The sequence below is a fragment of the Coregonus lavaretus genome, assembly GCF_964263955.1.
Source record: "Coregonus lavaretus genome assembly, chromosome: 20".
Lineage (NCBI taxonomy): Eukaryota > Metazoa > Chordata > Actinopteri > Salmoniformes > Salmonidae > Coregonus > Coregonus lavaretus.
Genome location: NC_140007.1, coordinates 19,938,998 through 20,083,176, shown reverse-complemented (window position 1 = coordinate 20,083,176; position 144,179 = coordinate 19,938,998). Strand labels below are relative to the sequence as shown.

The following is a 144,179-nucleotide window of genomic DNA, read 5'->3' as shown; positions in this document are numbered from 1 at the left end:
AGTACATCACTGGGGCCAAGCTTCCTGCTATCCAGGACCTCTATACCAGGCAGTGTCAGAGGAAGGTCCTCAAAATTGTCAAAGACTCCAGCCACCCTAGTCATAGACTGTTCTCTCTGCTACCGCACAGCAAGTGGTACCGGAGCGCCAAGTCTAGGTCGAAAAGGCTTCTCAACAGATTCTACCCCCAAGCCATAAGACTCCTGAACAGCTAATCATGGCTACCTGGACTACTTGGACTGCCCACCCCCACACCATCTTTTTACGCTGCTGCTACTCAGTTAATTATTTATGCATAGTCACTTTAACTCTACCCACATGTACATATTACCTCAACTAGCCGGTGCCCCCGCACATTGACTCTGCACCGGTACCCCCCTGTATATAGCCTCCCTACTGTTATTTTATTTTACTTCTGCTCTTTTTTTCTCAACACTTTTTTGTTTTATTTTACTTTTTTTATAAAAAAAGAAATGCATTGTTGGTTAAGGGCTGTAAGTAAGCATTTCACGGTAATTTCTACACCTGTTGTATTCGGCACATGTGGCAAATTAAATTTGATTTGATTTGCATTTCACATTGCATGTAGGCCTAGGCTATGTGTATTTTGGACAGCGTGTAGGGTGCCTCCAGAATGTTCCAAACTATTTTGGTTTCTCTATTCAGTTCTCTGTAGGCTGGTATTGCTTTCTGCTGCATCAACAGATTCTGCTGGGTGGGGGTGTGTCCCTGTGTTATTCTTCTACTTGTCAATAGAAATGATTAAATATTAAAGCATTAGACCTATCACTAAAAGCTTCAGTCATACAAAAGTTATACTTAAATCCGAACTGGTTCTCTAGCAAATTAGTAAGATTGTCTCACCCAATGTTCAAGAATGGCCTTTTCCCTTTATTCAGATTACAACCTCACACTTTCAGTTATTTGAAAAGGAAATCATCTCCCAAATATCACTATTTCTAAAACAAGCCATAGAAAGTTGGTTGCAATTTCAGTTGAATCATCCAGAAACGACAGAACAAATAATGCAACAAATATTGTGGTTAAACTCAAATATACTAATTGATAAAAAAACTTTTTTTTTGACAATGTTTAAAAAAGGTATAATCTTCGTAAATGATATCATCGGTAGGACTGGTGGAGTTGTCGCACATGCAGCTAACAAAAACATATGGAAATGTCTGCTCTACCCAAAATTACAACCAAATAATTGCAGCATTACCGCAAAAATGGAAGGGGGAAAATGTAAGGAACTTGTCTGTCGGCCTTGCATTAAAGAACATAATTGGTTAAAGAAAATTGTGATAAATAATAAAGTATACCAGTTTCATTTAAGGACCAAAGGATTGACAGCCATCCCATATAGATTGCAAAATAGTTGGAGAGATTTTTGACGTACCGATCCCATTGCATAGTGTTTATGAACTGATACGCAAAACGACGCCGGATTCAAAACCTTAGAATTTTTCAATTTAAATTATTATATAAAGTTCTTTCTACCAATAGAATGTTATTTATATGGGGGATACAATCTTCCCAGCTATGCAGATTTTGCTGCGAAGAGACAGAATCATTAGATCATTTGTTTTGGTACTGTCCATTTGTAGCTTGTTTTTGGACACAGGTCCAGGAATGGCTAAAGGATCGCAATATTTACCTGGAGCTAACCCTGCAGATAGCATTACTGGGTGATCTGAAAAGTCATAGTCAATCGATCAATAATATAATACTTTTAGCAAAAATGTTTATTTTCAATGTACAATCTGTAGAAACAATGAGAATAGAAAGGTTCAGAACTTTTGTAAAACATCACAGTACAGTTGAAAAATATATGTCGAATAGAAATCCAATATGGATGGTGTTAAGAGATAGATGGGTGGTGTTGAATGGAGTTGAAGGATGGGACTAATAACAACTAACAACAACTAATAACAACAAGATAACTAATAATTTAAGCATACTGTGTCCATAATAAGTATATAGGTTATAGGTTGAGAGCTTTTGTGAAAGAGCACAGTTAGAAAGATATGGCATATAGAAGCAAACCGGATGGACATCATGAAAATGATTGGAGAGGTTGAGGGTAGAGGAAGTTCAGGAGTAAAAACAAACAAAATATAATTATTGTAACATGTGTGACATGAGCATACCAGACAAGCTAAATGTATTCTATGCTCGCTTCCAAGGAAAGCAACACTGAACCATGCATGAAAGCACCAGCTGTTCCAGACGACTGTGATCTCGCTCTCCATAGCCGATGTGAGTAAGACCTTTTAAACAGGTTAACATTCACAAGGCCGCAGGGGCAGATGGATTAACAGGACGCGTACTCGGAGCATGCGCTGACCGGCAAATGTCTTCACTGACATTTTCAACCTCTCCCTGCCCCAGTCTGTAATACCTACGTGTTTCAAGCAGACCACCATAGTCCCTGTGCCCAAGTTCGCCAAGGTAACCTGTCTAAATGACTCTCGGCGCGTAGCACTCACATCTGTAGCCATGAAATGCTTTGAAAGGCTGGTCATGGCTCACATCAACACCATCATCCCAGACACCCTGGACCCACTCCAATTCGCATACCGCCCCAACAGATCCACAGATGATGCATTCTCTAGTGCACATGCACTCCACACTTTCCTCTCACACCTGGACAAGAGGAACACCTACAGTGCATTCGGAAAGTATTCAGACCCCTTGACTTTTTCCACATTTTGTTACGTTACAGCCTTATTCTAAACTGGATTAAATAAAGCTTTTTCCTCATCAATCTACACACAATATCCCATAATGACAAAGCGAAAACAGGTTTTTAGAACATGTTGCTAATTTATTACAAATAAAAAACTGATACCTTATTTACATAAATGTTCAGACCCTTTGCTATGAGACTCGAAATTGAGCTCAGGTGCATCCTGTTTCCATTGATCATCCTTGATGAGTCCACCTGTGGTAAATTCAATTGATTGGACATGATTTGGAAAGGCACGCACCTGTCTATATAAGGTCCCACAGTTGACAGTGCATGACAGAGCAAAAACCAAGCCATGAGGTTGAAGGAATTGTCGGTAGAGCGCCGAGACAGGATTGTGTCGAGGCACAGATCTGGGGAAGGGTACCAAAACATTTCTGCAGTATTGAAGGTCCCCAAGAACACAGTGGCCTACATCATTCTTAAATGGAAGAAGTTTGGAACCACCAAGACTCTTCCTAGAGCTGGCCGCCCGGCCAAACTGAGCAATTGGGGGAGAAGGGCCTTGGTCAAGGAGGTGACCAAGAACCCGATGGTCACTCTGACAGAGCTCCAGAGTTCATCTGTGGAGATGGGAGAACCTTCCAGAAGGACAACCGTCTCTGCAGCACTCCACCAATCAGGCCTTTATGGTAGAGGTGCCAGACGGAAGCCACTCCTCAGTAAAAGGCACGTGACAGCCCACATGGACTTTGCCAAAAGGCATCTAAAGGACTCTGACCATGAGAAACAAGATTCTCTGGTCTGATGAAACGAAGATTGAACTCTTTGGCCTGAATGGCAAGCGTCACGTCTGGAGGAAACCTGGCACGATGAAGCATGGTGGTGGAAGCATCATGCTGTGGAGATGTTTTTCAGGGGCAGGAACTGGGTTACTAGTCAGGATCGAGGGAAAGATGAACGGAGCAAAGTACAGAGAGATCCTTGATGAAAACCTGCTCCAGAGCGCTCAGGACCTCCGACTGGGGCGAAGGTTCACCTTCCAACAGGACAACGACCCTAAGCACACAGCCAAGACAACGCAGGAGTGGCTTCGGGACAAGTCTCTGAATGTTCTTGAATGGCCCAGCCAGAGCCCGGACTTGAACCCGATCGAACATCTCTGGAGAGACCTGGAAATAGCTGTGCAGCAAAGCTCTCCATCCAACCTGACAGAGCTTGAGAGGATCTGCAGAAAAGATTGGGAGAAACTCTCCAAATACAGGTGTGCCAAGCTTGTAGCGTCATACCCAAGAAGACTCGAGGCTGTAATCGCTGCCAAAGGTGCTTCAACAAAGTACTGAGTAAAGGGTCTGAATACTTATGTAAATGTGATATTTAAGTGTTTTAGTTTGAATACATTTGCAAAAATATATTGTGTGGTATTGTGTGTAGATTGATGAGGAAAAAAATATTTAATCAATTTTAGAATAAGGCTGTAACGTAACAAAATATAGAAAAAGTCGAGGGGTCTGAATACTTTCCGAATGCACTGTATGTAAGAATGCTGTTCATTGATTAGCTCAGCATTCAACACCTCATTGCTAACCTCAGGACCCTGGGACTGAACACCTCCCTCTGCAACTGGATCCTGGAATTCCTGATGGGCCACCCCCAGCTGGTGAGGGTAGGCAACTACACATCCGCCACGCTGACCCTCAACACGGGGCCCCTCAGGGGTGCGAGCTTAGTCCCCTCATGTACTCCCTGTTTACCCACGACTGAATGGCCTCGCACAACTCCAACACCATCATTAAGTTTGCTGACGACGTGACAGTGGTTGGCCTGATCACCGACAACGATGAGACAGCCTATAGGGAGGAGGTCGGTGACCTGGCAATGTGGTGCCAGGACAACAACTTCTCCCTCAACGTCAGCAAGATAAAGGAGCTGATAGTGGACTACAGGAAACGGAGGGCCGAGCATGCCCCCATCGACGGAGCTGTAGTGGAGTGTCCACATCACTAAGGAATTATCATGGTCCACACACCAACACAGTCGTGAAGAAGGCCCGACAACGCTTCTTTCCCCTCAGGAGGCTAAAAAGATAAGGCATGTGCCCTCAGATCCTCAAAGTTATACAGCTGCACAATTTGAGAGCATCTTGACTGGCTGCATCACCGCTTGGTATGGCAACTAATTGGCATCTGACCGCAAGGCTCTACAAAGGGTAGTGCGTACGGCCCAGTACATCACTAGTGCCGAGCTCCCTGCCATCCAGGACCTCTATTCCAGGCAGCGTCAGAGGAAGGCTCTAAAAACGGTCAGACTCCAGCCACCCAAGTAATAGACTGTTCTCTCTGCTACTGCACGGAAAGCGGTACCGATGCACCAAGTCTGGAACCAACAGGACCATGAACAGCTTCTACCCCCAAGCCATAAGACTGCTAACTAAGACTGCTAGTTAGTCCGGGTTAACTATTTGTATTATTGGTTAACTATTTAACAATCTGCATTGACCGTATTTGCACCAACTCTTTTGACTCATCATATACACTGCTGCTACTGTTTATCTATCTCGTTTCCTAGTCACTTTATCCATAACTATATGCACATATCTACCTCAATTACCTTGTGCCCCTGCACTTTAACTTGGTACAGGTACCCCGTGTATATAGCCAAGTTATCGTTACTCATTCACTCCTCATGTTATTATTTGTCTATTTTCTATTATTCCTCGTGTTTATTTCTCTCTGCATTGTTGGGAAGGGCCCGTAAGTAAGCATTTCACTGTTAGTCTACATCTGTTGCTTTTGAAGCATGTGACAAATAAGATTTGATTTATTTGAATCACAGCACTGATGTTATAACCAGAGGCTGCCTCTTGGACAAGATCCAAAATTCAGGTTGTGTTGTATCCACATTCTTGCTTTGCTTCCCTCTAGGTTCTTTGCTGGGGGTTCTGAACGCAGTGGGCAGCAGATTGTGGGCCCCCCCAAGAAGAAGAGCTCTAATGAGGTGGTGGAGGACCTGTTCAAGGGGGCTAAGGAGCATGGGGCCGTACCCGTGGAGAAGGCTGGGAGAGGCCCAGGAGAGCCTAGTCGAGCCAGGGTAAGAAAAGCTTCTCAGTAATTGTGTCCTGCACCTGGATTACTTCTCTTTCATTTACTGATCACATGTATGTGTTACTAGCCCTGTTTTTTGGAATTGACCTTAAATCATAGAGGTAATGGTGTATAATGTTTTGCTTACTCTTTTTCTCCTCTAACCCTCCTTCTAGCCGTTCATTGGTGGTGGCTACCGGCTTGGTGCAGCGCCTGAGGAGGAGCCTGTTTATGTGGCTGGAGAGAGAAGAACTGCTAACAGCCAGCAGGATGTTAGTGTTTGACAGTGAATTTATTTTGATAGATATTTTGTATTGCTAGTATAAATTTGATCTTGGAAGATTACATTTACTTCAGTATACTTGATGTAGCCTATTTTCTTTACTACGTGCTGAAGGTGCATGTAGTCCTGAAGCTGTGGAAGACAGGTTTCAGCTTGGGCGACGGTGAACTCAGAAACTACAGTGATCCTGGCAACGCCATTTTCCTGGAGTCCATCCGTAGGGGGTGAGTACACTGTCCGTACTGTCTCCTTGTCATACTGTTTATATGCATGGCTGCTCATGTCACATCATGTTCCTAAATCCATTTACTAAGTTATAAATGCATTTATGGCATACACATTCTGCTCAGCACTGGACAGCTGGAGGATACATGTCTCTCTCTGAAGTCTGTTTCCTTATTGCTGAAGCATTGTCATAATATAAGTCATTCTACCTTTCAGGGAGATTCCTTTGGAGTTGAGACAGCGCTCCCGGGGGGGTCAGGTCAACTTGGATATGGAAGACCATCGGGATGAGGACTTCTCCAAACCCAAGGTTGCCTTCAAGGCATTCGGCGGGGAAGGACAGAAACTGGGCAGGTGAGCCCGCTCTATTCTGACAGAATGCATCACCTAGAACAGTGTTTCCCAACTCAGGTCCTCCAGTACCCCCAACAGTACATATTTTTGTTGTGGCTCCTCACAAGCACACCTGATTCAACTAATCATCAAGCCCTTGACAAGTTGAATCAGGTGTTTTTGTCCAGGGTTACAACAAAAATGTGTGCTGTTGGGGGTACTCGAGGACTGGAGTTTGGAAACACTTTTCTAGAAGGGTAATGTAAATTGTATCGACTCGCCTGTCTGTCTACCTGCCATGGAAGAAATTTGAATTGGAACAAGAACATAACCTACTTTTCATCACTGGAGTTTTTAGATTTGGGTACAACCCAAAGATTCTCAGATGAAATAGGGTGGCTGTTACATCGTATTACCACAAGGGGGTAGAAAAGGGAATTATGGCACAATGTAATATTGTATTTGATGACGTTTTCAAGAAATTAAGAGTTAAAATCATAATGTAACCCAACAATTTTTCAAAACCTGATATTGTCTTCTGAGGTCAATTATAATATTTTCTTTAACAAATCAATGTCAAATACAGTAATCACAATAAACATCTCTCTTTCCTGCCTCACTCCTCCATTCAGTGCCACTCCTGAGCTGGTGGTGTCTGCTCCGCGGATGGGGGACCAGGTAGCCAGTGAGGCCCAGGCCATCGCCTCTGTGAACCTGGATGCCTCCCAGCCTGTAACCAACATCCAGATCAGACTGGCCGACGGGGGGAGACTGGTGCAGAAGTTCAACCACACTCACAGGTCAGTTTTGGAGCCATTAAGCTCTACATCGCCTTAGTCCTACCATGACAAACACCATATTTTCTCTACTTGTCCACAGGGTGTCGGACGTGCGTCAGTTTGTGGTGGGAGCTCGACCTTTGATGGCCGCGACAGAGTTTGTGCTCATAACAACCTTCCCCAACAAGGAGCTGACTGACGAGAGCCAGACGCTGCGGGATGCCAACCTGCTCAACGCAGTCATCGTGCAACGGCTAAAGTGATGTAGCCCCCTGGTGGCCTGGCTGGTTCACAGCTCTTTGATCCCCCTGAGGGACGAGACACCATGGACTTATGGACTTCTAATTCCTTTTTTTTCTATAGTGTTACATTTTCCCTCTTCAGCAGTTTGAGGGGCAAATGTGGGGAACAGATAGGGCTTCGGAGAAAGGCAGAAGAAACAGTGGATTTGGTGGTAAAAGCTGTTTAGAAAGTAGTAGGTGAACATGCACAGTAACAATAAAGTTTTCTTAACAGTTTCAGAGATTGCTTTAGATGTTCATAATACTGTCATTTGTTTTGTTCATTACTTTCTATCTTCCACTTATCTCTCCTCTGGCTCAACTCTTGCCTGTTAGTTTGGCTTTTTCCACACAACAAGTTCTCATCAGATCAACCCAACCGCAAATGTACCCAATGTATGCCAGTAGCCTTATGCTCCCATCATATTCAGAATCACAACAAACCATCAAAACAGTCCCAACACTAAGGAAGTGGGATTTTGATGCGTAACATTAATAGCTAGATTGCTTTACTATAAAACTAATGATTGAACAGAAACTAACTTTATAACTTAAAGACAATTGGTTTTAGTGGCAGGTTGATCTCACACTGATCTCTATGCAGCCTTGGACAGAAGAATGGGACAGTTGGAATGATTGTTTGGACCTCTGGAAGGTAATTCAATAAATTTGTTTGGTGTATATGGAATTCCTATTCTTGTTATTTTCTATTATGAAGAGTTACGGAACATATGATTACTTTGATTACATATGATCATTTCAAATTGATCTTAAAACCATTCTTGGAAAAAATCTTACTTTGTTTTTAAGCAAGGCGGTCTAATGATATGCTAATGTAATGGTTAATTGACCCTTGATTGCGTAATTGGTAACTAAGTTGCGTTACCTCCCTAAGCAAGTGGGTTTTGCTCAGCGGGCTAACGGTCTTGGGGTACGCTGCATGAGACCCGGGTTTGAACCCTAGCCTAGTCGGTCAAACTAATCTGCTTGAATATGGAATGCTGTTAGTCTATCACTATATTATAGTGCTTTTATAGAGTAGGCCAATTAAAAAATAATAATCATTACCAATTTAGGAAATGTAAGTTTGGTTTTTGAAACTAGTATGAAGTTATTGTACAAACCAGGGGAGGCTCTTCAGAGGAAGGGGAGGACCATCCTACTCAATAGATTCAACTAGTCAGACTATATTCACGTCATCAAATAGCCGATTAAAACACTGTTTTGCAACATTCCGTCCAAAAAATAATCGAACATAAATCATGTAGCAGATAGAGTATATGACCTTTTCTGTAGCCTACAGGCTGGAGATAAAACGTATGACAATGTAATGAGAAAGAAACGTTCTACATCATGCAGGTTTCTTCAATCAAATAGTCTAACCTAAATGGTGCCCAATCAAATAAAACGTGCTGACATGTTAACAAACATATCCTAAAAACAGGACAGGTCAAAGTAAAATGGACAATATGCAGTGGCGACCTGCCATTCAGGGCAGGTGGGGCAGAGCCTGTTTTAATTTTTTGTTGCCTGTTTTGCATGTTATTTTGGTATTAAGTGTCACATTTAAGTTTGCAAACAATGTAAAAAATCACTGAGTTAATAAAGCCGCATACAAACATGGTCTATTTTTTGCTTTCTTGAGTAAAGCAGCTCCAAAATGCAGGTGCTTCAGCCTAGCTCAGTGCTTTCTGTGATGGTGGGGCAGCCAGCGGAAAATACGGAGCGTAGGGGTTGGTAATGTTCTCTAGTTGCGCTGTGATTGTCTCAGTGTTCTGTCACGCACAGAATGTGCTCAGCTGTCTCCCGACAATTTTTGCACATTCATTGTGTGAATTGTTTGCCCTTTGATTGTATTTTTTTTTTTTTAATCAATTCCCCATTACATACTGTATGTCACAAGCATGACTAGTAAATGTACCATTAATCCTCTGTCATTTGGTTACGTTCAAATCTACAGGGAGAGCTCGAAAATTCAAGCCCCTTGGGTGCTGCCATAGAGCTACATTAGAAGTGCCCTTCCAAGAAGGCTCAAGGTCATTGGCCACAGATAAAATGGCATCAAATCACGTTATATATGGGATGTAGCTCAGTTGGTAGTGCATGGCGTTTGCAACGCCAGGGTTGTGGGTTCGATTCCCACGGGGGGCCAGTATGAAAAAGAAAAAAATGATGTATGCACTCTGGATAAGAGCGTCTGCTAAATGACAAAAAAAAAAAATATATATATATATATACAGTGGGGGAAAAAAGTATTTAGTCAGCCACCAATTGTGCAAGTTCTCCCACTTAAAAAGATGAGAGAGGCCTGTAATTTTCATCATAGGTACACGTCAACTATGACAGACAAAATGAGAAAGAAAAATCCAGAAAATCACATTGTAGGATTTTTAATGAATTTATTTGCAAATTATGCTGGAAAATAAGTATTTGGTCAATAACAAAAGTTACTCAATACTTTGTTATATACCCTTTGTTGTCAATGACACAGGTCAAATGTTTCTGTAAGTCTTCACAAGGTTTTCACACACTGTTGCTGGTATTTTGGCCCATTCCTCCATGCAGATCTCCTCTAGAGCAGTGATGTTTTGGGGCTGTCGCTGGGCAACACAGACTTTCAACTCCCTCCAAAGATTTTCTATGGGGTTGAGATCTGGAGACTGGCTAGGCCACTCCAGGACCTTGAAATGCTTCTTACGAAGCCACTCCTTCGTTGCCCGGGCAGTGTGTTTGGGATCATTGTCATGCTGAAATACCCAGCCACGTTTCATCTTCAATGCCCTTGCTGATGGAAGGAGGTTTTCACTCAAAATGTCACGATACATGGCCCCATTCATTCTTTCCTTTACACGGATCAGTCGTCCTGGTCCCTTTGCAGAAAAACAGCCCCAAAGCATGATGTTTCCACCCCCATGCTTCACAGTAGGTATGGTGTTCTTTGGATGCAACTCAGCATTCTTTGTCCTCCAAACACGACAAGTTGAGTTTTTACCAAAAAGTTATATTTTGGTTTCATCTGACCATATGACATTCTCCCAATCCTCTTCTGGATCATCCAAATGCACTCTAGCAATCTTCAGACGGGCCTGGACATGTACTGGCTTAAGCAGGGGGACACGTCTAGCACTGCAGAATTTGAGTCCCTGGCGGCGTAGTGTGTTACTGATGGTAGGCTTTGTTACTTTGGTCCCAGCTCTCTGCAGGTCATTCAATAGGTCCCCCCATGTGGTTCTGGGATTTTTGCTCACCGTTCTTGTGATGATTTTGACCCCACGTGGTGAGATGTTGCGTGGAGCCCCAGATCGAGGGAGATTATCAGTGGTCTTGTATGTCTTCCATTTCCTAATAATTGCTCCCACAGTTGATTTCTTCAAACCAAGCTGCTTACCTCTTGCAGATTCAGTCTTCCCAGCCTGGTGCAGGTCTACAATTTTGTTTCTGGTGTCCTTTGATGGCTCTTTGGTCTTGGCCATAGTGGAGTTTGGAGTGTGACTGTTTGAGGTTGTGGACAGGTGTCTTTTATACTGATAACAAGTTCAAACATGTGCCATTAATATAGGTAACGAGTGGAGGACAGAAATCTTCTTAAAGAAGAAGTTACAGGTCTGTGAGAGCCAGAAATCTTGCTTGTTTGTAGGTGACCAAATACTTATTTTCCACCATAATTTGCAAATAAATTCATTAAAAATCCTACAATGTGATTTTCTGGATTTTCTTTCCTCAATTTGTCTGTCATAGTTGACGTGCACCTATGATGAAAATTACAGGCCTCTCTCATCTTTTTAAGTGGGAGAACTTGCACAATTGGTGGCTGACTAAATACTTTTTTCCCCCACTGTATACTGTAGCTAAGAAAGTAATACTAAGTGTATGTTGTGTAGTAAGCTGTTAGTAGCCCATGTGCCTCACCCTAATAATTTGGTCCCTTTTCCCCTCATAATTTAGCCTACTGTTCTGACTTGGTGGTGCACATGTAGCCTATATACTGTTTTAAAGAAATGCCATCATCGCATATTGTAAGAGCTTTATTTATCGTACAGTTCTGACTTGTGTACAGGGAGAATACTGTAAGAACGGCCCATTTTCTGAATTCTGTCGCTGTACATTTCAAAAGTGCTGAACAAATAGTTATACTGACTACATCCGTCCTAGCTCGCTCATTGTCTTAATCGAAATTACGGATTGCCTCTTTTCCGCTCGTCGTCCCCTTATGCCATAGTTTGTACATCTCAATTGTCAGTAGAAACCACATTTGTTTAAGCAACTCAGCCATATCAGCTATGTTTTTTTTAAAGGCAGTAAATGAGGCTGAATGAACTGTTTCGCTGCCAGACAAGGCTCTGCTGATAGCCAGGTGTAACAGTGGTAAGGTGTTGCGACTGCTGTTGGGACTCTGCTGTTGGGACAGCTTTATGTAGGCCCTAACAGTTTGTGGCCACCGTTTGTCACTGTTATAGTCCAATGAATGTATTGTTTAGTGTTGTGTAGTGGCTTTGCTGGAATGCATAATTTTGTTTTGTTTTTGTTTGCCTCACCAAGATTTACAAGCTAAAATCGCCACTGACAATATGTAATGGACAATCAGGCTACTTACAACTGCTGTCCAGGAGATTCATCCCGTGGGCTAATTTGTAATGATCAGTGGTTTCGGGTTTGTATTTCGTACATTTTTGACGAGCTGATCATTGCGAAAAAGAATATGCTTCTGCATTTCCCGCTATGTAAACACATTGCATATAGGCTCAGGATAACTCCTCCTGATAAAGTTGGGGAGCAGATATTCAGTGTTAAATAGCCAAATATCAGGACTAATAAAGCCAATGCAATGGCCTGTTTTACAAACGGTGGGCCTACCACATGGATGTGCATTCATAAAATTCCATTGCAGGCCGACATGGTAGGCTACACCCCAGTAAGCACGGATCGACACTGACGCCTTTTGGACTTCTTTTTTGGTGTTTTACAAATGGTAGGCCTACCACATTGATGGGCATTCCTAAAATTCTATTTCAGGCGACACTGTAGGCTATACCTCAGTAGGCACGGACCAACGCCGACGCCTTTTGGATGTATTTTTTGGTCTTGTCCGGACCGGCCTTGATTTCCACGTCCATGTCTATGTTTGGTTCAGATGTCTATGTTTGGTTCAGATTTGGTCCGGTCTGGACCAGCCTTGATTTGGACTAAACATAGACGTCTATAAATGTTGTCTTTTCAACTTTCATTCAAAACCGAAAATGAATCTGATTTCAATGTCCATAAAATACATATTTTCAATGTCTGGGGACCAGCCCTGCCTACATATAGGTCAATAACTTCCATCATCAACTAAGTAAAATACATAGGCCTAAAGCCGACAAATAAAACCAGAAGAAAATATCCTGATGAAAATTCAGGTTCTTTCAAATAACATTCATCTCTACGCTGCCTGTCTGACTAGTTTCCTGCACCAGTGAGCTCGGGACAGACAGCTGTTTTTTTCTGACATTTCCACTGGATATATGGGATCATTAGATCATGTTTATCTTTCACACTGAGGTTTGGTGATTATCAAGGCAGGGAGAGAACTATTATTATTCGCAAAGGATGTAAAAATTAAAAAAAACAGAAGAAGAAAATGAAAGAGAAGATCAGTTTATTAGTTTTAGACATGGTGAGTTAAGACAATCAGAAATCAGACATCCCAAATGGGCACTTTCCTACATATGCACACAGCAGGCCAGGTAGGCCTACTTCTATGTGTGCTCAGGCACGTGCATTCCCTCTGTATGTTCCTAGAGAGAAACCAGACACATGCTCATTGCTCACATGGAGCACTCCAAACAAAAGACAATACAAAATCATGGTTATGAAATAAACCAAAACTTGTTTCTCACCAGTGTAGCAGGTTGTGAACTCTGCAAAGTTTCCACTCTGATAATGAGAACTGTAAGGTAAATTACTGTAATTAATACATGCATTAATCCATCAGTCTTAGCCCTGTCTTAGCAGAGGAATGGAGGGGGGTTCTACTAAGCTATATGAAATTGTTTTAAGAAGGTCATACCAAGGGTCATGTAGCTATTTGATTTTGAATTTTAAGTCCCCTTGAAGTATCAAAAAAATAGATTAAAAAATATTTTGGTCCTTACTGCTATTAGCCCATAAAAAACGCATTGAATAACAGATTAACTACATGGAACAACAGATAGTCCCCAAAAAATATCAAAAGGAAGTTTGTTCTGAAGTGTCTCTCCTATATCTGAGAGATTTAAGAAAGATCAGGGATGTTTATTATTATTTATTTTTTTTACATGTTTTTGGCATTAAAGGTCTCCAGATAGGTATACTTCCATTCATTTTTTCAACTGGTACCGGGAGACCTTCAGACGAGTCATGTGAGGCCTGTGTGCATCCTAGAGCGAAACAGTTTGTGGTCACCGTTTGTCACCATTATAGTGCAATTAATGCATTGTTTAGTGTTGTGTTGTGTAGTGGCTTTGCTGGCATGCAACCCACTTCTTTTTTTTTTGCCCCACCAAGATGAACATGCTAGAATCGCCACTGCAGACACCACCGACGATTTTGTGAGAAGAACGATTTTCATGATGTCTCATGGTCTGACAAACACTGCTCTAGCACCGTCACCTTTGCAGATGCGGAAGTGCGACATAGGCGGATGGATTGAGACATATATAATGCAAAAAAAAACAATTTTTTTATTTTTTATTATGCTTTATTACGCGGGGGTGCGGACATCAACCTTAGGGCGTTTTAACAGAAATGAATGTAACCAAATGACAGAGGATTAATGGCACATTTACTAGGCATGCTTGTGACATACAGTATGTAATGGGGAATTGATAAAAAAATATACAAACAAAGGGCACACAATTCACACAATAAATGTGCAAGAATTGTCGGGAGTGTCACGGATTCTGCCGAGACTGGCCTTCCTTCTGGCTCGGGCAGGCTTCGGCGTTCGTCGTCACCGGAGTACTGGCTGCTGCCGATCTATGTTTTATGTTTCTATGTTCATCTGGTTGTTGTCTAATGTTGCACACCTGTTTCCAATTATGTATTATGTCCTTCCCTATTTAACCTGTTCGCTCCCACTGTGTGTTGTGCGTGTTTGTTTATTGTTACGAGTGTCGTTTGTGAGCGGGTTGCGCCTCCCTGTGTTGGAGGTTTTGCTTGTTTCTTTACTATACAGTAAAGTAGATTTTCATTTCATTCTGTGTCCTGCGCTTGACTCTGGCCTACCACATTCCACAGACATTCTTGACAGAAACACGCACCATTATGGAGTCAGTAGGAACAGCCGGATTAACCGAGACGATGGAGGAACGAGTCCAACGACGAGATGATGATTCAGACTCTCGGTGTCACCATGGAACGAGTGTTCCAGACGATGGAACGATCGGAGAGAGGTGGTATCCCGTCACCATCTCCAACCACTCAACCACCTACAACACTGGTCACCACTCCGCCATCTGGGTCCAGTGGGATTCGGCTCTCGCTCCCAAGGGCATATGACGGGTGGCAGGGATTTCTCCTCCAGGTAGAGCTCTACCTGGCCACCATTCACCCGGCACCCTCGGGATACGAGAGCGTGTCCGCCCTCATCTCCTGTCTAACGGGGGAGGCGCTTGAATGGGCCAATGCCGAGTGGGGAGGAATAGACTCGAGAACTGTCCGCTACGAGGATTTCACCCACCGCTTCCGGGAAGTATTCGATAATCCACCAGAGGGGAGAGTGGTGGGTGAACGTCTGTTCCACCTACGACAGGAGATGAGGAGCGCGCAGGAGTTTGCGCTGGAGTTTAGAACTTTAGCAGGCAGCGCGGGATGGAATGAGAGGGCCCTGATCAACCATTATCGTTGCAGCTTAAGGGAGGACGTCCGTCAGGAACTGGCCTGCGGGGACACCGATCTCAACCTGGACCAACTGGTGGACATGTCCATCAGGTTGGATAACCTGTTGGCAGCCCGCAGACGTTCTGATCGGGGGCCGTCCATTCCATCCCCTAGCCTACCCCCATGGAGCTCGGAGGTGCTGCGGTTAGGGAGACGGGGAGAGGGACCGTCCCCTGCACCAACTGTGGCCGCAGAGGACACACTGCTGGTCGTTGCTGGGGAGGGTCCTCAGGAGGTCGAGGCAGCAGGCAGAGCACTGGTCGACCGTCTCAGGTGAGTAGGCACCCGACTCACCCAGAGCCCCCTGTTGCTAATCTGTGTATTGATATTGTTTTTCCAGAGTTTCCCCCCCCCCATTCCCAGCATAAGGCACTAGTAGATTCAGGCGCAGCTGGGAATTTTATTGATCGCCAGTATGCTCGTAGTTTAGGGATCCCTACTGTGTCTGTTGATAAACCTTTCCCTGTGCATGCATTAGATAGTCGCCCGTTAGGGTCAGGCATAATCAGGGAGGTCACCACTCCACTTCTGATGAGGACGCAGGGGGGTCATGAGGAGAGGATTAGCCTCAATCTGATTGATTCTCCTGCGTATCCTGTGGTGTTGGGACTTCCCTGGTTAACCATTCATGACCCCATGATTTCATGGCAACAGAGGGCTCTCAAGGGATGGTCCGCTCAGTTGGTAGAGCATGGCGTTTGCAACGCCAGGGTTGTGGGTTCGATTCAGTATGAAAAAAAAATGGAAAAAAATGATGCAAGTAATTCAATACGAAAATATAGGCTATTTGGAAAGGGCACAGTGACTGCCGGAGCATCAACTTAGGTCGGTGATGGTGTGAGTGGTTTTGCCTCATGGAAGCTTCTGGCAGTTTTGAATTTGGCTCTAGCATTTCAACCCCTTTGGCTATACCCCATCCCGGAAAGCTAAGACTCTCTGGAACATGGACGTGCCTTCTGTTCCTCTCTATGATGATCACAGGCCACGCAGGACACGTTAGAAGGGAGTGTCACAAAAAAATGCAATTTGGCCCCCATAAGAATATAGTTGAGTAGCCCTGTCATAGCCCTTCTAAGGATAGCCTTTCCACTCCCTATTTATTCTTGTTTTTGTGACTGACTAGATTCGAACCAGGTCTCCTGCATGTCACAAGACTGTGCTAGCCCACTTAGCTAAAGCCCATAGGGATAAGTTCAGGAAGCTAACACAAGTCTTCAAGTCTCCAGCAAGGGTACTCGTCGAAAGAGCATGGTTCATCTAACCACCTCGGTTACATTTCACCCCCCTTTGACCTCATACTAAGAGATCACGGCACCAATATAACTGACAGGGTTTGAAATCAGGCCTACTGCACAACAACAACCATTTCTGTAGCAAGCAGAAGGATCTGTGCATCCCAATGAGACTGCAACAGAGGTGGTTTAGTGATCCATGCGTGTGAAGAGCAACCTTCCCTGAGACCTGAAGACGTTAGTTTGACTGATCGGGTTCTAACCCAGGTCTCCTGTGTGCCAGACAAAACAACTTTTCAGGTCTCAGACAAGTTACTCATCAAGCGAGCTTAGTCACCAAACCACCTGTGTTACACTTCACCACCCTTTGCCCTCCTCCTTGAAGAGACCCATCCAGGTCACAGAACCAATGCCTAGGCTTTAGCTCAGCAGGCTAACACAGTCAGTCACATGTTACCATTATAATAAATACCCTTGCCAGAGACTTGAAACAAAAACATGTCTAACACAAACTCACACGTCAAACTAACATGTCTTCAGGTCTCAGGCAAGGTTGCTCATCACATAAGCATGGGTCACCAAACCACACAATTTTAATGAGTAACCTTGATGGATCTTGAAGACTTGTATTAGTGTAGCAGGCATTAGAGATAAAGTTACATATACATATACACTGAGTGTACAAAACATTAGGAACATCTTCCAACTATTGAGTTGCACCTCCTTTTGCCCTCAAAACAGTCTCAATCCGTCGGGGCATGGACTACAAGTTGTCGAAAGCGTTCCACAGGGATGCTGGCCCATGTTGACTCCAATGCCTCTCACAGTTGAGTCAAGTTGTCTGGATGCCCTTTGGGTGGTGGACCATTTTATTTTATTTATTTATTTCACCTTTATTTAACCAGGTAAGCCAGTTGAGAACAAGTTCTCATTTACAACTGCGACCTGGCCAAGATAAAGCAAAGCAGTGCGATAAAAACAACAACACAGAGTTACATATGGGGTAAAACAAAACATAAAGTCAAAAATACATATACAGTGTGTGCAAATGTAGCAAGTTATGGAGGTAAGGCAATAAATAGGCTATAGTGCAAAATAATTACAATTAGTATTAACACTGGAATGATAGATGTGCAAGAGATGATGTGCAAATAGAGATACAGGGGTACAAATGAGCAAAATAAATAACAATATAGGGATGAGGTAGTTGGGCGGGCTAATTTCAGATAGGCTGTGTACAGGTGCAGTGATCGGTAAGGTGCTCTGACAACTGATGCTTAAAGTTAGTGAGGGAGATAAGTGTCTCCAGCTTCAGAGATTTTTGCAATTTGTTCCAGTCATTGGCAGCAGAGAACTGGAAGGAATGGCGGCCAAAGGAGGTGTTGGCTTTGGGGATGACCAGTGAGATATACCTGCTGGAGCGCATACTACGGGTGGGTGTTGCTATGGTGACCGATGAGCTAAGATAAGGCGGGGATTTGCCTAGCAGTGATTTATAGATGGCCATTCTTGATACACACAGGAAACTGTTGAGCATGAAAAACCCAGCTGCGTTGCAGTTCTTGACACACTCAAACCGGTGCGCCAGGCACCTACTACCATACCCCGTTCAAAGTCACTTAAATCTTTTGTCTTGCCCATTAACCATCAGAATGGCACACATACACAATCCATGTCTAAATTGTTTCAAGGCTTAAAAATGATTATTTAACCTGTCCTCCCCTTCATATACACTGATTGAAGTGGATTTAACTTGTATCCATATATTTAATCCATAATAGTACAATGGTATATGAATATGCATGATAATGTTTTGACTTTCTCTGTCTCTTATTAAGGAACCACAACTTACATTTGTCCTCGGAACTAAGTTCTTACCTCTTGATTTGATCATGATAATAAGCAACTTCTAAAGTTCTCTATCTTTAAAGCTACCACAAACAGTTTGGTCAGTATATTTAATCAAAATTGGCCTGCCCTGCCCTCCCTGGTGACTGTACTAGGGCTTCCCTCCCAAACACACTGAGTATTCTTCTTTTTCACAGCTACTGTATCTGAGACCCCACCATTAATGAGTCATAAGGAAAGTTAGGGAATGGTCTGCAATGCTCTCTGATCTGAGACATATCTCAGTGTTTACTACTCGATTAACTCATCTTATAAAGGATGGAAGAGGAAGTAGACAGTAATAAATGTTATTTATTGACTTAAATATTATACAATGCAATTTCACATAGTACCTTGTCATCCTCACTGTGTGCAGGTCTATGCTTAAAAAGTTATACAGCTGCACCATTGAGAGCATCTTGACTGGCTGCATCACCGCTTGGTATGGCAACTGCACCGCCCTCGATTGCAAGGCTCTACAGAGGGTGGTGCGGACGGCCCAGTACGTCACTGGGGCCAAGCTCCCTGCCACCTAGATCCTCTATACCAGGCGGTGTCAGAGGAAGGCCTGGAAAATTGTCAAACCCCAGCCACCCAAGCCATAGACTGTTCTATGGCTTGGGTGGCTACCGCACGGCAAGCGGTACAGGAGCACCAAGTCTGGGACCAAGAGGCACCTGAACAGCTTCTATGTCATGGGCCTCTCACTCCACCGGGTTACCACCTTAATTTTCTTCCACTCTGCTCACCACTCTCTCTACTCAGCCTAACTAGCTCCACCTGTCCCTGCTCTGCTCTGCTCTAATTACTCTGCCAGCTGCGTTGCATTACCCACTACCTCTCCCAGTATTTAAGGCCCTGTCTTTCAGCTCTCCGGTGTCAGATCGTCTGCAAAGCTCACACCCGGAACCTGTTTGCTCGCGCTTCTGGCTCACCCTGGTTTTGTGACCCCGGACCTGCCTGTTTTTTGGATACTCTTCTGCCTCAGGAGATCCAGACCTGCTTCTGCCATTACGACTCCTGACTACTCTTCAATCCCGGTAACTCTGACCAGCCTTCTGCCTTGCTACTACGTATTTTGGATTTCCCTTGAACTGTACTGCTGCCTTGTTTCATTCCGCCCTGTTGTGTCTGTGTCTCCCCCCCCCAGGACTTCTGGACCACCCACCACCGGCTTCATAGGACGCATCGCTGCCACTGGGGGGGGCACAGACCCAGCACATTGGACGGGATCCCTGTTACCCCTGGAGCCTTCATTCACTCCCTACTTCCCTTTTCCCTTAAGTTTAATAAACTTTCTGGTGTGACGCAATTGTGGTCCTCTGGTCGTCTGTCTGAACCGTGACAGTACGATCTGACCATTATGGACTCAGCGCACACTTTCCCCGACATGGAAACCGATGAGCATGAGCAGCAGTTCCAGCAGCAGCAACAACAACTCGCCATGATCATTCAACTCCTCACCAACCTTACCCCAGCCAGTCTGCCCACCAGCCCTGCCCCCGAGTTACCTGCCCCGGTCATTGCAGCCGCTGCTCCGGAACCCAAGATTGGAAACCCCGAGCGGTTCAACGGCGATTCAACCCAGGTCCGGCCATTCCTGACTAGCTGCCGACTTCAGTTCTCCTTGCAGCCAAGGACCTTCGCCACGGAGGGGGCTAAAGTTGGGTATGCCATCACTCACCTGACGGGCCGAGCTCGACTCTGGGGAACAGCAGAGTTCGAACGTCAAACCCCCGCATGTGCAACCTTCGACCTGTTTGCTGAGGAGATGCTGAAGGTGTTTGACCTGGATTCACCCACCGCAGAGGCGTCTCGTGAACTGTTCAGTATTCGACAAGGCAGACGTACAGTCGCAGACCATTCCATCGACTTCCGAACCCTGGCTAGACGAAGTTCTTGGAACACACCATCGTTGGTGGACGCGTTCTTCCATAGTTTGGCTGACTATATCAAGGACGAGTTGGTCTCCCATGAACTGCCTTCCACTCTTGATGAAGCCATCGCACTGACTGTCAGGATCGACAGAAGGATACAGACCCGTCGTCGTGAGAGGGGGCGCCAAGGTCCACCTACTACCGGCATTCGGAGAGATCCGACTGGGCTCCTGTCATCTACTGCCACTCACCCAGGTCAGCTTGATCAGTCTGAGCCTATGGAGATTGGGCGAGCCTCTCTCACTCCTGCAGAGCGCCAGCGCCGCTTCACCTCAAACCTCTGCCTCTATTGTGGAGGTGATGGACATCGTGTGGTAACCTGCCCTTTAAAGGGCCGAAGCTCACCGGGCATAGGGGGAGTCCGGTTGAGTTCAATGACCATCCAGTCCTCCGACCGCAAACCCCTGCTGCAAGTTCACCTCCGCCTTTCTGACTCAACTCACACCCTGGCTGCTCTGGTGGATTCTGGCGCCGAAGCCAACATAATGGACATCAAGCTGGCACGCCAACTGGGACTGGAGAACCTCCGTTTGACACCTCCTATTCCTGCCCGGGCACTGGACGGACACTTACTCGGATCGGTCACTCATGTCACGGCCCCGGTCTCGATGGGTCTGTCCGGAAACCATCAAGAAACTATCCAGTTTCACCTGCTCCCCTCTCCAGGCCAACCCCTCATCCTGGGTTACCCATGGCTCCGCCGGCACAACCCTCAGCTCGACTGGGTGACCGGGGTGATCAGGGAGTGGGGAGAGGACTGCCACCGAACCTGCCTGCTTGCTGCCGCACTACCCCCTCGGCCAGTACCTACTAACTCCGCTCCTGACCTCTCCAATGTCCCAGAATGCTACCATGGTCTCAGAGAGGTGTTTAACAAAGCAAGAGCCACATCTCTGCCCCCTCACCGACCGTACGACTGTGCCATCGACCTCCTCCCTGGAACAGCTCCTCCAAAGGGTCGTCTTTATTCGTTGTCTGCTCCTGAAAGAAAGTCCATGGAGGACTACATCAATGGCTCTCTGTCCGCAGGATTAATCCGTTCATCTTCATCTCCTGCTGGTGCTGGCTTCTTCTTTGTGGGGAAGAAGGACGGATCTCTTCGCCCCTGCATCGACTACAGGGGACTCAACGACATCACAGTGAAAAACCGTTACCCTCTGCCTCTGCTCACCTCTGCTTTTGAGTTGCTCCAGGGAGCCACTGTTTTTACCAAGTTGGATCTCAGAAACGCTTACCACCTAGTGCGGATCCGGGAGGGAGATGAATGGAAAACCGCATTCAATACACCAACAGGCCACTACGAGTATCTGGTTATGCCTTTTGGCCTCACCAATGCTCCTGCTGTGTTCCAGGCTCTAGTGAATGATGTACTGCGGGACATGTTAAACAAGTTTGTCTTCGTTTACCTGGATGACATCTTAATCTACTCCAGAAACCTGTCTGAACACACCCGCCATGTCCAGCAAGTCCTTCATCGTCTTCTGGAGAATTCCCTCTACGCCAAGGCAGAGAAATGTGAGTTTCACGTCAAGACAGTGGCCTTCCTGGGGTACATAGTGGCAGAGGGAAGTATCCAAATGGATCCTGCCAAAGTATCAGCAGTCACTTCATGGCCAGTTCCGGAGAACAGAAAGAAGCTGCAACAGTTTCTGGGGTTTGCTAACTTCTATAGGAAGTTTATCCGGAACTACAGTACCGTTGCTGCCCCTCTCACTGCTCTAACCAGCACCAAGCAACCCTTCACCTGGACCCCAGCAGCCGACAAAGCCTTCAGTACCCTCAAGGTGAGGTTCACCTCCGCTCCCATCCTCCAGATGCCTGATGTGGACCGGCAATTCATTGTGGAGGTGGACGCCTCGGATGTGGGAGTTGGTGCTGTGATTTCTCAGTGGGCTGCGGAGGATAGGAAGCTCCATCCCTGTGCCTTTTTCTCACGTCGGTTGTCCCCCTCTGAGTGCAATTACGACATAGGGAACCGTGAGCTGCTGGCTGTGAAGCTTGCCTTGGAGGAGTGGCGTCACTGGCTGGAGGGGTCCACCATTCCATTTCTCGTTTGGACCGATCATAAGAACTTGGAGTACATCCGCACGGCCAAACGGTTGAACTCCAGGCAGTCCCGCTGGGCCCTGTTCTTCACCAGGTTTAATTTCACTCTGTCATACCGGCCTGGATCACGCAACACCAAGCCAGACGCCCTCTCCCGTCAATTCCAGAAGGATGACACCCCCTCCAAGGACCCTGTGTCGATTCTGCCAAGTCCCTGCATCGTTGCAGCTCTGACCTGGGCTGTTGAGGAACAGGTGCTGGAGGCTCTCCGTAACCAGCCAGGTCCCAGCACTTGCCCAGCTGACCGCCTTTTTGTCCCCGAAGACCTGAGGTCCCAGGTCGTTCAGTGGGGACATGACTCCCGCCTAGCTTGTCACCCTGGCTCCACCCGCACTTACAACCTGCTCGCCCAGAGGTTCTGGTGGCCCTCTCTGAGGAAGGATGTACGGGAATTCGTCCAAGCCTGCCCCATCTGCAACCAACACAAGTCGTCCTGCCAGCCCCCAGCCGGATTGCTGCAGCCCCTGCCTGTGCCCAGACGTCCCTGGTCTCACATCGCCCTTGACTTTGTCACGGGGCTGCCCCCTTCAAGTGGCATGACCGTCATTCTCACCATCGTTGACCGTTTCAGCAAGATGGCACACTTCATTCCCCTCCCCAAGCTCCCAACCGCCAAGGAGACCGCCCAGGTGGTCCTGGAACACGTCTTCCGGATCCACGGACTGCCAAAGGATGTAGTTTCTGACCGTGGTCCACAATTCTCCTCCGCTTTTTGGAAGGAGTTCTGTCACCTGCTGGGAGCCACAGTCAGTCTGACTTCCGGATTCCATCCCCAATCCAATGGGCAGTCAGAGCGGGCTAATCAGGAGCTCGAGAAGGCACTGCGATGCATGACTTCACGCAACCCCCACTCCTGGTCGCAGCAATTGACATGGGTGGAGTACGCACACAATTCTCTGACCTGCTCTGCCATCGGTATGTCCCCTTTCCAATGTGTTTATGGATACCAGCCTCCTCTATTTGCCAGCCAGGAAGAGGAGGTTACTTGCCCATCTGCACTTGCTTTTGCCCGTCGATGTCGCCGCACCTGGTCACAAGCCCGAGCCACACTCCTCAGATCCGTTGCCAGCTACACTACCGGGGCCAACCGTCGGAGAATTCCTGCTCCCACCTACCATGTTGGTCAAAGGGTGTGGTTGTCATCGAAGAACCTGCCACTCAGGGTGGAGTCGCAGAAGCTGGCACCTCGGTTCATTGGCCCATTCCCTATCATAAGAGTGATTAGCCCAACTGCTGTCCGGCTCCAACTGCCTAATTCCCTGAGGGTGCACCCCACTTTCCATGTGTCTAAGATTAAGCCCATCCATGAGAGTCCGCTGGTCCCTGCTGCGCCTGGTCCTCCTCCTCCACGGCTCGTCGATGGTGGTCTGGTTTACACCGTCCGCCGCCTGCTTCGGTCCAGACGGAGGGGTAGGGGTCTCCAGTACCTCATTGACTGGGAGGGCTATGGACCTGAGGAAAGGACCTGGGTGCCAGCTAGTCGGATTGTGGATAGGACTCTCATCACCGCTTTCCACCAACGGCATCCTGATCAACCTGCAATCCGTAGGGGCCGCCCCAGAGGGGTCCCTAACCGTCCTGCCCGCTCGGCTTCCTGTCCTGTGCCTGATCCTGTCTCGGGACCTGTCCCATCTCCCGACCACGGCCCTCCGGCTTCCTCCGAGGATGAGGACGTTCACTCGGACCGTTCGGAGGAGTTCTAGCCCTCCTCCGGCTCCCCTCCTCCCGCCCGGCGTGGTGTTGCTCTTGGGACTTCTGGGGCCGTCCCTTGGGGGGGGGGTTCTGTCATGGGCCTCTCACTCCACCGGGTTACCACCTTAATTTTCTTCCACTCTGCTCACCACTCTCTCTACTCAGCCTAACTAGCTCCACCTGTCCCTGCTCTGCTCTGCTCTAATTACTCTGCCAGCTGCGTTGCATTACCCACTACCTCTCCCAGTATTTAAGGCCCTGTCTTTCAGCTCTCCGGTGTCAGATCGTCTGCAAAGCTCACACCCGGAACCTGTTTGCTCGCGCTTCTGGCTCACCCTGGTTTTGTGACCCCGGACCTGCCTGTTTTTTGGATACTCTTCTGCCTCAGGAGATCCAGACCTGCTTCTGCCATTACGACTCCTGACTACTCTTCAATCCCGGTAACTCTGACCAGCCTTCTGCCTTGCTACTACGTATTTTGGATTTCCCTTGAACTGTACTGCTGCCTTGTTTCATTCCGCCCTGTTGTGTCTGTGTCTCCCCCCCCCAGGACTTCTGGACCACCCACCACCGGCTTCATAGGACGCATCGCTGCCACTGGGGGGGGCACAGACCCAGCACATTGGACGGGATCCCTGTTACCCCTGGAGCCTTCATTCACTCCCTACTTCCCTTTTCCCTTAAGTTTAATAAACTTTCTGGTGTGACGCAATTGTGGTCCTCTGGTCGTCTGTCTGAACCGTGACATTCTACCCCAAGCCATAAGACTGCTGAACAGTTTATTAAATGGCTAACCAGAATATTACATTGACAATTACACTGACTCTATGCACTCACTGGACTCTGTCACACATACTTACACTGACACCCCAGCACACACATACACACACACTCTAGATACGCTCACACACACAAAACACACACACACATGCATATTGACGCCACACACACATACACACACTTTCACACTCCCCACATATGCTGCCGCTACTCTGTTTATTATCTATCCTGATTGCAGTCACTTTTACCCCTACCTACATGTACATATTACCTCAACTACCTCATACCCATGCACATTGACTCTGTACCGGTACTCCTTGTATATAGCCTCTCTATTGCTATTTATTGTGCTACACTATTTTCTATTTGCTCATTTTCTTACTTTTTAACTCTGCATTTTTTGGAAAGGGCTCGTAAGTAAGCATTTCACGGTAAAGTCTACACCTGTTGTATTCGGCGATGTGACAAATACAATGTGATTTGATTTGAGCCCATTTTCTACTCCTGCTATGTCTTCTTCAACAAGAAGAGGGGGGGATGTCTGTGAGCATCTCCACCCAGGCCTTACAGTGAGTTCCACCTGCAGGGATTAGAGACTAGAATTAAGAATTGGTACAAATATTTAATGTATGGATTTATTTACATTAACATTACTCTTCATTGGGTGCTGTTAAAAAAAGAAACACGTCTTATGTTTACAGTATGACCATCTTTATCTGTGGTGAGGCAGCACTTTCTGTGGAGTTGCCCTCTGTAATTGCTTGTTCCTCGTCCTTCTTGCCAGCCGTGATTTTGGGCAGCTCCATGGTAAGAAATGTGACTGTTCCTGGTGCAAAAACAATGTCCTATCCCGGAGCTCGAGTAAATGACATTACTAAGCTGCTCCTGAATGTACTAATTCAGGACATGGAAATCAATTATATCGTAATTTATGTCCCTCTAACTGCCCTGAATGCCTCTGCTGATCCCACGGCTATTGTATGCAGTAATCATGTGCCTAAGAACCAGATTTATACTGTTAGCACTGAGCCGGTGTGCCCGAGGAGGAAGGCCACTGTGTGCAGCTCACCCTGCACTAACATAAAGAACATGACCACATCTACTGCTGCTAAGCTTCCCAGTAAAGCAATAAAAACAAGTAAGCATCCCAGAAGAAAAGTGCTCAAAATAGCCCATATTAACATACGTAGCTTAAGAAACAAGGTTAATGAAATCAATAATTTGCTAGTAACAGATGACATTCATATTCTGACTATCTCTGAAACTCACTTAGATAATACCTTTGAGGTTACAGTGGTAGCAATACAAGGTTATAACATTTACAGAAAAGATAGAAATGCCAATGGTGGAGGTTGGAGGTGTTGCTGTTTATATTCAGAACCACATTCCTGTGAAGATTAGAGAGGATCTCATGTTAAATACTGTTGAAGTAATATGGCTACAGGTTCATCTGCCTCACCTAAAGCCCATTCTGGTGGGAAGCTGCTATAGACACCAAGTGCTAACAGTCAGTATCTGGATAACATGTGTGAAATGTCTGTTTGGAATGCTGGCACACAGCTCGGACACCCATGCATACCCCACGAGACATGCCACCAGAGGTCTCTTCACAGTCCCCAAGTCCAGAACAGACTACGGCACCGTACTACATAGAGCCATGACTACATGGAACTCTATTCCACATCATGTAACTCAGTCAAGCAGTAAAATCAGATTTGAAAAACAGATAAAACGACACTTTATGGAACAGCGCGGACTGTGAAGGGACACACACACACACAGGCACACACACAGCATTCGCAAACACATGCTAACACGCACTCTACACAAACACATTTTTATATTGTTATTTTGCTGTATTATTGATTTTGTATTGTAAATATGTTATGGTAGAGTAGTGTGTAATAAGGTGTTGTGTTATGTATTGTTTTATTGTATGTAAATTGTGGTTGGACCCCAGGAAGAGTAGCTGCTGCCTTGGCAGCCGCTAATGGGGATCCGTAATAAATACAAATACAAAATACAAATACTGTGTGTAACCCTCCTCTCCCACCCTTAGTTTTGCAGGATATAAGCCTGGGGCCTCCAGGCACAACCTAGCTGTGATCACAGCGTTGCGGGTCCTGTTCGCCGCTGTGCCCATCGTCCTCCTCCTCATTGCTTTGGTGGTCTTTTATTTCTACCCCATTAACAAGGAGCGGCGGCGGGAGATGCAGAAGGAGCTACGGAAACTAGTATGAGTTTCCTTCCTCCAACTGCTGAAACTCAAATACCAATAGTGGATCTACATTACTGGGATGAACTTTGGTTGAACGAATTTGATACTAGACTGACACCTAGTGGTAGATAACTGCAGTTGTATTGTTTTGTTTTTCGCACACAGAATGATATCATAATAGATGTACTTTTTAGTGAAGAAGTGAAGATTGATCATCAAAAAGAAAGGAGGACCAAGGCACGCTTCATATAATTAATTAAAATACCTTTATTAGTATGGCATGTTCAATAGAAACAAGATTTTTTTTTAAATCCGACACGTTTTCGGCTGCATGGCCTTCGTCAGGGAGTACAAATAAATAATACAATGTCCTCTTTTGAACAGCTTTTCCAATTAGCCCTAATTTGAAGAGGGAGTGGTTACAAAGTTGATTGGACACACCTAGTAAGCAATACTATACAAGTGAAATACTGTAACTATGTTATCATACAAATACAGATTGAGGTTTGCTTATTTTGACTGCTGGAGTGTGTGTATGTGTGCGCGTGCGTGCGTGCAAGTAGAAAAAACATGTTGACTCACCCTACTTGTAGATAAATGGCAATGCCATCCTCTTCTCTTTCATGTTGCCGAAACGGTCTATGACTATGTCATACAGTACACGCTTTTAGTTTTTGTTGTCCTAGGCTACCTGGCTAAAATGCTTGCTCGCTAGCCTAACTTCCTTTCATGGGCAACGATTACCCAGCTAGTTAACATTAGCCTACTACATCTAGATGCATATTGAACTTCCATCCTCTCAGGCCAGAGGCACAATGTATGCATTTATGGTTGGATCAGAATCACCATTATAGTAATTGGCCAGTATAGAGGATTATGTAAAACCACAAGTCCAAATCCCTATCTCCACCTATGGCTAATTTAGGAAAGGGACAATTTTAGCTAGCTAGCCACCAGAGGACAACAACACAACGAGATTCAACAATTCAAGTTTTTTTTCTGTCAATGAGGTTTGGCCTTTGATGTGATGATTGGTGTGAAGCCATATTAACATGGCTTCCCTTGACACATTTTTTTTGGTGCGACAGGACCATTCACAGTTTAGCTCAACGCTGATTGGCTATTATTGTATTTAAAAATATATAAAGGGTGGCCAAATGCTCACTTGCTTCCCTTGCATTCAATGCTATGTGCGGCAACAATATCATACTCTTTTTGACCAGACAGCATCAGATAGATGGGCTACACATACAGAGACAGAGGGGCGCTGTCTGATACAGTATATTTAGCCTCTTGAGAATTGAAGAAAAATTATGAAACACAAAGAGACGAAATATCAATTATTTTATATGTTATTTTAATTTATGTCTTTTTTTGTACATTTTTGGGGGAAGCCTGGCTTCCCTTGGCATCCATGAATACATGCCACTGAACCTGAAACGGTCAAAAATAGATTTTTTGCAAAAAGCTATTTCTCAACCAAGAATTTTGCTAGGACTGTCAGGGAGTGGTCTGAGTGGGGAGGGGAAAAATGAAAACTAGCTGTTATTGGCAGAGATGTTTGAAACTCTCTTTCTCATTGGTCTATTACCAATTTACCGCATGGTGATGTCACCATGGAAAGCCGAAACCCACACCCATAGACGGGATGGTTGTTTAGCAACAAAACCGACACGTGAGCAACTATGTGGCAAAACAGATGGGGTTGGCTTAGATTGTTGACAACATGTAAGCTATATTTAGTCTCCAATGTCTTTTAGATAAAAAAATATATATATTGTACAATGACCACTTGCTGTCTCTCAAATACATCTTTACAGTTGTTGGTTAGCTAGCTAGTGAATTTAAACCATATTAGTATTGACATGAAATCAGTCAAAAACACCTCAAAACAAGACATGGTATCAAGAACAAGATGAAATGAGCTGAATTTATGGTTGACTCTGTACCGGTACCCCTGTATATAGCCTCCCTACTGTTATTTAATTTTACTGCTGCTCTTTAATGATTTGCTATTTTAAATTTTTTACTTATCTATTTTTTACTTAAAAATTAACACTTTTTTTTTTTTTCTTAAAAACTGCATTGTTGGTTAAGGGCTTGTAAGTAAGTGTCACGATCGTCGAAGGAGGAGGACCAAGGCGCAGCGTGATATTCGTACATACTTCTTTTTATTTAATGAATACACGAACAACAAACGATAACGTGACGTCCTAGGTCTAACACAACCTACTTGGAACAAGATCCCACAACTACTGTGGGAAAACAGCCTGTCTAAATGTGGTTCCCAATCAGAGACAACCAGCAACAGCTGACACTCGTTGCCTCTGATTGAGAACCACTCTGGCCAACATAGAAATACACCAACTAGAAACTACAACACAGAACACAAACACATAGAATCTACACACCCTGGCTCAACATATAGAGTCCCCAGAGCCAGGGTGTGACAGTACCCCCCCCCCCCCCAAAGGCGCGGACTGCGACCGTGCCTAAACATAAACCAAACAGGGGAGGGCTGGGTGGGCATTCCTCCTCGGAGGCGGTTCCGGCTCCGGGCTTGACCACCACCCTCCAACAATCCCCCCGTAGCGCCCCTGGTCCGGTCTGGCCCCGCTGGCTGGAGCTGGACTGGACATCGTAGGAGCGGATTGCTTAGGCTCCGGTGTGGAGCCGCTGACCGGTACCTGACCAGGCACCGGTGACCCAGGCACGGGTTGTGCCGGACTGACGACGCGCACCCCTGGCTTGGTGCGTGGAGCAGGAACGGGCCGGACCGGGCTGACGATGCGCACCCCTGGCTTGGTGCGTGGAGCAGCAACGGGCCGGACCGGGCTGACGATGCGCACCCCTGGCTTGGTGCGTGGAGCAGGAACGGGCCGTACCGGGCTGATGACTCGCACCCCTGGCTTGGTGCGAGTGGCAGGAACAGGCCGGGCCGGGCTGGCGACGCGCACCGTAGGCTTGGTGCGAGGGGCAGGAACAGGCCGGGCCGGGCTGGCGACGCGCACCATTAGCTTGGTGCGTGGAGCAGGAACGGGCCGGACCGGGCTGACGATGCGCACCCCTGGCTTGGTGCGTGGAGCAGGAACGGGCCGTACCGGGCTGACGACTCGCACCCCTGGCTTGGTGCGAGTGGCAGGAACAGGCCGGGCCGGGCTGGCGATGCGCACCGTAGGCTTGGTGCAAGGGGCAGGAACAGGCCGGGCCGGGCTGGCGACGCGCACCATTAGCTTGGTGCGGGGGGCAGGAACAGGCCAGACCGGGCTGGCGACGCGCACCATTAGCTTGGTGCGGGGAGCAGGAACAGGCCGGGCCGGGCTGGCGACGCGCACCATTAGCTTGGTGCGGGGAGCAGGAACAGGCCGGGCCAGGCTGGCAACGCGCACCATTAGCTTGGTGCGGGGGGCAGGAACAGGCCGGGCCGGGCTGGCGACGCGCACCATTAGCTTGGTGCGGGGAGCAGGAACAGGCCGGGCCGGGCTGGCGACGCGCACCATTAGCTTAGTGCGGGGAGCAGGAACGGGCCGTACCGGGCTGGCGACGCGCACCGTAGGCTTGGTGCGAGGGGCAGGAACAGGCCGGGCCGGGCTGGCGACGCGCACCATCAACTTAGTGCGGGGAGCAGGAACGGGCCGGACCGGACTGGTGACACACACCACTTGCTTGGTGTGAGGAGCGGGACTGGGTTTCTTCATAACCCTCCGCTCCCTCAGCTGCCTACACAGTTCCTCTCGCCGTGCCTCTACTCTCACTCTCTCCCTTATCGCCTCCAGTAGCTCCTCCCTCTGAACCACTAACTCCTGCTCCCTCTGGACCAATAGCCCCCTTAACCTGGTGGCCTCCTCACCTAACCTCCCAATACGCCCTGTAGCTGCCTCCTGCTGCCCCGTCGCCCATGCCGTGTGCCCCCCCCTAAATTTTTGTTGGGGTTGCCTCTGTCCGACGACGACACTGTTGACGCCGTTGCTCCTCTCTCCGGCGCGCCTCCACCGTCTCCTCCCACGGACGGCGATCCATCCCGGCCTGGATTTCCTCCCAGGTCCAGGACCCCTGCCCGTCCAAGATCTGCTCCCACGTCCAGGCTGTCTGCTCCTGGGCACGCTGCTTGGTCCTGTTTTGGTGGGATCTTCTGTCACGATCGTCGAAGGAGGAGGACCAAGGCGCAGCGTGATATTCGTACATACTTATTTTTATTTAATGAATACACGAACAACAAAACAACAAACGATAACGTGACGTCCTAGGTGTAACACAACCTACTTGGAACAAGATCCCACAACTACTGTGGGAAAACAGCCTGTCTAAATGTGGTTCCCAATCAGAGACAACCAGCAACAGCTGACACTCGTTGCCTCTGATTGAGAACCACTCTGGCCAACATAGAAATACACCAACTAGAAACTACAACACAGAACACAAACACATAGAATCTACACACCCTGGCTCAACATATAGAGTCCCCAGAGCCAGGGTGTGACAGTAAGCATTTCACTGTAAGGTCTACACCTATTGTATTCGGCGCATGTGGCAAATAAAATGTGATTTGATTTGATTTGAAACAAGCCACTTATGATTCCCCACGTATCTTGTCATTCTTGGTAGCCATCTGGCCATCCAGATTCACAACAACACGCTGACGCTGACACGCACATCATTTTCGTGACGATGTCAGCTAACCCATCTATGCAAACCTGCTGATTAGAAGGTCCTGTGTAGATTATATTTTCAACCAGCAACTATCAGGAAATAACACTGATCAAATGTTTTCACGCATTCAGTACTAGTTTAATCAGCTGTTGTACAATATGAAACATAAAACACTGGACAGAATTTTGACTGCACTGGGCCTTTAAGACATTTTTTGTTGGTCCAGTGGCCTTGCTTATTTCTGCAAAATATGATCGGAATAGCTTCTGTAAATGCTGAGATAAATAACCACTTTTTTTAACCAGGTTGGTCTCTTGAGATAAAAATCTAATTTTCAAGACAGACCTGGACCAAGACAGCAGCCCAGCATCAATACATCAGTTACAGACAAACAGACACATGACATCAACAAGACGCAGAAACATGAATACAAAAAGCAGCACGGTTGTACATTACACAAGTCAGAAAAATTATATTAAAGTGCAATATGTCAAATCAGGGCCATTACAGTATCAAATATCAAATAGTATCAAATACTTCAACGTTTCAACGCCAACTAGTGACAGGGTGACAACTAGAAACAACTACATGCCTCAACAACCTGTTAATCTATTTGTCCTTTGAACACCTCTAGGGACACCAGGGCCTGGAGTTTTAGGTTGGCTTGGAGTGAATTCCAAGACCAGAGGGCTGAGTAATGAAAATACTAATTTACATTTACATCATTTAGCAGACGCTCTTATTAAGAGCGACTTACACATTGGTGCATTCAACTTAAGATAGCCTGTGGGACAACCACTTTTTATTTATTTAATTTTTTATGGGGGGTGGGGGAAGAAGGATTACTTTATACTATTCCAGGTATTCCTTAAAGAGGTAGGGTTTCAAATGTCTCCAGAAGGTGGTCAGTGACTCCGCTGTCCTGGCGTCGTGGGGGACCTTGTTCCACCATTGGGGTGCCAGAGCAGCGAATAGCTTTGACTGGGCTGAGCGGGAACTGTGCTTCCGTAGAGGTAGGGGAGCTAGCAGGCCAGAGGTGGATGAACGTAGTGCCCTCGTTTGGGTGTAGGATCAGAGCCTGAAGGTAAGGAGGTGCCGTTCCCCTCACAGCTCCGTAGGCAAGCACCATGGTCTTGTAATAGATGCGAGCCTCAACTGGAAGCCAGTGGAGTGTGCGGAGGAGCGGGGTGACATGAGAGAACTTGGGAAGGTTGAACACCAGACGGGCTGCAGCGTTCTGGATAAATTATAGGGGTTTAATGGCACAGGCAGGGAGCCCAGCCAACAGCGAGTTGCAGTAATCCAGACGGGAGATGACAAGTGCCTGGATTAGGACCTGTGCCGCTTTTTGTGTAAGGTAGGGTCGTACTCTGCAAATGTTGTAGAGCATGAACCTGCAGGATCTGGTCACCGCTTTGATGTTAGCCGAGAACGACAGGGTGTTGTCCAGGGTCACGCCAAGGTTCTTTGCACTCTGGGAGGAGGACACAACGGAGTTGTCAACCGTGATGGCGAGATCATGGAGCGGGCATTCCTTCCCTGGGAGGAAGAGCAGCTCTGTCTTGCCGAGGTTCAGCTTGAGGTGGTGATCCGACATCCACACTGATATGTCTGCCAGACATGCAGAGATGCGATTCACCACCTGGGGGAAAGGAGAAAATTAATTGTGTGTCGTCTGCGTAGCAATGATAGGAGAGACCATGTGAGGATATGACAGAGCCAAGTGAGTTGGTGTATAGAGAGAATAGGAGAGGGCCTAGAACTGAGTCATGGGGGACACCAGTGGTGAGAGCATATGGTGCGGAGACAGATTCTCGCCACGCCACCTGGTAGGAGCGACCTGTCAGGTAGGACGCAATCCAAGAGTGAGCAGCGCCGGAGATGCCCAACTCGGAGAGGGTGGAGAGGAGGATCTGATGGTTCACAGTATCAAAGGCAGCGGATAGGTCTAGAAGGATAAGAGCAGAGGAGAGAGAGTTAGCTTTAGCAGTGCGGAGAGCCTCCGTGACACAGAGAAGAGCAGTCTCAGTTGAATGACCAGCCTTGAAACCTGACTGGTTTGGATCAAGAAGGTCATTCTGAGAGAGATAGCAGGAGAGTTGGCTAGAGACGGCACGCTCAAGAGTTTTGGAGAGAAAAGAAAGAAGGGATACTGGTCTGTAGTTGTTGACATCGGAGGGATCGAGTGTAGGTTTTTTGAGGAGGGGTGCAACTCTCGCTCTCTTGAAGACGGAAGGGACATGGCCAGCGGTCAAGGATGAGTTGATGAGCGAGGTGAGGTAAGGGAGAAGGTCTCCGGAAATGGTCTGGAGAAGAGAGGAGGGGATAGGGTCAAGCGGGCAGGTTGTTGGGCGGCCGGCCGTCACAAGTCGCAAGATTTCATCTGGAGAGAGAGGGGAGAAAGAAGTCAAAGCATAGGGTAGGGTAGTGTGAGCAGGACCAGCGGTGTCATTTGACTAAATAAATGAGGATCGGATGTCGTCAACCTTCTTTTCAAAATGGTTGACGAAGTCATCCACAGAGAGGGAGGAGGGAGGGGGAGGAGTAGGAGGATTCAGCAGGGAGGAGAAGGTGGGAAAGAGCTTCCTAGGGTTAGAGGCAGAGGCTTGAAATTTTGAGTGGTAGAAAGTGTCTTTAGCAGCGGAAACAGAGGAAGAGAATGTAGAGAGGAGGGAGTGAAAAGATGACAGGTCCGCAGGGAGTCTAGTTTTCCTCCATTTCCGCTCGGCTGCCCGGAGCCCTCTTCTGTGAGCTCGCAATGAGTCATCAAGCCACGGAGCAGGAGGGGAGGACCGAGCCGGCCGGGAGGATAGGGGACATAGAGAGTCAAAAGATGCAGAAAGGGAGGAGAGGAGGGTTGAAAATACTCCTCTTTTTTTTCTATGTGCTGTTCTAATTTTCGGGACTGTTAGCATACTCAGACATTTTTTTCCAGTCACCAATTATTCAATATTTCAGTGTGTCCTAGGCCATATAATTTTACATACGACTATTTGAGCCAATCATTATAAAAATTACTTGAGTTAGGTAGATTCTAAGATGCATTTTTTTTTATCTCCGAAAATGCCATCCAGATGCTGTAGGCTAATATTAACAAAAGGTCAAGGTCACAGTGATTGAACATGTTCAGTAGGTCCCATACACCCTTACATATTGGTGAAGATGCTGAAAAAGCATTTTGATTGAAATTGGTTCAGTGGGTACTGAGGGAACATAGGGTTGAGGGAACAAATGGTTGAGGGATCAAAGGGTTGAGGGATCAAAGGGTTGAGGGAACAAAGGGTTGAGGGAACATATGGCTGAGGGATGGGACCACCCATACGTAAAAATGTATGCACGCATGACTGTAAGTCGCTTTGGATAAAAGCGTCTGCTAAATGGCATATTTATTTATTATATTTAACATATGGCTGCAGGAACACAGGGTTGAGGGAACATAGGCCTGAGGAAACATAGGATTGAGGGATTTTGGGCTGAGGTAACATAGGGTTGAGGGAACACAGGGTTGAGGGAACATAGGGTTGAGGGAACATAGGGTTGAGGGATAATAGGGCAGAGGGACAATAGGGCAGAGGGAGAATAGGGTTGACAGATCATAGGGTGTGAGGAGCACACCCACTTTTTCCGGCGTAACGGCTACGTGCACATCACGTGGTAGACGCCGCTGCACTGAGACAGTTAAGAACAGCCGCTGAAGTAGCAGATTGCGGGAGGCGAGTTTCTTGCTAGGGTGTAACGAACAAAATGGGAGTCGAAATTGAGACAATAACCCCGGGCGATGGTAAAATATTTTTTATGCATATCTTCGCTTAAGATTTATGATGGATTTCCGTTCTTTCAAATTAATTAATAATCGTTTCTGACTTCTTCTCATGCCCGTTATCCTGTTTTTCTAAGCGCTTTTTCTTCCACAGGAAGGACTTTCCCTAAAAAAGGACAGACGTGTGTCGTGCATTATGTTGGTGAGTTTGGGAGATTTTCTGAGGTTTATGCATGTACCACTGCAAATTCCAAACGTTTCTTTGATTCATTCATTATTTTGATAGGCCGCATGTTGTATCAGTAGCCTTGGCGAATGGGTGTATTTTTGTCTCGGGCTCTATTGGCTGTGTAGGAATACTATATTTTTTAATTCAAGGGAATTTCATTAGGATGCAATTGCAAATACAACTGTAGCTGGCCACCCATCCATGTGTTGCATTAAAGCTTTTTGTACAGGGAGGCTGCTTCTTTGTATTGGAATGCAGTTATAGGAACATTGGAACATCGCGTGCGAGAAGTCTCTACTACTTTGTTACATTGTTGCCGCCTGTCACCATCGGTGGTTGTAGTATGGTAAAAGCAATTTAATGTGTCTGTCTTGAAAGCCTTCAGACGTCGGCCGACGCAGAGTTAAGTCCGAGACACCGACAAGACGGTGAGGGATTTAAACCATGTCTGATTTCCTGCCTAAATTTGATAGAACGGATTATCGCAGTCTGGAGTGACTCGTTTCCTTTTAATTGTTTACTAATTAGTTTAATGGAACAAACCCAATAGGATAATAGGTGCAGTGGTTGATTAATTTTTTTCAGTTAGATTGACATTGCCACTTGATAAGAGCGTCTTCTAAATGACTTAAATGTAAATGTTACGTTAAATGTAGACTCAGTGATGCTCATCTGATACATATCTGCTGTGCTGGTCATGGCAACGTCATGTCGCTGAGTCTACTTTTAAGACCGTCTCCTATTTGCACAGTCTACTCAATGAAAGGGGCATTTAGGCTAGTTGTTACATTCAACAACCATACTGTTTAACCTCAAAGAAATACAACTGAAAATGTTATTGAATTCCATCCCTAATAGATAATTAAATAGAGAGACGTGCAGCAGGGTCATTGAATCCGGCCACTGTACAGCACGCCAGCGATTAGCGCCCTCCCGGCCTGATTGGCGTTAATAACAGTACATAGCGGATGGCTCCTTGGATGTACAGTATGCCTGTCTGCAGACGCCCAGTTATGGCCCCATTTTCCAGTCTTTTTTTCCCACCTCAGAGACCGCTGCAGGGGCTATTTCTGCAATCCTTGGAATCCCTTATTCTGACTTGATTAGATTAGTTTATCAGTCGCATGCACAGGGTCGCAGATGTAATTGCAGGGTACAGCTCCAACAGTGCAGGTCAAAAAGAGACGTGAATAAAACAATAATTATAATAATCTATACATATTTACAACTGTAACAATGATGTATGTCCATTGGGGGACAGTATTTGTCTGTCTGCTTGAGCTCAAGTTCATTTTGGTTTTAGTACAGGACTTGCACCCCCAGTTCAGTCCTGAAATTATTGCTTTAAAACATAGACCGACCATCTCTGTTACAGATTGTCAAAATAAATCCTTTCTGCTCTGTTCTCATTTCCTCCTTCCTGTTCAGGCTCCCTGACAGATGGACGCAAGTTTGACTCCTCCCGTGACCGGGACAAGCCCTTTAGGTTTAAAATAGGAAAACAGGAAGTGATCCGTGGCTGGGAAGAGGGAATGGTGCAGGTGGGTGTACTGTGCAGATGTCTCTGGTGTCTATCTGCCTCTAATTCTAGGAAGTACATGAGAAGGGTTTTGCATTGAAATTACCACATCTCCTTGTAACTGAGAGGTTGCAATTTAGACATGCAGTAACACAGAAAATCCCATCTGTGTATGAGGGAATGTATATGTATTTGCAGTGCAGTCACTTACAGTGCCTTCAAAGTATTCACACCCCTTAGCTTCTTCCACATTTTATCTTACAAGGTGGGATTATAATTGATTGATTTGTAGTTTTTTTTTAAACGTTCTACACAAAATACTGTCTACACAAAATAAAGTGAAAGAAATTCTAACATTTTGTAAGAAATTCATGAAAAATAAAACACTATCTTGATTTTACATACGTATTCAGCCCCCTGAGTCAATACATATTAGAATCACCTTAGGCAGTGACTACAGCTGTGAGTCTTTCTGGGTAAGTCTCTAAGAGTTTTGCACACCTGGATTGTACAATATTTGCACATTATTCTTTTAAAATGTCAAGCTCTGTCAAATTGGTTGTTGATCATTGCTAGACAACCATTTTCAGGTCTTGCCATAGATTTTCATGCAGATTTCAATCAAAACTGTAACTCGGCCACTCAGGAACATTCACTGTCTTCTTGGTAAGCAACTCCGGTGTAGATTTGGCCTTGTGTTTTAGGTTATTGCCCTACTGAAAGGTGAATACATCTCCCAGTCTCTGGTGGGAAGCAGACTGAACCAGGTTTTCCTCTAGGATTTTGCCTGTGCTTAGCTCCATTCCATTTATTTATATCCTGGAAAAACTCCCCAGTCCTTAACGATTACAAGCATACCCATAACATGATGCAGCCACTAGTATGCTTGAAAATATGGAGAGTGGTCCAATACAACACTTTTGTATTCATGACAAAAAGGGAATTGCTTTGCCATATTTTTGTGTAGTTTTACTTTAATGTCTTGTTGCAAACAGGATGCATGTTTTGGAATATTTTTTATTTTGTACAGGCATCATTCTTTTCCCTTCTATCATTTAGGTTAGTATTTTGGAGTAACTACAATGTTGTTGATCCATTCTCAGTTTTCTCCTATCACAGCCATTAAACTCTGTAACTGTTTGTTTTAAAGTTCTCATTGGCCTCATTGTGAAATCCCTGAGTGGATTCCTTCTTCTCCGGCAACTGAGTTAGGAAGGACGCCTTAACTTCACTATGCTCAAAGGGATATTTAATGTTTTATTTTTACCTATCTACCAATAGGTGCCCTTTGCGAGGCATTGGAAAACCTCCCTGGTCTTTTGTGTTTGAAATTCACTGCTCGACTGAGGGACCGTGCTATTATCTGTATGTGTGGGGTACAGAGATGAGACAGTCATTCATGATAAACACTATTTCACACAGTGACTCCTGAATTTATTTAGGCTTGCCATAACAAAGGTGTTGAATACTTATTGACTCAAGACATTTCATGTTTTCATTTGTAATGAATTTATAAACATTTCTACAAACATACAGTGAGGGGAAAAAAGTATTTGATCCCTTGCTGATTTTGTACGTTTGCCCACTGACAAAGAAATGACAGGCTATAATTTTAATGGTAGGTTTATTTGAACAGTGAGAGACAGAATAACAACAAAAAAATCCAGGAAAACGCATGTCAAAAATGTTATAAATTGATTTGCATTTTAATGAGGGAAATAAGTATTTGACCCCCTCTCAATCAGAAAGTTTTCTGGCTCCCAGGTGTCTTTTATACAGGTAACGAGCTGAGATTAGGAGCACACTCTTAAAGGGAGTGCTCATAATCTCAGCTTGTTACCTGTATAAAAGGCACCTGTCCACAGAAGCAATCAATCAATCAGATTCCAAACTCTCCACCATGGCCAAGACCAAAGAGCTCTCCAATGATGTCAGGGACCTACACAAGGCTGGAATGGGCTACAAGACCATCGCCAAGCAGCTTGGTGAGAAGGTGACAACAGTTGGTGCGATTATTCGCAAATGGAAGAAACACAAAAGAACTGTCAATCTCCCCCGGCCTGGGGCTCCATGCAAGATCTCACCTCGTGGAGTTGCAATGATCATGAGAACGGTGAGGAATCAGCCCAGAACTACACGGGAGGATCTTGTCAATGATCTCAAGGCAGCTGGGACCATAGTCACCAAGAAAACAATTGGTAACACACTACGCCGTGAAGGACTGAAATCCTGCAGCGCCCGCAAGGTCCCTCCGCTCAAGAAAGCACATATACATGCCCGTCTGAAGTTTGCCAATGAACATCTGAATGATTCAGAAGAGAACTGGGTGAAAGTGTTGTGGTCAGATGAGACCAAAATGGAGCTCTTTGGCATCAACTCAACTCGCCGTGTTTGGAGGAGGAGGAATGCTGCCTATGACCCCAAGAACACCATCCCCACTGTCAAACATGGAGGTGGAAACATTATGCTTTGGGGGTGTTTTTCTGCTAAGGGGACAGGACAACTTCACTGCATCAAAGGGACGATGGACGGGGCCATGTACCGTCAAATCTTGGGTGAGAACCTCCTTCCCTCAGCCAGGGCATTGAAAATGGGTCGTGGATGGGTATTCCAGCATGACAATGACCCAAAACACACGGCCAAGGCAACAAAGGAGTGGCTCAATAAGAAGCACATTAAGGTCCTGGAGTGGCCTAGCCAGTCTCCAGACCTTAATCCCATAGAAAATCTGTGGAGGGAACTGAAGGTTGGAGTTGCCAAACGTCAGCCTCGAAACCTTTATGACTTGGAGAAGATCTGCAAAGAGGAGTGGGACAAAATCCCTCCTGAGATGTGTGCAAACCTGGTGGCCAACTACAAGAAACGTCTGACCTCTGTGATTGCCAACAAGGGTTTTGCCACCAAGTACTAAGTCATGTTTTGCAGAGGGGTCAAATACTTATTTCCCTCATTAAAATGCTATGTGTTTTTCTGGATTTTGTTGTTGTTATTCTGTCTCTCACTGTTCAAATAAACCTACCATTAAAATTATAGACTGATCATTTCTTTGTCAGTGGGCAAATACTTTTTTCCCTCACTGTAAGCAGCAATTGACCCAAGCCCAGATGCTCACTATTTGAATACTAAACAGAGGATGGTGTGTGTAGGGGAGTTGTTTGTCATGTTGTAAGTGTGGGGACTCTGATGAAAATGCTGAGGGCTCTTGTGGAGTGCCATTAGCTGGGAGAATACCTAGCCCACACAACAAGGCTAATACAGGCACATCTGAATCTGTTGCACTAACCAATTGCCTGTCAATAGCCCAGACAAAATGCTTTGAGGTACACAAGGTCTCAGTTCTCTCCCTCCTGTTGCACACATCTCCCTTTTAAATCTTCTGCAGCTACACTTCACATGGCTGTAAAACAAAGAGGCCAGACTGTGTGCACTGCCCCATGCAACTACTTCAGTGTTTTATAGACCCCACCAAGCATGTCATAGGTTCAGATAACACCATGTATCAGTGGTGGAAAAAGTACCCAATTGTCATACTTGAGTAAAAGTACCTTAATAGAAAATTAAGTAAAAGTCAGCCAGTAAAATGCTACTTGAGTAAAAGTCTAAAAGTATTTGTTTTAAAATATACTTAAATATCAAAAGTATAAATCATTTCAAATTCCTTATTAAGCAAACCAGACTGCACCATTTTTTATTTATTTACAGATAGACAGGGTCACACTGCAACATCATTTACAAACGAAGCATGTGTGTTTAGTGAGTCCGTCAGATCAAAGGGATGACCAGGGATGTTCTCTTGATAAGTGTGTGAATTGGACCATTTTCCTATCCTGCTAAGCATTCAAAAGTACTTTTGGATGTCAGGGAAAATATATGGAGTAAAAAAAGTACATTATTTTTTTAGGGATGTAGTGAAGAAAAAGTGAAGTTGTCAAGAATATAAAAAGTAATGTAAAGATACAGTGGGGGAAAAAAGTATTTAGTCAGCCACCAATTGTGCAAGTTCTTCCACTTAAAAAGATGAGAGGCCTGTAATTTTCATCATAGGTACACGTCAACTATGACAGACAAAATGAGAAAAAAAAATCACATTTGTAGGATTTTTAATGAATTTATTTGCAAATTATGGTGGAAAATAAGTATTTGGTCAATAACAAAAGTTTCTCAATACTTTGTTATATACCCTTTGTTGGCAATGACACAGGTCAAACGTTTTCTGTAAGTCTTCACAAGGTTTTCACACACTGTTGCTGGTATTTTGGCCCATTCCTCCATGCAGATCTCCTCTAGAGCAGTGATGTTTTGGGGCTGTCGCTGGGCAACACGGACTTTCAACTCCCTCCAAAGATTTTCTATGGGGTTGAGATCTGGAGACTGGCTAGGCCACTCCAGGACCTTGAAATGCTTCTTACGAAGCCACTCCTTCGTTGCCCAGGCGGTGTGTTTGGGATCATTGTCATGCTGAAAGACCCAGCCACGTTTCATCTTCAATGCCCTTGCTGATGGAAGGAGGTTTTCACTCAATCTCACGATACATGGCCCCATTCATTCTTTCCTTTACACGGATCAGTCGTCCTGGTCCCTTTGCAGAAAAACAGCCCCAAAGCATGATGTTTCCACCCCCATGCTTCACAGTAGGTATGGTGTTCTTTGGATGCAACTCAGCATTCTTTGTTCTCCAAACACGACGAGTTGAGTTTTTACCAAAAAGTTCTATTTTGGTTTCATCTGACCATATGCCATTCTCCCAATCCTCTTCTGGATCATCCAAATGCACTCTAGCAAACTTCAGACGGGCCTGGACATGTACTGGCTTAAGCAGGGGGACACATCTGGCACTGCAGGATTTGAGTCCCTGGCGGCGTAGTGTGTTACTGATGGGAGGCTTTGTTACTTTGGTCCCAGCTCTCTGCAGGTCATTCACTAGGTCCCCCCGTGTGGTTCTGGGATTTTTGCTCACCGTTCTTGTGATCATTTTGACCCCACGGTGTGAGATCTTGCGTGGAGCCCCAGATCGAGGGAGATTATCAGTGGTCTTGTATGTCTTCCATTTCCTAGTAATTGCTCCCACAGTTTATTTCTTCAAACCAAGCTGCTTACCTATTGCAGATTCAGTCTTCCCAGCCTGGTGCAGGTCTACCATTTTGTTTCTGGTGTCCTTTGACAGCTCTTTGGTCTTGGCCATAGTGGAGTTTGGAGTTTGACTGTTTGAGGTTGTGGACAGGTGTCTTTTATACTGATAACAAGTTCAAACATGTGCCATTAATACAGGTAACGAGTGGAAGACAGAGGAGCCTATTAAAGAAGTTGTTACAGGTCTGTGAGAGCCAGAAATCTTGCTTGTTTGTAGGTGACCAAATACTTATTTTCCACCATAATTTGCAAATAAATTCATAAAAAATCCTACAATGTGATTTTCTGGATTTCTTTTTCTCAATTTGTCTGTCATAGTTGACGTGTACCTATGATGAAAATTACAGGCCTCTCTCATCTTTTTAAGTGAGAGAACTTGCACAATTGGTGGCTGACTAAATACTTTTTTCCCCCACTGTACCCCAAAAAACTACTTAAGTAAAACTTAAGTACTTTACACCACTGCTATGCATGAAGACCATTTTCCTGTACCTGGAACAGTGAAATTCATTAAACAATTTAAATGCATTTCCTCTGGATAATCTTGACCAAGGGTATCATATACAGTGCCTTCAGAAAGTATTCACACCACTTTACCTTTTCCACATTTTGTTGTGTTAACAGCCAGAATTTTTAATGGATAAATTACAATTTCTGTCGTTACTGGCCTACACACACACACACAATACCCCATAATGTCAAAGTGGAATTACAGCGAGGGGAAAAAAGTATTTGATCCCCTGCTGATTTTGTACTTTTGCCCACTGACAAAGAAATTATCAGTCTATAATTTTAATGGTAGGTTTATTTGAACAGTGAGAGACAGAATAACAACAAAAAAATCCAGAAAAACGCATGTCAAAAATGTTATAAATTGATTTGCATTTTAATGAGGGAAATAAGTATTTAACCCCTCTGCAAAACATGACTTAGTACTTGGTGGCAAAACCCTTGTTGGCAATCACAGAGGTCAGACGTTTCTTGTAGTTGGCCACCAGGTTTGCACACATCTCAGGAGGGATTTTGTCCCACTCCTCTTTGCAGATCTTCTCCAAGTCATTAAGGTTTCGAGGCTGACGTTTGGCAACTCGAACCTTCAGCTCCCTCCACAGATTTTCTATGGGATTAAGGTCTGGAGACTGGCTACTCCAGGACCTTAATGTGCTTCTTCTTGAGCCACTCCTTTGTTGCCTTGGCTGTGTGTTTTGGGTCATTGTCATGCTGGAATACCCATCCACGACCCATTTTCAATGCCCTGGCTGAGGGAAGGAGGTTCTCACCCAAGATTTGACGGTACATGGCCCCGTCCATCGTCCCTTTGTGAAGTTGTCCTGTCCCCTTAGCAGAAAAACACCCCCAAAGCATAATGTTTCCACCTCCATGTTTGACAGTGGGGATGGTGTTCTTGGGGTCATAGGCAGCATTCCTCCTCCTCCAAACACGGCGAGTTGAGTTGATGCCAAAGAGCTCCATTTTGGTCTCATCTGACCACAACACTTTCACCCAGTTCTCTTCTGAATCATTCAGATGTTCATTGGCAAACTTCAGACGGGCATGTATATGTGCTTTCTTGAGCAGGGGGACCTTGCGGGCGCTGCAGGATTTCAGTCCTTCACGGCGTAGTGTGTTACCAATTGTTTTCTTGGTGACTATGGTCCCAGCTGCCTTGAGATCATTGACAAGATCCTCCTGTGTAGTTCTGGGCTGATTCCTGACCGTTCTCATGATCATTGCAACTCCACGAGGTGAGATCTTGCATGGAGCCCCAGGCCGGGGGAGATTGACAGTTCTTTTGTGTTTCTTCCATTTGCGAATAATCGCACTAACTGTTGTCACTTTCTCACCAAGCTGCTTGGTGATGGTCTTGTAGCCCATTCCAGCCTTGTGTAGGTCCCTGACATCATTGGAGAGCTCTTTTGTCAGTGGGCAAACGTACGAAATCAGCAGGGGATCAAATACTTTTTTCCCTCACTGTAAGTCTAACCAAAAAGTGATGCATAATTAATAAGATTTTAGCAAAAAAGTTGTCAACAGTTTCAATGAATGCTTCTCTCAAAAATGAACCATAGGTCAGGCACAGATACGCTGAGATAAGCTATGTCCTCTCTCCCTTTCTTGTCCTGCAGATGAGTGTCGGTCAGAGGGCCAAGCTGACCTGCTCGCCTGACTTTGCTTACGGGGCGAAGGGTCACCCGGGGATCATCCCACCCAACGCCACCCTCATCTTTGATGTTGAGCTACTAAGCCTTGAATGAAGCATCTCCACTGCCTTTTATTTCATTTTTTTGTAAGTACTTTTTGAAGAATTTCAAAGTGTTTTGTTATTCTCAGTTGAAGTAATAGTACAAATGCATCTGGTTTGCGTAGTTCAGTCCTGTATATGTCACCTACAAGTCTGGTATGGTTTTAGCAATGGTTTTGATCTAATTCCTTTCTCCTCCTCTTTGTGTCTTTTGCAGGTCACTTCCTACATTGGAAACATATAGAGAAGCTAGGAGAGTCTGCACTTGATTCTATAAGAAGATTGAGTCTATAGTTCCAACACTTTGGTCAATATTTTATCCATGAATACAATATCTGTGTTTTTGTCAGTAGCTAGGTTTCCATCCAATTGTCGACAGATTTTCATGCGAATATTCTAAATGTACATTTTCCCACCGAGATGTTTTCATCAAATTGACTTGTTGCAGATAAATGGTTGTGCGTGATGATGTATTGCACATAAAAATAACCTTTGCAGTTACATTTCCATATACTGATTTATTTTTATGGGTTTTCATTACATTTTAAACTCTACTGATGTTTTTTTCACAAAAAATGTTGCGTTATAGCAAATGTGCCCACTGGTATTGGCATGTGTGCTCTAGCCAACAGCTCGCAGATACAGTGCGGGTATAGCCTACAAAAGAGCGAGATTATATATTTTTTGTCAAACGGCAGCCAAGCATCGATCTTCATGTCACCAGAATAAGACCCTCGATATTTATTGAAAGGAGCATCAAGCTCATCACCGTGCACTTTCACCACCCTGTGAAGGTCATTATAACAGATTTTATCTGTAGCCTAATAAACTGCATGCTTTCCTGAGTCGTAGTGGGAGGACCACACAACATATCATCGCGTGACTTCAAGTTTACTTCGAGATGATAGTTATCAATATTTGCGCATAAAAGCAGAATTAATTTGACCGACACAAAAAGATCCCACCTTGTGTAGCTTATTTTGTTTAGTCGACATTTGGAAAGTTCACAGACAAATTTGCTGTTTCCATCAGGCCTGTGACATGTACTTTACTCGCATAAAAAGGTTGGATGGAAACCTGGTTACTGACTCAGTAATTTTTTCTTCTTCTTTCAATTCATCCTGTTAACACCTATGGACCATAACCTTACAAATCTCGATGTTCTTAATCTTGAATTTTTGAATTGTGCTTTACTTTTGTTTTGTTTCTCAAATTATTGGTTGTGCATGGTTATGAATAATACAAAATACCAATGAAATATTAGCATCGACATTAATATATTTGTAAGAGTACCTATCACTAACATGGACGGCTGGTGCTTGAGTGAATCTTAAAGGGAAAATGCACTCAAACAATCTTTTGGTATTTTTTTTTATTAGTCCATTGTTGATTCAGTCCCAAAATGTTTTGCATGTCAGCAGTCAAGATATTGGACTTTCAAGAAGCAAAGTGTCACGGGCCACATCATGATGATGAAAATGCTTAGAATGTTTTTGAGTGGATTTTCCCTTTTTAACCGAGGAACAAACATTTAAAAGAATATGAAAAGCACATATTTGCATCCACACCTCTCCCAGCTGAAAGTAGAACAAATATGAATTGATTTTGTTTTGTGTAATGTTGAGTGGCATAGGTGTAGTAAAATATTGAGTCATGGGATACCTTACCTATCAAACAAAATTCTTATTTTATACTGTTAAGTTATCTAGACCTTTCATAGATAGTGATATTTTCTTTCATTTTCATTGTTAATTTTATTAGGAACTAGTACAGTAGAGAATTGTTGTATCACCACCTAGCCCAGTCTGCTTGTTAATAATATCCTGATCTATAGTTTAATGCTTACATTTGAATAACTTATTATAGTTTTTTCTTTCCAAGTCAAATCTTTAACCCCATTGAGAGCTTTAAACGTGTTATTATTAGTGTAAAGATGGGGGAACCGTATAGATCCAGTTCTCGGGCGCACGCAGTTCGAAGAGAAACTTCTTAGTTTACTTAGCAGTGGATATGATCACATGCAACTTCAAATGCAGCTAGTGCAAGTTAACAAACACGTAATCAGATGGTTATCATCTATAACATTGCAGATGTCATCTGGAGGATTGAATACCTAGTCAGTGAGGCAAGGTCAAATATCACAAATAGAGCTAGATAAAGCCAGAAGAATAATATACTTGTTAAACATGGCTATAACCATTGTGTGTTTTCATGGTCATCACTCACTCACTGTTAAGTTTGCCAAGGTCCCGACATCGGCGTTAGCTATTCTGCTACAGAGTTTTTTTTAATGTCGGGAAAGTGACTTTTGATGGTAAACAGAAAATGGCTCTGTAGTATACTCTCATAAATTGGAGTAGTGATGATGCCTTTCTTAGAAGTGAAATGCTTGAAATTCAGGGTTGTGGAATCGATTCAATTGTGACCTCCCCACCTTATTTTGTTTCACAACTTGCCATTATATTTTTCAGATGCTAACTTTCTAACTAAGAATGACTTATACTGTACTGTACCTGTAATGTAAGGGTAAATATTTTGTCAGTGTCATTAAGATTGACCACACTGCCTAAATGAAATGCTGTGTTGTTGTATTCAGGTGACCGAGGCATCCATGTTTTGTATCACATTAAATCAAATATGTTGAAATAGAGTCAATTATAATGCAGAAAGAACCTTTTCAGATGCTGGCCATCGTTGCTCTTGATGTTACAATTTTCTAGGCGTGTGGCACAAAAAACAGTCTTATGTAATGTCTATTTGTGTGCTGAGTTACATACGCAGGCAAAACCAATTATGAACTGCTTTGGGAAGAAAAAAAGAAAATCCCTCTCTGCTCTACCATTAACCTAGAGGACATTGGGTATCTGGGTGTCGTAAAAAGTGGGACATTGGTGGTAGACTATACTGTTGCACTGATATTGGTGGGTATATGGGTATGCATACATTTGATTTATCCTGACTAGGTGAATTAATGGATTATCTGGCATCAAGGATAAAACAATTTTAAAGTATCTGGGTGTTGAATTAGTCTATTTTGCTATAGAAGCTGAATCTGTGGAATAGCTAAACCTTAAGAGTGACCATTCATGTTCATATAGATTAGAACAGGGGTATTCAACTCTTCCCCAACAAGGTCTGGAGCCTGCTGGTTTTCTGTTCTACCTGATAGTTAAGTGCACACACCTGGTGTGCCAGGTCTAAATCAGTCCCTGATTAGAGGGGGACAATGGCTTCATTACATTACATTTTAGTCATTTAGCAGACGCTCTTATCCAGAGCGACTTACAGTTAGTGAGTGCATAAATCTTTTCATACTGGCCCCCAGTGGGAATCGAACCCACAACCCTGGCGTTGCAAACGCCATGCTCTACCAACTGAGCTACACAGGGCCTTCGAGGTCCAGAGTTGAGTTTGAGGGGATTAGAATATACAGGTAACTTCTAAAATACAGGAAACACTTGAGTAAATGAGGGAAACAAAGTATATTGAAAGCAGGTGCTTCCACATAGGTGTGGTTCCTGAGTTAATTAAGCAATTAACATCCCATCATGCTTAGGGTCATGTATAAAAATGCCCAGTTGCCCATTGTGTGCGTGCGTGCGTGCGCATTCATTCATTCTGGATCCCCATTAGCTGCTGCCTTGTGTGTGTGACCACATCTCAACCCAATTGAACACTTATGGTATATTCTGGAGCAGTGCCTGAGACAGTGTTTTCCATCAACAAAACACCAAATGATAGAATTTCTTGTGGAAGAATGGTGTCGCATCCTTCCAATAGCTACAGACACTTGTCAAATCTATACCAAGGTGCATTGAAGCTGTTCTGGTGTCTCATGGTGGCCCAATGCCCTATTAAGGCACTTTGTGTTGTTGTTTCCTTTATTTTGGCAGTTACCTGTATATGAACCATAAGTCATAGCAAGCCTAAGGCTACACAGGCAGCCCAATTCTGATCTTTTGCCCAATTATTGGCAAAATATCTGATCTGATTGGTCAAAAGACCAATTATTGGCAAAATATCAGAATTAGACTGCCTGTGTAAACGCAGCCATAGAGGAGTGGCATAATTGTTCCACCGTCTGCACTACTCAATTGTCATACTTGAGTAAAAGTAAAGATACCTTAATAGAAAATTACTAAAGTAAAAGTGAAAGTCATCCAGTAAAGTATTACTTGAGTAAAAGTAGGCTATCTGGTTTTAAATGTACTTAAGTACAGTGGTGGAAAAAGTACTCAATTGGCATACTTGAGTAAAAGTAAATGCTATACATCAAATTCCTTATATTAAGCAAACCAGACGGCACATTTAAAAAAATGTTTATATACACTCCAACACTCAGACATAATTGACAAACGCAGTATTTCTGTAAAGTGAGTGTGCCAGATTGGAGGCAGTAGGGATGGCAATGTATTATATAGATAGGTGTGTGAATTGGACCATATTGCTGTCCTGCCTAAGTGTTCGAAATGCAGCAAGTACATTTGCGTGTCAGGGAAAATGTATGGGAGTAAAACGTATATATATTCTTTAGGAATGTAGTGGAGTAAAAGTTAATGTTGTCAAAAATATAAATAGTAAAGTTAACTACAGAAACCCCTAAAAACTACTTAAGTAGTACTTCAAAGTATTTTTGCGTAGTTACTTTACACCACTGACTACTAGCCTATGCTCATATTTTTCACCCATTTACAGTTCCTGTCTGAGCGAACTAAATGCACACATTCTGTCTATAACCACCCCAGATTTCTCAATTTCAACAGTGTACTTGCAAAGATATTCATCATGCATTCATTATGTAGCTAGCTATGCGTTGAGTAAGTAATATTCTTGTGACAACTTCAACAACAGCAGCTGATAGGCCGTCATTGGTTTACGTCACCAGTGATTGACTTGCGTTTGTCGACCAGGAAATTAGCGGTTAGGTGACTCAGAATATCACTCTATAGCTCAGTAATATCATTTCTCAGCAGCAGTGGTGTCGTCCAAAGTACGAAGCAGAAAAAGAGAAGTGTATTCGAACTAATATATTGACAACCAAAACTTTTAAGGTGAGTTTACATATTTCCAAAAACATCTCCCGTTAGCTAGCGAAGCTAATTTAGCTAGCTAATATAATTGAAATCGAATGTAAATCATGAATAAGGGCTAATAGCTAGCTACCTATCTAACTGTTAGCGAAGCAAGGTTGTGATTGGTTAAACCAAGTTAGTGTTCACCAGCGATGTGTTAGTCGAGATTAGATGAACAAAGAAAGTGTTGTCTTGATACATTGATTAAGCTAGCTAACTGTCTAACCTAACTAGCTAGCTACTACTAATTATCGCTTATCGTTTAGCAACAACTTCGTTTTCTTAGCTGATTAAATCCTATAGTTTAGCTAGTATATAACGTGAACAGTTAGTTAACTAACTAAACACGTTTGCTAACTAAGTAGTTAATATATGTACCGTCCAATGGTGTCATTGTTAGTCATAGTAAGTAAGGCTATTAAAGTTAGCCTAGCCAGTGAAGTAGCTAACTAGCTAGCTAACGTTAACTGTCGTTGTTTACAGCTGTTCAACTCAATGTTTGAAATCCCTGACTCATGATATTATCTACTTTCTTGACACATTCTGGAGAATGTAAAATGTCACACTAGAGATCTGTGTAGAGCTATCAACTGTAACCTAGCTCCAGAGCCATAGATTTAACGTTAGAGAGTTAGGCAAACTTTTAGAATGTTGAATATTGTTCAAATTCTAGACATTCAGTTACATAGCATTGTTGAAATATTCCCCATGTAATGTTGATGGGGAGCTAACATGGCTGGCATAGAATGTTGAAATGTATCATCCAGAAACCGCATTGGTCCAACTCTCTAAATATCCATATAATTTATTACAGGTGTCTAACTAGAACTAGCTGTAACCAGGCTTAGGAAAATGTGGTTAATAGGTTAATGTTTGGCACAATATCAACCTTCTGTTTTAGAATCGTATAGTGTGGGTGAACCTCTAGACACTGATCAGCACTGAAACGGGTTCATTAATATGTTTATAGTATTGTGCAGTAGGACTTCGAAGGAGAAGATTCTGAATGGGCAGCTAGGCCTATATCTTTAAAAACTTGGTATATACTGGTTGAAAAAGAGGAGGGTGAGTGCTGCCATAGTGGTGCGCTGGACATAAAACAGTACATACATAAGTTATAACAGACCTTGTGATCATTGTCATAGTTTTCCTCCTCCCCCACCATCCCTGCTCTCTGGCCATGATTACCACAGCCCCCTTTCTCAACCATGTCAATAGACCAGAATACGTTGCCAAGGGGATAACATTCCTCATGTATCTAGCTAATTCGTTCAGGCTCAAGGAAGTGCTGAAGTTTGCCCCTCTGTAGCTGCTGCTGGACATGTCGGGGTAGTGGCTAGACCAAAACCCAGTTTACAAAAATGGACGTTAGTATTTCCTACAGAGCGACTGAAGTTGCATTTCTCAGGATATTCTTGTCAGAAGCACATTGTGCAAGACACACATCTTGTGTCCCTATTTGAGTCTTAAAGTTAATATATTCTTGCTAAGGAATTCCACCCAACTCAGTCCTAAAAGAAAACTTGTAGTTCCTAGTTGAGGACGAAAATAAGGTTATTTTCCAAGCTTACCCGGGAATAACCCAGCCCATGTTTCTGAATGGTGAATGAGATAAAAGGAACAGTTTAAATGAAAACCTGGAAAGTGCCTTGGTGCTCAATGACATAATGGAGTGTTTGTCTCCCTGGTCTGTGAATGGGATGCGTAGTCTGGGCCTGAGCGGGAAATTCCTCAGTAATGTGATTGTGGTCGGCATGTTTAGCTTGGCTCTGGGATTGTGCAGAATGTTCACATTATTATGCTTATTTTTATCCGTATTACTGTGTAGTAGTGTCAACTTGTTAGTAGGGTTATGTATTTTCACAAGTGTGTGGTTGTCTTGTATGTTGGTCTTTTAGCGGAACAAGGATTTGGTTGTATTCAGGATTTGGTTCTATTCATTTGGCAGTATTATGCATTTAGGAGTAAGTGTAATTTTCATCAATGTTGTGGGATAGGGTTTATACATGTGTAGAAGTGTTTTTCCTTCTAAGTAAGCTGTGTGTTGTATAGTTCATTTAGTCGTGTGTTCTGTAGTGTTTCATTGCCTACCTCTAAGTTCCTATTTCCTGTTCCTAGCGTACAGCAGATCTTGTGATCTTTTCACAAAATATGGTGTCACTGTCAGTAATAGAGAAGTGACAAAGGAACAGCACTTCTTGGACTTTTCCTTTCTCAACCATATTCTAAAGAATAAGTTGTTGTGGGTCACCAACTTATAAACCTATTATTGACAGTGATTGATTCTGATCTTGTACTGGAAATGTGAGCATACCAGATCATGTCTTCCTGGAATGACCCCCGTATGGCTCAGGTGACGTCATAACCATCGGTCCTAAACTCCACCTGTGAATTCAATGTACGCATACACCAACACCATCAGAAAAGCACAATGGTGAAAGCCCTTGTCCTTAAAGGCAAGGTGTGTATGTTTAAGTTGCATAATGATTAGTCATTCATAAGTGACAGGGCTCACACTCTTGGGCATGGTATCTACTGTATCAGGTTTCGTTGAGTTTCTGCTACGCCCTGTGCTACAGCTGATCTCTATTTACTCTGTATAATGAAAGTGTGTACTCTGTCGTGATGAACTGTCATTCCCTCTCCCTCCCTCTTTCTCTGTTTCATGTCCTACATTTCCTTCTCTTTCTCTGTTTCATGTCCTACCTTTCCTTCTCTTTCTGTTTCATGTCCTACCTTTCCTTCTCTTTCTGTTTCATGTCCTACCTTTCCTTCTCTTTCTATGTTTCATGTCCTACCTTTCCTTCTCTTTCTATGTTTCATGTTCTACCTTTCCTTCTCTTTCTATGTTTCATGTCCTACCTTTCCTTCTCTTTCTATGTTTCATGTCCTACCTTTCCTTCTCTTTCTATATTTCATGTCCTACCTTTCCTTCTCTTTCTATGTTTCATGTCCTACCTTTCCTTCTCTTTCTATGTTTCATGTCCTACCTTTCCTTCTCTTTCTATGTTTCATGTCCTACCTTTCCTTCTCTTTCTATGTTTCATGTCCTACCGTTCCTTCTCTTTCTATGTTTCATGTCCTACCGTTCCTTCTCTTTCTATGTTTCATGTCCTACCTTTCCTTCTCTTTCTATGGGCGGCAGGTAGCTTAGTGGTTAAGAGCGTTGTGCCAGTAACCGAAAGGTCGCTAGTTCTAATCCCCGAGCCGACTAGGTGAAAAATCTGTCGATGTGCCCTTGAGCAGGGCACTTAACCCTAATTGCTCCTGTAAGTCGCTCTGGATAAGAGCGTCTGCTAAATGACCAATTATTATTTTATTATTTTTATGTTTCATGTCCTACCTTTCCTTCTCTTTCTATGTTTCATGTCCTACCTTTCCTTCTCTTTCTCTGTTTCATGTCATTTACATTTACATTTTAGTCATTTAGCAGACGCTCTTATCCAGAGCGACTTACAAATTGGTGCATTCCCCCTATAGCCAGTGGGATAACCACTTTACAATTTTTTTTTTTTTTTTTTTTTTTGGGGGGGGTAGAAGGATTACTTTATCCTATCCCAGGTATTCCTTAAAGAGGTGGGGTTTCAAATGTCTCCGGAAGGTGGTGAGTGACTCCGCTGTCCTGGCGTCGTGAGGGAGCTTGTTCCACCATTGGGGTGCCAGAGCAGCGAACAGTTTTGACTGGGCTGAGCGGGAACTATGCTTCCGCAGAGGAAGGGGAGCCAGCAGGCCAGAGGTGGATGAACGCAATGCCCTCAATGCCCTCGTTTGGGTGTAGGGACTGATCAGAGCCTGAAGGTACGGAGGTGCCGTTCCCCTCACTGCTCCATAGGCAAGCACCATGAGGAGGGGGGTGACGTGAGAGAACTTGGGAAGGTTGAACACCAGACGGGCTGCGGCATTCTGGATGAGTTGTAGGGGTTTAATGGCACAGGCAGGGAGCCCAGCCAACAGCGAGTTGCAGTAATCCAGACGGGAGATGACAAGTGCCTGGATTAGGACCTGTGCCGCTTCCTGTGTAAGGCAGGGTCGTACTCTCCGAATGTTGTAGAGCATGAACCTGCAGGATCGGGTCACCGCCTTGATGTTAGCGGAGAACGACAGGGTGATGTCCTACCTTTCCTTCTCTTTCTCTGTTTCATGTCCTACCTTTCCTTCTCTTTCTGTTTCATGTCCTACCTTTCCTTCTCTTTCTGTTTCATGTCCTACCTTTCCGTCTCTTTCTCTGTTTCATGTCCTACCTTTCCTTCTCTTTCTCTGTTTCATGTCCTACCTTTCCTTCTCTTTCTATGTTTCATGTCCTACCTTTCCTTCTCTTTCTGTTTCATGTCCTACCTTTCCCTTTCTTTCTAATGAGTGTAATATAAGTGAGCCCTTAGTTGCTTATTACCTCTGGCTGTACCACTTCCAGTAAAAGGGAATTTGCACTGTCATCCTGTTTGTCTCTTGCTATTCAATTAGGCCTAGATCCATTAGTTTTGCTCTGTCTTTCCCAGCCATATGATGATAGTTTCCCATGATCACTTCTGTGCTTTTGTTTACCAGCTTTGAGAGCGCAAGTACTTGTCTGTATTCACCCTCAGTACGTTGCACCACAGATCAAATCAGGCCTGTCACATACCAGGCAGATGCCACAACAAGCTTCCTCATATTTTTCAGTGTTTGCTAATAGGTTTCAGTTTAACTTTCTTGGTTTTAGTACAGTTGCTAGCAACTTTTTTTTTATGTCCGTCAGTGTTTTCTTCTTGATAGTAGACGACCGGATATCAAAAGTGGCTCATTGAGATATTTTGGCTGTGTGCTCGTTCAGTGGCTGGGGACAAGGCAGAAAGCAGGTTGAGGCTGCATAACATGTTTTATAACCAATGAAGTGCCTGGGGGATGGCTGTGTGTGAACGATGACACATTCTGCCTGCTGTGTATGTTTTGACTGTTAGCTTAAGCCTTAGTCTATAGGCTACAGTCAGTTTCTAAATGGTTAGTTCTAGAACTAGCTCAGCCTATGTGGATAATAAGGGTTCCTCTGACTTGTTTGTTTGGTCTTGTAGGGTGTGAGGTTTCTGACCACCCACCCACTCCTTAGCCTACATCACATATTTCTGTTGCCATTAGCTACCTTTCTCTCTCTTTTTCGTCTCCCAATAATGAAACGATGAGCAATGATGAAGGAAGGGGGCTTGATGTGCAGAAACGGATCATGGTGGATTAGTGGTGAAACACTTAATTGAAAAACAGGAATGTCATTAAGAGCATTATGGTTCTGGAGTCTCAATGCCATGCCATGTCTGTCACACTGTCATAGCTGATTATGGTCACGGTCTATCGACAGACAGACCAACTGCTGTGTACTCCAACCAGCTGTCTGTGTGGTCGAAACTCCATCATTCCCCCTCTTTGGACCTGTCCTCACCCTCAGTTTCAGCTAGTGATTCTCATCAAAGGTTAGCAGTTGATGGGTGAGATCTCCTTTGTATTGATGCAGATTTTACTCCTCGCATGCCAACTCTTAAACGGTTTATTTTGTTTTTATCCCCCACAGAATGTCGCTGTATCCATCCCTCGAGGACCTTAAGGTGGACAAGGTCATGAAAGTAAGGCAAACCCAGTAGCGGACAGAATATTCAACCATTTTGAAGTAGGCTACTCAGAGCTCCTCTCGGCTGATCAAGTACTCTTCCTGATAACAATGAAGCTAGAGGGAGGCTAAAACCAAAATAAACATTTCAATGAAATTGGCCTTGCTCTTTGTTAAGAGTGTAAGAAAAATTTGAGCAGTACTCTGAAGCTTACGCCATAGTGTTCTAGGGTCCATTACACTCTCTAGTAACATTTTGTCTTCTAAATAAATGTTGTAATGCATATCAGTCCAGCTGCATATTATTGTAAGGTGTGACAACCTTTTTCCCTTTCCTGTTTTTTCCCTTCCAATAAGAATGAGGTGGCTGTTCTTACACATATTTGTACTTATTTGCATGTGCTAGCTTAATGATATTGTGTATATAGGCGGGGGAGAAGTCCTCTTATACTATAGGAGTCGTATTGAGTTTCAGTATGGCAACTTAATACACTGCTCTACTGTCTTTCTCCCTAGGCCCAAGCCCAATTTGCCCATACCACTGCTACCCCAGCTATTGCTGAGGGGACCTACCCAACCATCACTGAGGGGACCTACCAGCCACAGGCTGCTGGGCTGGGGATGCCATCAACAAGTAGGTCCCTGGGTCTGTGAGGCCTTTACCAAGATCACATACCATATTTTATAGATTCCCTGTTTGTTGCCCACTTCCAGACCAGGACCCATATTCACCAAGCATCTCAGAGTAGGAGTGCTTATTTAGGATCTGTTTTGTCTTTTAAATCATAATAAGAGAGGGGACCGGATTCTAGATCAGCACTCTGACATGCTTTGTGAACACAGGCCCTGATCTCTCACTCTCTCCCTCTCCAACTTTGTCTCTTCTCAGTCTATTCTTAGATGGGAAAGGCCTGCCTGCTCTATCGTGTGCTGTGGTATTGAGGGGAGATAAATACATGCGTAGAGAGAGGATGGGAGTGAGTGGGGGTATGGGCTCTTAGGCATACCAGGGGAGTGAATGTCATTTCCCTCAGCTCAGCCTCAGCTCCTACTCAGTGGCTCTCACTCTCCTCTCAGCCTCAGGGTCTTTCTTTGAGTGAGGGTGAAATGGGCAGGGAGACTGCAGTGAGCAGTCCCTCAATGCAGGGAGTCCAATGGAGGGAGGGAGGATGCAGAGGTACAAGATAAAAGGAAGGTAGAAGATGGACAGGGGGCCCAGGGGAGGAAAATATGTGGTTTTCTGCTCTTTCTCACTCGTTCTCCTCTTTCACTCTTGCTCTCTCTGTCTCACTCTCTCCGGTTCTCTCTCAGGATGGGATGTCCTCTGGGCTTTTGTTTTCTTCCAGTGGAGCTAGCTTAGGGTTGCCATGGAGAAGGCTGGCCTGGCAGCAGGGCTGAGGATGGGGGATGGGAGTTTTTTCCTCAGGCCTGAAGGGGACAGACCGGAAAGGAGGTGAAGGAAATGGCCCTGACATCATCACTAGACTATACAGCCCAAACACAGCTCCCACTCCTGCCCTCTTCCCTCCCCCTTCTTCTCTCCCCCTCTTCCCCAGCTACCCTCCTTTCCTCACTTCCTCCTGTCATTCTTCATGTCTCATCTCTGCATCCCTTCTTGTTCCTCTCCCTTCATTTCCTCATATCCCTCTTTCAGCCTTCATATCCTTTCTTCTTTTTTTTTTTATATATTCCTTCTCTTAATTCTTCTTCTTACCATCTCTCAAATATCCCTCTGTCTGATTCCCTGTATTTAGCCTCTTATAGTTTAGTTATTTGTGGTAGTAAATTATGCATACTTACGGATGTTACTACAATTCTGGTAAAGCAGTGTTGAGGTCAGGATTAGCCCTGGTGATCCACAGAGGCCAGTGTTGCGGTCAGGAGAAAGTGAAAGAGTGACACTGAGACAGTATTTAATCCCTGGGGTTGGCAGAACGCTGCAGCTCTGGGAGGTATAACAGATTATACCAGGCAAAAGTGTGTTTATATCCTCTATTAGCGGAGTGGGATTGCATGTATGTGTGAGTTACATTAGTAACTGAGTATGCATGTTAACCAAGCCAATGCATAGACTGAGCAGTGTGGGTGGGTTGGTGTTATAGTTTTTACTGGGTGGAAGAGGTTCTAATGATGCGTGTAGGTGGTGGTTGGGTGAATCACTGTCTGCAAATCCTTCTCACATACAGCATCTGTGGTCCGTGTGGGTGGTGTTCTCTGTGTGTCAATCATGTGTATTCGTTTCCTTGAACCAAAAATAGTGCCCTATAGCCTGTATGACTTTTATGTTTATTGCTTGTGTACTGTTTGACTGTCTCTGTCTTATCATATCAGTCTACCATGTCTTTGCATCTATCTGTGTACCTTTGTATGCATGTGTCCTTTTCCTTTCCACCCTTCCCACTGTGCTCCGAGTGTGGGTGTGACATAGCACAGGTCTCCTGTTCACTGGGCAGGTGCAATACTCTGAGGGCAAGAGCCAAAACATGTTGGTTTTACTTAATAAATAAGATTTTTATTGACTTCCATTGTCCTCCGAGAGTTGCTGAATCTCCTCAAGGTTTTCTCCTCAAGTCATGCACCTTGTTTGGAGAGTGAGGTAGCGGCAGTGCTCCCTTCCCTTTGTACTGTGAGGGCACTCCAGCCCAGCCTCCTCCTGCCAGAGAAGTGGAACATGGAAACATGGCCTTTTCTCTCAGAGCTAGGAAGAGAGGGAGTCATGTCAGGAAACGATAACTGTGCTAAAGCACAGCAGCCAGGTTAGCAGCATTCCTCCTGAGCAGAGCAGAGCAGTTCAAGACTAACCCTGCTCTAATGGTCAGTGTGACTGTGAATAGAACCCATGATGTACTCCCCTGGACCCCACCCATCACAATGTATGGGAATTCAATGTGTCTTATTACTTATTGTGTAAATATTGTAACACACACCGACTGAAGAGACTTACAGTAATGTGGGAGTGTCAGTATTGTTATGTTCTGATTTGTTGACTCTTCTGAATGCTGCATGTTTATTTTAAGGGGATAGTTAATGCAAAATGTATGTTTGGGTCAAATTCCCCTTACCTTGATTTGTCTGAAGGCCCATAGTGACTGAATCCACAATAATCCATTGTTTACTTTTGCCTCAGCCAGGAGTCATAATTAGTATCGTCCAAATTCATCATTGTATTAATGTGTTGTTCTCTTCTAGCCCTGTACCCTAACCTGGAGGATCTGGGAGAGTACATGGGCCTGAGCCTCAACAGTGATGAGGTGCAGAGGAACATGGCCCTGGTGCCCATGGCAGACAATGTAAGTATTGTGGGTGGTGTTAATCCACCAAGCACTATGAGAGAGAGCCTACCTCTTGTTGTTGGTGTATGTCAGATGGTGTCCCTGTGCATTTGTGTGAAGGATGTCAGTCGTGATCTCAGTCAGAGGTGTTTTCTCCTGGGGGATAAGAGGAGGAGTCTGTGGATGACTGAATATTATGTAAGGTCTATTTTTACTGTGTGATATTGCTTCTATCTATCTGATGCTTAGATGTCAGACAGCAGACCCCAGTGCAATCAGGCCAGCTAACAACACATCCTGTTTGTCTCTAGTGAAGACCACACAGCCCTGACTGAAGCTTCCTCTGCCTCACAGAATAGGTTGCATTCAAAAGGGTATTCTGAAGTGCAGCTAGTAATTCAGCGGATGTAGCTAGTGAATGCAAACCACAAGGCTTCAACAAGAGATATACTCGAGCGTGTTTTGGTACGATTTCCTCATCTCTCCATTCGTACATATCTTGTCAAGCGTGGTACAAGAATGAGACATGGAGCCTAGTTTTTTTTGGGGGGGGAGGCAGGAGGGACAGTGGTTTTGGAGGAGCTATGAGGCTGAGTCAAAGAAGACTCTTTAGAAACCAAAGTGCCGTATAGCACTGTGTTCCTAGACTGCTACTGACTCACTCACCAGCAGCCTGGAGTGTGAGTGAGTGTATGTGAGGCCTCTGCTCCTCCTCAGTGTGTAGGCCAGTGTGTATGGGTGAGCTCTCATACTGCCCTGTATCATGTCCACTCACATTTAGTTATCTCATTCACTTTAGAACACCAAAAAGAAGATTCAAGAAAATGCCAAATAAACAACGCAGATTCTAACATAGGAGTGAGAAATAAAAAGCAATGTCAAAAGCACGTCTTATCTTCTTTAAGTTCTCGGGGCCTAAGCCTCCTGGCTTAGCAAGTGGAAGTTTTCCAGGTGATGCTGGGAATTTAATCTACACTAAACAAAAATATAAAAGCAACATGTAAAGTGTTGGTCCCATGTTTCATGAGCTGAAATAAAAGATCCCCAAAATCTTCCATACGCGCACAACTTATTTCTCTCAAAGTTTGTGCACAAAATCTACATTTTAGTTTACATCCCTGTTAGTGAGCATTTCTCCTTTGCCAAGATAATCCATCCACCTGACAGGTGTGGCATATCAAGAAGTAGATTAAACTGCACGATCATAACACAGGTGCACCTTGTGCTGGGGACAATAAAAGGCCACCTTAAAATGTGCAGTTTTGTCACACAACACAATGCCATAGATGTCTCAAGTTTTGAGGGAGCGTGCAATTTGTATGCTGAATGCAGGAATGGCCACCAGAGCTGTTGCCAGAGAATTTCATGTTAATTTCTCTACCATGAGCCGCCTCCAACGTCATTTTAGAGAATTTGGCAGTATGTCCAACCGGCCTCACAACCGCAGACCGCGTGTATGGCGTCGTGTGGGCGAGTGGTTTGCTGATGTCAACGTTGTGAACAGAGTTCCCCATGGTGGCGGTGGGGTTATGGTATGGGCGGGCATAAGCTACGGACAACGAACACAATTGCATTTTATCAATGGCAATTTGAATGCACAGAGATACCGTGACGAGATCCTGAGGCCCATTGTCGTGCCGTTCATCTGCCACCATCACATCATGATTCAGCATGATAATGCACGGCCCCATGTTGCAAGGATCTGTACACAATTCCTGGAAGCTGAAAATGTCCCAGTTCTTCCATGGCCTGCATACTCACCAGACATGTCAACCATTGAGCATGTTTGGAATGCTTTGGGTGTTCCAGTTCCCGCCAATATCCAGCAACTTCACACAGCCATTGAAGAGGAGTGGGACAATATTCCACAGGCCACAATCAACAGCCTGATCGATTCTATGCGAAGGAGATTTGTCGCTCTGCATGAGGCAAATGGTGGTCACACCAGATACTGACTGGTTTTCTGATCCACGCCCCTACTTTTTTTTTTTTAAGGTATCTCTCTGACCAACAGATGCATATCTGAATTCCCAGTCATGTGAAATCAGATATTTATTTCAATAGACTGATTTCCATATATGAACTGCAACTCAGTAAAATCTTGTAAATTGTTGAGTGTTGCGTTTTATATTTTTGTTCAGTATACCGCATCCCATGGACATTCCATTCTATCTCCAACTACTTATTAATGTAACATTCCAACTGCTTATTAATGTAACATTCAATTCCAACTGCTTATTCATGTAGCATTCCATTCCACCGCTCCAATCTCTGCCCTCTCTCTCTCAATTGTATCTGTCCGTCTCTCTCCCCTCCCTCTACAGCAGGTGGCGGTGCCCTCATGCATGGGCATCGGTGGCATGGTGAGTCCTGTGACGGGTTCAGATGTGGGAATCAGGAGGGCAGAGATCCGGCCAGGCCTGCGTGAGATCATTCTCTGTAAGGACCAGGATAAGAAGGTCGGCCTGAGGCTGAGAGCCATTGACAATGTGAGTCATCATGATAGCCTTACTACCACCAGACTACAGATTAGGGTTATCTATCTATCCTCAGGCCAGTCTATATCTGGGGCGCAGGCACTTGTTCTAAATCTGTCTAAGAAACTTAAATCCCCCCCCCTCCTAAAGCATAGCTGCATATCTATTAAATAAGCAGTCTAGCCTATATAAATGTACATTGCATTCGGAAAGTATTCAGACCACTTGACTTTTTCCACATTTTGTTAGGTTACAGCCTTATTCTAAAATGGATTAAATTGTTTTTTTTCCCCCTCAGCAATCTACACACTACCCCTTAATGACAAAGCAAAAACTGTTTTTTTGAAATATCACATTTAAGTATTCAAACCCTTCACTCAGTACTTTGTTGGAGCACCTTTGGCAGCGATTACAGCCTTGAGTCTTCTTGGGTATGACGCTACAAGCTTGGCACCTGTATTTGGGGAGTTTCACCCATTCTTCTCTGCAGATCCTCTCAAGCTCTGTCAGGTTGGATGGGGAGCGTCGCTGCACAGCTATTTTCAGGTCTCTCTAGAGATGTTAGATCGGGTTCAAGTCCGGGCTCTGGCTGGGCCACTCAAGAACATTCAGAGACTTGTCCCGAAGCCACTCCTGCGTTGTCTTGGCTGTGTGCTTAGGGTCGTTGTCCTGTTGGAAGGTGAACCTTCGCCCCAGTCTGAGGTCCTGAGCGCTGTGGAGCAGGTTTTCATCAAGGATCTCTCTGTACTTTGCTCCGTTCATCTTTCCCTCGATCCTGACTAGTCTCCCAGTCCCAGCCACTGAAAAACATCCCTACAGCATGATGCTGCCAACACCATGCTTCACCGTAGGTATGGTGTCAGGTTTCCTCCAGACGTGACTCTTGGCATTTAGGCCAAAGAGTTGAATCTTGGATTCATCAGACCAGAGAATTGTGTGCCTCGACACAATTCCTTCGACCACATGGCTTGGTTTTTGCTCTGACATGCACTGTCAACTGTGGGACCTTATATAGACAGGTGTGTGCCTTTCCAAATCATGTCCAATCAATTGAATTTACCACAGGTTGACTCCAATCAAGTTGTAGAAACATTTCAAGGATGATCAATGGAAACAGAATGCACCTGAGCTCAATTTCGAGTCTCATAGCAAAGGGTCTGAATACTTATGTAAATAAGGTATTTATATTTTTTATTTGAAAAACATTTGCTAACATTTCTAAAAACCTATTTTTGCTTTGTCATTATGAGGTATTGTGTGTAGGATGATGAGGAACATGTTTTATTTAATCCATTTTAGAATAAGGCTGTAACATAACAATGTGAGTAAAGGAAAGGGGTCTGAATACTTCACGAATGCATTGTATCTCATTTCCACTGTGGACTTAAGAGGAATATCTGTTATTCCAGCAGGGGAGACTAAGCACAGTGTGTTGATAATAACTCCAGTGGAACATGTTGTATTTCCTCTCCTCCTCAGGGTGTGTTTATCCAGCTGGTTCAGGCCAACTCCCCGGCCGCCCTGGGGGGCCTGCGCTTCGGGGACCAAGTCCTCCAGATCAATGGGCAGAACTGTGCTGGCTGGAGCCTGGACAAGGCCCACAAAGTCCTGAAGGTCGCTGCCGAGACCCGCATCGAGCTCATCGTCCGGGACCGGTAAGGAGATGAAGCAGCACGTATTTCACTTAGATGTAGACGGAGGGAAAGTGTCAGTAATATATATGCATGTTAGTCTCTCCTGGCTCAAAGTTGAGGAGAGATTGACTGCATCACTATTGGTCTTTGTGCGTGGTATTGATGTGTTGAAGGTACCAAACTGTCTGTTCAAGCAGTTGGCACACAGTTCGGACACTCATCGGTACAACACAAGACATGCAACCAGAGGTCTCTTCACAGTCCCCAGGTCCAGAACAGAGGCTGGGAAACGCACAGTATTAACTACATGGAACTCTCTGCCACCCTGGGTAACTCAAGCTAGCAATAAAACCAGTTTCAAAAAACAGATAAAAGAACACCTTACTGCACAAAGGGGACTGCGAAGAGACACAGCCATTTTATATATATTGTATTGTAATTTCCACTGTACTACAGTACCAGTCAAAAGTTTGGACACACCTACTCATTCAAGGGTTTTTCTTTATTTTTACTATTTTCTACATTGTAGAATAATAGTGAAGACATCAGTACTATGAAATAACACATATGGAATCATGTGGTAACCAAAACATTGTTAAACAAATCAAAATATATTTTATATTTGAGGTTCTTCAAAGTAGCCACCCTTTGCCTTGATGACAGCTTTGCACACTCTTGGCATTCTCTCGACCAGCTTCATGAGGAATGCTTTTCCAACAGTCTTGAAGGAGTTCCCACATGTGCTGAGCACTTGTTAGCTGCTTTTCCTTCACTCTGCGGTCCAACTCATCCCAAACCATCTTAATTGGGTTGAGGTCGGTGATTGTGGAGGCCAGGTCATCTGATGCAGCACTCCATCACTCTCCTTGATGAAATAGCCCTTACACATCCTGGAGGTCTGTTTTGGGTCATTGTCCTATTGAAAAACAAATGATAGTCCCACTAAGCGCAAACCAGATGGGATGTGGTATCGCTGCAGAATGCTGTGGTAGCCGTGCTGGTTAAGTGTGTCACCAGCAAAGCACCATCACACCACCTCCTCCATGCTTCACGGTGGGAACCAGACATGCAGAGATCATCCGTTCACCTACTCTGCGTCTCACAAAGACACGGCGGTTTTGGACTCATCAGACCAAAGGACAGATTTCCACCGGTCTAATGTCCATTGCTTGTGTTTCTTGTCCCAAGCAAGTCTCTTCTTCTTATTGGTGTCCTTTAGTGGTGGTTTCTTTGCAGCAATTCGACCATGAAGGACTGATTCACGCAGTCTCCTCTGAACAGTTGATGTTGAGATGTCTGTTACTTGAACTCTGTAAGCATTTAAAAAGCATTTATTTGGGCTGCAATCTGAGGTGCAGTTCACTCTAATGAACTTATCCTCTGCAGCAGAGGTAACTCTGGGTCTTCATTTCCTGTGGCGGTACTCATGAGAGCCAGTTTCATCATAGCGCTTGATGGTTTCTGTCAAAGTTCTTGACATTTTCCGGATTGACTGACCTTCATGTCTTAAAGTAATGATGGACTGTCGTTTCTCTTTGCTTATTTGAGCTGTTCTTGCCATAATATGGACTTGGTCTTTTACCAAATAGGGCTGTCTTCTGTATACCACCCCTACCTTGTCACAAAACAACTGATTGGCTCAAACACATTAAGAAGGAATGTGTGGAATTTCTTTAACTTTTAAGAAGGTACACCTGTTAATTGAAATGCATTCTAGGTGACTACCTCATGAAGCTGGTTGAGAGAATGCCAAGAGTGTGCAAAGCTGTCATCAAGGCAAAGGGTGGCTACTTTGAAGAATCTCAAATCTAAAATATATTTAGATTTGTTTAACAATTTTTTTGGTTACTACATGATTCCATATGTGTTATTTCATAGTTTTGATGTCTTCACTAAAACCCTGGAATGAGTAGGCGTCCAAACCTTTGACAGGTACTGTATGTATTAGACCTAGATGTTGTGTGTATGTACTGATATGTAGGCTATGTGTGACGTTTTTAAATGTATGTATTTCAGTCCTTGACTAATAATGTTCTGTACTATGTCATGTTTCATGTGGACCCCAGGAAGAGTAGCTGACGCTTTTGCAGCGGCTAATGGGGATCCTAATAAATACCAAATTAATGTTTTAGTCAACATTATTTAATCAATCGATCACATTCATTTTTTTAAGCTCTATTTACATCAGCAGTTGTCACAAATTGCTTTACAGATACCCAGCCTAAAACAATGCAGAGACAGAGGCACAATGGCTAGGAAAAACTCTCTAGAAAGCAGGAATCTAGGAATACATCTAGAGAGGAACCAGTGTAGTCCAGTTTGATCAGCTTTGTGTAGTTTCCTGGATTATGTCATGAGGTTTTGATGTTTATCAGTATGTCTGGCCATTAGAGGGAATGCTAAAAGATGAGTAGATGGAGTGTAAAATGTCCTTAGTTGCTCTGTACTTTGAAAATCTGACACACTGTAGCTCTGGCTCCTCCTGCTGGTCATATCACAACACTAGATGTACTTTTTTTGCTGTTAGATCAGAGGCTAATTTGTATGCAGTTTCTCAAAATATCATTCTGATCAAAGGACATGGTCAAAAAAAGTCTAAAGCAGGAAAATAAAAGAATGGGCCTTAATAGAAAAACAGCTTTAGGCCACTACCAACCCTAACCCATTTTAGGGGAAGTGGACTGCACTACTACTAAGTGCCCTTCTTGAGTATTGAGTACCTCATTTGTCTTTGTTTGTGGTCTGACTTCAGGCCGTTCCAGCGTACTGTCACCATGCACAAAGATAGCTCAGGCCACGTTGGGTTTATCTTCAAGTCGGGCAACATCACTTCACTGGTCAAGGATGGTTCGGCCGCTCGCAACGGCCTTCTGACCGACCACTACATCTGTGAGATCAACGGCCAGAATGTTATCGGCCTCAAGGTGAGCTTTGACTTATTACTGTTGACGGAGACTTCTCCCTAACGATGAATGTGTCTAATGTATGCTAATACTGTTTATGTGCAGGATGCTCAGATCAAGGACATCCTGACCACCTCCCCTACAGCCATGACCATCACCATCATGCCCAAGTTCATCTACGAACACATGATCAAGAGGTAACCAGTCAGGAGCGGAGTGTCTAAGGAATAGCATTACACTGTTTCATCATTTTTACATTTTTTACATTTTAGTCATTTAGCAGACGCTCTTATCCAGAGCGACTTACAGTTAGTGAATACATATTTTTTATACTGGCCCCCCGTGGGAATCGAACCCACAACCCTGGCGTTGCAAACGCCATGCTCTATCAACTGAGCTACATCCCTGCCGGCCATTCCCTCCCCTACCCTGGACGACGCTGGGCCAATTGTGCGCCGCCCATGAGTCTCCCGGTCGCGGCCGGCTGCAACAGAGCCTGGATTCGAACCAGGATCTCTAGTGGCACAGTTAGCACTGCGATGCAGTGCCTTAGACCACTGCGCCACTCATCAGGTCAGCAATGCTGGTAAAATACTTAGTCATTTAGATTCATAGAATGTGTTTAATGTTTTTAGAATGTCCAGCGGTCTCCTGCGATCAGCCATGGACCACTCTGTGCCAGAGGTGTGAGGACCAGAACGTGACTACGTTCTCCTGCAGGATGCCTACAATCTCCAGAGTTCCCATTGGCCCCTAAATGTCCAATGGGGTTCTTTCTCGCTTTTGAAAAACCTCTTGTATCACAATCACCTTCATCGTAACATAAAAGATGCCTTTCTTTCTATGTTTCAAATATTGTTATTCCATGTAGTTCCTTTTCTACTTCCATCCCTTTGTCTATATTTACATTTAGTATTTTTATATGATAATTCTTGTAGTCAAGTATTACATTTATGTATGTGGCATTGCATTGAGTACACCTTTATTTTAAAGACATGAATGCTACCATGAGTCCAGAGCTTCCTCATAAAGAGTATGGTTCATTGGCTCGTGACCTTTCACCTTTTGTGTCAAAATGCTGTAAAAGCCAATGACTTCCATGGTTGTTGATCATAACCCTGTTCCCCTATGCAGCTGGGGTATTACGCTGGGCGGACCCACTAAGTGCACTTTTCACTTCCTGTTAGAGGTAGTCTTTCCTCTAACCATTTGTGTTTTTGTTATTGTTCAAGTGGAGTCAAAATTAACTAGGAAATATGTCAAGTATGTAGAAGTTAACTCTGGGAATTGATTTGTTTGATGCACAAAGTAATCAACAAATAATATACACATCTAGGGTTCAATCAATCATTTCCTGTGTGGGTTCTATTATGTTTAGAAGATATTCTGTGATGTGCACAGTGAGACTGAAAGCGTTTCTCTGAATGTTCCTTTATTGCTGTTCTTGTTTGGATTAATTTTTGTTTGTAACATTTGATATTCACAGCCATCATTCTGAAAATGCTAGAATCTAAAAGTTTATATACAAAATGTAACCAAGATAATTGTAAAACAAATAAATAATCCTTCTGTTCACATTCATTCAGCTATATCAGTGTGTGTGTGTGTGTCCCCTCCCTTTACTCAGAGGATATGTCCTTCACCATATCAACTAAATGTCTACTCTAGAACACCCATCTTCTACCTTGGACTACTGGAGGGATTGATTCACCTAAAATTATTCAATTAAATGTACAAAGGCCAACTTAATTACCTAAGCACTATATGGCTGATTATCTTGACAGTATTGCTGTAAAGCATGGGTGGACTCAGGGGCCACATTCCTGCATATACAGTTTCATACTTTCTCAACAGGCGACGTTATCTTTTAGAAGGCTGCCAGAACACAATAGTGGAATGCCAATGAGGCCCAACAAAAACCTAAAACTCATTCCACAACAACTAGATTAAATTCCTTTTCCACAGCTATTTTAAATTACCTCCATTTAGTGAAAACATTTAAAAGAACTTGGTGGATAACTGAACAGAGACAAAAAGGAGACGACGGTCAGTTTTACTCCATGCGATTTAATATGGGGTCTTTTGGTTTTGCTTTATACAGTATGGTGGGAGTGAAAATGCATCTGTACTCATGAACAGTGATGTCTACTATACACACACTATTGCCATTAAAATGTAATTTACATTAACAATTGATCTATAGCTATTAATAATGATGGCTACTTGATACCCATACAAGGCATTTAAGAGGGGAAATGTCCTTCAGGTAAAATATAGGTCTCATAACCATCTTTGATATAGATCCCATTACATCAGACAATTAGACAAATAAAAACTAAAAATAAGATACTGCACATTCAATACAATACCTCAAAGAGAAAATGTCAAATGATTTCCCCCAAGATTGTACTGTATATCCCAGAGAAACCCACACAATCTCAAATATGATTATATGCTCACACATCCCACGTTAATGCACATGTACACTGACACAACCTGTCTCAGACCAACACTACAGTGCACCTGGTCTCCTTGGACTGAATGTATAAAACAGAATATTTCTGAGGTGCTAAGATATCTTCCAATCATATTGTAAAATAAAGATCAAGAGTGACATGGATGTAGGATACAGTAACGACCCTGTTTAAAGACTATGCTTTCCACACAACACACTCTAGACTCCCTCTTTATCAATGTCACAACATTTAAAAAATAATTTCCTAAAACATTAGCAATGACCTACAGGTATGTCCTAAAGCAAGCTCCAATGACTCCCAATGACCTACAGGTATGTCCTAACTCAAGCTCCAATGACTCCCAATGACCTAAAGGTATGTCCTAAAGCAAGCTCCAATGACCTACAGGTATGTCCTAAAGCAAGCTCCAATGACTCCCAATGACCTACAGGTATGTCCTAACTCAAGCTCCAATGACTCCCAATGACCTACAGGTATGTCCTAAAGCAAGCTCCAATGACCTACAGGTATGTCCTAAAGCAAGCTCCAATGACTCCCAATGACCTACAGGTATGTCCTAACTCAAGCTCCAATGACTCCCAATGACCTACAGGTATGTCCTAAAGCAAGCTCCAATGACCTACAGGTATGTCTTAAAGCAAGCTCCAATGACTTCCAATGACCTACTGGTATGTCCTAACTCAAGCTCCAATGACTCCAAATGACCTACAGGTATGTCCTAACTCAAGCTCCAATGACTCCCAATGACCTACAGGTATGTCCTAAAGCAAGCTCCAATGACTCCCAATGACCTACAGGTATGTCCTAAAGCAAGCTCCAATGACTCCCAATGACCTACAGGTATGTCCTAACTCAAGCTCCAATGACCTATAGGTATGTCCTAATACAAACTCCAATGACTCCCAATGTGATTTGGGTAGTTATTTTGAGCTATAAATAAACCCATCACCCTGATCATCTTTGTTGATGCTTAAAGCCATTCACATAAAACCAGTACACAGTGGGGAAAGGGAATTATCCCCAAAATAAAATGTCAAAGGACAGATACACTATGTGACATCATAGCAGTGCATGATCAAATCAAGCATCAGAGCAACGGGTGGAGAGAACTGGGCATGTTCAAGTACTATGGTGGCAAGACCAGAACATCAGAAATGTAATTATGCTTCAAAACCCAGAAAAATACAAAGACGTGGGCCAATAACAAACAATTAGCAGATGGTAACTATAACACGAGCATGACCTGTTAGCCTTTAGTAATTCACTTAACACCACAGACACAAACGTTGCTGTTAAGCTTGATTTGTTGTGCATAGAGGTACATAATGAAGGGGCATTGTTTTACTGTTAAAACACCAATTAATTGCTTGATAAATATAAAATAGTCCAGTACAGGTTTAACAAGCCACAGTAGCTGTGTTTACACAGGTAGCCAATTCTGATCTTTTGCCACTATATTGTATTTTGACCAATCAGATCAGATATTTTTTCAATTATTGGCCAAAACATCAGAATTGGGATGCCTGTGTAAATACAGCGACAAACACTCCTGGGGGGGGTCGTGGACCTACACGCCATGTATTGTTGAGGAGACTTCAGATGAGTCATCTATAAATGCATATCAATATGATTATTATCAATCACACTATACTTTCATCATTGTGTTTCTGCTAGAGACATTCTCAAACACATTCACCTTACAAGAAGGAATATGGCTTCCTGAACTACTTACACAAAGCAGGCTTTTTCAAACGGCAGGGGGGCCATTCACAGGTCATGATGATGAAACATGAAGGGGAAGAAATTACAGCAACGCAGAATATCAAGTCACATTACAAATTCCAACAGGGTTGTGGAAAGTGTTAATATCTAAAGTACATGACAACAGTGAAAGGTGTGTAAGAGAACTCCAAGCATTTCATTCATTCACCAGTCAATCTATTTTGTCAGTGCTGCTCGTGTGTTTCACTACTCATAAGTGCTGGAAGTCATCGTGAAGAGGTTAAATAAGCAAAAACATGCACAGCAGGGATTGTCAAGCAGCAGAAATGGAAAGGAATAGAGAAACATCAACAACAAACGCACATCCAGCGCACTTTCCAGAAAGCAGCAAAACATTTAGAGAAGGATATTCCCTATTGTGTACAGGAAAAGAAAGTCATGGACGGAAGGCAACTGTTTTTCAGTGTTCAAAGGAAAATGGCATCTTTGCTTTGAAACATATTCCATAATACAGTTACATCTGTTTGAAAGTATATTGAACACAAAAAAACCCTCAGAAGCAAAACTGTGGCCGCATTAGACCATGGAAACATACAATCTTGACTTCAAGTAATTGCTTAATAACCTCATAAAGTGAATAATAGTGCAAAACATTGTTAATAAATTACTACAGAAATAAGATCTATCCCGTTTCTTCTGTAAAGAACTCAATATACTTCAACAAAGGACTGTTCTTGTTGGTTGCATCACAATCTCCAGGACATCATTTAGCGCTTGTTTGGCTCATAAGTCCCTAACAAAGACTAATATTAAAACGTTACAGTACAGTCTGCTTGCTCAGCCTCAATGACTTTCCATCCATTACAGCCCCAAACAATCAGACACTCAGATTCTTCCATCTCAGTCATAACACTGCAAACACCCCAATAACAACAAATTACCATGACAATCCTCACAAAGTTCATAATCCCTTTCCTATTTTTGAAAGAAAAATAAACCTAGTTTCAATTATTATATGTCTATTTGCTTCCTTCTTGAGATGTTTCCGGTTCATGGATCTGGAATGACTAACTAACTCTTGGACGATGGACATGGACTTAATGCTACAAGAGTGATTGTTAATCTGGACACCAGTGGCAGGAAGCAGAAATGTACAGCAGCAGCTTGCCTGGTACCTTTAGGGGAGAACTGCCATGTGTCAAGACTCCAGTCATTCACTCGTAAATGAGTATACCAACTACTGAACAGCTATGGCTGTGATTGCCTCCAGACATCTAGGTGCATTGGCTACACAATGTACGTACTTGGCTACACAACACAGAGAAGAACACACATGCTGCACACTCAGACAACACACACATTGTGTGAGCACGCATGTCGTGTGAGCATACACACACTTACACACAAGTTAAAATGGAACTGGACCAATAAAGAGAGCCACAGTGACGGACAGACCTTTCAGTCTCCCTGCACACAAGAGAGAGCGGTTACAATCACCATCAGTCACACTCAGGTCATTCATTGTCCATTCAATCATTCAGTTCTACCATTCAGTGTCAGTTCGACACATCCTGGCGTCCCTTCTCAGTCCAGCAGAAGAGGTGGAAGAGGCCACCACGGGAGAGGGTTATACGGTTTGCTGGGGCTTTCCTGTCTTCAGAATCATTTATTCAAAATCATCGCTCCCCTCCTTTCTTTACCCAGTACTTCAGGTGGAGGATGAACCCAGGACCAGAGAGGGCAGTGCTGTGTGTGTGTGCAGTTCCCAGGCTGTCATGTGGCCTGTCTCAGATCTCTGTGCCCCCCATGGCTCCCCCACCCGTGCCCGCGGGGTAGTGCCTGACTCCCCCACCCCTGCGCAGGGAGGAGAGGGCCACTGTGCAGCAGCCACGCAGCAGGGAGCCGAAGTGGTAAATTGGCAGTCCATCGCGCCGTGCCCCCTGGCACAGCCATGCCACCGTGGGCACCACGGGCACTGCCACTGCCAGCAGGTCCACAAGGAAGTGGCGGCTCCAGTAGCTCTTCACTGCGGGTCCAGACCCAGAAGAGGTAGACTCCTCTGCTCCCCGAACCTCAGCCTCTTCATCATCATCATTACCCTCCACCACTGTCACCCCAGCTATCTCCTGCTGTAGCGAGCTGCTCCTGGGCTGGGAGGTGTGGGGCCGCTCCTCCACCTCCAATGACCTCGCCTCCTCAACCTCTCCCTGATTCCTCACCTCCAAAAGCTCCTCCACTTCCTCCCTCTGATTATCTAGATCTAACTCCCTGACCGCCCCCTGCTTCCCCTCCCCCTCCCCCACCAACCCCAGCACCTTTACCTCCGCCTGCTTACACAACTGTACCAATCCCACATCCTCCTCCTGCTGCTTGCCTACCATCCCCACCGCGCCCTCCCCCACTACCTCCATATGCCTCTCCAACTCTCCCACCATCTCCCCATTCTCCTTCACTGAGAGGGAGGGCATATCCACTGCACAGGAGACAGAGGCAGAGCTGGGTAAAGGAGTGCCAGGAGCGGGCTCAGCTGTTGTAGCTGTGAGGGTTGTCATGGTGACTGACGTCATGGTAACCGAGTCCAGGTCGTCGCCCTCGTCTGAGACCCAGGTGGAGGTGGGGCTGCAGGCCTGAGAGCGGAAGGTGCGCTCAGCGATGGTGTCCAGGTCAGATGCGTAGCCCAATCCCACGGGGATGGGGCAGCTCTCTGTCTGGACGGCCTGCTCCCTGAGGTGGTGCAGGTACAGGTGGTGGTGGGACAGACAGGAGTGGCTGGTGCTGCCCGCCCCACCCATGGCACAGCGCAGGGGCACCACCCTGTCCTGCCCGGTGCACAGCTTCTCGTAGGTGGAGGAGTGCGGCAGGTGGGAGTAGGTGCTGAGCAGTGAGGCTGTCTCCTCAGATAGGAAGGCTGCCTCCAGGAGCAAGTCTGCCCTGTGACTGCTGGCTGCACTGTGACTGTGATTCTCCCCACAACACACAAAGCCGCTGTCATGGTTCTCCTCCCCTGACAGGCCATTCCCGTTCTTATCCGCCAGTGCATGGTCGCTCAGCTTGGTGTAGGTGGAGCTATGGGTCAGAGAACGGGAGGGGGAGCCGTCACAGGACCCACACAGACTCTTGGAGCCACCCCCTCCAGTCCCTGATGCAGCGGGACTACTCCCGGGCCATGACCCCGCAGTCCCAGGCCTCCCAGCCCGAGACCCCCCTGCCACTCCTCTTGCTGCAGCAGCAGCCTCCTGCTCCTTGGCCACCCCGTTCTGAGCCTGCTCCATGCTGAGCAGCAGGGTCTCCAGCTTGTGGTTCTGGACGTTGATGTCCTGGAAGTATTTCTGGACACCGGTGTCGGTGGAGTCGCTGGAGCTGAGGTTGGTGCGCACCACGTCCACCACCTCCTTGAGCTGCTGGATCTCCCTGCGCGCCTCCTTCAGAGCCAGCTGGGCCTCCACGCGGTGACACTCCTCCTCAACCCAGTCCTCCTGCATCCGACACAGCTGGGTCTTCAACGCATCGATCTCAGAGTCCCTGAGACAGACAGAGAGGAAGAGGAGGGAGTGAACAAGGGAGGTTTTAAGAGAGATTTAGTAATAATGTTTGGCGATTTAGTAATTTGCCTCCAAACAATTATGTTTATATATCAACATAATTACAAATTGAAAGAGTTATGAGGGTCATTTAATGGAAATGGGGTAACAGTTGACATTCAAATCTATATTTCAAAGAGCATAATATTTCCAAAACAAAAAAATGCTCAAATGAAAAATGTACTTGTTTGAATGAGACCAGAGTAAATGGGAAAATGTAATTGAGTCGAGATCTTCCCTTTGGCTAGAGAATAATTCCAGTGTGTGTCCTTTTGTGTGTCTCACCTGTCCTGCAGCCTGTCGACCGTCTCCTTAAGGCGGCCTCGCAGGTGTCTGATACACACCTCCTTTTGCTGCAGGGGTGTGAGGTACTGCTCGGGGGGAGGGGGGCGGATGCCATGGTTATCTGTACATGAGGTGTATGCCTTCATGTGACGCCTTGGAGAGAGAGAGGAAACAGGAGAGAGATCTATTAGAATCCATTATCTTCTATAAACTTTATTATAAGATTATTAAAACCCCTTACACGCTGCTGGCCTATCTGAATAGGGCTAAATTGAAATGTTTCTTACAGAAGAAATGTGGAAAGCATATGCATACCCATGGTAGCAATTAAAAGGGAACAGTTTAGAGATCATGGGAAAATTATTAGACTAAATGTGAGGACACAACAGTTCACCTGACACGACTGAATCCAAACATTACACTGTTGATTTTATGTGCATTTTACATTTACTGTACTTTTCACCACATTTGTTGATAATGAAATCTGAAAATACTTTGGATACATTCAATAACATGATAAGAATATTTTTGTGAAAATTTGGGATAGGTGCAACATCAGACAAAAAAATGACAAGGGTTTGAGTGAGATGACTAACTGGTGTTTCCAAGTGGCCACACACCTCTCCAAAGTGTGCACAGTTCTTAAGTAATTTCAATGCACTTTTATGACTCAAAGAAGAGTCTTCAACTAAAAGGTGTTATTTTTTTACTCTCCTAGCTGTGCTATTGAGGAACTAGAGCAAGCAGACTTGTATTAGTTTTGTTTGGAACACAGCCCTGCGTCCCAGACTTTACACAATTACTGTTGTTGTTTACACAATCCAACATTTTTCCATTATAAATCACAATCTGGGTCAGGTGGGCATAATTTGAAATCTTATTCTATTGCCAACATGATTTTCTCAATTATAAAATACAATCTTACAGTGTTAGGTTTTCACAAGGCAATTCAGAGAAGCAGATCGTAATTTTGGTGTGCATAGAAAGGAGTCATGAGTGTATTCAGATGCTTGGTCCACGGCAGATTTTCTTCACAATACAACAAACATAGGCTCATTCTGTTCAGGACAACCCAGGGTATAACGCCATGTCATCTTGTAACTGTACATCAAACATAGTTATCATAAAAGTTGACACTGTATATGACATGAGTTTTATGATATGTAAATGTGAAGTGCACATTTGGACTCACGGGTGTTTGGCTTGCTTGTATGACATCAAGCGTTATTTATTATAATCTTCAACATCTCATCTTTCAAAATACAGAGAGTCCTCATAATGTACACCTTTTCTCTCACTCAGACAAAAAATGTGCTAAAGATGCCCAATTAGCGGGAGGGATGGGGCAACATCTTGTCACGCACGGTCCTCAAGTTCAGAATAACTGTCAGTCAAAACCCATACAGAACTGTGAGCCTGAGCTCTGATGTCATGTATAGCGTGTTACTGTACAGCCACTGCGCTCCAATTTAGGTGCTGATCAGTGTCCAAATCTGCCATTTTCAACCCATAAAATGGGTAAAAGTGAAAAGGGCTACGGCTCATACATTCTTATAACAAATTATAAGGCCTTTTAATAACATGTCCTTATAATACAAAATTTAACACTTTGTAGGCTACTTTGCAGTAGGCACTCATTCTCCCATGTAGGAGAATGATACTGACATGGGGCATAGCTGGCTTGGCATAGGGTTCTATTCAAGCTGTATCGCTGAAGAAATGTAAAGGTAAGTTCCTATTAAGCGGAAATTTGCAGCGTTTACCTTGAATGCAGTCTCCGCTAATGCGGGAAAATTGCCTTTAAATTTAAATCACGCTGGAACGCTGAATTTCCTCAATACAGATTGAATAGAGCCCTTAGTCTTATAGATTGATGGGGTAGCCAATTTTTGTCTTACCCCTTGGTGGGGCTGCAATCACTGCCCTTGCAGGAGCCAGAGTTAGTGCTGCTGCTGCTGAGAGAGGCATTGCCATAGGGATCTCTGTTGCTGACTGGGGCAGCTGTCCGTCTGCACCAGTGTGAGAGGGACATAGTTACTACATCATGCAATATAGGCAGACAGAGTAATATTAACTGACATTATCAAACACCAGGACAAATCCTGCCTCAATAAAACTCTTAACCAACATTAATCATGCCCAAAACTCACCCACAACATGCCCACAAAAAAAACACAGACTCAAAACTTGCCAAGACATACACATACATTAAAAGGCTATCATGAAGGCGGACATTCAGTATGCTCTGTAACACAGATGATATTACACGATGGCTCAAAGATGTCATGCGTTTGAGTAGATGAAAGCTGCCAAGAAAACCAAAAGCCAAAACAAAGTAGAACTTCAATAATGTCAGCAACGCCTATCAATAAATGAGAACGGCAAAAGCAAAAGTGAAAGGTTACTACCAGCCAACAACAGATCAGCTTGCATGTGATGGTTTAGAATGTACCTGGATTCAATCTACATGCCATGGACTTTAATGCTCTAACACCCCACATCTAGTGATGCTCAATAACAGAACAATTTATCAAAAGTTCCAATTAAGACTTTAAAATGCATATTGAATGACAAAGCATCTTGGCATTAAGACTAAATACACTGCATTCGGAAAGTAATCAGACCCCTTGAATTTTTCCACATTGTTACGTTACAGCCTTATTCTAACATTTATTAAATTGTTTTTTTCCCCCTCATCCATCTACACAGAATACCCCATAATGACAAAGCAATTTTTTTTTTAAAATATCACATTTACACAAGTATTCAGACCCTTTACTCAGTACTTTGTTGAAGCACTTTTGGCAGCGATTACAGCCTCGAGTCTTCTTGGGTATGATGCTACAAGCTTGGCACACCTGTATTTGGGGATGTTTCTCCACTTCTTCTCTGCAGATCCTCTCAAGCTCTTGTCAGGTTAGATGGGGAGTGTTGCTGCACTGCTATTTTCAGGTCTCCCCAGAGATGTTCGATCGGGTTCAAGTCCAGGCTCTGGCTGGGCCACTCAAGGACATTGAGACTTGTCCCGAAGCCACTCCTGCTTTGTCTTGTCTGTGTGCTTAGGGTCGTTGTCCTGTTGGACGGTGAACCTTCGCCCCAGTCTGAGGTCCTGAGCGCTGTGGAGCAGGTTTTTATCAAGGATCTCTTTGTACATTGCTCCGTTCATCTTTCCATCGATCCTAACTAGTCTCCCAGTCCCTGCTGCTGAAAAACATCCCCACAGCATGATGCTGCCACTACCATGCTTTACCGTAGGGATGGTGCCAGGTTTCCTCCAGATTGAACTCTTTGGCCTGAATGCCAAGCGTCACATCTTGGTTTCATCAGACCAGAGAATCTTGTTTGTCATGGTCTGAGGGTGCTTTATGTGCCTTTTGGCAAACGTCAAGCGGGCTGTCATGTGCCTTTTACTGAGGAGTTGCTTCCGTCTGGCCACTCTACCATAAAGGCCTGATTGGTGGAGTGCTGCAGAGATGGATGTCCTTCTGGAAGGTTCTCTCATCTCCACAGAGCTCAGTCCAGAGTGACCATTGATTCTTGGTCACCAACCAAACCAAGGCCCTCCTCCCCCGATTGCTCAGTTTGGCCGGGCGGCCAGCTCTAGGAAGAGTCTTGGTGGTTCCAAACTTCTTCAATTTAGGAATGATGGAGGCCACTGTGTTCTTAGGGACCTTCAATGCTGCAGAAATGTTTTGGTACCCTTCCCCAAATCTGTGCCTCGACACAATACTGTCTCGGAGCTCTACGGACAATTCCTTCGACCTCATGGCTTGGTTTTTGCTCTGACATGCACTGTCAACTGTGGGACCTTATATAGAAAGGTGTGTGCCTTTCCAAATCATGTCCAATTAATTGAATTCACCACAGGTGGACTCCAATTAAGTTGTAGAAACATCTTAAGGATGATCAATGGTAACAGGATGCACCTGAGCTCAATTTCGAGTCTCGTAGTAAAGGGTCTGAATACTTATGTAAATAAGGTATTTCTGTTTATATTTTTAATACATTTGCAAAAACTTCTAAAAACCTGTTTTTGCTTTGTCATTATGGGGTATTGTGTGTAGATTGATGAGGGAAAAAACAATTTAATCCATTTTGGAATAAGGCTGTAACCTAACAAAATGTGGAAAAAGGGAAGGGGTCTGAATACTTTCCGAATGCACTGTACATGCCTGGGGAACGAAGTCAGAGAGAGATAACAAAAAAAAGAGACGGAGTGAGAGGGATAAAGGGAGAGTTGTGCTAACCGACAGTGCCGCTCCGGAGACTTGGTAGTGAGATATCCTCGATCCGTTGGGCGCATTGAAACCATAAAGCCTGTCTCCATTGGAATGTAGTCTAGCTCTATGAACCTGCAATAGTCAAACCTAACCAAAGACAACAGGCTATTACAGTGAGGAGATAGTGATAGTGGTGTCTGTGAGACGGAGATGCAGGCTAAAACCAAGTGACAAACATCAATAGTACTTAGGGCTTATACCCTGTGTTGGCCAAATACATCGACCATGGTCATCATGGGATAAGTAAAGTGAGTACCTATCTAGTTTGATAGTGAGAACCTTTAAAGTAAAATAAAGACCGTAGCCTGGATTGTTTAGAGCAGAAACACTGGCTAATAATGAATGAGAAATTATTTTGGAATGAAAGATTAAAGCATTACATCTCCTTTAAAACTGGCTCATTATAATTTCATTATTGGCTCTGGGAGATTCCTCTACACTGATGTGAGATCATAGGCAGAGAACAACTACTAACGAGACATGAACTTGCCCTATTGAGGTCTGTTATGACTTCATCTAAACATTAGTCTCCTAAACGAAGAAATGATTAAACAATGATTAAGATGCCGACATGTGTACCAGACACATTTCTGCCTTCTTACTCTGTTCGTACATGTCCACCTCAGGACGAAAGGTGAGCAGTGGCATCAGAGCCCACACCAAAAATATGCACAATTACAGCCTGCAATATCTGGGGAAATTCCTACCTCACATAACCCTTAACAAAAACAACATCAGAGCAAGAAACCAAAAAAGTCATCAGAATTAACAACAGGGAAGAGAAGAAAACAAAATAAATAAAAATCTCCCCAAAACATAGGAAGTAGAATGAAGTTAGTTCTGTTGAAATCATATTCATGTAGTTTCTACATTCTATTAGTGAAGGAATGGGGAAGGGGCACTGTGATGGGCAACTCCTGTCCTGTACTAGTCTGTTACTGTTGACAAATTGGTAAATTTACTAATGACAGGCAATTAAACAAAGCAATCAAATACTGGACAGGAGTTTTGCCCAATCACTGGCTTCCAGACTGGGTGGAAGGAGATAAGCAGTGCCAAACAGATAGAACCAGCTGTTGAGAGCAGTTTTATTTTAGGAAGGGTTATGTCAGGTTATGACAAAGGCCAACAGCATACAAACAGAAAAGGGTCAAGCTGAGAAATGCAGCGGAAGCAAGCTTGGAAAGAAAGGTCTAGAAAATGTAAAATATGTGGGCTAAATAGGGTTTGGCACAATTTGAGTCCATCATTACATATCTTCTCCTTTGAGATGGACCCTGGTGTGTAAGTGCCTGGTGTGGGGCAAGCTGGGATATGATGTGTATGCAGGCTGTGCTGACGCTGTGTGAGGAATACTCCTATACAGAGTGGTTGCAAGAAGTGATATGAGAATATGGTGGGACAGAGACATTGCTCTAATAACTACCACACAATAACTACGGTCCTGTTTGAAGATGGTTTGAGAGATTGTCCAGCATGACTGACCAGCCAACACTATTACTTTAACAGCTGTACTCTTCAGTAAATGTACTGTTAATCAATCAATCACCTATTAAACAGTCAATCACCTTATCAAGCTATCGGCTATAATGTACTGTAAATCAATCAATCGATCACCTGTTAATCAGTCAATCACCTCATCAAGCTATTGGCTATAATATCGTCAATATCGTCTGAGGGTTATCAGTGGATCTCTGTCTATGCCTGTCTATCCAGCTATGACTACGGCACATGAGCATCTCCTCCTCTTCATCTACTATTCATTCTAGTGGTGCACCAACTATGGCTACAGAGCATGCTCTCTGGGACAGTATAACTGAAGTGTGTCTCACACAGGGGGCACGGGTACGGGCACAGGCACGGGCGAGGAGGAGGACGACAGCATTTGCTGCAAGCGCCGTTTGGGCTGCAGAGCCTTCAGAGGGTTGAATCTAGGGAGAGAGACAACAGAAAGGACCAGAGCTGGGTTCCATCTTTGCTCCAGTTTTCCAAGCGCAGTAGAGTTCATGCTACTCTTGCGCTGTAGCTAGGACATTGGACATTAGTAATTAATCAATGTAAAGACAATAACTTTAAATAGACAGAGTGCAAGTTCACAATATAGTTGCAGTATGTAAAATAAACTAACTGACCACGAGATCCCATCATTCACTCTATTTATATCAACTCTCACCATAATCCCAACACACCACTGCATTCATTTTAGCTGACAAAGCAGTTACATGGTCAAATCAATGATTGTTGAAAAAAAAAAAAAGAGAGAAAAGCAAAGCTCTGAAGTGCTGACGCAATTGTGACTGGAGAGAGAGAGAGAGAGAGAGCGCGCATTGGCCTGTAACCGCTTATGGAGCTCAGCAGCTGATGGGACTGAAGCAAAGCTGAGCCTCAGCTCTCCCAGGAGATTATGAGCCCCTGTAGCAGTATAGGCAAACAAGTTCACACACAACATTCAATACTCAAGGAGACATCACATCATTATACATGGTCTCTGGGAGGGACATACCCACATTCTTCACCACTGACCATTTCTTGTGGGTGATGATAAGATGACAAAATGGATGGGGTAGGTTGAACAAAATAGAGAGATGGAAGAGAGAGAGAGATGGAAGAGAGAGAGAGAGAGAGAGAGAGAGATGGAAGAGAGAGAGATGGAAGAGAGAGAGAGAGAGAGAGAGAGAGAGAGAGAGAGAGAGAGAGAGAGAGAGAGAGAGAGAGAGAGAGAGAGAGAGAGAGAGAGAGAGAGAGAGAGACTAAGATGTTGACTGAAAAAGTTAAAGAGAGAAGGATTTAGAGGAAAATAGGACTGTTCAAGTGCCTGGAGGGAGATTAGTAAAACGGAGTACGAGGGATTTTAAAAGGATGAGTCAAAAACAAGTTAGGGAGTACTGATATAGGAGATGGGGTTAAGAGGAGAACATAAGAGTGTGAAGGTAATCTAAAAAGGTGAAAGGAGAACGACAGACCCACTGGTTGAATCAACATTGTTTCCACGTCATTTCAGTTATGTTTTTTACTATCATATACACCACATAGGTGCAGTAAAATTGGTTGTTTTACAGGATCAGCCATAGTAGTACGGCGCCCCTGGAGCAAATGAGGGTTAAGTGCCTTGCTTAAGGACACGTCGGCAGATTTTTCACCTTGACGGTTTGGGTATTCCAACAAGCAACCTTTCGGTTATTGGCCCAACACTCTTAACTGCTAGGCTACCTGCTGCCCACGTTGAACCAACGTGGAATAGACGTTGAATTGAGGTCTGTGCCCAGTAGGAACAGAATAGGAGTTTCAGATGGGTAGGTGTGTATGCAGTGTTGTACCTGCGTGAGCCTGACGCAGACCTCCGGGTGGAAGGGGCAGGGGCAGACATGGAGCCAGACAGCCTCTCTCGCCCTCTCTTTTCGTATTTCTCCGTGACTCTCTCTCTCTGCAGCTTCAGCTCTGCAGTGACAGCCAGCATGAGAGAGGAAAACAGACAAATGAACACAGTGAGTTCTAAACAAACACACAAACAGGCACTGACTCTGTGGCACTGTGGACCAGGCATGACATGACACACTGTTTTGAACAAACAAAACAAGCAATTATATTCAAGTATGAATAAGTCAGTGAGGTCACACACACACACACACACACACACACGTTTTGTTCTTCTATCCTCGTGTGGACCCTTACCATAACCCTAACCACTAACCCCTTACCCTAACCCCTAAGCTTAAAATAGCCTTTGTCCTCATGGGAATGTGGGAATTGTCCCCACGAGGGAGAATTTTCCTTGTTTTACTAACCTTGTGGATAGTAAATCACACACACACACACACACACACTTCTGCTGACTTCCTTGGTGAGAACTATTGATGTTTCAGCATCGTGCTGAGTGCTGACAAGCTGGATGGGATGGCACAGATCTGGGATCAGCCCAGCCAGACAGCGCACCAGGGAATCAGCCAATCACCACTCATTAGTCTGGCCACAGGCCTGAGACGGGAGAGAGCAGTGTTTGTGCTTCAACAGCAAATGGTTTATGGATTTGATTCAGTGATAAATATCAATCTAAGTCAGTCAAGCCCTGTGACAGTTGTTGGGGTCTTTCGATATGACCTAATAAACATGCTATCAAAGCTCAAGTTTAAATGTACTGCAATGTTGCGCAAATGCCGATTGCAAAATAAGATATGGGTCTCAAGGTTAACAATGTGCCAAGGATGTCTATTCCTCATAATCTCTTGGCCATGCACAGTCAGTGGAGATAAGCAGTGATGATTGAGAGAGACAGACCTGATTGGGGAGGTAGAAAGGGAGAGATCAGCAGCAGGTATGATAAGAGAGGTAAATGAGACGAGAGAGAGAGAGAGAGAGTACATGGAGGGAAAGAGGAGATTAATCCCATTAATAATAGAACACATGACCTAGTGAGCTAGGGAGCCATAAGCCTGGCCCCTAAACCTCCCTCAGGCTTCTCCATAAACCCACCCATCCTCCTGTCTGTGTGGACACAGAGCTACCTCTCATTATTGGTCTGGACCTCCTCCTCATCTCTCATCCCATATAGTTATTCATTTTCTTTTCCATTTTCCTTTCCTCTGTAGCATGTCCCTCTGCCTTGTGTTTCTGATCATGAAAAAGGACCCTACTGTCATGTGAGCAAAGCCAGTCCATCAGACTCTCAAAAGACAATGCTACACTGTAGTTTATGTTGTCCCCATTTCCTCTGTCCTTGCCTGACAGGGTTGAGCAGCAGTGTACTGTTTGTCCCAACCCTGCAGTGTAGAGTGAGTAACCATGCTGAATCACCCCTCAGCAGCCAGCCAGCCAGCTGGCCAGACAGACACCCACTCAGCCTGCACTGCTATAGACAGAGAGAGCCAGCCACCCAGAGAGACAGACAGATACCCACTCAGCCTCCACTGCTACAGACAGACAGACAGACAGACACCTGGCTCACTGCTACAAAGAGACAGAGAGACTGCTACAGAGAGAGACCCAGCTGGATGTCACCCACAGGGTGTGACATAGCATGGTTAAAACAGCTGTTAACTCTCATGAATACAGTTACTACATACGTAGGAGAGCAGCACGCAACATAGAAAGAAGACAACAATTTCACCTACTCTGCGGCCTAACCAGGTACAGTTGAAGTCGGAAGTTTACATACAACTCGTTTTTCAACCACTCCACAAATTTCTTGTTAAACTATAGTTTTGGCAAGTCGGTTAGGACATCTACTTTGTGCATGACACAAGTAATTTTTCCAACAATTGTTTACAGACAGATTATTTCACTTATAATTCACTGTATCACAATTCCAGTGGGTCAGAAGTTTACATACACTACGTTGACTGTGCCTTTAAATAGCTTGGAAAATTCCAGAAAATGATGTCATGGCTTTAGAAGCTTCTGATAGGCTAATTGACATAATTTGAGTCAATTGGAGGTGTACCTGTGGGTGTATTTCAAGGCCTACCTTCAAACTCAGTGCCTCTTTGCTTGACATCATGGGAAAATGAAAATAAATCAGCCAAGACCTCAGAAAAAAATTGTAGACCTCCACAAGTCTGGTTCATCCTTGGGAGCAATTTCCAAACGCCTGAAGGTACCACGTTCATCTGTACAAACAATAGTACGCAAGTATAAACACCATGGGACCACGCAGCCGTCATACCGCTCAGGAAGGAGACGCGTTCTGTCTCCTAGAGATGAACGTACATTGGTGCGAAAAGTGCAAATCAATCCCAGAACAACAGCAAAGGACCTTGTGAAGATGCTGGAGGAAACAGGTACAAAAGTATCTATATCCACAGTCAAACGAGTCCTATATCGACATGAAAGGCCGCTCAGCAAGGAAGAAGCCACTGCTCCAAAATGGTCTGATGAAACAAAAATATAACTGTTTGGCCATAATGACCATTGTTATGTTTGGAGGAAAAAGGGGTTCTTGCAAGCCGAAGAACACCATCCCAACCATGAAGCACGGGGGTGGCAGCATCATGCTGTGGGGGTGCTTTGCTGCAGGAGGGACTGGTGCACTTCACAAAATAGATGGCATCATGAGGAAGGAAAATTATGTGGATATATTGAAGCAACATCTCAAGACATCAGTCAGGAAGTAAAAGCTTGGTCGCTAATGGGTCTTCCAAATGGACAATGACCCCAAGCATACTTCCAAAGTTGTGGCAAAATGGCTTAAGGACAACAAAGTCAAGGTATTGGAGTGGCCATCACAAAGCCCTGACTTCAATCCTATAGAACATTTGTGGGCAGAACTGAAAAAGCGTGTGCGAGCAAGGAGGGCTACAAACCTGACTCAGTTACACCAGCTCTGTCAGGAGGAATGGGCCAAAATTCACCCAACTTATTGTGGGAAGCTTGTGGAAGGCTACCCCAAACGTTTGACCCAAGTTAAACAATTTAAAGGCAATGCTACCAAATACTAATTGAGTGTATGTAAACTTCTGACCCACTGGGAATGTGATGAAAGAAATAAAAGCTGAAATAAATCATTCTCTCTACTATTATTCTGACATTTCACATTCTTAAAATAAAGTGGTGATCCTAACTGATTTAAGACAGGGAATTTTTACTAGGATTAAATGTCAGGAATTGTGAAAAACTGAGTTTAAATGTATTTGGCTAAGGTGTATGTAAACTTACGACTTCAACTGTACTTACAGTGCAGTTACGGCAAACATTTCTATTACATTTTAGTCATTTAGCAGACACTCTTATCCAGAGCAACTTACAGGATAAATTAGGGTTAAGTGTCATGCTCAAGGGCACAGACTGATTTTTCACCTAGTCTGCTCGGGGATTCAAACCAGTGACCTTTTGGTTACTGGCCTAATGCTCGGATGTGATGCATTTGAATTCTCTGTTGCACCAAGCATTGATCTAAGAAGGTCCTTGTATCACATGTTAATTATGTGGCATTCAATAGAGAACTACAAATCACTATTTCATCCATTCATTTGTTGTGTAAATAAGAGTAGCCCAACAAAAGTAAAGCTGATATGAAAACAACAGACAAACAACAATCACACAATCAAAGATTGTGGAAACAAAGGAAGAAATAAATCAGTGCCACCCAGAAAACTAGAAGGAAGACACACCTGTGCCCATGATGGCTTTCCTGTTAATGGCTGTCACTAAGCAACATCAAACCCTCTGGGCCAATCAAGGCCTTTTGATGTGGAAAACAGGGGAACATGATTAAATACAAAAATAAATACTCTTACCTAACACACACACACACACACACACGGGCAGGCACTCAAGCACGTACACACACATGCACTCACATAAAATCATAAAGTAAATAACAGAGCAAAGATAAGAACAATAGGAACTCTGTGGAATGTTTCCAGACAATGGAAATGCCTTTCCCATCCTCTTCCTCTCTGCTACGGCCTAGACCTATCCCTGGTTTGACAGGAGCAGGCAGACAGGGAGGAATGCAGAAGCAATATTTCCTACTACAGATGTATGATCTTAATTGTACCAGCCTGTTGAACGTGAAATTTCCTGCAATGCAGGAAATTAAAAACTTGTAGTGAATTTGAGGTTGAAAAAAGGCTTCTGAAGTTTGTAATTTCCACTTTGAAATTTCAGACTGGATTTTCCCTTACAAAAAATGTATCAACCCCTACGAAAATGTCCGTTAATTATAATTTCACATAATAATTCACATTTCCTGTTGCTGCAGGATTATTTTCCTGCTGTAGCAAACTGGGTCAAATTAAGATCCTACACTACATGACCAAAAGTATGTGGACACCTGCTCGCCTTCTCAAAATCATGGGCATTAATATGGACTTGGTCCCCCCTTTGCTGCTATAACAGCCCACTCTTTTGGGTAGACTTTCCACTAGATGTTGGAACATTGCTGTGGGGACTTGCTTCCATTCAGCCACTAGAGCATTAGTGAGCGCGGGCACGGATGTTGGGCGATTAGGCCTGGCTGGACGTCAGCGTTCCAACTTATCCCAAAAGTGTTTGATGGGGTTGAGGTCAGGGCTCTGTGCAGGCCAGTCAAGTTCTTCCACACTGATCTCGACAAATCATTTCTGTATGGACCTCGCTTTGTGCATGGGGGCATTGTCATGCTGAAACAGGAAAGGGCCTTCCCCAAACTGTTGCTACAAAGTTGGAAGCACAGAATCGTTCTCCTGGCATCCGCCAAACCCAGATTTGTCCATTGGACTGCCAGATGGTGAAACGTGATTCATCACTCCAGAGAACTCGTTTCCACTGCTCCAGAGTCCAATGGCGGCAAACTTTACACCACTCCAGCCGACGCTGTGCATTGCACATGGTGATCTTAGGCTTGTGTGCGGCTGCTTGGCCATGGAAACACATTTCATGACGCTCCCGATGAACAGTTCTTGTGCTGATGTTGCAGAGGCAGTTTGGAACTCGGTAGTGACGGTTGCAACCGAGGACAGACGATTTTTATGTGCTTCAACACTCTGCGGTCCCGTTCTGTGAGCTTGTGTGGCCTACCACTTCGCGGCTGAGCAGTTGTTGCTCCTAGACGTTTCCACTTCACAATCACAGCACTTACAATTGACCGGGGCAGCTATAGCAGGGCAGAAATTTGACAAACTGACTTGTTGGAAAGATGGCATCCTATGACGGTGCCACGCAATGTTCCTTCTAATTTTCTGCATCACTGAGCAAATTTCAGGTATGCTGAGCGCAAACTTGAACATTATGAAAATTCTGTGCAACTTCCGGCGTGCGTTTACTGTGAACACTGAGGCTGTACCTGCTTTAAGTTAGTTTTAACAGTGGTCAAGTAGGCTACTGTGGCTATTTGATTATAATGTACGCCTACCAGATTGGCCTACCATCAAAAACAATGGAGAAAATGCATCCCATAACATTTTAACATGGAAATAGCTTTTCTATTGTTCAGCCTACAGTAGCAGCCAATGTGTGGTGTTCAATGGAGGCCTACATTCCATGAGACTTTTGAAAAAAACATGCAGGGCTTGACATTAACCTGTTCATCCACTTGTCCTTCAGACAAGGAGGTGACTGAAAATGTTGTTGTGTTGTTTGATGCAAGAAACCACTTTACAAAATAAAATGCATCATTATTCCCATACCATTATTACAGAGAATCAGACAAATTATGCTACCCTCTGCCTATTGGTTACTTTGCTTATTCAAGCCTGTCTCAAAATACAACACTGCCCCTTCAAGACAAAAAAAGCTCTTTACCTGACTCACTTTTCAAAGATGTCTAGAAATACACACGTTTTGTGCTCTTGTAGGAAGCAATCACTCCCCCATTGCTGACTACAAATGATCTATAACTGGGCTAAAAACTAACTAGCAAAGGGTATGAACAAATGTACACACATCACTATATGTAGCTCTAGCTTTGATCTCAAAACAAGCGCATCAACTCAAGACCGCTCATGCTGTAAAAACAGTCCAGTTCAAAGTGAATGGTACAGATCCATATATGGCAATGGTCTAGTTGCATATACAGTAGGCCTACTTTGGCTCTGATTGGTTATGGCGCACCGGTCTGTGTAGAGTACGGGCCTGAGTTATGCCTGTCAATGCAATAGAATCCTACTCCGATCCATTCTGCCTACAACATAATATCTTGCATAGTTAGTTTTGCATATTAAGTCTGGCATTGTTTGTTTTGTTTCAGTATGTTGCATTGAAAGTGGCTAATATTGTGTTGATTTGATCACAATTCCCACTGTAAAGGGAAATGTTGATAGTGTTGATTAACGGGGAAAACTCTAGAAATTGAGTGAAATACAATCTTGTGCTTCTCTGCGTGAGCTGATATTTATTCTGCATGGCTGTCCCGCACGCGCGCAGTTTAGATGGAACACTGGTGCCACGTTGAAAGTCACTGAGCTCTACAGCAAGGCCATTCTACTGGCAATGTTTGTCTATGGAGATTGCATGACTGTGTGCTCAGTTTTATACACCTGTCAGCAACGGTTTGGCTGAAACAGATGAATCCACTAATTTGAAGGGGTGTCCACATACTTTTTTGTATATATATATATATATATATATATATATATATATATATATATAGTGTATATCTGTATGTACATCACAAGACATTCATACAGGATTTATTAAACCCTCTTATGTAACAGCATCCCCAGCCAAAACTACTGGCACCATCAGACAGGTACAGCAGCACGCAAGCAGCTTCAAAGCTGATGAAAGAGACAATGACGTACCGCAATTTCATGAGGTCCCCCTGCAAGGTACCAGCAAGTCCCCCCCCCCACCCCACCCCCAATAATTCTACAAATCTTGCCATGGGGCAAAGAGAAAATATTGCAGTTTTAAAGCTAATTTCCTGCAATTCTACACACTTTGCCATCGGGAAGAGAGACAATTTTGCAGTTTTTAAGCTAATTTTTCCATGGCATATGATGTGTTAATTTGCTATCTGAGCCCCCCAGAGCTCATGGGTGTGATACACCAGTGGACAGAGACATGTGGACAGAGGGGGAAGAGAGGGAGAAAGGGAGGGCAGAGATGGAGTGTGAGCGAGGGAGGAAGCTAGACAGAGAAGTACGGAAAACCTTAAATCAATCATCAAGCCTCATATGCTTCTCTATCCTTCTCATGTCTAGCATCTGTAGTGACCGCCTGTCTACATTTGCACCTCATGTTGGAGACACAGTAAAAGCTCTTTACATCCTTGATGGAATCTAACACCGTGGACACACACCCCATGGTTATGTTTATCACGCACACACCGGTGCGTACGCACAGTTGCACATGCACAGGTGCACACTGTCACACCTCAGCATGGTCACTCTCTCGTCATCACTCATGCACATTGTGTGCTTCTCTAACTGTGCCACTGCTGTCCCGCTCTCTCGCTCTCTCTCTGTGCTCCAGAGGAGAGTAAACAGAACGTCCCTGCTCTCTCGCTCTCTCTCTGTGCTCCAGAGGAGAGTAAACAGAACGTCCCTGCTCTCTCGCTCTCTCTCTGTGCTCCAGAGGAGAGTAAACAGAACGTCCCTGCTCTCTCGCTCTCTCTCTGTGCTCCAGAGGAGAGTAAACAGAACGTCCCGCTCTCTCGCTCTCTCTCTGTGCTCCAGAGGAGAGTAAACAGAACGTCCCTGCTCTCTCGCTCTCTCTCTGTGCTCCAGAGGAGAGTAAACAGAACGTCCCGCTCTCTCGCTCTCTCTCTGTGCTCCAGAGGAGAGTAAACAGAACGTCCCTGCTCTCTCGCTCTCTCTCTGTGCTCCAGAGGAGAGTAAACAGAACGTCCCGCTCTCTCGCTCTCTCTCTGTGCTCCAGAGGAGAGTAAACAGAACGTCCCTGCTCTCTCGCTCTCTCTCTGTGCTCCAGAGGAGAGTAAACAGAACGTCCCTGCTCTCTCGCTCTCTCTCTGTGCTCCAGAGGAGAGTAAACAGAACGTCCCGCTCTCTCGCTCTCTCTCTGTGCTCCAGAGGAGAGTAAACAGAACGTCCCTGCTCTCTCGCTCTCTCTCTGTGCTCCAGAGGAGAGTAAACAGAACGTCCCGCTCTCTCGCTCTCTCTCTGTGCTCCAGAGGAGAGTAAACAGAACGTCCCTGCTCTCTCAGGGAAAGGTGACCTTGACTAATCTCAAATACACCCAGGAATTCCATGTACAGGACACTGCAGCATGTGTTCAAGGAAGAAAGATAAAAGGGTGTTTTTCCTGTGTCACTCACTAGTATGTATGTTGTTCTACATCGAGTGAGAGTCTGAGAAGTGTTAAAAGTGTGTGCTGCTGAGCATACAAACATGCGTATATTAATGTATTTGAACAATAAACAGTGAAACACTCTGGGCTTCTGACTCACACCCTACGGATGGGATAGAGACACAGAATGAGAGTCACACCAGTTCAGTGACACTAACAATGTCCATGGGCACATGCATACACACACACAAAATAAATCACTAGAAGTCTTACAGTCAATGCCTCCTTCAAGCTCTCTCCAGCACTATCTTCCTTTCTCAATCACTGTCTAAATACTCATAAGCATAGTGTTAAGAATTTGATTCTGGTATTTATGAACCTGTATGAATGTACTTTATTATATTTATTTTTAAATGTGCCAGTTTTAAAACATTCAGAATTGAGTATGGCTGGTTTCTGAATATTTGAGCAGTGGTGGCTGCAACATCTGCTGTGGAATAGGTTATTTGCATATTAGGCCCAATGGTTGATCTGACAGTTTTTCTGCATTGCCACGGAATCTCTAAAGCAGTTTGTATACAGTGCCTTCAGAAAGTATTCACACCCTTGACTTTTTCAGCATTTGTTGTGTTGCAGCCTGAATTTATACCCCATAATGTTAAAGTGGAATTATGTTTTTTGAAAAAAATGAAAAGCTGAAATGTCTTGAGTCAATAAGTATTCAATCCCTTTGTTATGGCAAGCCTAAATAAGTTAAGGAGTAAAAATGTTGCTTAACAAGTCACATAAAAACTTACATGGACTCACTCTGTGTGCAATAATAGTGTTTAACATGATTTTTGAATGACTACCTCATCTCTGTACCCAACACATACAATTATCTGTAATGTCCCTCAGTCAAGCAGTGAATTTCAAACACAGACTCAACCACAAAGACCAGGGAGCCTTTCCAATACCTCGCAAAGAAGGGCACCTCTGTTGGTAGATGGGTAAAAAAAAAAGCAGACATTGAATATCCTTTTGCGCATGGGGAAGTTATTAATTACACTTTGGATGGTGTATCAATACACCCAGTTACTACAAAGATACAGGCATCCTTCCTAACGCAGTTGCCTGAGAGGAAGGAATCCGCTCAGGGATTTCACCGTGAGGCCAATGGTGACTTTAAAACAGTTATAGAGTTTAATGGCTGTCATAGGAGAAAACTGAGGATGGATCAACAACATTGTAGTTACTCCACAATGCTAACCTAATTGAAGGAAGCCTGTACAGAATAAAACTATTCCAAAACATGCATCCTATTTGAATAAAGGCACTAAAGTAATACAGCAAAAAAGTGTGGCAAAGCAATTAACTTTTTGTCCTGAATACAAAGCATTATGTTTGGGGTAAATCCAACAACACATCACTGAGTACCACTGTTCATATTTTCAAGCATTGTGGTGGCTGCATCATGTTATGGGTATGCTTGTAATCATTAATTACTGGGGAGTTTTTCAGGATAAATAATAATCGTAATGGAGCTAAGCACAGGCAAAATCCTAGGAAAAACTGTTTCAGTCTGCTTTTCACCAGACACTGGGAGATGAATTCACCTTTCAGCAGGACAATAACCTAAAACACAAGGCCAAATCTACACTGCAGTTGCTTAACAAGAAGACAGAGTATGTTCCTGAGTGGCCGAGTTACAGTTTTTACTTAAATCTACTTTAAAATCTATGGCAAAGACCTGAAAATGTTTGTCTAGCAATGATCAACAACCAATTTGACAGAACTTGAAGAATTTTGAAAAGAATAATGGGAAAATCTTGCACAATCCAGGTGTGGAAAGCTCTTAGAGACTTACCCAGAAAGATTCACAGCTGTAATCACTGCCAACGGTGAATACTTATGTAAATGAGATATTTCTGTATTTTATTTTCAATAAATTTGTTAAAATGTCTAAAAACATATTTTCACTTTGTCATTATGGGGTATTGTGTGTAGATGGGTGAGAAAAAAAATCATATTTAATCAATTTTGAATGCAGTCTGAAACGCAACAAAATGTGAAATAAGTCAAGGGGTATGAATACTTTCTGACGGCACTGTATCTTGTAACAGTATCTCTACAATAGTATGTACAGCATCCAAGGCCCTAGATGTCCTCCCATTCCCCATGAACAGCACAGTGGAATAATTATTCACTGAGTTAGTTAAATAATAGATCTATGAGTCTGTTGGTTTGCAGCAGCTTATGACTCACACTCTCTTATCAGGCCAGCCCGCTCAGTCAGAAGCTAGAGAAATGGCCCCATGCACTCACAACCCCAGCCCAGAACTGCTCATAATGCGACAAATACTAATATTATTATCACACTGACAAAATTGATAAATGTGTGAGAGGAGAGTATACTCCTAACCAAAATATCAAACAACTTTAAGAAGGACCCCCATCCCCACTACAATCCTACAGGCAAGGTTCAGCTCTGACAGTATGACTGCACAGGACACAGTTCCAATGCAGTACTTGTAACTGGTTCCAGGTAGCCTTTTCCTGTATGCCCAAGGGGACCATGTATGCTCTGAGGCCAAAAGGGAAGTAGCAATGCGGTACGTGACAGGACTAGAGCACGACCGTTATGGGATTTTTGGGTCCAATACCGATTTTAGGGAGGCAAAAGTCACCGATTACCAATATCTGCTTTTTTTTTTATGTCATGAAAAATATTTTTTTTCCACAAATTGTGCTCCAAAGGGTTAACAAATACTCTAAATGATGATTTATTAACTAAATATTCAAATTAACATTATTTAAGAAAAAAAAATTGGTTTACATGATAACCACCAAAAAGCAACTATATGCTCTATAGATACAAAAGTAAATACAAACACTTGTTCAGTTTACCTTCTTAGGTACAACTTAAACATGTGTCTTAGGTACAACTTAAACAGTGGATAAGAATGCAGAAGTGTTTGTGCTGAAGCACCACAAGCACACTGATAAACAAGAAGGGCTGAATGAATTAAATAAAGTAAATCTGAAACTGCATTGTTCACAAGTTCACAAACTATGCAGTTTAAATGCAGTAAAATGCAGTTTGTAATGTCACCACTAGATGTCAGCGTCAGTATTTAACTGTATCAAGGATGAGTCAGTGTTTACTTTGGCGCCAGTCCAGTGTTCGCACAAAAGTAGCACAGATTGCTAGCTAGCTAGCTACCTTGCTGGCTAGATAGAGCCTAACTACATTGCTAGCTAGCCAGCAAACGTTAACTAAGTGAGCATGTGATGAGGACAGGGCTGCTTGCTTGGTAAAGTGTAGTTTAGATTATCGACTTATTCAAATATGCTGTCACTGGCTGTGGCAAGCTACTCACTGTCAAACCACCATGCCCACTCTCTCACGCTGTGACTTACGGGCTGAATGATGTTCAATAAGCAGCTCGCAGAGCGCCCTCCTCAGGCAATCATTAAAAATTAAAAAATGACCAAAAATGAGCAGACAGCGCTTTATCTGTGAAATAAAATATTTATGTGAAAGGCTAATATCAGCCGATAATATCAGTCAACTGATTTATCGTTGGGCTCTAAACAGGACAACACATTTCATTACCAAGAATCTCAAAATCCTGCCTAGTCACTGCACTGCAGAGCAGCTTACAACAGCAGAGCTCTGTCCATTTAATCAATCAGTCCAACCATCCACAGAATCCTCAGAAAGGAGAGAGAGAGAGGGAGAGAGAGAGGGAGAGGGAGAGGGAGGGTGGGATACAGAAGCAGAGCACTGCATCTGCCACAACACTAAGCAGTGAGGATCTCTGATGCTTCCTTCACAAGATGGGTCCACAGGCAAAGGCTGTGAAATCTAGAGGACAAGCTACCAAATAGATATTGTACTAGGCCTAGGGGCCTGAAAGGGTCACAGAGGCATCTATAATTACCTCACTAACGACAATACCATTATCAAAGTCTTTAACATAGTCATTAACCATTCATAACCAGGCCAAAGGCCTAGTTTCAGCACCACAACTGCGACAACATCACCATCAAAAACATTATCGTCATTATGACCTTTCATGTCAGAAAACTGCAGCATCATCTCCACTGTCCTAGGCAGTGGTGGTGTCCTTAACAGAGGGCCTTTACCCGGGAGCGTGAGGGGAGGAGAGGGGAAGGCATGCTGGACTGACATCTGGATATCACAGGTCCGGAGCCAGCACCCGTCCCGCTCCCCTCCTGAGAAGCAGCAAGAGCACCTCCACTTTAGCTACCTGACGAGCTAAATACCTTCTTTGCCGTCTTCGTGGAAAACAACAGAGCCGCCGACGCGGGCCCCCGACGCTCATGAGGACTGTGTGCTCTCGTTCTCTGTAGCCGACGTAAGAAAGTCATTTAAGCATGTTAACCCTCGCAAGGCTGCCAGCCCAGATGGCATCCCAAGCCGTGTCCTCAGAGCATGTGCAGACCAGCTGGCTATAGTGTTTAGGGACATATTCAATCTCTCCATTTCCCAGTCTGCTGTCCCCACATGCTTCAAGATGGCCACCATTGTTCCTGTACCCAAGAATGCAAAGGTAACTGAACTAAATGACTCACTTCTGTCATCATTAAGTGTTTTGAGAGGCTAGTTAAGGACCATTTCACCTCCACCTTACCCGACACGCTAGACCCACTACAGTTCACATATCGGCTCAACAGATCCTAGGACGACACAATCGCAATTGCAATTGCACTGCACCCTGCCCTATCCCACCTGGACAAGATAAATACCTATGTAAGAATGCTGTTCATTGACTACAGCTCAGCCTTCAACACCATAGTGCCCTTCAAGCTCATCACTAGGCTCAGGGCCCTGGGTCTGAACCCCTCCCTCTGCAACTGGATCCTGGACTTCCTGACGGGCTGACCTCAAGTGATGAAGGTGGCAACAACACCTCCGCCACACTGATCCTCAACATAGGGGCCCCACAAGGGTGTGTGCTCAGCCCCTTCCAGTACTCCCTGTTCACCCATGACTGCATGACCACCCACGTCTCCAACTCAATCATCAAGTTTGCTGACGTCACAACAGAGATAGGCCTGATTACCAACAACTAAAACAGCCTAAAGTTAAGTTAATGTCACGTGGACAGTACAGTGAAATACCTTTCTTGCAATCTCTAAACCCAACAAACGCAATAATCAATATAGTGAAAAAAATATTTACAAAAAATATTACAAGAAATAAAAATAAGAAGAACATGAAAAGTAAGTAAGCTATATACAGGTTCAGTTCCAATATCATATTTACAATGTGCAGGGATAATGGAATGATAGAGGTAGATATGTACAGGGGTAAGGTGACTAGGCACCAAGGTATATGATACACAGAGTAGCAGCAGTGTATATGATGATTGAATGTGAGTGTGCGTGTATGTAGAGTCAGTATGAATGTGTGTGCATGTTATGTGTGTATGAACAAATGGAGTGTGTGTGTGTGTGTGTGTGTGTGTGTGTTGGCGTGTCAGTGTGTGTGTGTGTGTGTGTAGAGTCCTGTGATTGTGCATTGAGACAGTGCAAAAAATATATAAAAATATAATACAGGGAGGAGGTGAGAGCCGTGGCGGAGTGGTGCCAGGAAAATAGCCTCTCCCTTAACGTCAACCAAACGAAGGAGCTGATCGTGGACTATAGGAGACAGCAGAGAGAGCATGCCCCCATCCACATTGACAGGGCTGCAGTGGAGAGGGTCAAAAGCTTCAAGCCCTTCGGCGTGCACATCACTGACAACCTGAAATAGTCCCACAGCGCCTCTTACGACCTTAGGAGGCTCAATAAATTTGTATTGGCCCCTAAGAACCTCACAAACGTCTACAGATGCACCATTGAGGGCATCCTGTCGGTACGGCAATTGCACCGTCTGCAACCGCAGGGCTCTCCAGAGGGTGGTGTGGTCAGTCTAACGCATCAACGGGGGCACACTGCCTGCCCTCCAGGACTTCAACAGCACCCGGTGTCACAGGAAGGCCAAGAAGATCATTAAGTACCTCATCCACCCAAGCCACGGTCTGTTCACCCAGCTACTATCTAGAAGACCTAGACAGTACATGTGGATCAAAGCTGGGACCGGGAGACTGAGAAACAGCGTCTATCTCCAGGCCATCAGACTGTTAAACATTCAACATTAGCAGGCCTCCGCCCAGTACCCTGCCCTAAACCTTAGTCACTGTTACTAGCCAGCTACCACTCAGTAGCTGCTGCTGTATGTACATAGAGTCATTGAACACTGGTCACTTTAATAAATGTTTGCATACTGTTTCACCCATTTTATATGTATACAGTGCATTCAGAAAGTATTTTGACCAATTCACTTTTCCCACATTTTGTTACGTTACAGCCTTATTCTAAAATTGAATAAAAAACGTTGTTCCCTCAATCTACACACAAAAAAATACGTATATACATAAGTATTCAGACCCTTTGCTATGACTCGAAATTGAGCTCAGGTGCATCCTGTTTCCATTGATCATCCTTGAGATGTTTCTACAACTTGTTTGGAGTCCACCTGTGGTAAATTCAATTAATTGGAAATGATTTGGAAAGGCACACACCTGTCTATATAAGGTCCCACGGTTGACAGTGCATGTCAGAGCAAAAACCAAGCCATGAGGTCGAAGGAATTGTCCGTAGAGCTCTGACACAGGATTGTGTAGAGGCACAGATCTGGGGAAGGGTACCACAATTTTTTGCAGCATTGAAGGTCCCCAAGAACACAGTGGCCTCCATCATTCTTAAATGGAAGAAGTTTGGAACCACCAAGACTCTTCGTAGAGCTGGCAGCCCGGCCAAACTGAGCAATCGGGGGAGAAGGGCCTTGGTCAGGGAGGTGACCAAGAACCCGATGGTCACTCTGACAGAGCTCCAGAGGTCCTCTGTGGAGATGGGAGAACCTTCCAGAACGACAACCATCTCTGCAGCACTCCACGAATCAGGCCTTTATGGTAGAGCAGCCAGACAGAAGCCACTCCTCTGTAAAAGGCACATGACAGCCCGCTTGGAGTTTGCCAAAAGGCAGCTAAAGTACTCTGACCATGACAAACAAGATTCTCTAGTCTGATGAAACCAAGATTGAACTCTTTAGCCTGAATGCCAAGTGTCACGTCTGGAGGAAACCTGGCACCATCCCTAAGGTGAAGCATGGTGATGCCAGCATCATGCTGTGGGTATGTTTTTCAGGGGCAGGGACTGGGAGACTAGTCAGGATCGAGGGAAAGATGAACAGAGCAAAGCACAGAGAGATCCTTGATGAAAACCTGCTCCAGAGCGCTCAGGACCTCAGACTGGGGCGAAGGTTCACCTTCCAACAGGACAACAACCCTAAGCACACAGCCAAGCCAACGCAGGAGTGACTTCGCGACAAGTCTCTGAATGTCCTTGAGTGGCCCAGCCAGAGCCCGGACTTGAATCCGATCTAATATTTCTGGAGACCTGAAAATAGCTGAGCAGCGACGCTCCCCATCCAACCTGACAGAGCATGAGAGGATCTGCAGAGAAGAATGGGAGAAACTCCCCAAATACAAGTATGCCAAGCTTGTAGCGTCATACCCAAGAAGAATCAAGGCTGTAATCGCTGCCAAAGGTGCTTCAACAAAGTACTGAGTAAAGGGTCTGAATACTTATGTAAATGTGATATTTCAGCTTTGGATTTTTTTATAAATGTGCAAAAATGTCTAAAAACCTGTTTTGTTATTTGTCATTAAGGGATATTGTGTGCACATTGATGAGGGGGAAAAAAACAATTTAATCCTCAAGGGGTCTGAATACTTTCCGAATGCACTGTATTCTAGTATTTTTTAAAAATTCTGGATTATGTGTATATTTTTTTGTTGCAAGGTGTGAATGCCATTTGGCTGCAACTGCAATAACATCTGCAAATATGTGTACGCGACCAATAAACTTGAATTTTGATTTGACAAAGTTCATAACAAATGCAGCCACATGCAATATTTAACTGTGTTGCCATCTTTGTAAAGATATTCAGGAATTTGCATGTTCTTAGTTTACATTGTTCTATTTAAAGATGCATAAATGAACTCAAATTGTGGTTTAACCTCCCCCTGGAAATATGGTTATAGTAAGCAGGCTATGTAACAATGTATACCTACTCTAATTACATTATATGCCTATTTAACTTCTATATGTGTTTATTTTTTGTATTTTATTTACATTGAGGGAAAAAAGTGTTTGATCCCCTGCTGATTTTGTACGTTTGCCCACTGACAAAGACATGATCAGTTTATAATTTTAAATGGTAGGTTTATCTGAACAGTGAGAGACAGAATAACAACAACAAAAAATCCAGAAAAACGCATGTCAAAAATGTTATAAATTGATTTGCATTTTAATGAGGGAAATAAGTATTTGACCCCTCTGCAAAACATGACTTAGTACTTGGTGGCAAAACCCTTGTTGGCAATCACAGAGGTCAGACGTTTCTTGTAGTTGGCCACCAGGTTTGCACACATCTCAGGAGGGATTTTGTCCCACTCCTCTTTGCAGATCTTCTCCAAGTCATTAAGGTTTCGAGGCTGACGTTTGGCAACTCCAACCTTCAGCTCCCTCCACAGATTTTCTATGGGATTAAGGTCTGGAGACTGGCTAGGCCACTCCAGGACCTTAATGTGCTTCTTCTTGAGCCACTCCTTTGTTGCCTTGGCCGTGTGTTTTGGGTCATTGTCATGCTGGAATACCCATCCACGACCCATTTTCAATACCCTGGATGAGGGAAGGAGGTTCTCACCCAAGATTTGACGGTACATGGCCCCGTCCATCGTCCCTTTGATGCGGTGAAGTTGTCCTGTCCCCTTCGCAGAAAGACACCCCCAAAGCATAATGTTTCCACCTCCATGTTTGACGGTGGGGATGGTGTTCTTGGGGGTCATAGGCAGCATTCTTCCTCCTCCAAACACGGCGAGTTGAGTTGATGCCAAAGAGCTCCATTTTGGTCTCATCTGACCACAACACTTTCACCCAGTTCTCCTCTGAATCATTCAGATGTTTATTGGCAAACTTCAGACGGGCCTGTATATGTGCTTTCTTGAGCAGGGGGACCTTGCGGGCGCTGCAGGATTTCAGTCCTTTACGGCGTAGTGTGTTACCAATTGTTTTCTTGGTGACTATGGTCCCAGCTGCCTTGAGATCATTGACAAGATCCTCCTGTGTAGTTCTGGGCTAATTCCTCACCGTTCTCATGATCATTGCAACTCCACGAGGTGAGATCTTGCATGGAGCCCCAGGCCGAGGGAGATTGACAGTTCTTTTGTGTTTCTTCCATTTGCGAATAATCGCACCAACTGTTGTCACCTTCTCACCAAGCTGCTTGGCGATGGTCTTGTAGCCCATTCCAGCCTTGTGTAGGTCTACAATCTTGTCCCTGACATCCTTGGAGAGCTCTTTGGTCTTGGCCATGGTGGAGAGTTTGGAATCTGATTGATTGATTGCTTCCCTTTAAGAGTGTGCTCCTAATCTCAGCTCGTTACCTGTATAAAAGACACCTGGGAGCTAGAAATATTTCTGATTGAGAGGGGGTCAAATATTTATTTCCCTCATTAAAATGCAAATCAGTTTATAACATTGTTGACATGCGTTTTTCTGGATTTATTTGTTGTTATTCTGTCTCTCACTGTTCAAATAAACCTACCATTCAAATTATAGACTGATCATTTCTTTGTCAGTGGGCAAACGTACAAAATCAGCAGGGGATCAAATACTTTTTTCCCCTCACTGTACATAGGTTGTGTTTTGAAATCACCTAAAGCACTTTGGTTTGGAGAAGGAAATTACAACAATTGGACAGTGGAGAAGATCCTAAGCAGATGAGTCACAGCCAACATTTGTATTGCTAACTGTAAGAATTTTCGAAGATAAATACATAACGCAGCAAATTAACGATCAGTGGAAATAGTTGTTTTCTGTAATGGGGAACTGAAGATTAATGGGTCAGGGACACGGGTTGTTTTGAAGTTCAACATCTGTTTAGAATCTGTGTAGGGGTTCCAGTCTGGGACTCATAGCTACATGTGGCAAGTTCTCATTGGTCCAAATTGTCTATACATTGAGCCTGAAACAGGATACTTGGTATTTGGCCATTGGCCCAATTTTATTGCAAGGAATTCTAATTGGTCAACCACAGGCTAGGCTTGGGTATAAACTACATGATTTGTTCTCTTTGAATAAATATATTTTTCTCCCCCCTGATTTGCTTTGGGGTCTGTGTTATTGAAGAATAACATAAACTGCTAACATAACCATGATTTGCTCTAATCTGTAGGGTCCAGGCTTAGTCTTTCAATTGAGTGCTCTCAAGAAAGGGCATGAAAACCATCAGCAGCAGCATCCTGCCCCTAACTGACCAGAGTTACTTTTCCATGAGCAGTCTAGCTGTGATCTTATCAGGACCTCTAGAAACCCTGCTGATCCAGAGATTGTGTGACTATACGTGTGCCCAATGGCCATTAGCACTCCCGGGTTAGCTCCATACTACTGTTAGGAGTGTTATTTGCAGGCTTGGCTCAGGGCCTTGTCCATACTGATTCACCCCCATTGCCAAGGAAGCAAACAAAAAAAGATGAAGTACATGTGACTCAAGGATTCACAACCTCACTAAGCATAATATTTCTCTGTGGGCCATGATGGGTGTAGGGATATGGTGGAACAGGAAATCCATGTTTTCTACATGTAATCAAGTAAATACGATATAGGGTGGGAGGAGGCAATCAGTTTCTTTCAATCTGTCTGTAGGATGAAGATGTCATGGCTTCATGCATGTATTGAGGCATCAAATGAAAAAATAATAGCCCAAACCAAAAGTACGCTGTTAGGAAAACATGCAAAACTGGGAATATAGAGGACAAATAGAAAAAGATGTCCCAAAACGACAGGTTCACAGGAAATGAACAAAACTGGAATATTGTGAAAAAGTGTAAAAGATCCAATGTTGAAACAAAACAAATAAGCGATAATAGTATCAATCAGCGGGTCAGCACCATAGACAGCTGTAGGATCGGAATTCCAGAGTTCAGAACCTGGACTGTGGACAGCGACTGACTCACAGCAGTAATGACAAAGTAGGCCTATCCAGGAGGGAAGAAGCCTGGTAAGGGAAGGCTCCCCTATCTATGAACTCTTGTTTGCTAGCCTGTTTCAGCCATATTAACTTTTACCAAACTTTAGAATTGTAAAAAATAGAGAAAAATAGACCTCTCCAATATTTATTTGGAATCTGGATACAAAAATGCAGAACTTCCAGATACTATGAGTGTGGTTCAGTGGTTAGAGTGGTAAATGACAGAGGGTCACTGGCTCAAATTGCATAATGTTGCCCTTCAGCATGTTTGCATTATAGTTGGATATCATTGCATGCAAATCCCCACTGAAACAAAGAGCAAAGAATCCATCATATAATGCTTATAAAATAAACCATCTGTCAGTAATTCGGACTGCTATAATTTAGCATGAGCTGTCATTCTCTTTCCTGGAGTTAAATCAAATCACATTTTATTTGTCACATGCACCGAATACAACAGGTGTAGTAGACCTTACCGTGAAATGCTTACTTACAAGCCCTTAACCAACAATGCAGTTCAATAAAAAAAGTTAAGGAAATATTTACTAAATAAACTAAAGTAAAAAATACAATAAAAAGTAACACAAAATAACAATAACAAGGCTGTATACAGGGTACAGGTTAGTCGAGGTAATTTGTACATGTAGGTAGGGGTAAAGTGACTATGCATAGATAATAAACAGCGAGCCATGTCAATGTAAATAGTCCGGGTGGCCATTTGATGAATTGTTCAGCAGTCTTATGGCTTGGGGGTAGAAGCTGTTTAGGAGCCTTTTGGACCTAGACTTGGCGCTCCGGTACAATTTGCCGTAGCAGAGAGAACAGTCTAAGACTTGGGTGACTGGAGTCTTTGACAATATTTTGGGCCTTCCTCTGACACCGCCTAGTATATAGGTCCTGGATGGCAGGAAGCTTGGCCTTACGCACTACCCTCTGTAGCGCCTTATGGTCGGAGGCTGAGCAGTTGCCATACCAGGCAGTGATGCAACCGGTCAGGATGCTCTCTATTGTGCAGCTGTAGAACCTTTTGAGGATCTGGGGACCCATGCCAAATCTTTTCAGTCTCCTGAGGGGGAAAAGGTGTTCACGACTGTCTTGGTGAGTCACTGCAGTATATGTGCTAAATGGTGTTATTATAGTCAGCAGTTTCCAGGCGAAAGCTAGGAGCACATCATGAAAATAAGGCCTGTGGAAAAGAAAACTGCATGTGGACTAGCAAAGGGGCTTGTGGGTCTAGGAGGAGCAGGGTTGTAGTGCTGCCGGAGGGCTGTGGAGCGGCGCTCCCTCACTTTTTTAAATTTGAGAATACACGTAGCTGGTAAAACTATTTCCGGAAAATTTATTCTGATGAATTCTAAATAAATTATATTTAATTACCACAAAAATTCCATTACAAACGATTGAATGACAAACCAAATAAATATGTATAGCAGCCTAGAGGTGGGTAAATGGTGGTTTCTTCCCTGTTTTCTCTCTGGTGGTGGAGAATGATGAAGAACTATAGGCTACGTGTGTGCACTGCGGAGGCCCGTCAGAGGCTTGACCACTTTGGCCAATCAGAACGTTGATAAAATATCTGCTGCTCAGCGGAGTGTGAGAGGGAGTTCAGCGACATGAACCTTATCATCACACCAATGAGATTGAGGATCCAAATTCACTGTGTGTCTGCCTTGATGTTCATAAAACTCCACGGACGTCCTCTTGCGCAGTGAAACCAGAGCAATATGTGACCACTTGGTTACGGCGACATTCTAGCGAGGACACCCAAACCAGAGCGGCCACTGCAAAGGCCAAGGAGCCTGACTCTCTTTGCAAGTTGCTGTAGCCCTGCTTGGGATATTTAGCCTATATTGGCTATTGGTTGAGACGCAGGGCCCGTTCTAGCTTGGTGTGTCATGGTGGGCAATTGGAAATGTGAATTGGGACAAGTTGGAGGTAATAATGCGTTTATTGAGATGCATGAATAAAGCACACCAAAAGCTTGATTTCACGATCGTCGGGAGGAGAGGACCAATGCGCAGCGTGGAAGGTGAACATACTTATTTATTAGTCACCACACGAACAAAACAACAAACGATAACGTGACGTCCTTGGTTACCCTACACAAAACCAATACGGAACAAGATCCCACAAACACTGTGGGAACACAGCCTGTCTAAATATGGTTCCCAATCAGAGACAACCAGCAACAGCTGACACTCGTTGCCTCTGATTGAGAACCACTCTGGCCAACATAGACATACCTGAACTAGAAAAACAAAGAACACTCACACCCTGGCTCAACATACAAGCCTCCCCAGAGCCAGTGCGTGACAGTACCCCCCCCCCAAAGGCGCGGACTCCGACCGCGCCAACCAAATACCACAGGGGAGGGACCGGGTGGGCACTCCGCCTTGGCGGCGGATCCGGCTCCGGGCATGATCCCCACTCCCTCTCTAACCCCCCAAAGTACCCCTGGTCCGGTCTGGCCCTGCTGACCGGAGCTGGACTGCACACTGGTGGAGCAGATTGCTCTAGCTCCGGCGTGAAGCAGCTGACCCGTGCCGAACCAGGCACCGGTGGAACAGGCACGGGCTGTGCCGGACTGACGACGCACACCACTGGCTTGGTGTGGGGAGCAGGAACGGGCCGAGCCGGGCTGACGAAACGCACCCCTGACTTGGTGCGGGGAGCAGGAGCGGGCCGAGCTGGGCTGACGAAACGCACCACTGACTTGGTGCGGGGAGCAGGAGCGGGCCGAGCTGGGCTGACGAAACGCACCACTGACTTGGTGCGGGGAGCAGGAGCGGGCCGGACCGGGCTGACGAAACGCACCACTGACTTGGTGCGGGGAGCAGGAGCGGGCCGGACCGTACTGGGAACACACACCACTGGCCCTACGCGGGGATCAGGAACAGGCCGGACCGGACTGGCAACACACCCCAGTACCTCTCGCCGTGCCTCTACATCCTCTTTCCCCCTGGTGACCAGTGACTCCCGTAACCTGGCGGCCTCCTGCTGCCCCGTCGTCCACGGCGTGAGCCCCCCCCTAAAAAAATTCTGGGCGTCTCTCCTACCCGTGGACCAGGTCTCCATGTCTCTCGCCAGACTTTCGCCCTTCTGCTTCCAGGTCCAGCCTCTCTCTTCCTCACACGGCTTGACCCAGTCGAGGAGGCGAAGGAGATCCGCTAGAGATCTCCCTGGCGATGGCTCCTGGACACGCTGCTTGGTCCAGTCTTGGTGGGATCTTCCGTCACAATCGTCGGGAAGAGAGGACCAATGCGCAGCGTGGAAGGTGAACATACTTATTTATTAGAGTCACCACACGAACAAAACAACAAACGATAACGTGACGTCCTTGGTTACCCTACACAAAACCAATACGGAACAAGATCCCACAAACACTGTGGGAACACAGCCTGTCTAAATATGGTTCCCAATCAGAGACAACCAGCAACAGCTGACACTCGTTGCCTCTGATTGAGAACCACTCTGGCCAACATAGACATACCTGAACTAGAAAAACAAAGAACACTCACACCCTGGCTCAACATACAAGCCTCCCCAGAGCCAGGGCGTGACACTTGATGTTATGGCTGTTTTAAAATGAATTTCCAGCAATTCTACTTAGTAATGATTTATGTTCACTACTTGGTCAATTGATTTGATAGCATGTTTAATCTATGTAAATAAATTATATGAATTGATAGTTCACCTCTGTTTTATTTTATTCTGTGATAGGGTAGGCCTATATTGTAACCATGTGTTCAAGCTAATCAAATCAAAGTTTATTTATGATACAATGTAGTGGGAGCTACACAATACAATGAAATGCCTACTCACAACTAAAGCTCTCCTCTGAAGCTATTTGCATTTGTATTTACATCAGGCTATAGCCTACAAATAGCTATACCATGTAGTTGTAGGCCTATTTAGCTATACTGCACATTATTGTTTTTCTTCCTGAACTGCCCGAACGGCAGAGCTATCCTTCAGCTATCCGTCAGCAACCAAAGTTGGTTCAACTTCTTTAAAAAGGACATTAACAAAATGTTCAACTTCATATTCATCTCCAGGACCACCCAAACATCAACATGTGAAAATGGTGCGTTTCTACAGTACCAATCAAACGTTTGGACACAACTACTCATTCAAGTTTTTTTTTTTTTTACTATTTTTTTACATTGTAGAATAATAGTGAAGACATTAAATAACACATATGGAATCATGTAGTAACCAAAAAAAGTGTTAAACAAATCAAAATATATTTTTGATTTGAGATTCTTCAAATAGCCACCCTTTGCCTTGATGACAGCTTTGCACACACTTGGCATTCTCTCAACCAGCTTCACCTGGAATGCTCTCAGCCAGCTTCACCTGGAAGAGTTCCCACATATGCTGAGCACTTGTTGGCTGCTTTTCCTTCACTCTGCATTCCAACTCATCCCAAACAATCTCAATTGGGTTGAGGTCGGGGGATTGTGGAGGCCAGGTCATCTGATGCAGCACTCCATCACTCTCCTTCTTGGTAAAATAGCCCTTACACAGCCTGGAGGTGTGTTGGGTCATTGTCCTGTTGAAAAACAAATGATAGTCCCACTAAGCCCAAACCAGATGGGATGGCGTATCACTGCAGAATGCTGTGGTAGCCATGCTGATTAAGTGTGCCTTGAATTCTAAATAAATCACAGACAGTGTCACCAGCAAAGCACCCACACACCATAACACCTCCTCCTCCATGCTTTACGGTGGGAACTACACATGCGGAGACCATCCGTTCACCCACACCGCGTCTCACAGAGACACGGCGGTTTAAACAAAAATCTCAAATTTGGACTCCAGACCAAATGACACATTTCCACCGGTCTAATGTCCATTGCTCGTGTTTCTTGGCCCAAGCAGGTCTCTTCTTATTATTGGTGTCCTTTAGTAGTGGTTTCTTTGCAGCGATTTGACCATGAAGGCCTGATTCACACAGTCCCCTCTGAACAGTTGATGTTGAGATGTGTCTGTGACTTGAACTCTGTGAAGCATTTACTTGGGCTGCAATTTCTGAGGCTGGTAACTCTAATGAACTTATCCTCTGCAGCAGAGGTAACTCTGGGTCTTCCATTCCTGTGGCGGTCCTCATGAGAGCCAGTTTCATCATAGCGCTTGATGGTTTTTGCAACTGCACTTGAAGAAACTTTCAAAGTTCTTGAAATGTTTAGTATTGACTGACCTTCATGTCTTAAAGTAATGATGGACTGTCGCTTTACTTTGCTTATTTGAGCTGTTCTTGCCATAATATGGACTTGGTATTTTACCAAATAGGGCTATCTTCTGTATACCACCCCTACCTTGTCACAACACAACTGATTGGCTCAAACGCATTAAGAAGGAAATAAATTCCACAAATTAACTTTTAAGGAGGCACACCTGTAAATTGAAATGCATTACAAGTGACTACCTCAAATCAAATCACATTTTATTTGTAGGGAAAAGCTTGTGCTTCTAGCTCCGACAGTGCAATAATATCTAACAATTTCACAACATATACCCAATACACACAAATCTAAGTAAGGAATGGAATTAAGAATATATACATATATGGACGAGCAATGACAGAGCGGCATGGACTAAGATACAGTAGAATATTATAGAATACAGTAAATACATATGAGATGAGCAATGCAAGATATGTAAACATTATTAAAGTGACTAGTGTTCAATTTCTTAAAGTGGCCAGTGATTTCTATAGGCAGCAGCAGCCTATAATGTGCTAGTGATGGCTATTTAACAGTCTGATGGCCTTGAGATGGAAGCTGTTTTTCATTCTCGGTCCCAGCTTTGATGCACCTGTACTGACCTCACTTCTGGATGATAGCGGGGTGAACAGGGGTGCTGTAGGTGTCCTGGAGGGTGGGTAGTTTGCCCCCGGTAATGCGTTCGGCAGACCGCACCACCCTCTTGAGAGCCCTGTGGTTACGGGCAGTGCAGTTGGCGTACCAGGCGGTGATACAGCCCGACAGGATGCTCTCAATTGTGCATCTGTAAAAGTTTGTGAGGGTTTTAGGTGCCAAGCCAAATTTCGTCAGCCTCCTGAGGTTGAAGAGGCTCTTTTGCGCCTTTTTCACCACACTGTCAGCGTGGGTGGACCATTTCAGTTTGTCAGTGATGTGTACGCCAAGGAATTTGAAGCTTTCCACCTTCTCCACTGCGGTTCCGTCGATGTGGATAAGGGGGTGTACCCTCTGCTGTTTCCTGAAGTTCACGATCATCACCGTTTTTTTGTTGACGTTGAGTGAGAGGTTATTTTCCTGGCACCACACTCCCAGAGCCCTCACCTCCTCCCTGTAGGGTGTCTCGTCATTGTTGGTAATCAAGCCTACTACTGTTGTGTCGTCTGCAAACTTGATGATTGAGTTGGAGGCGTGCTTGGCCACGAAGTCATGGGTGAACAGGGAGTACAGGAGGGGGCTGAGCACGCACTCTTGTGGGGCCCCAGTGTTGAGAATCAGCAAAGTGGAGGTGTTGTTTTCTACCTTCACCAGCTGGGGGTGGCCCGACAGGATGTCCAGGACCCAGTTGCACAGGCCGGGGTTCAGACCCAGGGCCTCGAGCTTAATGATGAGCTTGAAGGGTACTATGGTGTTGAATGCTGAGCTATAGTCAGTGAACAGCATTCTTACATAGGTATTCCTGGTTCGAATCCAGGCTCTGTCGTAGCAGGCTGCGACCGGGAGACCCATGGGGCGGCGCACAATTGGCCCAGTGTCGTCCAGGCTAGGGGAGGGAATGGCCGGCAGGGATGTAGCTCAGTTGGTAGAGCATGGCATTTGCAACGCCAGGGTTGTGGGTTCTATTCCCACGGCGGGCCAGTATGAAAATAATAAATAATAATAATAATAATTATGTATGCACTCACTAACTGTAAGTCGCTCTGGATAAAAGCGTCTGCTAAATGACTAAAATGTTAAAATCCCCAGCTACAATAAATGCAGCCTCAGGATATGTATTTTCTAGTTTGCATAAAGTCCTGTGAAGTTCTTTGAGGGCCATCGTGGTATTGGCTTGAGGGGGGATATACACGGCCGTGACTATAACCGAAGAAAATTATCTTGGGAGATAATACGGTCGGCATTTGATTATGAGTTATTCTAGGTCGGGTGAACAAAAGGACTTGAGTTCCTGTATGTTACTACAATTACACCATGAGTCGTTAATCATGAAACACACACCTCCGCCCTTCTGCTTCCCGGAGAGATATTTATTTCTGTCTGCGCGATGAACTGAGAACCCATCTGGCTGGCCAATTTCGATAGAATATCCAGAGAGAGCCATGTTTCCGTGAGACAGAGTATGTTACAGGCCCTGATGTCTCTCTGGAAAGAAATCCTTGCCCTGAGCTCGTCAACTTTGTTATCCAAAGACTGAACATTAGCGAGTAATATATTTGGAAGCGGTGGGTGGTGTGCGCGCCTCCTAAGTCGAACAAGCAGGCCGCTCCGAGTGCCTCTCCTCTGCCGGCTATGTTTTGGGTCAGCCGCTGGAATCAGTTCAATTGCCCTGGGGAGAGCAAACAAAGGATCTGCTTCGGGAAAGTCGTATTCCTGGTCGTAATGCTGGTAGTTCTGGTGAGTTACCGACGCTCTGATATCCAATAGTTTTTCCCAGCTGTATGTAATGATACAAAACACTTTCTGAGCTAATAATGTAAAAAATAATACATAAAAAAAAAAAAAATACCGCAAATTTTCCTAAAAGTTAGTTGCGAGGCCGCCATCTTCGTCGGCGCCAGGTAAACTCATGAAGCTGGTTGAGAGAATGCCAAGAGTGTGCAAAGCTGTCATCAAGGCAAAGTGTGGCTATTTGAAGAATCTCAAATATAAAATATATTTTGATTTGTTTAACACTTTTTTGGTTACTACATGATTCCATATGTGTTGTTTCATAGTTTGATGTCTTCACTATTATGCTACAATGTAGAAAATAATGAAAATAAAGAAAAACCCTGGCATGAGTAGGTGTGTCCAAAATTTTGACTGGTAGTGTATGTCTTGTGGAAAAAAAGATAGAGGAAGATAAGTGTTTCCAATGACATCATGTGATTTGAACCAATTATGAGTAGGCATTGCCTACTAATTGGTTGATGATATCATTGGAAACATCATCTTCCTCTATCTTTTTTACTACAAGATATAGAAACACGCCATTTTCACATATGTTGATATTGGGATGGTGCTGGAGATGATGAATATGAAGTTGGCATTTTTTAAAATGTTCCTTTAACATCCTTGTGCGATCCTGCCGCTGTCCTTTCAGCACCAGGAAGGGCGTTCCAATCGCTTAAGATAACACTCATCAAGATCTGTTGCCTATGCCTAATAGTCCTACTCATCACAATAATAATAATAATAATAATAATAATACAATTAGAAGATTATCAGTTCTCACAATGCTGCTCGTTTAGTAAAGTTGGATCAAAGCTGAATCAATGTCTCGCAAATCACATAAATGATTCATTTGCATTGTACATAACAGAACCTAATATAATAGCATAGCATAGTAGTCCTATAACGTTACCGTTACACCAAAAATACCTAATTTCTAATGAGATTTTAAGATGGTTAGCTGAAGCTGAATAGTCAATTTTATTCTCATGCGCCAAAACTCAATACAGTGGGGAGAACAAGTATTTGATACATTACCAATTTTGCAGGTTTTCCTACTTACAAATCATGTAGAGGTCTGTAGTTTTTATCATAGGTACACTTCAACTGTGAGAGATGGAATCTAAAACAAAAATCCAGAAAATCACATTGTATGATTTTTGAGTAATTAATGTGCATTTTATTGCATGACATAAGTATTTGATCACCTACCAACCAGTAAGAATTCCGTCTCTCACAGACCTGTTAGTTTTTCTTTAAGAAGCCCTCCTGTTCTCCACTCATTACCTGTATTAACTGCACCTGTTTGAACTCGTTACCTGTATAAAAGACAGCTGTCCACACACTCAATCAAACAGACTCCAACCTCTCCACAATGGCCAAGACCAGAGCGCTGTGTAAGGACATTAGGGTTAAAATTGTAGACCTGCACAAGGCTGGGATGGGCTACAGGACAATAGGCAAGCAGCTTGGTGAGAAGGCAACAACTGTTGGCACAATTATTAGAAAATGGAAGAAGTTCAAGATGACGGTCAATCACCCTCGGTCTGGGGCTCCATGCAAGATCTGACCTCGTGGGGCATCAATGATCATGAGGAAGGTGAGGGATCAGCCCAGAACTACACGGCAGGACCTGGTCAATGACCTGAAGAGAGCTGGGACCACAGTCTCAAAGAAAACCATTAGTAACACACTACGCCGTCATGGATTAAAATCCTGCAGCGCACGCAAGGTCCCCCTGCTCAAGCCAGCGCATGTCCAGGCCCATCTGAAGTTTGCCAATGACCATCTGGATGATCCAGAGGAGGAATGGGAGAAGGTCATGTGGTCTGATGAGACAAAAATAGAGCTTTTTGGTCTAAACTCCACTCGCCGTGTTTGGAGGAAGAAGAAGGATGAATACAACCCCAAGAACACCATCCCAACCGTGAAGCATGGAGGTGGAAAAATCATTCTTTGGGGATGCTTTTCTGCAAAGGGGACAGGACGACTGCACCGTATTGAGGGGAGGATGGAAGGGGCCATGTATCGCGAGATCTTGGCCAACAACCTCCTTCCCTCAGTAAGAGCATTGAAGATGGGTCGTGGCTGGGTCTTCCAGCATGACAACGACCCGAAACACACAGCCAGGGCAACTAAGGAGTGGCTCCGTAAGAAGCATCTCAAGGTCCTGGAGTGGCCTAGCCAGTCTCCAGACCTGAACCCAATAGAACATCTTTGGAGGGAGCTGAAAGTCCGTATTGCCCAGCGACAGCCCCGAAACCTGAAGGATCTGGAGAAGGTCTGTATGGAGGAGTGGGCCAAAATCCCTGCTGCAGTGTGTGCAAACCTGGTCAAGACCTACAGGAAACGTATGATCTCTGTAATTGCAAACAAAGGTTTCTGTACCAAATATTAAGTTCTGCTTTTCTGATGTATCAAATACTTATGTCATGCAATAAAAAGCACATTAATTACTTAAAAATCATACAATGTGATTTTCTGGATTTTTGTTTTAGATTCCGTCTCTCACAGTTGAAATGTACCTATGATAAAAATTACAGACCTCTACATGCTTTGTAAGTAGGAAAACCTGCAAAATCGGCAGTGTATCAAATACTTGTTCTCCCCACTGTATATGCTTGGATTGAAAATACAAGATAGGCTAATAGTTTGTTAACACCATCTGCTCTTATTCGCTCACAAAACACTAATTCAATAAGATTGACAGTGATAATGGCCTATTTTGAAATTAGGTATGCCTAACTTTATATTTGAGGGTATAAAAAATAGAATGCATTTTATGCATATTCTATATTGATAGGCTATTCAATAGGCCACATCTGTCGGTACAAACTTAGATTGAGGAAATTATGACGTAATTTACGTAATTTTTTTGCACTCACTCACCTATAAAGATAGCACTGTACCACTGAGGATGAGATGTAAGGAGAAATTGGAGAGAAAGATCTGCACAGTGGGGACTGACAGGAAACAGCATGCTATGACAGTGATCACCATGGAGATAGTCAATCTGCCAATTTTCCAGAACGTGAGCTGCACATTGGCTGACATGTGTAACAGGCTGGATCAGGGATGGGATTTTAAATATTAGGATGTGTGCAGCTATTGAATATGATACTGGCTTGGTCATTCGTTCACTGGGATTGGACAGCAGCAAAATGCTGACCATACAGCTGAGGTACCTGATCCAATAGGACTAACAACCTCTAGCCCCTTCCCCTTTTTTGTTTGCAGGTCTGAATGGAAATCATTAGTTTTTGCAATAAGGCAGAGGCTCGCTTTATCCAATTGAAGGCTATAGGTCAGGGGTGTCAAACATACGGCCTGCGGGCCAGAGCCGACCCGCGAGGGGGTTCAATCTGGGCTGCGGGTGGTTTGAGTAAAATAAATGATAATACCAAATATATATGTTTTTTCCCAAAAATTACTTTGAGGGGGAAACAAACTCAGTATACTTTAAAAGTACTAAAACCAAATCCAAATTGTGTAGAAATGATAATGGACCTATATTCATACCGTTTCTTGACAGTGTCCAGCTCGCTAATAAACACCGATATGAAAGCTAGACAGTCAAGGAGCATCGACAATTCCAAACAGAATAGATAGAAGACCTTTTATTTTGATGGCAAGCTAATATAACCAATTTTCAGTGCGGCCCTCTGAACCTCGTTGAAGACCGAATGCGGCCCCCGGGGCAAAATTAGACACCCCTGATTTAGGTGGAGCAATGACCATGTTGCTGACATCAGTCTGATGACAGTCCTCTACAACCTGCAAACACTAAAGAGGTGGTGATTAGAGGAAAGGGCTAGGGGTTGTTTTGGGACCAGGTAGAGGTTGAATGTGGGGTGCATGTGCTCTCAATTGGGCAGAGCCCGGCCTTTCAAACCCATAGGCAAAGACCATAAATACACACTTAGGCCTATATCTATAACGCAAAGCTGAGCCACTGCAGATTCCTGGGAAAATAACATCTATTTCTAGAGGACATTTGGAGAGAGTGTGAGTAGGGTATGCTACCAACAATCTAAAATCCCCAGACCAACAAACACAAAGTCAAGAGCTCTATTACAAGACAGATGGTTATATTTCTGACATATGCCGTCAGATTGACTATTTTACTGAAAATAGCACACTGCTGCAAGGTCAAATTGCATGCCAGAAGCCCAGTCACGATATAGGGTAACAATATGGCAGGTGTTTGTTTGGCTTGAGATTACTGTGCATTTTCTCAACGCTTAATAAACCAGCCCTCCATATGCGCCATCTCTATCAAAAGCTTTCCAAATACATTGCGGCAATAGCCTAATAATGTATCAAGCCAATTCGCAAAAGATCTACGTGTAATTTGCAAGGGTTGCGATCACCTGGCTGAAGAATAGCCTACCGCTACCGCCAACGTATACGGAAAAATGACATGGTACACAAACATCTGCGGTGCATCCTTGCAACAGCAGGCTCCTGCTGGACAGCGACACACACACACACACACACACACACACACACACAAAAACAACAACACCCATCATGACATCTGATACGTGCTATAGGTGCGTGCGTAACTCTTTATAAACAAAATCATATTCTAGGCTTGGCTACATCTTGCAGCTCCCCCTGCATGTCTCCATTTCTAGAATACTCCATTCATACTTATTCACAGTGTTTCAAGTGCCCTATACACGCTAACTACACAGGAGCATCCTTTGCAAAATGACAGCTAAGCCAAATGACATTAGGCTACAACGTCTTGAATCAAAAAAGATGGAGGTTTACCTGTTTCCCCCTTCCGTATTTATTTTACGGTTCCATCGTTATACCAGAGATGGTTTACCGCCTGCCTTCTTTGATTATACCGCGATTCCCGTCTCTGGTTAGGACTCCGCCAGAGCGGTGTGCCTTTGCTCGCGTGCACCGGGCTGGACCGGGATGCATGAGATCCGTTTGAGAGCAGCAGCGTGAGGAAAGACAAGTGCATTGATGAAAGCTGATGCGTAATGGTACTTAGGTTCTTAAAGGGAAACACCAATCTTCCAAACAAACTTGCATATTGATAACAGTCATGGACACAGACAAATAGTGAATAATTCGTGGATTCATGTATCTGCACTTGATACAATCCGTATGATTAGTTATGGTCTGGATTCGAATTAATAATGTTTTCACAAGCCTACATGCCTAAACATACCACTCTTATCACACACACGCACACACACACACACACACACACACACACACACACACACACACACACACACACACACACACACACACACTCTGTTTCAGCTGTCATGGGCAGCCTAGCTGTTTGGAGAAGGAAGTGCTTTCTGTACCTTTGAGTGCCATCTATACAGGGACCTTTGACATGTTTGGATCCTTTTTTTGTAAATTTGATTGGTGGATTCAAATAAAGTATTTAAAAAGTGATCCAAATATCCTCTAATAAATAAATGTGCACTAAATGCTCTCTAAGGTCCTTATCTTTGACCCCCAGAATGTGACATTTAGATACAACACACTATAATATTGTAATTTATTATCATGCTTTGATGTAGGCTATATTTATGTTCTGTTAAATCATAATATCAGGATTAAGGTTAAAAGCGTTTAATCAAAATGAGCAGCATGACAGTGCTTGATCACAATCCACAATAGCTTTGGTTGATGAGGAATAGACAGTGCTCTACGCTTTAAATTCCTTTTTACCTTGTATTCTTATATTTCAGTAGTAATTTCCAGAATGCTCCCCATATAAACTAAGTATTAAAGACTTTCCCTGGTCCTTCTCTTTTTCCTGACAATGCTGTCATCTAGTGGAGGTAGCAATAAACTTTCAGCAACATTGAAATTCCAAAACTGCAGTGGTTCCCAAACTGTGGGGCGCGCCTAGGGGGCAAAATGTATAGAATTGCAAGAAAATTAGCTTTAAAACTGCTAAATGTTCTCTGTACCCATGACAAAATGTGTAGAATTGCAGGAAATAAGCTTCTGATTCAGAGGGGTTGGGTTAAATGCGGAAGACACATTTCAGTTGTAAAACTGACATGGTATCCCCCTTACCCTTTCCTTTCCTTTAAACCCGCAAAATGTTCTCTCCACCAAAAAGAGCGGTGTGAACAGTTTGTGTCATGAACATTGGTTGTGCCCATAGAAATAGACGTGGCGCGGGATGTTCCCCAATGCTGGAAGGCGGGCCTGAGTGAAAAAGTTTGGGAACCCCTGGGCTAAAGAGTATTGCCAGTATAGTTTTTTTGGGTGGGTGGGGCCGGGGTTGCTTTATGTGACCAGCCGGGCTTTGAACCCAGGTCTCCTGCATGTCACGAGACTGTGTTAGCCTGTCATTACAGATAGTCCTATTTAATTTTGGTGCTGGGAGTATTGCAGGGAGCAAAGAGTTTGGAGCAGGGAGTAGTGGTGTTGTAGAAACATTTTACTAGATAATTAACTCAAAAATATCTCTCAAGACATCAGAGCCTGTGAATTTAAGAATTTAGACTTTATTTAAAAAACAAAGCCGAGCCTTTTTCCAAAGAGACAAAGACTGTCCCTTTTTCGCCAAGAGCTCAATTTTATAGCCACATGTACAAACATTCCTAACTTTTTTTTAGTTCGTACCACCCTCTCATTCGATCATTCTATTGGCTGCGTGCCTAGGCCCCTTCTCAAAAGCCCCTTCTTAAAAAACTAATGTAAATGCAAACCAGATGTCTAGAACAACCCCATGGCCTCAGTTTAAAAACCCCTGTAAAATAACACATCATATCCTTAATGTCTATATTCATTATTTAAACATATATCTGGATTATAAAATATCAAACATGTTCATTCTGTTTCACCATTATCATTTCATAATACATTATAAAACATTTATCATTCATCATCCTCTCAGCCCCTGAGATGATGTGCATGTGGCCATGTGTCAGGTCATAAGGTCATAAACATAAAGAAACGCAAACACTAGCTCCATTGTTACTTCTATCTCCACAGCCATCACGTCATTCATATTCCTAAACCAGCTGCAGAAGTTTTCATGAAAAACACATAATTATCTCTGCTCTGAATTCAACTGGCTCTCAATCCATAAACACTCCAAGGCATATAGATTTTCAATTTTACAACATATCCATGCTTATTACTAATATTATTATTTGGCCTTTGACCTTTCCCTACACTTACCTTCATGATACATAAAATAACACCACATATCCCCCCTTTGGGACATTATAATATTGTCCCATCAATACAAAAATTAATTACTCATATCACAAGTATTATAACAATTAAAATAATCAATATCCATATCTTAATCAATTAATTGCCATGTCAACATCACTAAGCATTAATATTATAAGTTATTCAGATCAGTCAGTCCACTTATAATTTATAATCATAATCAAATGAATTACCCAAACACTTTAAAATGACAATTCTTAATTAGTCACCTTTGTTCCATCATTCAAGTTAAAACTCTCACCTTGGCACATATCAATACTGGCTGAATGTATATTTATATTATAATAATTCTAGCATTAACTTCCTCATAACAAGAATTACATCAGATCAGTACCCTAATGCATTGTCCAAATTACTATAAATTTAGTAGTGTATAATACCTCCTTAATCAACATACTACCTCAACTAACACTCCTTCCTCTACCGGCACTCAATCTTCTGGCGTCTTCATTATTCTTCATTATGTTGTTCATAGTTCATCTTGAATTACCCATAACAATGTCCCAATTCCAATGTCACACCTGAACCACCACACCTCCACCATCATCCTGTTTTGTCCATGTGCAACCCAGTATATTGCTTTGATTTGATGCAGAAGTGGGTCGGACAGGAACATCTTCAACGCCTTTGTTGTTTCCTCTTCAGCCAAGTAGAGGATTTTTGGTTTTTATTGAGGTTTACACCGTTCTGAGCCAATTGATCTCTGCAATGCATTACGACACCATCCGTTGTAACCTCAGGAAAGGACAGATCATAACAGTTCAGTTGAGTTAATTTCCAATCCAAAACATCCCTAGTAACATCATCTACATGACAAATCATTATGTTTCACATTCTCCCTTGAATTCTTCCCAAATTATATAACCCAATTGTTTTATTGTAACATTCCTATATTTTTCTCATACTCTATTTGACATTAAGTTTCCCTTTCCTTGTTCCTATTCTAACACTTGCTTATACTTCTCTCTTCTAATAACACTTTCCCCTGGAAATCTAACACCAAATACTACATCAAATTGGTTATCTAAGTCTTGGACTGTTCTCCTTATGTCTATGATTCACTTGTCTCTTTCTTTCATTATCTTAAGGTCACACTACCCCATGTGACTTCCCCATACTCTTTGTGCTGGTTTCTCACACACCAATACTATTTAACCCTAGTATTTTAATAGTGATCCCTTCCTGTATTTTTAGTTATGGTTCCTGCCTGTGCAAGAATCTACATTCTACTCCTTTCTATATCCCTTCTATGTCTTGTTCTTCTGCTCTTTATTATTATTCTCAGTACTCCATTCCCCTTATTCTCAGGTAACTAGTCAAGTACATAGAAATCAATGATAAGGATATCTGGTGCGTCTTGGAGATCTGGAATCTCTCAATCATCAGTTCCCTCACTCTGGTACAATGGTTAAGATGATACCCAATACTCCCCTCTATCCGTACCATCGTTGGTATAACCTGGACAACAATATGTAGGTCACTTCTGTTGTTAACCTTCCCCCATCACTAGGATCTCCGGATCAGCCAAAGTCCCTCTCAATCTATCGACATCGGTCTGTGAAAAGTGTCCTTCTATCAGCCTTCTCATAAGGAAACTCAGAGTTACTGCTGCAAAAACACAAGCACAGACACACACAAAAAACAACAATACTACCCAATGGCTGAGGTTGGAACACTCCTATAGTGGAAAACATTAATCTTAGTATCTGTCTCCACCAGTTTTACCCTCATTAAGGTAGCCAACAACACCTTTCCAGCTCTTTCTTCTGTAGTCTTTTGCCATCACATAGTCTCCAGGGCACAGAAAATACTCAGATTATCCTACTCAGTTGGACATAGCTATCTTCACCCATGAAAATAAAATCTTAAGAACATTGTTAGTTTAGGTGAGACACAGTATGCTACTCATGTCCTCTCATCCGTCAAGAGAAGCCTTGAGATTATGAAGCACACCTGCTTCCAGCTTGTTGTAGTCCATGTATCTCATAGACAGACCACCTCTACACCATGCCTCCTATCACAAAAACAAAAATGATTTAACCTAACCCATAACACATTATTACTACTTTCACATCCTTAATACACCTTGCATATTTCCCCACAAAACCATAATAAACCATTAAAACCTCTAATAAATCCAACTTCCCCCCTTGGACACATACATCACATCGTGATTTATGTGTACAAAAACAAAACAAAACAATATTGCCTATCAAACCTAAAATAATAACTAACTTTAAAATAACAACCCTTGAGCATATCTTTACTTAACTGTATTCCATAACACTATTCAATGAATACTTCTCATTCAGGACTAACTCTCTCACTACATCCTTATCCTGTTTAGACTAATTTATATATAGGATTTTTCCAACTTGTAAACTTCTTCACAATTATCCTTATTTTATCTAACCCCTTAATTCAGCATGCCTCTAGAATTCATAGTGCGGTTGATCAGATCACACTATAAAGCCAGGACAGATTTCAGAGGTCATTGAAATCATTCAATGAATTGTTTCATCCTATAGTATACTACTTCTAACAACCATCAAAACCTTTCATAAATGTTGTAATTCCTTAGTACAGCTCTTTTCAAAATAAATCATACATATTTACTTATCCCTCAGTAAATAACCCCCTTACATGTGTATGCCCCTTTAAGATATTTCACTTCCATCCTGTCAAAAAACCCCAAATAGAAATAAAAATCCTATACAACTAACATTTCATACTAAGTAGTTTGTTTGTGGTTATTTGAACACCATATAGTAAAACAATAACCAAACAAAAATGGCCAGGCCTTATTTATTTTTGTAACTCCCTATGACAACCTAAAAATAAAACTACTTAATTTTACTAACTAGTTCCACCCTAGCCTACATACTTTTCTAACCTCCCAATAAAGAAATCCCCATGTTCCTGGAAGAGAAAGTATACATGTCGTTAACATATAATCATCAATCCAAAGATAGTAATTACACACAAAACATCATAAACCTATAACCCCTTTTTAGTAATTTAAACGTCGCAAACTGTTGCATCGATGTTTTCTTTTTTTTTTCCCCAAATATAAACTTATTGTTTCATAATCCAAAACCCATAAAAAGATGTCTACTTAATCCATCAAGTCAACAGCAACAACTACCTCCCAAGGTTCAACGTACTATAAACAATTCATCGTTATCTGAAGTAATAAAACATCATCATAACTCACTGCTGTTTAAACAAACTATATAATGTCATAATAAAATGATCAATTATCAAATATCGTTCCTTATTCAACTATCGAGACATGTTCTTCATTAGTTAATCGTCTCCACACAGCAATACTACCTAATAACATATTCTCATTCTCCTAAATATAAACCAATAAAACATCCAATTCACCAATATGCTATTTCAATTACTATGTTATCCTATTCGACATAGATTGGTAGGACATCTTCCCTATAATGTTATCAATGAAACCAGTAATTCACATCAATAACATCAATGTAAAAGATTTGCTTTCTGTCCCCCACTGGATTCGAACCAGGGACCCTCTGCACACATTGACAACTTTCACCATAAAAGTACCATTACCCGTCGCTCCACCAGTGCCACACAAAGCATCTACTTCCAGTTCATAGAGCAAATGACATCACCCAACAAAAACCCACACTAGCTTTCACCGCTAACCAGCTAGCAATCTCCTGCCAATAACATTCCACGACCTCCCACAAACCACGCGATCCCCATACACCTAACGTAGCCCACAAAGTCCATTATAGCGCTCTCACATTTCAGCAAGTTTAACATCCACAGAGAAAAAATAGGAAATTCTTCAATTTTTCCTAGCAGACGAAATAAAACCACTTTCAAACAGCATTCTGCATTTACCTCTATCATAGGGTTTAAAAACCCCACTTAACAACATTAACCATCCTAAATTGCCATAGTAACCTATATCCTATTTCTCCTGTAATCAACTAAAATCATAGCCACACAATTAAACCATCACTCCGCCATTACAGAATGAATTAACTATCCTTGCTATGTAAGCTACAAGTAACACCAAACACTTGCTATAGTTTACCATCATATATTTAAATAATCAATTTATCCCAATCCAATGTATCTATAGACATATCCCACTATTGCCATTTGTTTAATCTAGCAAAACCTCATTCAATGACTAAAAATTACTACCACGTTGTCTCCTCTCCATTAACATTTTAGCAGATGCTCTCTTTCCAAACAACACTCAATTCGTGAGCTCATACATTCCTTTACTTATACTAGCCCCCCTTGGGAATCGAACACCCAACCCTGGCGTTGTAAGCACCGTGCTCTACCAACTGAGCTACAGCCACAGATAAGCGTATAGCGCCCTTTTCTGATAATGTTATAATTGTAGCCTATTGCATTACTTTTGTTTAAAATATACGTTTGTTCAGTCAATAAATCTAGAACCCACTATAAATGGGTGCTTATTCACTCAGCATAATAACCAAAGCTCTTTGCATCCCCTAGTTCACGTAATGAAAATACATTATGATTCTACAATTCACCAAATATTCGCATACACCACTGGTGACGCAAACCATAGAATAAAATAATAACAATTAGAATTTTGTCAAATAGATGTTTTCCATCCAACTATTCAAAATTTCTTTAAATAACTATTTCAGCTCGATACAGTCAAACAAGTATGACTCTCTTTTTACCGGAAACTAATTCATGCTTTTAGTAAAATCTATTCACATCCCAACAATAGCTAAACTATACTTAGAAAACCTAGACTCTGTTCAGCGATGCAGAATCCATGCTTTATCGAAATGACAAGTTAATCCTCTTTTATTCCAATGATAATAGTCAGTAGTATTAGTATCTGGAACATACCACACTTTATCAGAAAATAGTTCTGTAGGACACAGTTCTCACACGCTCAACGTAATCAACTTAGCAGTCAACAAGTCAAACCCCACATTCATTGATTTGGAAACAGATCTAACAACCTAACCAAATGAATTATGTATCTGCTTCTGAAATAATAGATCGTTTATTATTATGCTTAATTCTACCACATGTCCTATGTACTCTCTCCCATTTCCACATCCACCTACGTTTTTGAACAAGTCAACACCTATAATTTTATTATTTTACGTAGTCAATTTATCATAATACTGCATTACCTCTAACGTTTCTAAATATATCGTCCAAACATACCCTAACAGATGTATCAAAATACAATGCATAGACGTCATATGACCATACCAATAAACGTGACCTGTTCCTCCAACAGGATTTATTCTACCCCTCCTGGTAACGTGAATTTTCTACACTCAGTTGGTCAATGAATACCCACGCACCATTTATTCTTCTCTTTCCTAAGTGATTGGGCACACCCTTTCTCCATCAGACAGAAGCTTCAAACAACCTCAAATAGATTTCCCTTCCTTACAGAAAGACTATCTACTTACAGGATTTAATATTATATTCTCACTCACACAGATGAGCAGACCTACTCTATATATAACACTTTATCAAAATTTGGAAGCCCTTGTAGCTATTTAACCCGTTCACCTACTCAGGATGACCTAACTTTTTTCCTGATAGACCCTACATAATATTGACATCATCACAACACAGGATGATTCACTACTTACCCGTACAGACCTCTAACAAAGAATTTATCATCAGAGCGGTATCCGTAAGTAATCTTGTCTGTTCAGGCCAATGGAATGCTAATTATAGCCCCAAAGCGGTATCCACAAGATTTCTATTTATACTACACTTTCCTAAGTGACCTGTCAATTCTGCCCTAATTTTTCTGTTACACTTCCTCAACACAGAAAAAGAAGCGGTATTACCCCAGGATTTCTGCCTACCTATGCAGTCCTCAAGACGATTCACTTCCCCAACACGTCTAAAGCGGTATCTGTAGGACTTAACATGTTATTGTCTGATCGCTCAACCAGCCGTACAACCACCCATGTCGAAATGACCCAGACAGAGCAATCAGCAAGATGAATCAACTGAATCAAATGAATCAAATCAATTGAACAGACGGTTCAGACAAACAACAGCAACATGTATTCTTAAATTCAAAAGCTCCTAGTGTCTAACTTTCTGGTTCTTAAATTTGGAGAGACCTACTTGGTATTTCTTTAGATGTTGCCGAGTCCCGGATCGGACCACACAAACTTTATACTATTTTAGTAAGAACTTCTTACCTTTTTAAAAGCGGCCGCTTTTGTTTGTATGGTCCGTCCAAGCCGTTTCACAACTGCAAATACATACCGTCACTGATCCCTATCAAGTCCCTTCGTGGTCGCCAATTATGTTGTAGAAACATTTTACTAGATAATTAACTCAAAAATATCTCTCAAGACATCAGAGCCTGTGAATTTAAGAATTTAGACTTTATTTAAAAAACAAAGCCGAGCCTTTTTCCAAAGAGACAAAGACTGTCCCTTTTTCGCCAAGAGCTCAATTTTATAGCCACATGTACAAACATTCCTAACTTTTTTTTAGTTCGTACCACCCTCTCATTCGATCATTCTATTGGCTGCGTGCCTAGGCCCCTTCTCAAAAGCCCCTTCTTAAAAAACTAATGTAAATGCAAACCAGATGTCTAGAACAACCCCATGGCCTCAGTTTAAAAACCCCTGTAAAATAACACATCATATCCTTAATGTCTATATTCATTATTTAAACATATATCTGGATTATAAAATATCAAACATGTTCATTCTGTTTCACCATTATCATTTCATAATACATTATAAAACATTTATCATTCATCATCCTCTCAGCCCCTGAGATGATGTGCATGTGGCCATGTGTCAGGTCATAAGGTCATAAACATAAAGAAACGCAAACACTAGCTCCATTGTTACTTCTATCTCCACAGCCATCACGTCATTCATATTCCTAAACCAGCTGCAGAAGTTTTCATGAAAAACACATAATTATCTCTGCTCTGAATTCAACTGGCTCTCAATCCATAAACACTCCAAGGCATATAGATTTTCAATTTTACAACATATCCATGCTTATTACTAATATTATTATTTGGCCTTTGACCTTTCCCTACACTTACCTTCATGATACATAAAATAACACCACATATTATTCAGATTTATTGATTAGTTGCAAACAGCTGTAAAATATAGTGGTCCTGAACAAACCCCCAGTTTATAACCTTAAGTTATAAGTACCAACTGCTCAACTACCAGTAGATGTCACTATATGATCATTCTCATACTCATGTCTCCATTCACAGCCATGGTGTCTGCCCTGAACATACCTGTTGACAGACACAGGTGTTTATTCATTCCACCGATTCTGTTGCAAAACATTTCTTAAACGGAGGGACTTGCTGGAATTTTTCCAATAGAAACTCTGTAACTGTTTGGACTAATGATTACACCCCAGGTGTTCGTTTCCTTTGGACTGAAGTTAAAGGTGACCTCTCCTGGATTACAATTACTTTATTTAATCTAAAATCTTTCATATCATGCACTTCGACTTTGTGCAATAGGCTGTCTGCACTAACGGGCAAACAAGTCTTCGAGCAATTTGACAATATTTCTCCCGACCCATGTTGTCCTCTATCATTAATGATATCTATTAAAAAAAATGTAAAGGGCAATTCTGCCACTTTTCAACCTCCTATTCAGTATCTCCAGAACCATACCAGTGTCTACATACAGTTGAAGTCGGAAGATTACATGCACCTTAGCCAAATACATTTAAACTCAGTTTTTCACAATTCCTGACATTTAATCCTAGTAAAAATTCCCTGTTTTAGGTCAATTAGGATCACCACTTTATTTTAAGAATGTGATTTATTTCAGCTTTTATTTCTTTCATCACATTCTCAGTGGGTCAGAAGTTTACATACACTCAATTAGTATTTGGTAGAATTGCCTTTAAATTGTTTAACTTGGGTCAAACGTTTTGGGTAGCCTTCCACAAGCTTCCCACAATAAGTTGGGTGAATTTTGGCCCATTCCTCCTGACAGAGCTGGTGTAACTGAGTCAGGTTTGTAGGCCTCCTTGCTCGCACACGCTTTTTAAGTTCTGCCCACACTTTTTCTATAGGATTGAGGTCAGGGCTTTGTGATGGCCACTCCAATATCTTAACTTTGTTGTCCTTAAGCCATTTTGCCACAACTTTGGAAGTATGCTTGGGGTCATTGTCCATTTGGAAGACCCATTTGCGACCAAGCTTTAACTTCCTGACTGATGTCTTGAGATGTTGCTTCAATATAGCCACATAATTTTCCTTCCTCATGATGCCATCTATTTTGTGAAGTGCACCAGTCCCTCCTGCAGCAAAGCACCCCCACAGCATGATGCTGCCACCCCCGTGCTTCACGGTTGGGATGGTGTTCTTCGGCTTGCAAGCGTACCCCTTTTTCCTCCAAACATAATGATGGTCATTATGGCCAAACAGTTCTATTTGTGTTTCATCAGACCAGAGGACATTTCTCCAAAAAGTACGATCTTTGTCCCCATGTGCAGTTGCAAACCGTAGTCTGGCTTTTTTATGGCGGTTTTGGAGCAGTGGCTTCTTGCTTGCTGAGCGGCCTTTCAGGTTATGTCGATATAGGACTTGTTTTACTGTGGATATAAATACTTTTGTACCTGTTTCCTCCAGCATCTTCACAAGGTCCTTTGCTGTTGTTCTGGGATTTATTTGCACTTTTCGCACCAAAGTACGTTAATCTCTAGGAGACAGAGCTTGTCTCCTTCCTGAGTGGTATGACGGCTGCGTGGTCCCATGGTGTTTATACTTGCATACTATTGTTTGTACAGATGAACGTGGTACCTTCAAGTGTCTTTTCTGAGGTCTTGGCTGATTTCTTTTCATTTTCCCATGATGTCAAGCAAGGAGGCACTGAGTTTGAAGGTAGGCCTTGAAATACATCAACAGGTACACCTCCAATTGTACTCAAATGATGTCAAGATGGCGTAGCAGTGCGTCGTGTTTTTTTCTGTGTCCTTGTGTAAATAGCCAGTTTTGTTAGTTTTTTGTCTCTTTTGTATATATTTCTAAATTTTACTTTTCATTCTTTAACTAAATACACTTTCCTGCAACCCGCCTCACCCAATGTGGAAAGGATTCTATTGTTTCTTTATAACTTTTATCAAGAACCTTAAGCTGAAACTAGTCTAGATGCAACCAAATGGCTACTTGCTATTAGCCACCGTTAGCGTCTTCACCATTGTCCGTGGCCTGCACTACCCACCAGCCAGCTCTAGCTCTAGCCTGGACAATTTGTCGGCCAGTCTGCACAGCGTGCTATTGACCCAGAGCATATCAGATTTTCTGCCAGAATCACTGGACCCTAGCGCTGGATCATCATAACCAGCTAGCTTTAACCAAATGGCTGTTGTCGTTGGCTAATTACCATTGCCCCTTAGCAAGCACCAGTTAGCCTTGAGCTAGCCTCGAGCCAGGCCCATCTCCCGGCTATCTACCTCTCTGTCAACCGGACGGGACCTCCTAGTGTTGACACGGAGCCCCGCCGATCCAACACGACTGGTTTGCCGACGAAATCATCTGATGTGGTTTCAACAGGCTTCCCGTTACGACGTCGACCACGAAGATCCATCTGCTAGCCCCGGCCTGCTAGCACACGCAAGCCGGGCCTCTTGCTCGCCAGTGCTGTAGCAGCCTACTCCGAACTCTCCTATTGCTGTTCACGGACCTTATGATAACTCAGCTATACAGCTGATGCCTGCTGGACTGTTCCTTTATACGGTACCGCATCCTGTTTATGTTTAGCCTCAGCCCAAACTTTGTCGCCATTACCAGCTGTTGTCTTAGCTCTCTCGAATAACACCTGTGATTGCTTTATGCCTCTCTCCCATGTCAATATACCTTGCTTATTGCTGTTTCGGTTATTTCTTATTGTACTATTTCACTGTAGAGCCCCCAGCCCAGCTCAACTTGCCTTAGACAGCTCCTTTGTCCCACCCCCCCATACACGCGGAGACCGACTCAATCGGTGCCTCCAGTGATGCTATCTCTTTCATCATTACCCAACGCTTAGGTTTACCTCCACTGTACTCATACCCTTCCATATACTTGTCTGTACATAATGCGCTGAATCTATTCTACAACGCCCGGAAATCTGCCCCTTTTTTTCTCTGTACCCAACGCACTAGAAGACCAGTTCTTAAAGCCTTTAGCTGCATCCTTATTCTACTCCTCCTCTGTTCCTCTGGTGATGTAGAGGTTAACCCCTGTAGCCCCCAGTATCACTCCTACTCCCCAGGCATTATCATTTGTTGACTTCTGTAACTGTAAAAGCCTTGGTTTTTTGCACATTAACATCCGAAGCCTCCTCCCTAAGTTTGAGTTATTCACTGCGTTAGCACACTCCGCCAACCCTGATGTTCTAGCAGTGTCTGAATCCTGGCTTAGGAAGGCCACCAAAAATTCTGAAATGTCCATCCCCAACTACAACATTTTCCGTCTCGATAGAACTGCCAAAGGGGGTGGGGTTGCAATCTACTGTAGAGATAGCCTGCAGAGCTCTATCATACTATCCAGGTCTGTGCCCAAACAGTTTGAGCTTCTACTTCTAAAAATCCACCTTTCCAGAAATAAGTCTCTCATTGTTGCCGCTTGCTACAGCCCCCCCTCAGGCCCGAGCTGTGCCCTGGACACCATATGTGAACTGATTGCCCCCATCTATCCTCAGAGTTCGTACTGCTTGGTGACCTAAACTGAGATATGCTTAACACCCCGGCCAACCTACAATCTAAACTAGATGCCCTCAATCTCATACAAATTATCAACGAACCTACCAGGTACAACCCAAAATCTGTAAACATGGGCACCCTCATAGATATCATCCTGACAAATTTACCCTCTAAATACACCTCTGCTGTCTTCAACCAGGATCTCAGCGATCACTGCCTTATTGCCTGCGTCCGTAATGGGTCCGCGGTCAAACGACCACCCCTCATCACTGTCAAACGCTCCCTAAAACACATTAGCAAGCAGACCTTTCTAAGTGACCTGGCCCGTGTATCCTGGATGGATATTGACCTCATTCCGGCAGTAGAGGATGCCTGGTTGTTCTTTAAAAGTGCTTTCCTCTCAATCTTAAATAAGCATGCCCCATTCAAAAAATTCAGAACTAAGAACAGATATAGCCCCTGGTTCTCCTCAGACTCGACTGCCCTTGACCAGCACAAAAACATCCTGTGGCGTACTGCATTAGCATCGAATAGCCCCCGCGATATGCAACTTTTCAGGGAAGTTAGGAACCAATATACACAAGCAGCTAGGAAAGCAAAGGCTAGCTTTTTCAAACAGAAATTTGCATCCTGTAGCACTAACTCCAAAAAGTTTTGGGACACTGTAAAGTCCATGGAGAATAAGAGCACCTCCTCCCAGCTGCCCACTGCACTGAGGCTAGGAAACACTATCACCACCGATAAATCTACAATAATCGAGAATTTCAACAAGCATTTTGCTACGGCTGGCCATGCTTTCCACCTGGCTACCACTACCCCGGTCACCAGCTCTGCACCCTCCGCTGCAACTTGCCCATGCATCCCCCGCTTCTCCTTCACACAAATTCAGACAGCTGATGTTCTGAAAGAGCTGCAAAATCTGGACCCCTACAAATCATCTGGGCTAGACAATCTGGACCATTTCTTTCTAAAATTGTCGCAACCCCTATTACTAGCCTGTTCAACCTCTTTCGTAACGTCTGAGATCCCCAGAGATTGGAAAGCTGCCACGGTCATCCCGCTCTTCAAAGGGGGTGACACTCTAGATCCAAACTGTTACAGACCTATATCCATCCTGCCCTGCCTTTTGAAAGTTTTTGAAAGCCAAGTTAACAAACAGATCACCGACCATTTCGAATCACACCGTACCTTCTCCGCTATGCAATCCAGTTTCCAAGCTGGTCATGGGTGCACCTCAGCCACACTCAAGGTCCTAAACGATATTATAACCGCGATCGATAATAGACAGTACTGTGCAGCCGTCTTCATCGACCTGGCCAAGGCTTTCGACTCTGTCAACCACCGCATTCTTATTGGCAGACTAAATAGCCTTGGTTTCTCAAATGACAGCCTCGCCTGGTTCACCAACTACTTCTCAGATTTCAATGTGTCAAATCGGAGGGCCTGTTGTCTGGACCTCTGGCAGTCTCTATGGTGGTGCCACAGGGTTCAATTCTCGGGCCGACTCTATTCTCTGTGTATATCAATGATGTTGCTCTTGCTGCTGGTGACGCTCGGATCCACCTCTATGCAGACGACACCATTTTGTATACATCTGGCCCTTCATTGGACACTGTGTTAACAAACCTCCAAACGATTTTCAACGCCATACAACACTCCTTCCGTAGCCTCCAACTGCTCTTCAACACTAGTAAAACTAAATGCATGCTCTTCAACCGAACTGCTTGCACCCGCCCACCCGACTAGAATCACTACTCTCGGTGGGTCTGACCTAGAGTATGTGGACAACTACAAATACCTAGGTGTCTGGTTAGACTGTAAACTCTCCTTCCAGACTCATATTAAGCATCTCCAATCAAAAGTTAGATCTAGAATCGGCTTCCTATTTCGCAACAAAGCCTCCTTCACTCATGCTGCCAAACATGACTATCCTACCGATCCTTGACTTCGGCGATGTCATTTACAAAATAGCCTCCAACACTCTACTCAGCAAATTGGATGTAGTCTATCACAGTGCCATCCGTTTTGTCACCAAAGCCCCATATACTACCCACCATTGTGACCTGTACGCTCTCGTTGGCTGGCCCTCACTACATATTCGTCGCCAAACCCACTGGCTCCAGGTCATCTATAAATCACTGCTAGGCAAATCCCTGTCTTATCTTAGCTCACTGGTCACCATAGCAACACCCACCCGTAGTCTGCGCTCCAGAAGGTATATCTCACTGGTCATCCCCAAAGCCAACACCTCCTTTGGCCGCCATTCCTTCCAGTTCTCTGCTGCCAATGACTGGAACGAACTGCAAAAATCTCTGAAGCTGGAGACTCTTATCTCCCTCACTAACTTTAGGCGTCAGTTGTCAGAGCAGCTTACCGATCACTGCACCTGTACACAGCCCATCTGTAATTAGCCCATCCAACTACCTCATCCCCATATTGTTATTTATTTAGCTAATTTTCACCCCAGTATCTCTATTTGCACATCATCTTTTGCACATCTATCATTCCACGATTCCATAATACCAAATTGTAACTATTTTGCACTATGGCCTAGTTATTGCCTTACCTCCATAATTTACTACATTCGCACACACTGTTATATATGTTCTGTTGTATTTTTGACTTTATGTTTTGTTTACCCCAAATGTAACTCTGTGTTGTTGTTTTTATCGCACTGCTTTGCTTTATCTTGGCCAGGTCGCAGTTGTAAATGAGAACTTGTTCTCAACTGGCTTACCTGGTTAAATAAAGGTGAAAAATATATATATTTTAGCCTATCAGAAGATACTAAAGCCATGACATAATTTTCCAGAATTTTCCAAGCTGTTTAAAGGCACAGTCAGCTTAGTGTATATAAACTTCTGACCCACTGGAATTGTGATACAGTGAATTATAAGTGAAATAATCTGTCTGTAAACAATTGTTGGAAAAATTACTTGTGTTATGCACAAAGTAGATGTCCTAACCGACTTGCCAAAACTATAGTTTGTTAACAAGATTTTTGTGGAGTGGTTGAAAAACGAGCTAATGACTCCAACCTAAGTGTATGTAAACTTCCGACTTCAACTGTATGTGAAAATTGAATGTTTCTATGATCTGTGGTTAAAAATATAACAAAATGTCCTCAAATTCTGTGACATTACAGGGTAGGATTAAAAGTGAGTTTCAAAACCTGCAACTAGTTTCTAGCCAGAGGGAGAGTATTTATTTTGCTCCCCACATCACCGCGAATCTCATAGAGTTTGAAAATCATTTTTTTAATGTTTATACTTTTGATGTCGTCGGGTAGAACTTAGTAACTTAACTTATTTTTGAAATGAAGCCGTTTTCACATATGTAGATAATGGTATTGAGCTAGAGATAATTAAGAGGTTGGAAAGTTGTGGAATTTCCCTTTAACGTTTTTCTTTAGTTTCACCCCCCCCCCATCTAAGTTTTCTTGACAATTATTTTCTTTCTACGGCACCTGGGAGCAACAATCCAATCAAGCTAACCAACCATAACATACAGGAGCCAAGCCACTTTCATTACATCATATGGCAGATAATAGGTGAGTTGGAAAAAAAGCCAAGATAAGACCACATGACCAGCAGAATCCATCCTCTTACTAGTCCTGCTCATCATGCTATTTTTATATTAATAGAAGAGAACCATTGAAAAATGTTGCCTGTATATCATTAAGATCATCCTTTAGTCTACAGTACCTGTAGCATTGAGTGTTAATTTTGGCATACTTAATGAATCAAAATGACTCAATCTTCTGCTACTCTACTTTCCACTGCGCTCTGTTGTGAAACCGTTAAAGTGGTGGATGTACTCTTGGCCACTCGCCTTGTACTAACCTCCGCAGCAGGCCTTGTCATACATATTAGAGGGTTGTGTTACATATACGTCGGGAGTCAGAAAGCAGGTGCAGAAGGTGAGTTTAATACGGAGCAGATACAAAAGCACAAACATGGGAAGCGTACTGAACGTGAGAGAATCAATAACGCCTAAGGACTGATGAACACAGAGGGCTAAATAAAGAGGAAGTAATGAAGTCCAGGTGTGCCTAATGATGAGGCGCAGGTGTGCATGATGGGTTGCCAGGACCGGTGGATAGTAAACCGGCGACGTCGAGCGTCGGAGCGGGAGTAGACGTGACAGTACCCGTGCCGCAGGACGGTGCAGGCCAGGGGCACAGCCCTGAGGGCGAGGAGCGGGCCTGTCGGCGGAGGTCGAAATCTCAGATGATGTTGGGATCTAGAATGTCGTCCACCGGAATCCAACATCGCATCTCTGGACCGTACCCCTCCCAGTCCATTTTTTACATTTACATTTTAGTCATTTAGCAGACGCTCTTAACCAGAGCGACTTACAGGAGCAATTAGGGTTAAGTGCCTTGCTCAAGGGCACATTTACGTCATTTAGCAGACGCTCTTAGCCAGAGCGACTCACAAATTGGTGCGTTCACCCTATAGCCAGTGGGATAACCACTTTACAATTTTGGGGGGGGGGGGGGGGTTAGAAGGAATACTTTATCCTATCCCAGGTATTCCTTAAAGAGGTGGGGTTTCAAATGTCTCCGGAAGGTGGTGAGTGACTCCGCTGTCCTGGCGTCGTGAGGGAGCTTGTTCCACCATTGGGGTGCCAGAGCAGCGAACAGTTTTGACTGGGCTGAGCGGGAGCTATGCTTCCGCAGAGGAAGGGGAGCCAGCAGGCCAGAGGTGGATGAACGCAATGTCCTCGTTTGGGTGTAGGGACTGATCAGAGCCTGAAGGTACAGAGGTGCCGTTCCCCTCACTGCTCCATAGGCAAGCACCATGGTCTTGTAGCGGATGCGAGCTTCAACTGGAAGCCAGTGGAGTGTGCGGAGGAGGGGGGTGACGTGAGAGAACTTGGGAAGGTTGAACACCAGACGGGCTGCGGCATTCTGGATGAGTTGTAGGGGTTTAATGGCACAGGCAGGGAGCCCAGCCAACAGCGAGTTGCAGTAGTCCAGACGGGAGATGACAAGTGCCTGGACCAGGACCTGCGCCGCTTCCTGTGTAAGGCAGGGTCGCACTCTCCGAATGTTGTAGAGCATGAACCTGCAGGAGCGGGTCACCGCCTTGATGTTGGCGGAGAACGACAGGGTGTTGTCCAGGGTCACGCCTAGGCTCTTCGCACTCTGGGAGGAGGACACAGCGGAGTTGTCAACCGTGATGGCGAGATCATGGAACGGGCAGTCCTTCCCCGGGAGGAAGAGCAGCTCCGTCTTGCCAGGGTTCAGCTTGAGGTGGTGATCCGTCATCCATACTGATATGTCTGCCAGACATGCAGAGATGCGATTCGCCACCTGGTTATCAGAAGGGGGAAAGGAGAAGATTAGTTGTGTATCGTCAGCGTAGCAATGATAGGAAAGGCCATGTGAGGATATGACAGAGCCAAGTGACTTGGTGTATAGGGAGAAAAGGAGAGGGCCCAGAACCGATCCCTGGGGGACACCAGTGGTGAGAGCACGTGGTGCGGAGACAGCTTCCCGCCACGCCACTTGGTAGGAGCGACCGGTCAGGTAGGACGCAATCCAGGAGTGAGCCGCGCCGGAGATGCCCATCTCGGAGAGGGTGGAGAGGAGGATCTGATGGTTCACAGTATCAAAGGCAGCAGACAGGTCTAGAAGGACAAGAGCAGAGGAGAGAGAGTTAGCTTTAGCAGTGCGGAGAGTCTCCGTGACACAGAGAAGAGCAGTCTCAGTTGAATGACCAGTCCTGAAACCTGATTGGTTTGGATCAAGAAGGTCATTCTGAGAGAGATAGCAAGAGAGTTGGCTAAAGACGGCACGCTCAATAGTTTTGGAAAGAAAAGAAAGAAGGGATACTGGTCTGTAGTTGTTGACATCAGTGGGGTCGAGTGTTGGTTTTTTGAGAAGGGGAGTAACTCTCGCTCTCTTGAAGACGGAAGGGACATGGCCAGCGGTCAAGGATGAGTTGATCAGCGAGGTGAGGTAGGGGAGAAGGTCACCGGAGATGGTCTGGAGAAGGGAGGAGGGGATGGGGTCAAGCGGGCAGGTTGTTGGGCGGCCTGCAGTCACAAGTCGCAGGATTTTATCTGGAGAGAGAGGGGAGAAAGAAGTCAAAGCATAGGGTAGGGCAGTGTGAGCAGGACCAGCAGTGTCATTAGACTTAACAAACGAGGATCGGATGTCGTCAACCTTCTTTTCAAAGTGGTTGACGAAGTCATCCACAGAGAGAGAGGAGGGGGGGGGGGGGGGGGGGGAGGATTCAGGAGGGAGGAAAATGTGGCAAAGAGCTTCCTAGGGTTAGAGGCAGATGCTTGGAATTTAGAGTGGTAGAAGGTGGCCTTAGCAGCAGAAACAGATGAAGAAAATGTAGAGAGGAGGGAGTGAAAAGATGCCAGGTCGGCAGGGAGTTTAGTTTTCTTCCATTTCCGCTCCGCTGCCCGGAGCTCTGTTCTGTGAGCTCGCAATGAGTCATCAAGCCACGGAGCTGGAGGGGAGGACCGAGCCGGCCGGGAGGATAGGGGACACAGAGAGTCAAAGGATGCAGAAAGGGAGGAGAGGAGGGTTGAGGAGGCAGAATCAGGAGATTGGAGGGAGAAGGATTGAGCAGAGGGAAGAGATGATAGGATGGAAGAGGAGAGAGTAGTGGGAGAGAGAGAGCGAAGGTTGCGGCGGCGCATTACCATCTGTGTAGGGGCAGAGTGAGTAGTGTGGGAGGAGAGTGAGAGAGAAAAGGAAACAAAGTAGTGGTCGGAGACATGGAGGGGAGTTGCAGTGAGATTAGTAGAGGAGCAGCATCTAGTGAAGATGAGGTCAAGCGTATTGCCTGCCTTGTGAGTAGGGGGGGACGGTGAGAGGGTGAGGTCAAAAGAGGAGAGGAGTGGAAAGAAGGAGGCAGAGAGAAATGAGTCAAATGTGGACATAGGGAGGTTGAAATCCCCCAAAACTGTGAGGGGTGAGCCATCCTCAGGGAAGGAACTTATCAAGGCGTCAAGCTCATTGATGAACTCTCCAAGGGAACCTGGAGGGCGATAGATGACAAGGATATTAAGCTTAAATGGGCTAGTGACTGTGACAGCATGGAATTCAAATGAGGAGATAGACAGATGGGTTAGGGGAAAAATTGAGAATGTCCACTTGGGAGAGATGAGGATTCCTGTACCACCACCCCTCTGACCAGATGCTCTCGGGGTATGCGAGAACACATGGTCAGACGAGGAGAGAGCAGTAGGAGTAGCGGTGTTTTCAGTGGTGATCCATGTTTCCGTCAGCGCCAGGAAGTCGAGGGACTGGAGGTTGGCATAGGCTGGGATGAAGTCAGCTTTGTTGGCAGCAGAACGGCAGTTCCAGAGGCTGCCTGCGACCTGGAACTCCACGTGGGTGGTGCGTGCAGGGACCACCAGGTTGGAGAGGCAGCAGCCACGCGGTGTGGTGCGTTTGTGTAGCCTGTGCAGAGAGGAGAGAACAGGGATAGGCAGAGGCATAGTTGACAGGCTGTAGCAAATGGCTACAAAAATGCAGAGGAGATCGGAATGAAATGGAGTAAGCATCTGGGAGCGGAGAGAGCAGGGCCTCCCTCACCAAAAACTTCTACCTTGGCTACAGTCCACCAGGTACTGTAGCCAAACCCCACAACGTCGGGAGTCCAGGAGGGATCTGACAGCATAGGCGGGGCCTTCCTCGATGTCCAGGGTTGGCGGAGGGGTGTCGTGGGGGATGGCGTCAGCCAGGGGACTAGGAACCACCGGCCTTAGGGAAACATGAAAAGAGGGTGAGATCCAGTAGTCAGTGGGAAGCTGTAAACAGTATGTTACCTCATTGACCCTACGGAGGACTTTGAAAGGCTCCACAAACCGGGGGCTCAGCTTCCGGCAGGGCAGGCGGAGAAGGAGGTTCCTTTGTGGAGAGCTAGACGTGATCACCAGGATGGAACACGGGAGCCTCACTGTGGTGGCGGTCCGCCTGCTCCTTCTATCGGCGGACGGCGCATTGGAGCCTCACATGGGCAGCGTTCCAAACCTCCTCTGCGCGCCGGAACCACTAGGCCACCGCAGGGGCTTTGGTCTGGCTCGGGGTCCACGGGGCCAGGGCCGGCTGGTACCCGAGGACACACTGGAAGGGAGACAGCCCGGTGGAGTGACAAAGTGAGTTCTGGGCGTACTTCGCCCAGGAAAGGAACCGGGCCCACTCACCCTGCCGGTCCTGACAATGACTCCTAAGGAACCTTCCCAGCTCCTGGTTCATCCTCTCCACCTGCCCGTTGGACTGAGGCCGGTACCCAGAAGTGAGGCTGACCATGACCCCCAGCTTCTCCATGAAGGCTCTCCATACCCGTGACGTGAATTCGGGGCCACGGTCGGAGACGATGTCCTCCTGAAGGCCATAGTGCCAGAAGACCTGCTGGAACAGGTCATCTCTGGCCACTGGCAGCATTTTCAATGAATTCCATTTCATGGCGATGTGTGTTGCATAAATGTGTGGGCCTTGGCACCAGTGTTGTGCCCATCCCCCTGTGCATTCCTTGGATGTGGACAGGCTGGGATCCAGAGGCTCATCTCAACCCTAATGGAAATGGGAGAACCACTTATGCATAGGAACACGTTGTCATCTTAGGAGTGGCTATTACACTTCACCCTGGATACTCTATGATACCTATCTCTGTTTATTTCTCTAGCTTTCACTAGATCAACATTTCCAAAACGCAGTCCTGAAGACCCCAAGCTTCACCCCTTGGGGTCCCCAGGACCGAGTTAGGGAAATGCGGCACTAGATAGACACTACAGGGACTTGAGATGTCGGAGCTGATGAAGCCTCTATTGTCCTCAGTGTCATAGTAATCAAAACCAGGAAGATTAGCCCCGGGTTTATATATAAAATGTAATGATATTCCCACTTAATTTCCCAGACATAAATAGAGGAAGTTTGGGTGGAATGAGTATACCAGGAGAGCTCCCTGGCAGCCCTGTTGATCTGAGTTCCAGTCATAATGACATGTTTACTGCCTTAGGCCCCGCAGCGCCACCTCCTATTATTATATTTTTATGAGCTGGAAGTTATAATTTGGCTTTTGAAACTATGGCTGTGCATAGCACTTAGATTGAGCCTAACAGCTAAAATGAGCAGAAGATTAATATGAACAATTATGAGGGAAAGAAAACGATCAGAGATGGGATCTAGAGATGATATTGATCATTTTGAGGTATGTAAAGTGCACTTTCAAAGATAAAATTGACACAATTACAGTTATGTTGGTAGATTAAATTAGTCAATCTATTTGTCCCATGGAAAAACATATTGGGGAAATTTAAGGGATCAACATTCACTTAAAATAATGATTTTTTCAAAACACATAATTTTTGGGTCCTATTTCTAGTCCTTAAACTATTTTAATTTGCCAGATATATCAAATGAGATTGTTGTTTTGAAGAGACTGTTTAATTTTTCCAATTATGTTGCAGTAATTTTCAGGGGATTTCCCGTACCACCATAGGGGTCAACTGCAGGAGTTTGGTGAGGACTAATTATAATGGTTTAGGAGGAAAGACCTTGTAGTGACAATGCTGCTAGGCCTGTGGTGAGATGACGTGTTTGACAGGTGTGTGTGTGTTAGTCATTCCCCCCACTCTGTGGGAGATGTGCAGAACGATGGGAAACATTCTCCTGGCTTTGGAAGGCATATCCCACTCTCTGCTTTTCTCTGCCTGTCTCATTTGCTTTCTTATCCCACTACAACATTCTGATCCATTTTTACTGTGTGTCTCCCCCTTTCTATCTCTCTTGCTCATGTTTTTCTCTTATCTCTCAATTCTCTACCCTCTTCTGCTTTTGCTATCGCTGTCTTCTCCTTGCGAAGATTCTAAAAGGACATAAAATAACTCAAAGCTTTCATCTCAAGGGGGCCAGTATGAAAAATGTATGCACTCACTAATTGTAAGTCGCTCTGGATAAGAGCGTCTGCTAAATGACTAAAATGTCAATTGGATCACTAAAAAAATGCAACTTCAAACTCTTTAAAAAGCTTTCAGTACTGTTTTGTTATAAAACTTTTATTTATATAAAAACAATGTAATGATCTTTTTAAAAGTGGCTATATGATTTGCGCTAAAACGCTTCTGATTAACATTCAGATGGTTAAATGGACACCTACTGGGTGTTGTTTGTAGCCCAGTCTAACATCTATCCTATCCACCTGCATGAGTACTCCATCAGCAGTCCTGTTTGTCTCTGCCCTCTGTGAACAGAAATAGCTCAGTGGTGAGTGGCCTTTTTCTCAGCATATACTGGGTGGATAGGTAAAACATCACATGTCATAAGGTGTTGAGAGTGTTAAGCTTACTGTATGCTTCCCAGTCTAAGCAGTTTGAGCATATATTATCACAAAATGTTGAGATGTTTTAGTCTTCGGCAGTGTTTTTTTCGACTGTTCGTGCACACAACGTTTTTTCTTGAGGCAAGTCAAAGTTCAGTAGTCGAAGTCTGCGTCCCTTCATCGGTGATTGGTCAACAGTACTATCAAATTGCAACCAGTTAAATGATTTTATAAAGCCCTTTTTACATCAGCAGTTGTCACAAAGTGCTTATACAGAAACCCAGTCTAAAACCCCAAAGAGCAAGCAATGCAGATGTAGATGAACGGTGGCTTGGAAAAACTCCTTAGAAAGGCAGGAACCTAGGAAGAAAAAACCTCAGGAGTGAATGTCAGTTGGCTTTTCCTAGCCGAGCATTCAGAGGTTGAGACAGCGGGAGGAGAGAGAGAGAGAGGGTCGAAACAGCAGGTCCGGGACAAGGTAGCACGTCCGGTGAACAGGTCAGCAGCACAACCAGGTGGACTGGGGATGGGGACAACCAAGAGTCGTCAGGCTCATGGATTAGCTTCTCTGCATTATTTTTTGACAAAAAGTTTCCGATTTTTGCAATGTTACGAAGATGAAAAAAACAAAACGATGTTCTTTTTTCTATGTTCGTCAATAGAGAGATCAGGGTCCAGAGTAACGCCCAGGTCCTTCACAGTTTTATTTAAGACGACTGTACAACCATCAAGATTAATTGTCAGATCCGACAGCAGATCTCTTTCATTCTTGGGACCTAGAACTACCATGTCTGTTTTGTCGGCTTTTAAAAGTAAAACATTTGCCGCCATCCACTTCATTATGTCTAAAACACAGGCTTCCATGGTGGGCAATTTTGGGGCTTCCCCATGTTTCATCGAAATGTACAGCTCTGTGTCATCTGCATAACAGTGGAAGTTGACATTGTGTTTCCGAATGACATCACCAAGAGGTAACATATATAGTGAGAACAATAGTGGTCCTAGAATGGAACCTTGAGGAACATTGAAACGTACCATTGATTTGTCAGAGCACAAACCATCCACAGAGACAAACTGATATCTTTCGGACAGATAAGATCTAAATCAGGCAAGAACCTGTCTGCATAGACCAGTTAGGATTTCCAATCTCTCCAAAATAATGTGGTGATTGATGGTGTCGAAAGTGGCACTAAGGTCTTGGAGCACAAGGACAGATGCAGAGCCTTGGTCTTAAGCCATTAAAAGGTCATTTACCACTTTCACGAGCGTGGTCTCAGTACTATGATGGGGTCTAAAACCAGACATTATTATTTACATTATTTGTCTTCAGGAAGGCAGTGAGTTGTTGAGAAAAAGCTTTTTCTAAAATGTTTAAAAGGAATGGGAGATTCGATATAGGCCGATAGTAAAAGAAAAAAATATATATTTGTCAAGGTTTGGCTTTTTCAGGAGAATCCTTTTATTACTACCACTTTTAGTGAGTTTGGTACACATCCAGAGGATGTATTATGTTCAACATAGGAGGGCCAAGCACATGAAGTAGCTCTTTCAGTACTTTAGTTAGGGTAGGGTCCAATAGACAGCTGGAAGGTTTAGAGGCCATGCCTATTTTAGTGAATGTGTCGAGAGATACAGGATTAAAAAACTTGAGTGTCTCCATTGATCCAAGGTCCTGGCAGTTCTGTGCAGACTCAGGACAACTGAGTTTTGGAGAAATACGCAGTCTGTAATTTGTTTTCTAATGATCATGATCTTTTCGTCAAAGAAGTTCACTTGGGGAATGTTGCTCTTAAGTTAGCTTTGCGACAGTATAACATTTTTTGGGGGTATTGTTTTTATTCTCCTCAATCAGGTTGGAAAAGTAGGCTGATTGAGCAGCAGTGAGAGCTTTTCGATATTGCATGGTACTGTCTTTCCAAACTAGTCGGAAGACTAGTTTTTCTGGAAGCTTGCTTCAGGGCTCTGGTATTTTCTGTATACTAGGGAGCTAGTTTCTTGTGCCAATTGTTTTTTCTAGGGTATTATGCAATGATAAGTTTAGATCCTAGGTTATGTGGTTAACTGATTTTTGTACTCTGACATCCTTCGGTAGGTGGAGGGAGTCTGGAAGGGAATCTAGGAATCTTTGGGTTGTCAGAGAATTTATAGTGCAGCTTTTGATAATCCTTGGTTGGGATCTAGGCTAATTATTTGTTGCAATTGCAAGCGTAATAAAATGGTGGTCCGATAGTCCAGGATTGTGAGAAAAATATTTAGATCCACAATATCTATTCCACCGGACAAAACTAGATCTAGGGAATGATTGTGGCAAAGTTTAGGTCCGGAGACATGTTGGACAAAACCCACTGAGTCGATGATGGCTCGGAAAGCCTTTTGGAGTGGGTCTGTGGACCATGTGATTATTGCAGTCACCAAAAATTTGAATATTATCTACCATGACTACGAGGTCCAATAGGAATTCAGAGAACTCAGTGAGGAATGCCATATAGAGCCCAGGAGGCATGTAAACAGTAGCTATAAAAAGTGATTGAGTAGGCTGCATAGATTTCATGACTAAAACCTCAAAAGACGAAAAACGCAGTCATTTATTTTACATAAATTCTAATTTGCTGTCATAAATGTTAGCAACACCTCCGCCTTTGCGGGAATGCAAGGGGGATATGGTCACTAGTGTAGCCAGGAGGAGAGGCCTAATTTAGTGCAGTAAATTCATCAGGCTTAAGCCAGGTTTCAGTCAGGCCAATCACATCAAGTTTATGATCAGTGATTAGTTAATTGTCTATGACTGCCTTGGAAGTGAGGGATCTAACATTAAGTAGTCCCATTTTGAGATGTGAGGTATTATCACAATCTCTTTCATTAATGGCAGGAATGGAGGAGGTCTTTATTCCCCGACCTAGATCGAGGCACAGACACGGTCCCAAAGGTGAAAACTGAGCTGACTACACTGACTGTGCTAGGGGCAGACTCCACTAAGCTGGCAGGCTGGCTGACAGCCTGCTGCCTGGCCTGCACCCTATCTCATTGTGGAGCTAGAGGAGTTAGAGCCCTGTCTTCAGCAGGCCAGGCATGGTCCTGTTTGTGGGTGAGTCCCAGAAAGAGGGCCAATTATCTGCAAATTCTATATTTTGGGAGGGGCAGAAAACAGTTTTCAACCAGCAATTGAGTTGTGCAAGTCTGTTGTAGAGCTCATCACTCCCCATAACTGAGAGGGGGCCAGAGACAATTACTCGATGCCGACTAGTAATGGTAAGTTCGGCTCTTTTTACTGACTCTGATCTTTTCAACTCGTTCAGTCAAAAGAATGAATCTTTCAACTCATTTGAGACAGTAATGCCCAGAGCACGCAGGACCCTCTACCGACGAACGATGAACTGAAAACCTGAAAGACTCGATTCTACGAGCCTCTCGTTCACGTCATTCAACGTAGGGGCTTATTGGAGCATTTGTGACTGAGACTTGTAAACGTGTGCTTTAAACAATGTACATTTGTTGATTGCTAGGCATACAAATAAGATTATTTCTTGATACATTTGAAACGAGGTCTAGCTGTGGCCCCTACCGGACTAGACTGTGAATGACTCTTGGCGGAATGCACTGCTTGACTGCTGTGGGAGTGAAAAGCACAGTCGTACGCGAACTGCAGCCCCCCAAATGATTTGTTCTTGAGTTCGAGTTTGTTGACCAGAGGCTGTGTATGTTTTGGTTCTACAAAGCTGTGTCCTTCATAACATTCAATAAACAATGAATTGCAGTCATTCTTGCGCCATGCGATCAATTATCAGTTCTAAACATGTATTGTTCTTCTCTATGCTCTATCATGATCTATTTTCGTGCGTGCATTTGTCAAAGACTCCAGCCACCCTAGTCATAGACTGTTTTCTCTGCTACCGCACGGCAAGCGGTACTGGAGCGCCAAGTCTAGGTCCAAAAGGCTTCTTAACAGCTTCTACCCCCAAGCCATAAGACTCATGAACAGCTAATCATGGCTACCCGGACTATTTGCATTGCCCCCCCCCACCCCCTCTTTTTACTCTGCTGCTACTCTGTTTATTATTTATGCATAGTCACTTTAACTCTACCCACATGTTCATATTACCTCAATTACCTCGACTAACCGGTGCCCCCGCACATTGACTCTGTACCGGTACCCCCTGTATATAGCTTCCCTACTGTTATTTTATTTTACTGCTGCTCTTTAATTATTTCGTATTTTTATTTTTTACTTATTTATTTTTTACTTAACACTGCATTGTTAAGGGCTTGTAAGTAAGCATTTCACTGTAAGGTCTACACCTGTTGTATTCGGCGCATGTGGCAAATAAAATGAGATTAGATTTTTGATTTAGACAGTTAGACAGATAGACAGAGCATGTCTCTGGAGCCGCTGAGCCGGAGGAGCCTGTATTAATCCTGCTGTAGGACTCATTGCAGCCAGCACTAGCAGGTCAAATGAACTACTAAAATGAACGAGTCACTCAGAAAAACGAATCATGACACTCGAGTCAGAAAAAAGAGTCGTTCTAAAATAATGAATACTTCACAAACTGCACATCACTAATGCAGACACATCTTTCTAGCTAAGTTACACGCTATATTGCGCTTGGTGACCTCTGACTCTTTCATCCTAACATCGTTGGTGCCGACATGAATAACAATATGCTAGCAGGAGTGGGAACATTAATTATTTATTCTCATTCAACGAGGGACTACTAGTTTTCATGCAAATGTTTTCAGTTGAGAATTACTGCACCAAACATCTTAGCTAGATGTAAAATTGCACGACTAAGACCTCCTCGGCAGTAACGTCAACATTTTTTACAGATTTTTTCAGCCTATTTTGAGGAAGTGTTACTGGGTATGTTGTTGCTATGGTGGCTCAAGAGGGATAAACAACAGTAATATTGCCACTTCTTTCTTGTTTTTTAAGATAAGGTCTATGCAAGCACAGACGTTCGCTTTCGCCTAGCCAAATTCTGCTAAGAGTGTGAGTGTGTGAGAGAAAGAGGAAAGCAGGAAATAACATTTCAAAACACTGTAAATCGGGACAATTAGATGAATGGTGTCACTGTAAAAGTAATAGAGGAAAATAAACAGGGACTTATTAATAGTCTGATTAAATTCTCATACTGTACTACGTGATGTTCCACAAATACACTTTGTCAGTTTAAATAATATGTCAAACTGAATTGTAGTGTACTTGACTACATAGGCTACTAATCGCAGTGCTAGCTGTGCCACTAGAGATCCTGGTTCGAATCCAGGCTCTGCTGTAGCCGGCCGCAACCGGGAGACCAATGGGGCGGCACACAATTGGCCCAGCGTCGTCCAGGGTAGGGGAGGGAATGGCAGGCAGGGAGGTAGCTCAGTTGATAGAGCATGGCGTTTGCAACGCCAGGGTTGTGGGTTCGTTTCCCACGGGGGGCCAGTATGAAAATAATAATGTATGCACTAACTGTAAGTCGCTCTGGATAAGAGCGTCAGCTAAATGACGTAAATGTAATATGTCACACATTTTTGTTTTTGATTTGTGCTAGTATGTATTCAACCACACTACAATTCATTTTTGACATATCAAACTTGATTTCTCAACAAAGTCTATGTCTGGATAGTATCTTGTGACATGACTGTCATCAGTCTTACATGTGTAACCTTCTGGCTTTGTGTTCCTTGAAGAGTTCTGCTGCTGTGTCTTTGAATACTGCTTTGCTGCATTGAAGTGCAAATGAAGTGATTTGACAGAGTGACAGGCAGGGTCTAATGAAAGGTTAGGTAGGAACATGGGAGGCTGTCCAGATGACAGCATGTTGATGCCGCTGTGGGGATTAAAGAGTTTGTGAGGGGTGATAATCACTCTCTCTCTCTTCTTTAAAAAATAAATATAATAATAATAACCCATCCACCACTCTTCAGAGGAAACATATATTTTTTAATTTTTACAGCTTTTTTTGCTACATATACTGTACATACTTTTTACATATCACACTTTACATATACATTTTACATACATGGTACTTTTATATACAGCAATCACATAACAATAATACATTACCGAACATGAGCTCTTTAATCTCACCCCTCATCCACTCTCAGCTCATCCAACCTATCACCGTAGACCACCCTCGTTTGGTTTCCATGTGCCATATACACTACCAGTCAAAAGTTTGGACACACCTACTCATTCAAGGGTTTTTCATTGTAGAATAATAGTGAAGACATTACAACTATGAAATAACACATATGGAATCATGTAGTAACCAAAAAAAGTGTTAAACAAATCAAAATATATTTTATATTTGAGATTCTTCAAATAGCCACGTGTCACGAATGCTGTAGGTGGGTGTAGTGGTGGAATCAAACGCAGGACACCGAAGTATAGTCCAAAAGACTTTAGTCAATTTCCAACAAGGAAAAAATACGAACAGACTTGCCCGAAGGCGAAATTACGCACGAAGGCGAACAAAACAAAAGGCGCACTAAACAGGTGCGATAAACGCTTGAGGGAAGCTCAACCGAGCGAAATAGCAAAATACAAGCCCAACACACGACAGACCTAAATCAATAACACACAACACTAGACAAACACAACGAGAAACTTATAGGACACTAATTACGCTAAACGAGAACAGGTGTCACAACAAACAGACAAAAGCAAACGAACATGAAACATACAACGGTGGCAGCTAGTATTCCGGAGACAACGAACGCCGAAGCCTGCCCGAACAAGGAAGAGAGGCAGCCTCGGCCGAAACCGTGACAGTACCCCCCCCTTGACGCGCGGCTCCAGACGTGCGCCGACTCCGGCCTCGGGGACGACCCGGAGGACGCGGAGCAGGGTGCGTCGGGTGCCCACGATGGAATTCCGTCAGGAGAGACGGGTCCAAAATGTCTCTCCTCGGCACCCAGCACCGCTCCTCCGGACCGTACCCCTCCCACTCCACTAGATATTGGAGACCCCCCATCCGACGTCTCGAATCCAAGATGGACCTCACGGAGTACGCCGGTGCCCCCTCGATGTCCAATGGGGGCGGAGGAGTCTCCCTGATCTCACTTTCTTGGAGTGGGCCAGCTACCACCGGCCTGAGAAGGGACACATGGAACGAGGGGTTAATACTTTTATATTCAACAGGTAGTTGTAATTTGTAACACACCTCGTTCAACCTTCCCAGGACTTTAAATGGCCCTACAAACCGCCGACCCAGTTTCCGACAGGGCAGGCGGAGGGGCAGGTTTCTGGTAGAGAGCCAGACTCGATCACCAGGTGCGTACACCGGTCCCTCACTGCGGTGGAGATCGGCGCTCGCCTTATGACGTCGGAGGGCCCGCTGCAGGTGGACGTGTGCAGCGTT

General features: G+C 44.0%; 4 protein-coding genes and 1 long non-coding RNA gene across 5 annotated transcripts in view; 3 read left to right on the top strand and 2 right to left on the bottom strand.

Annotated features, from left to right (window-relative positions):
* The window catches only part of LOC311147783 (NSFL1 cofactor p47-like), a 10,223-nt gene extending 1,869 nt beyond the window's left edge, over window positions 1–8,354 (top strand). The window contains exons 5-10 of the mRNA XM_084184560.1: window positions 5,614–5,779; window positions 5,949–6,044; window positions 6,170–6,279; window positions 6,497–6,634; window positions 7,246–7,413; window positions 7,493–8,354. Coding sequence (XP_084040686.1) covers window positions 5,614–5,779; window positions 5,949–6,044; window positions 6,170–6,279; window positions 6,497–6,634; window positions 7,246–7,413; window positions 7,493–7,655 — 841 coding nt within the window. The 3' untranslated portion in view covers window positions 7,656–8,354. The remainder of the gene's footprint in view (window positions 1–5,613; window positions 5,780–5,948; window positions 6,045–6,169; window positions 6,280–6,496; window positions 6,635–7,245; window positions 7,414–7,492) is intronic.
* Window positions 8,355–35,744: 27,390 nt separating this feature from the next.
* LOC311147782 (peptidyl-prolyl cis-trans isomerase FKBP1A-like) lies at window positions 35,745–47,594 on the top strand. The gene is made up of 5 exons (XM_084184559.1): window positions 35,745–35,852; window positions 35,986–36,033; window positions 37,489–37,601; window positions 44,836–44,996; window positions 45,169–47,594. Exons 1-4 carry the CDS (start codon window positions 35,816–35,818, stop codon window positions 44,962–44,964), a joined length of 327 nt encoding a protein of 108 aa, XP_084040685.1. The 5' UTR covers window positions 35,745–35,815; the 3' UTR covers window positions 44,965–44,996; window positions 45,169–47,594.
* A 2,150-nt stretch (window positions 47,595–49,744) lies between these two features.
* Window positions 49,745–67,465, top strand: LOC311148361 (syntenin-1-like). The gene is made up of 9 exons (XM_084185308.1): window positions 49,745–50,002; window positions 55,563–55,614; window positions 56,115–56,232; window positions 58,788–58,888; window positions 61,195–61,359; window positions 62,827–63,002; window positions 65,734–65,905; window positions 65,990–66,081; window positions 66,520–67,465. The coding sequence occupies exons 2-9, from the start codon at window positions 55,564–55,566 to the stop codon at window positions 66,572–66,574; spliced, it is 930 nt and encodes a 309-aa protein (XP_084041434.1). The 5' UTR covers window positions 49,745–50,002; window position 55,563; the 3' UTR covers window positions 66,575–67,465.
* Window positions 67,466–71,870: 4,405 nt separating this feature from the next.
* LOC311148253 (syntaphilin-like) lies at window positions 71,871–81,596 on the bottom strand (the record flags this gene model as incomplete). The annotated part of the gene is made up of 5 exons (XM_084185155.1): window positions 71,871–73,605; window positions 73,950–74,102; window positions 75,848–75,958; window positions 78,197–78,316; window positions 81,547–81,596. 5 exons carry the CDS (start codon window positions 81,594–81,596, stop codon window positions 71,871–71,873), a joined length of 2,169 nt encoding a protein of 722 aa, XP_084041281.1.
* A 33,488-nt stretch (window positions 81,597–115,084) lies between these two features.
* LOC311147717 lies at window positions 115,085–122,936 on the bottom strand. Its single transcript, XR_014614807.1, has 2 exons — window positions 122,056–122,936; window positions 115,085–116,575 (listed from the first exon to the last, which is right to left on the bottom strand). It is a non-coding gene; the product is annotated as an uncharacterized lncRNA (long non-coding RNA).
* Between the last annotated feature and the right edge of the window lie 21,243 nt (window positions 122,937–144,179).

What these genes read in the sequence shown, in the direction of transcription:
- LOC311147782 (XM_084184559.1), top strand. Translation starts at nt 35,816, where the DNA reads ATGGGAGTCGAAATTGAGACAATAACCCCGGGCGATG. An exon ending in GACAATAACCCCGGGCGATG is followed by an intron (nt 35,853 to 35,985) that starts GTAAAATATTTT and finishes TTTCTTCCACAG; the next exon opens with GAAGGACTTTCCCTAAAAAA. An exon ending in GTGTGTCGTGCATTATGTTG is followed by an intron (nt 36,034 to 37,488) that starts GTGAGTTTGGGA and finishes CTTCCTGTTCAG; the next exon opens with GCTCCCTGACAGATGGACGC.
- LOC311148361 (XM_084185308.1), top strand. Translation starts at nt 55,564, where the DNA reads ATGTCGCTGTATCCATCCCTCGAGGACCTTAAGGTGGACAAGGTCATG. An exon ending in GGCTGAGAGCCATTGACAAT is followed by an intron (nt 61,360 to 62,826) that starts GTGAGTCATCAT and finishes TCTCCTCCTCAG; the next exon opens with GGTGTGTTTATCCAGCTGGT. An exon ending in GAGCTCATCGTCCGGGACCG is followed by an intron (nt 63,003 to 65,733) that starts GTAAGGAGATGA and finishes GTCTGACTTCAG; the next exon opens with GCCGTTCCAGCGTACTGTCA.